Genomic DNA, 144,179 nt, shown 5'->3' with positions numbered 1-144,179 from the left:
AACTGGAATTCAATTGTTAACAAGGTGGGAGAACAGAAACCTGATTGGATGAGGACTAACCAATCAGGAGGGATGGACGACGGGGGTATAAATACCACCAGACTAGACATGCCCAGGCATCATCCCTGATGAAGCTGGCAGAGTTTGTCATCGAAACGTCGGTTAAAATCGACACCTGGACCCAGCTGGGAGCCCGAGAAGAGTTAAATCATTGTAACTAGATTGTGGGGTGATCCACGTGTAGTCTGAAGTTAACGTTGTGGGTAATTAAAGATGGTGTGTCTCGGTGCCTAATAAAGGGGGAGAGAGACCGGGGCAGCCGGGAGTTCACACTTTACAAAGTATGGAGCTGTTCACTGTGTTTTCTGGTCGATATCTTTTTGTAAATATTGGAACTTTTCTTTTCACTATTTTTGTAAGCGTGATGTGCTAGGTGACTCCAGACTATTTTTTTCCCCTTTAGTCGTGCTGCACGTATCTAACATCAGGGAACCCCGGCTGACAAGGGATACTGAGGCTCTGGTCAGCAAAGAGAAGGAAGCACGAATCGTGTTTAGGCAATTGGGTACAGATGACTCCCCTCACCAAATATAAAAAGTTTTAAAAGTTAAAGTCCGTTCTGAGCCTTGTGGCCCATCAGGCCTGTGCTTATGCTGGTTTCTGTGGCGTGAAGCGACTGAGAGTACAAATCAGCAAGACAACACCTGATTGCTTGAGTGTATATGCAGTTGAAATGTTTGCCATATTGTTAGCACTAGAATGGAGTGAGCAGGTTGATTGTAATAATTTTGTGATATGTAGCGATTCTGTATCGGCCCTTGCAAGCATTAGGGCGGGTACAGCTAGAGGTCACCATGAAATCCTGTTTGCAAATTCAAGACTGACTAGACAAGGCAAAAATATCGCATTCATATGGGTTCCAGCACATGCGGGTATTATGGGAAATGAGACAGCAGATAAGCTGGCAAAAGCAGCAGTCAAAAAGGATCTCTAGAGGTCAATATTAAACTATCAAAATCAGAGGGGAAGAGCATAGTGTGGAGAAGGATAAGTCAACAGTGGCAGCAGCATTGGGATCGAGCAATAAAAGGAAGACATTTACATTCAATTCAGAACAGAGTAGATATGAGCAGAAGTAGGGGAGTAAAGCGGAAGGAGCAAGTAATTACAGTATAAGTAGATTGAGAACTGGGCACAGCAACCTTAATGGCACTCTGGCCATCATAAACAGGCATCCAACAGGTTTTTGCGATCTATGTCAGGAGACTGAAACAGTAGAGCATATCCTTATTTCATGCCGGAAATTTGCACAGGAGGGGCAACAAATGTTACAACAATTACGCAAAATAGGACTGGTAGAGAAGAGTGTTAAGGGTTTATTGGAATGTGGGGAGAGTGATCAGGAGAGGAAATGGTTGTTCAGTTCTTTAAGGGCGACGGGACTGGAAAGACAGCTTTAAAGTGATGGACAATGAGGGACAATAAATCCTGAAGATGGCAGTAATGCAACAGTGTGGATGCCAACTGCCATAAAAACTCAAGGAAGGAGAAGAAGAAGAAGAAGAAGAAGAAGAAGAAGAAGAAGAAGAAGAAGAAGAAGAAGAAGAAGAAGAAGAAGAAGAAGAAGAAGAAGAAGAAGAAGAAGAAGAAGAAGAAGAAGAAGAAGAAGAAGAAGAAGAAGAAGAAGAAGAAAGAAGAAGAAGAAGAAGAAGAAGAGAAGAAGAAGAAGAAGAAGAAGAAGAAGAAGAAGAAGAAGAAGAAGAAGAAGAAGAAGAAGAAGAAGAAGAAGAAGAAGAAGAAGAAGAAGAAGAAGAAGAAGAAGAAGAAGACTGAGAGTACGAGACTCTCCTCCTGGATAGGACGCCAGTCTATCGCAAGGTTAACCCCCAGCAATTGCCAGTACCCATTTTCAGCTGGGTGGACTAGAGCAGCGTGTGGTCAAGTGCCTTGCTCAAGGACACAACACGCTGCCTCGGCCGAGACTCGAACCCATGACCTTCAGATCGTGAGCCCAACGCCCTAACCACTTGGCCACGCACCACACCATAAAAAGTTTCAGAGCTGACTAAGAGAGAAATCAGGAGGGCAAAAAGAGAGGGTAAAAGATAGATTTGTCCATTAGTGTTAAGGATAAGGGGATAAAAGAAAAGAGGTCCTGAAGAAGGGTCTTGCCCAAAACACCAACTGTTTGCTCTTTTCCGTAGATGCTGCCTGGCCTGCTGAGTTCCTCCTGCATTTGAGTGTGTTGCTTTGGGTTTGCGGCATCTGCAGATTTTCTCTTGTTAAAGATAATCCTAAAAGGTCCTTCAGATTCTCAGATCACTTATCTGTGATGCTAATTCCAGCAAGCAAACCACCAATCAATGGGCCAAACCGGTTCTAAAGGTGGAGAAAAACCTGGCCTGAGGGCCCAATCTCAGCACGGCTTTGATAACGCGAACTGGAGAACGTTCAGGGAGGCTGCTCCCGTGACAACCATGTTAACATCGAGGAATATGTAGATTCTGTGACCAGCTGCATAGAGACATGAACTGAGGATGTTACCATCATGAAATGCATCCGGGTGGGGGAAAATCAGAAGCCACGGCCTTTTGCAGAGGTCTGTGCATGGCTGAGGGATCGTGATGCCGCCTTTAGACTGTTGGACATGACAGTTCTCAGAGAAGCAAGAACCGTACTTTCCCGTTCCATCGGGAAGGCAAAATGGGAGCATTCCCAGAGTGTTGTCCACAGCGAAGCAGGTTCCGGTGAATTCCAAAGAGATCTTGGTCAGTCAGGGAGAGGGGCTGAGGAAAGGCAAATAGATTTCAATTAGATGCGTGTGAGGTGAGGCATTTTGGACGGACAAACCAGGGTAGGACTTATACAGTGAATGGCCGGGCACTGATGAGTGTTGTGGGACCAGAGGGACCTGGGAGTACAAGGACAGTTTGCTGAATGTGACTGGTTAAGTAGATCGGCTGGTGAAGAAAGTGTTTAATGTTCTGGCCCTCATCAGTCAGGGCGTCGAGGTTAGCACAAGGGAAATAATGTTGTAGTTATACAAGCTGGTGAGGCCATGCTTGGAGTGCTGGGTACAGTTTACGTCACCCTGTCACAGGAAAGGCATTGTCGAGCTGGAGAATGTGCAGAAGAGATTTACGAGGACACTGGCTGGACTCGAGGGTCTGAGTTATAGGGAGAGGTTGGCCACACTGGATCTTTATTCCCTGGAGAATGAGGGGTGACCTCATCGAAGTTTATAAAACCATGAAGGATGTACGGTGGATGGTCACAGTCTTTCCCCCAGGGTCGGGGAGTCCAAATCCAGAGGGCACGGACAGAAGAGAAGAGGGGAGAGGACCTGAGAGGAAACCTCTTTACACAGAGGGAGGTGAGTAGCTGGAACGAGCTGCCCGAGGAAGGGGCAGGGTGGGTACAATTACAATGATGAAGAGGCAGTTGGATAGGGACGTGGAGGGGAGGGGCCGGGAGGGTTATGGGCTGAACACAGGCAAATGGGACTAGCAGCAAGGATGTGGGGGTCAGTATGGGCCAGTTGGGCTGAAGGGGCTATTTTCATGGTGTGTGATTCTGTGATTGGTGGAAATGGGCGCTCGATAGCATCGACCTGGTGGGCCGAAGGGCCTCTTTTCCTACTGTAGTTGTCTACAACTGCTAAGGATTTATTTATAAATATGGACAGACATCAAATATCCCAGCTCCTCCTGCCCTGACTAACTAGGAACCTGTCAACTTCCACTTTAAATATACCCAATATCCACAGCCATCTGTGGCAATGAATTCCACGGATTGACCACCCTCTAGTTAAAGACATTCCTCCTCATCTCTGTTCTGAATGGACATCTCTCTGGTCTGAGATGGAGTGCTGATCTGCATTCCAGCATTTCCTGTCACTGGTGTCTCTGTTTGAACCAAGAGGGAGCACCTCACAGGGGGATCAGAAGTGGAGAGAGTGAGCAATTTCAAGTTCCTGAGTGTCAACATCTCTGAGGATCTGACCTCGACTCAACACATCGATGCAGTTATGAAGAAGATAAGACAGTGGCTATATTTCATTCGGAGTGTGAGGAGATCTGGTACGTCACTAAAGACCCTCGCAAATTTCTATTATGTACCGTGGAGAGCATCCTAACTGTTCCGGTTTCTGAACGGACATTGAACCCACGAACACAACCTCACTACTTCTTTAATTTCAATTTTTCCACTACTTATTTAATTTAACTATTTAAAATAGATATATTTACTATAATTCACAGTTTTTTTCTCTATTATATGTATTGCATTTTACTGCTGCCGCAGAGACAACAAATTTCACCAGATATGCCGGTGGTATTAAACCTGATTCTGACTCTGAATCTTAACGAAGGGAGCTGGCTTTCTGAAACTGAACCTTAATTTATCCAGAACAATACGCACACAAATTCTGGAAGGAACTCAGCAAGCCAGTCAGCATCTGTGGAGGGAAATCAACAGTCGACATTTCGGGCCGAGACCCTTCATCGGCACTCAGTCCCAGCGAGAGGTCTCACCTGAAATGCTGACTGCATATTCGTTTCCATAGACACTGCTTGACCTGCCGAGTTCCTCTGGCATTCTGTGTGTGTTGCTCTGGATTTCCAGCGCCTGCAGAATCTCCTTGAAATTCAAGATAGTTTAATGTCATTTCCAGCACTCAAGTGTAAAGGAGAACCAAATAATTGTTACTCCAGATCCGATGCAGCACAAACCAAAACACACACAGTAAATAAAAGTATATAAGATATTTATAACTTGGGGAAAGGAACTGTTTTTGAGTCTGGCGGTCCCATCGTGGATGCTGTGTGGCCTGATGGGAGTGGGACAGACAGTCCGTGAGCAGAGCGAGTGTGATCCTTCATGAAGTTACTGGCCCTTTTCCGGCACCTGCCTGTATCTATGTCCTCGATGGGGGGGTAGGCTGGTTGTGTAGGATGTGTTTTGGGACCATGAGAGGTTGTGTGAGGTGCGCACCTCCCGGGGGTTTGTAACCGCTCGCCAATGTAAGGGGGAGTGTGAGTGGTGCGAGATCTCCTGAGGTTGATAACCGTCACAATAACCACTGCCGCACAGTAGGTTCTCTCCAGGGTCTGAGGGTCTGTCACAAAAAACTGTGGGTCAACTGTTTAAGAAAAGTAACAAGAAAACCTTTTTCACCCAGAGAGTGGTGGATATGTGGAGTGCTCTGCCCCAGAAGGCTGTGGAGGCCAAGTCTCTGGATGCTTTCAAAACAGAGATGGTTGGAACTCTTAAAGATAGCGGAATCAAAGGTTATGGGGATAGGGCAGGAACTGGATACTGATTGTGGATGATCAGCCATATCACAGTGAATGGTGGTGCTGGCTCGAAGGGCCAAATGGCCTACTCCTGCACCTATTGTCTATTGTCTATAAGATGGCTTGAGTCACAAAAATAAATTGAGGTGCTTTCATTTACCTCAAAACAAGACAAAAACTGGAAAAAAAACAATATATATATATTGCCACCCTCAGACAAAAGAGAACTAACCCTAAAGCCTTGGTAACCTGAGGCTTATAACTGCTAAGCCCCCCCCCCCAGACCAACCAAAAGCTAATTAACTCAATTATCCAATGAAAGATGGTATCCTCCACCATCAGCACACCGGTGCAGGTTGCTGCTGCCTCGATATGAGACAGATCCATCCAGCAGCTCTGTTTCAGACCCGGTCACTGCTACTGCTGGGGATGAGTGTTTCACCGAGTGCGCCGTGTGCCAACCGTAGTCAGTGACAGGCCTTCGTCACGGGGTCACTCTTATATCTGCTTCTTCCACCGGCAGCAGTTAACACTGTCTCAGAAGATCAGCGATTAAAATGAGAAAAATCAAGGACACAGCTTTCTGTAGATTAGATTAGATTATGAGGACACTCAGTCCTCGTTTATTGTCATTGAGAAATGCATGCATCAAAAAATGATACAATATTCCTCCAGAATGATATCACAAGAAAACACAGGACAAACCAAGACTAAAACTGACAAAGCCACATAATTATAACATATTGTTACAACAGTGCAAAGCAATACCGTAATTTGATAAAGAGCAGAACATGGGCACGGTAAAAAAAAGTCTCAAAGTCCCGATAGCTCCAACATCTCACGCAGACGGTAGAAGGAAGAAAACTCTCCCTGCCATGAGCTTCCAGCGCCGCAAACTTGCCGATGCAGCATCCTGGAAGCACCCGACCACAGTCCGACTCTGAGTCCGTCCGAAAACTTCGAGCCTCCGACCAGCCCTCCGACACTGATCACCGAGCTCCGAGCACCATCCTCTGCCGAGCTCTTCGACCCTGCCCTGGCCGCCGAGCAACAAGCAAAGCTGAGGACTCAGGGCCTTCCCCTCCGGAGATTCTGGATCACACAGTACCAGCAGCATCAGGAAACAAGCTTTCTGTGTGTGTCATCAAGGACATAGTTTTCTGTATATGAAATGTGTGCAGTTTTGGGCTCCTTATTTTAGAAAGGATATACTGACATTGGAGAGGGTTCAGAGAAGATTCATGAGAATGATTCCAGGAATGAAAGGGTTACCGTATGAGGAACGTCTGGCAGCTCTTGGGCTGTATTCCCTGGAGTTCAGGAGAATGAGGGGGGATCGCATAGAAACGTTCTGAATGTTAGGGGAGTCTAGGACAAGAGGGCATGACTTCTGGATTGAAGAGCGTCCTTTTAGAACAGAGATGAGGAGAAAAGTCAGAGGGTGGTAAATCTGTGGAATTTGTTGTCACGAGCGGCTGTGGAGGCCAAGTCATTGGGTGTATTTAAGGCAGGGATAGATAGGTTCTTGATTAGCCAGGGCATCAAAGGGTGTGGGGAGAAAGCAGGGGAGTGAGGATGACTGAATGAAGTGGATCAGCCCATGACTGAATGGTGGAGCTGACTCAATGGGCCGAATGGCCTACTTCTGCTCCTAAACCTTATGGTCTGATGGAAATCAAGGACATTTATACAGAAAGGTGCTGGAAAAGAACCAATAACACTGGGGTGATCCTTCAACACTGAACCATCTGAACAGCCCATGTGATCACCATCACCATGCCAATTATAACTAATGACTCATCGAGCAACACACACAAAATGCTGGTGGAACGCAGCAGGCCAGACAGCATCTATAGGAAGAAGTACAGTCGAGATTTTCTCGTAATGACCCATGTATCTGTTCCATTCCCTGAACCATCAGTACAGTCCATGGGAACACCACCACCATGCCATCATAAAACCATAAGACATAGGAGCAAGAGCAGACCACTCCGCCCATCGAGTCTCCTCTACCATTCCATCATGGCTGATTTACTATCCCTCTCAACCCCATTCTCCTGCCTTCTCCACGTAACCTTTGACACCCTGACTGATCATGGTCTCACTTTAAGGACTCTTTTGCTTTTTATTTCAAACTCTCATTATTTATTGCTATTTATTTATACTGGCATTTGCATAGTTTGTTGTTCATTGATCCCATTTACAGTTACTGTTCTATAGATTTGCTGAGTATGCCCACAGAAAATGAATCTCAGGGTTGTGTGTGGTGACATGTATGTATTCTTACAATAAATTTTACTTTCAACTTTAACCAAGCACAGATCACCTTTGGTTTAAATATTGTGAGTAACAGCCTCCACGGCTGCCTGTGGCAACAACGTCCAGAGATTCACCCCCCTCAGGCTAAAGAAATTCAACTTAATCTCTGTTCTAAATGGACACGCTTCAGGTTGTGTCCTCTGGTCTTAGACTCCCTCACTATCGGAAACATCCTCTCCACGTCCACTCTATCTGTGCCCTCTGGTCCTAGACTCCCCCACTATAGGAAACATCCTCTCCACATCCACTCTATCTGTGTCCTCTGGTCCTAGACTCCCCCACTATAGGAAACATCCTCTCCACATCCACTCTATCTGTGTCCTCTGGTCCTAGACTCTCCCACTATAGCAAACATCCTCTCCACATCCACTCTATCTGTGTCCTCTGGTCCTAGACTCCCCCACTATAGGAAATATCCTCTCCGTATCGTGAGGTCAGAGTTGACCATCGATATTACGTCCTAGCTGTCTAGGTACACAAGCCTGGACAGTACGATATGGAGAGCAAGCTGTTGCCCATGTAGCAAGCTTTCACTCTCCACGCGGCTGATGAATTCAAAGTGTGTTCGGCACAGACCGACAGTTTGGCACCAGTGCTGTTGCAGGAGTTGAACTCAATGTAAGACTGCCTTAGGGACTCCAGTTCCGGATTTTTCTTTGGGCTTTCCCCATGAGTGGGCAGAGCCACAGGGCAGTGGAGATTTCAGGTCAGAGTTTTTCTTCTCCCAGATGTGGTGCCAACCACGGCTGACGAGTCCTACCTGCCCGTCTCCATGTCCACTTCTTTCAATATTCAATAGGTTTCTATGAGATCCCCCCCCCCCACCACATTCCTCCCTAAATGCCTAAGGACATCAGGATTAGGAAAAGAGGAGGCCATTTGGCCCGTCATGACTATTTTATCTGGTCATGCCTGATTTTCCATCGTTGCCCGATCCCCATAAGACATAGAGGAAGAATAAGGCCATTCAGCCCATTATGTCTATTCTACCATTCGATCATGGCTGATTTATTATCCTTCTCAATCCCTTTTCCACTGTCATCTCCCCGTAACCTCCGACACCCTCGCTAATCAACTGCCTATCAACCTCCACTTTGAGGTCCAGGTGTAGGTTCAGACCTGAGCTGTTGCCCGACAGGACGGAGCTGAGATGTCCAAACTGTTCAGTAGGATTCACTGGTTCTTCGTGTCTCTTGCACCCAGGGGAGATCACTTACGTCGTCTTGAACTGTCTGAAGTCCTCCAGCTATCCAGTGACTGGTGGCAGCGATGCCCAAGCCCGAGGCTGTGGGCACCGGCGTGTGATCTGTGGGCGAGGCTCCTGCTGGCTGCTGGGCCCAAGGCAGGAGTGGGCCTGAGGCTGACTGCCGGGAGACCAGGCCACAGCCTGGCAGAGCAGAGGGATGGCGGATTGGACCGAGTGCTGGGCCTGGCTTTGGGTCAGCGAGTGGGAACGGGGAGGCGAACGTGCTGGGGTGGGGGCAGTGGCAGAACCGTGCATGGTCTAGAGTGGCTGGGGAGTGACGGCTGCCATCACCCAGCACCTGGGCCTGTCCTCGGCTCTGTGGGAGAAGCCAGAGGGTGGTAGTAGAGGGTTGCCTCTCTGACTGGAGGCCTGTGACTAGTGCAGTGCCACAGGGATCGGTGCTGGGTCTGTTGTTTGTCAACTGTATCAATGATATGGATGGTAATGTGGTTAACTGGAGCAGAATATAAAAGTATTAATGGTAAGACTCTTTCTTGGCAGTGTGGAGGATCAGAGGGATCTTGGGGTCCGAGTCCACAGGACGCTCAAAGCAGCTGCGCAGGTTGACTCTGTGGTTAAGAAGGCATACATTAATCGTGGAATTGAATTTAGGAGCGGAGAGGTAATGTTGCAACTATACAGGACCCTGGTCAGACCCCACTTGGAGTATTGTGCTCAGTTCTGGTCGCCTCACTACATGAAGGATGTGGAAGCCATAGAAAGGGTGCAGAGGAGATTTACAAGGATGTTGCCTGGATTGGGGAGCATGCCTTATGAGAATAGGTTGAGTGAACTCGGCCTTTTCTCCTTGGAGTGACGGAGGATGAGAGATGACCTGGTAGAGGTGTATAAGATGATGAGAGGCATTGATCGTGTGGATAGTCAGAGGCTTTTCCCAGGGCTGAAATGGTTGCCACAAGAGGACACAGGTTTAAGGTGCTAGGGAGTAGGTACAGAGGAGATGTCAGGGGCAAATTTTTTACTCAGAGAGTGGTGGGTGTGTGGATGGGCTGCCGGCGACGGTGGTGGAGGCGGATACGATAGGGTCTTTTAAGAGACTTTTGAATAGGTACATGGAGCTTAGTAAGATAGAGGGCTGTGGGTAAGCCTAGTAATTTCTAAGGTAGGAACATGTTCGGCACAACTCTGTGGGCTGAAGGGCCTGGATTGTGTTGTAGGTTTTCTATGCTTCTATGTTTAGCAAATTTGCAGATGATTGATACCATGACTGGGGGAGTCGTGGACAGTGAGGCAGACTATCATGGCCTACAGCAGGATCTGGACCTGCTGGAGAAATGGCAGATGGAATTTAATGCATGGTTTTGCATTTCATTAGGACCAACCAGGCTAGGTCTCACACAGGGCATTGGGGAGTGCAGTAGAACAACGGGATCTGGAACTACAGATCCATAATTCATTTAAAGTGGTGTCATGGGTCGATGGAGTCATAAAGAAAGATTTTGGCACATTAGCCTTCATAAATCAAAGTATTGAGTATAGGAGATTGGACGTTATGTTGAAGTTGTATACGACGTTGGAGAGGCTGAATTTGGAGTTTTGTGTGTGGCTTTGATCACCTACCAACAGGAAGGTTCTAAATAAAGTTGAAAGAATACAGAGAACATTTACAAGGATGTTGCTGTGCCTGGAGGACCTGAGTTATAAGGAAAGATTGAACAGGTCAGGACTGTGTTCCTTGGAATGTGGAAGACTGAGAGGAGATTTGATAGAGGTTTACCAAATTATAAGGAGTATAGATAGGGTAAGTGCAAACAGGCTTTTTCTACTGAGGTTGGGTGGCACTGCAACCAGAGGTCATGGGTTAAGGGTGAAAGGTGAAAAGTTTAAGGGGGACATGAGGGGAAACTTCTTCACTCAGAGGGTGGTGAGAGTGTGGAATGAGCTGTGCTCGATTTCAATGATTAAGAGAAATTTGGACAGGTACATGGATGGTAGGGGTACGGAGGGATATGGTCCTGGAGGAGGCAGTTTAAATGGTTTGGCATACACTCGATGGGCTGAAGGGCCTGTTTCTGTGCTATACTTCTCTGCGACTCTGTAAAGGGTATTGACACGAAATATCGCCTGTGAACGCCCATGAAGACCCTCGCCACTGCTCTGCTCTGTCCTTCCCCTCCGCTCTCAGAGTTGTGAAATGCCTTTTTGCACAGCTTAATTGACTTTTTAATGTATTTCGTGCTGTGACATAGCTTTTTCATGTATTGCACTGCACTGCGGCTGCAGAACAACAAATTTCAGGATGTGCGTCAGTGACAACGAACCCGATCCAGATTCTGATGCTCCCAGGCACACTTGGAGCCAGGCCTGGTTTTAATCCCAACCACGTCTGCTCACAGGCACAAACACAAAACCTTGCACCGACCGGTCCAAGGACTCTCGGTCACTGGGAGGCTGCTCGAGATCGAGCCAACAGCTCGTAGGGGGGAGCAGCTGAGAACTGCAACATGCTGACCTAATTAAGTGCACTGTTTTCACTGGTCGATGCCCATTCCAATTTCTTCTACGATAATGCCTCATCCCAGCTAGGAAGAAAATAATTATGGGCTGGCCTATTTAATAAAGGGGGAGGAATTATCCCTGGTGACCTTGGAATGGTTTCCAAAGCAACCGTGTGGCCGATTTCCATCTAAGCACTCTGGCCATTGTCAGTGTCAGCCATGATGGCACGCACCGGCTGGTCGCCCGGCAACCATCAAAGTGACCAATCACAGAGCTCAAGGAGTTGTAGAGCAGGAAAACAGGCCCTTTGGCCGAACTCGGCCCAGCTCACCAGGCTGTGCAATTTGTCCCACTTGTTGCTGCTTGGCTCACATCCCATACGACCATAAGAATCAGGCCATTCAGCCCATCGAGTCTGCTCCATCCTTTCATTGTGGCTGATTTATTATCCCTCTCAACCCCATTCTCCTGCCTTCTCCCTGTAACTGTTGATGTCCTGATTAATCAACGACCTATCAGCCTCCGCTTTAAATATACCCAGTGACTTGTGCTCCACAGCTGAACAAGCCAATAAATTCCACAGATCCACCACCAATTTCAAATTTCTGGAGGATCTAACCTGGTCCCAACATGTCGATGCAGCTATAGAGGAGGCAAGACAGCGGCTATATTTCATTAGGGCTTTGAGGAGATTTGGTTTGTCACCTAAAACACTCACAAATTTCTACAGATGTACCATGGACAGCATTCTGACTGGCTGTGTCCCGTCTGGTATGGGGGGACAGGGGGGGTGGGGGGCTACTGCACAGGATGGAAATAAGCTGCAGAGAGTTGTAAACTCAGTCAGCTCCAGCATGGGCACCGGCCTCCGTAGTATCCAGGACATCTTCAAGGAGCGATGCCTCAGAAAGGCAGCGTCCATCATTAAGGACCCCCATCACCCAGGACATGCCCTCATGAGGGAGGAGGTACAGGAACCTGAAGACACACACTCGACGATTCAGGAACAGCTTCTTCCCCTCTGCCATTCGACTTCTGAATGGACATTGAACCCAGGAACACTACCTCGCCACTTTTTTATTATTTCTGTTTTTGCACTACTGTTTTTAAATTAACTACTCATATATATATTTTTACTGTAATTCATTTATTTATATTTCACGACACGTGCTGGTGATAATAAACCTGATTCTGATTCTCTGTCTCAAGAAATTCCTCCTCATCACTGTTATAAAGGAATGTCTCTCTATTCTGAGGCTGTGCCCTCTGCACCTGAATGCTCCCACTACATCCTCTCCACATCCACTCTATCTGTGCCCTCTGGTCCGAGACTCCGCCCACTAAAGGAAACATCCTTTCCACATCCACTCTATCTGTGTCCTCTGGTCCTAGACTCCCCCACCATAGGAAACATCCTCTCCACATCCACTCTATCTGTGCCCTCTGGTCCGAGACTCCTCCCACTAAAGGAAACATCCTTTCCACATCCACTCTATCTGTGTCCTCTGGCCCTAGACTCCCCCACTATAGGAAACATCCTCTCCACATCCACTCTATCTGTGTATCTGTGTCCTCTGGTCCTAGACTCCCCCACTATAGGAAACATCCTCTCCACATCCACTCTATCTGTGTCCTCTGGTCCTAGACTCCCCCACTACAGGAAACATCCTCTCCACATCCACTCGATCTCTGTCCCCTGGTCCTAGACTCCCCCACTACAGGAAACATCCTCTCCACATCCACTCTATCTGTGTCCTCTGGTCCTAGACTCCCCCATTATCGGAAACATCCTCTCCACATCCACTCTATCTGTGTCCTCTGGTCCTAGACTCCCCCACTATAGGAAACATCCTCTCCACAGTGCTGGTAACATCTTTAAAAGCTGAAGCCCAAAGTAAATTTATTGTCAGAGTCACCATCTACAACCCTGGGACTCATTTTCTTGCAGGCATTCACAGTAAATACTAAGAAACACAGTAGAATCAGTGAAAGACCACCTCAAACAGGATGGGCAACAACCAGTGTGCAAAAGACAACAAGCTCTGCAAACACGAAAAGAAAAAAAATTAGCAAAAATAAATATCAAGAACGTGAGATGAAGAGAACTTGAAAGTGAGCCCATATTTACCCTTTGTGGTTTAATGTCCCATAACTGGGAATTGTACTTACTACTTTAATTCTACCCACCAAACTCAATTTCTCTTTTAGTCCCTTAGTTTCAAGATCACTGCTTCCAGCTTGACTCATGTTGTTTTCTAAGTGCACTAACAAGACAAAACTGCAGCACTGAATTCAGATGTCGGCACTTGAAACATTTCAGCATTTCTACCGAGTCGAACTCTCAGGCCAACAGCACACTATCGAGTTTACGGTCGGTGACAGCCATTCCAAACTGTGTTCCGACCCCAACCACGCAGCACCAATCAATAAAAGGTCATTACTTGCCACAAGCTGCTCCAGGCTGCGTTGCTTCTAACTTTGCGGGACACATCCGAATGCCAACGTTTGATTCTTCCATGGCTTTTCTGAATCTGCACCCTTTCCATCAGAGTGAATATGAAGTACGCTGGGGTGCTTTCCACTCCATACCTCGTGTGTAAGACGCTTCCTGCAATCCTTGCTGATGTGTCCAGTACGCAAACAGCCGAAGCAGACACCACTTTATTTTAGGAAGACAATCTTCTCATTGTGAGCCCTTTTCTCCAGCTGAGAGTGTGTTCAGTACCCATAGTAACTGCACTAGTTCAGACATGCCTTTTCAATGTTTTGTCCAGCTCACGAATATCTAAATGATCTTCTGAATTGTCAAGGCCAAGGAGCTTGAGAATCTGCACGATTCTCAAAGTCAAAGTTCAGAATGAAGTTTATTATCAGAGTACATACAGGTCTGAGATTCTCTTCCCTGCGGGAAATCTATAGAACAGTAACCGTAAACAGGATCAATGAACAACAAGCTGTGCAAATGATAAATAAAGAAATCGCAATAAATATTGAGCATGAAATAACAAGATAATAGAGTCTTTAAACAAGTGTCGTTATTCCCTTTTGTCCAAGAGCCTGATGGTTGAGGGGTGATAACTGCTCCTGAACAGGGTGGTGTGGGTCCTGAGGCTCCTGTACCTCCTTCCTGATGGCAGCAGTGAGAAGAGAGCATGTCCTGGGCGGTGGGGGTCTCTGATGATGGATGCTGCTTTCCTGTGACAGTGCTTCATGTAGATTCTAAGATTGCGTTTAAAGATTAGCTTTATGTGTCACATACAGTGAAATACGTTGTTTGATCAACTCAGTCCGAGGATGTGCTGGGGGCAGCCAGCAAATGTCTCCATGCTTCCAATGCCAACAACTCGCTAACTCTAACCCGTATGTCTTTGAAAACTGGAGCACCCGGATGAACCCCACACGGTCTCAGGGAAACATAGAAAACCTACAGCACAATACAGGCCCTTTGGCCCACAAAGCTGTGCTGAACATGTCCCTACCTTAGAAATTACCTAGGGTTCCCCATAGCCCTCTATTTTCCTAAGCTCCATGTAGCCATCCAGGAGTCTCTTAAAAGACCCTATCGTATTCGCCTCCACCACCGTCGCCGGCAGCCCATTCCACACACTCACCACTCTCTGCGTAAAAAACTTAACCCTGACATCTCCTCTGTACCTAATTCCAAGCACCTTAAAATGGTGCCCTCTCTTGCTAGCCATTTCAGCCCTGGGAAAAAAAGCCTCTGACTATCCACACGATCAATGCCTCTCATCATCTTATACACCTCTGTCAGGTCACCTCTCATCCTCCGTCGCTCCAAGGAGAAAAGGCTGAGTTCACTCAACCTATTCTCATAAGGCATGCTCGCCAATTCAGGCAACATCCTTGTAAATCTCCTCTGCACCCTTTCTATGGTTTCCAAATCCCTCCTGTAGTGAGGCGACCAGAACTGAGCACAGTACTCCAAGGAGGGGTCTGACCAGGGTCCTATATAGCTGCAACATTACCTCTCGGCTCCTAAATTCAATCCCACGATTGATGAAGGCCAATACGCTGTACGCCTTCTTAACGACATAGTCAACCTGCGCAGCTGCTTTGAGTGTCCTATGGACTCCGACCTCAAGATCCCTCTGATCCTCCACACTGCCAAGAGTCTTCCCATTAATACTATATTCTGCCATCACATTTGACCTACCAAAATGAACCACTTCACACTTATCTGGGTTGAACTCAATCTGCCACTTCTCAGCCCAGTCTTGCATCCTATCGATGCCCCGCTGTAACCTCTGACAGCCCTCCACACTATCCACAACACCTCCAACCTTTGCGTCTTCAGCAAATTTACTAATCCATCCCTCCACTTCCTCATCCAGGTCATTTATAAAAATCGTGAAGTGTAGGGGTCCCAGAACAGATCCCCGAGGCACACCGCTGGTGAACGACCTCCATGCAGAAGGTACTTTTTTCTAGGGTAGAAGTGGCAAAGTTATTTTTACACAGAGAGTGGAGGGTGTGTGGAACACACTGCTAGGGGCGGTGGGAGAGTCAGATACATTAGGCACATTTAAGAAACTCTTAGATAGACACAAGGATGATAGAAAAATGGTGGGCTATGAGAGAGGGAAGGGTTAGATTGATTTTGGAGTGGGTTAGAAGATTGTAGGCTGAAGGATCTGCACTGTGCTGTTCTATAAGACACGTGATTTAGAGAATGTAACCTGTCACGTAGCCTCTGCATAAAACCATAAGACATCAGAGCAAGGTTGGGCCCAGAGCCATCAAACACTCATCATACTAGTTCGGCAGGGACTAGAAGGGCTGAGATGGCCTGTTTCCGTGCTGTAATTGTTATATGGTTGTATGATAAGCCATTCATTCCTGGAATCATTTTTATGAACCTCCTGTGAATCGTCTCCAGTGTGAACACAGCACTTTTTAGATAAGGGGCCCCAGACTGCTCACTATACCCCAAGTGAGACCTGACCAGTGATTTACATTCTTATACTCGAATAATCGAATGATTTAAATTAAGTAAGTTGCACAAAACGTGGACAAAAGATAGTGAGGAGGTGTTCATGGGTTCATTGTCCATTCGGAAATCTGAATGGTTCAGCTAAGAATCTATTTATATAAGCTATCTTATGTATTTATATTTGTGTTTTTAAATTATTGTTTTTTTTAATCTTATTGTGGTTTTTTTGTGCTGCAGGGTATCCAGACAATTATTTTGTTCTCCCTTACACTTGTATCCTGGAAATGGCATTACCCAATCTTAAAACTTTTGTCAAACTGTCATACCAACTTTTGTATTTCAATCTGCAGATTTCTACACTTGCATGGCCCTTTCTGGGATTTCTGATTTTGTCGCTAAAACACAGCGCAGACCTGATTTGCCTTCCAGTACTTTCTGGCCAAGTCCGGTTCTGGGATTACTCATGTCCCTGTCAATCACCCCGCCCGGCGCATGCGCACCGGCCCACTGCGACATTTGAATCCGCAGACCAACCGGTTCAAACCGGCGCCGGGCGGTTGCCTGCTCACACCCCTTCGCTGAACGGATATCCATGCGCAGAAGCTCAGGCGGAGAAGAAAGAGCCGCTTTGTCAAAGGAAACCGGACAATTTAGGTATCACTGCCGATGGCGACGAAGAACGAGAAGAGATCTGTGGGATGTTACTGCCGGAGAGAGGGAATTTTCTGAGAGGACTACTTCTTGCGGATTAATCTAGTGACGTAACAACAAGGAGCTATAAAAGACGACACCCAGGCTTTGTTGCGCAGACGGCAGCGGAGACCAGAGCAGGGAGGGTGATGTTGAATGGCGGAGAGAGGGAATCGGAATACGGACGGACGGACGGGGAGGCAGGGAGGAGGGGGGGAGATAGCTGCAGCGCATCAGAGCGCTCCCGCAGTCACATTAGTGAGGAGATGAGGCGAGTATTGACAGTGGTGGAAGGGAAGGGGAAGAGGAGGGGGCTGGGGCGGAGAGGGAAACGCTGGGCCTCCTCATAAACAACCGAGGCTTCAGATGGAAGTGATAGGGAGGCTGCGATCGTTGGGGCCCGGTCTGCATTTATCAGGGGGTCGGGTTCTGTGCGCCGTCGTCGTTTTAACGGCGCAGGCGCGGCCACCATTTTGTTTAGTGAGGAACGGTGGTTGCCATTTTGCGAAAGGGGAATGGGAGAGGCTGGGTGGTGCTGGTAAGGGGTAGTGGAGAGCTGTCGGCCGTTAAATGGGCCGAATGTTGGCTTTGGCCTTAAGTAGGGCGGAGGGAATTCTGCGTGTATAAAACAGGGTTGGTGGTGGTGAGGTCGCTACTACTGTGGCTGGCCTGAAAAAGGGGTGGGTGACGCAGTTTACCCTGTTAACGGGAAGGGGGAGTTTGAGGGGTTGGTGATCCTTGTTATCCTGTTAGTGGGGCGGTGCGAGGGTGGGGTTGATTTCATCGGCTGTAAATGTGTCTAGGGGTGGGGCCGACAGACTGATGGGAGGGGACCACATGACGGGGGAGGGGAGTGGTTTAGCCACACCCTGAGTTGAGGTAGGGCTGCGTTGGAGAGGGGCTCCAGGGACGGGTTAATACCTGGGTGGGGTAGAGAGCCGTCATTTCCGCTGCAGTGATTTGAGTTTCGTATCTGTGATGGTGCTGCAGTGCAATGTCAGGGGCTCCCCAGCCTGCTGTGGGAGCCTGAAGATGTGGCAGAGTGTTGAGCGGGTGTGTCCGGTGCCGCAGTCAACTGGGTGTGAGTAAGGGACTGGTGATGAAATTGCAACTTGTCAGTGACAATGCGTGGCCAAGCTGTCCAGCAGCCGCAAGCACGAGGAAGAAAGGGAGCAGAGAACGGCTGAGCTAGAATCTCTGACGAGGCAGTTTCCTGGATCAAGGCAGACAGGAAGGATCGTGCAGGAGATGGAGCAAGACTGGACCTGGCAGAGAGAGAGGATCGAGGCAGGCGAGGACGGAGCGAGACTGGACCAGGCAGAGAGAGGATCGAGGCAGGCGAGGACAGAGCGAGTCCGCACCAGGCAGAGAGAGAGGATCGAGGCAGGCGAGGATGGGCAAGTCCGCACCAGGCAGACAGCAAGGAGTGAGTTTCCTGGATCGAGGCAGATAGCACAAGTGAAGATGAGGAGTCAGCCTGGTTTGGTTTGTATGTTTGGAGCCCGGTGTCCTCGTGCTTTGCTCCTTCCTCTGTGGGGTCCGTAGGGTGGGCAATAATGTCCAGTTTTATCTTTCAGTGCCTCATTCTGAGCTGCCTTGCTGTGTGGAGCATGGTGTCCTGGCTGTGTCGCTCCCTCTAGGGATCAACTCAAAGAACAGTCTTGCTTTGTTCTGGTTGAGGTTCAGTGTGTGACTTGACAAGGTTTGCGCTCAGGACAACCCTGGTGCTTACAGTTTACTTCCTCGCAGCTAAGTGGAATTCACATTTTACTGAGCAGGGCAGCAGAATCTGTCAATGGCAGGTGGGGTCAGTATTACGCACAATCCTTTATGCTTGTGTTTCTGAGGGGTACAGTGGGCAAGCTATACTGGGTCTGAATCTGCATTAGCTGGGAACGTTCCCTACATAATGCATGAGACTGGGATAAATAGCAACAGTAAAAATAATTACGTAGCTTTAAAATAGTGCCTGCATTTGCAGTAACATTCTAGGGTGTATAATATTCAGCTCAGTTTGTTCCTGGGCTTCGTCCGTCATTCAGATTAACCCGTGGGCTTTATGCCTGCCATTCAGAGGTAGTTGGGCTATTGTACCTGCCATTCGGAGTTTGCAATGGGTATTAAGCCCACTGCACAAGGTTGGGGAGGCGAAATGGTCTCTAGTTCTTATTTTTCAGATATAAGATATTGATCAGCTCCAGTACTGGGATCCCATCAAACCTGAAACTTACTGGGAAGAATGATTACAAAAGGAATCACCGGCTTTCTGTAAACTAAATTTACTTACTTAACAGGACCATAGGCAACATATATTTCTACAACACTTCCACCTTCAAGATTACAAAGACACAGCTAAGTGTGAGCAACTTATCTCTAAATGTCAGTTTCAAAGTTAACAAAACATGACATTTTGTCAGTAATTTTTTAAAATCACTGCTGTTTGGGTGGGTGGGATACAACGAGCTCTCAGAATTCTCTTCCAGATTCTATAGAAGTCCTGATGTCAGTAATGTTCCTTGTCTGCGAGAACCAAACCATTCAGGATTACAGATGACCGGTAAAACTAATTGGGAATGTGAATATTGGAGTCTCCGTCCTTTGAAGTCGTGTTTCTGTGGCTGGATCATTGAATACTTCGTCCTTCTCTTGGTTGTACGTAGGTAGCTGAAGTTAATTCGTGCTTTTGCTAGGTTAACAGGTTGGCTGTACACACAAAATGTTGGATGAACTTGGCATCTATGGAGGGGAATAAACTGCAGTTTGGGACTGAGACCCTTCAGGACTGAAAAGGAAGGGGAAAGAAGTCAGAATAAGAAACTGCTGTAAGAACACAGCAGCATAAATGCCTCTCTTGACTGGAGTTCCTCCAGCACTTTGTGTCTATGCCAGCTTCTTGTGTATATAACAAGTTAAAGCATGGAAAATCTGTAAAGAGGGTGTAAACTCAATGTAGTAAATGGATGGGAGATTGACTTGGGAATGATGAATTTGAATTACATCAAACTTGGGCAACTAGAATATTAAACATTCAGGAAGAGAACAGTTTGTGGATCAGCTGCTGGCTCAATTTGTGGGAATTGATAGGATGGAAGATGTGCTGTTGAGACTTTTACAGGCACCCGGGAAAACAACCCAGTGATCCTACTGAAGAAAGTTTCTTGAGTTTCAACCAGGCAGTTGTAAATCAGCTCAGCAACTAACTCTTTCAGTGTAATGGTTGAGAAGAACTCTTTCAGAATGATTACGTCCTGTTGCAGTGTTCAAGATAAGTAACACTTATTTCTGAGTGTGGCAAATTAGAGCAGTGACTGATAACTCATCGTTGCTTTGCACTTAAAATCTTCAGTCTGAACAAAAATAATTAGGGGCAATGGATTTTATCTTGTATGACATTGAGTTTGAATTCCAGTCCTTTTGTTTCTGTTGGAAAGTGTGAGTATTGTAGCTTTAAACAATGTGTATATATTTTGTACATGAACACCCTACTTTGGAGGAATGTTTACTGAAGTGGGAGAGGGTGATAGGAAAAGTTGTTCCAAGATTTTATTTTCCAGGTGTGCTCCTACAAAGCTTTATTCTGCTATGGAAACGAAGATCTTTAAAGCTGTCTACAATCACAGCAAGTAAATCTTCAGAATACATTAAACACCAGTCATTTCAGAACACGCTAAGCCAATGATTTCAGACTATAAAGTTGATTGTTCCTCAGGTAAAACAGCATAATATTGTAGAATGCCCTGTAAGCTTTTAAAGTTAGGTTAGTTTGTTCTTGAGGACAGTTGGTGCTTTTCCCAAAGACCATTGAGATGATTAAGCTTTAACTGTCATTATAATCTTTTAATTGCAGTGAAATTTAGCTTGCAATTTGGTACATTTTTTTAATGTGGTTGAAGAAAATATAATTGGGCTATGCGCAGGGTTATTTTAAATAACCTCTTGGCTATTCAGACAGGTAGTTACCTGTGGGCTTTATGCCTGCCATTCATACAGGTGTTAGTTACCTGTGGGCTTTATGCCCGTCATTCAGACAGGTAGTGTTACCTGTGGGCTTTATGCCCGTCGTTCAGACAGGTAGTGTTACCTGTGGGCTTTATGCCCGTTGTTCAGACAGGTAGTGTTACCTGTGGGCTTTATGCCCGTTGTTCAGACAGGTAGTGTTACCTGTGGGCTTTATGCCCGTTGTTCAGACAGGTAGTGTTACCTGTGGGCTTTATGCCCGTTGTTCAGACAGGTAGTGTTACCTGTGGGCTTTATGCCTGTTGTTCAGACAGGTAGTGTTACCTGTGGGCTTTATGCCCGTCGTTCAGACAGGTAGTGTTACCTGTGGGCTTTATGCCCGTCGTTCAGACAGGTAGTGTTACCTGTGGGCTTTATGCCCGTCGTTCAGACAGGTAGTGTTACCTGTGGGCTTTATGCCCGTCGTTCAGACAGGTAGTGTTACCTGTGGGCTTTATGCCTGTTGTTCAGACAGGTGTGAGATGCCTGTGGGCTTTATGCTTGCTGTTCAGAGAGGTAGTTACCTGTGGGCATTTTGCCCATTGTTCAGACAGGTAGTTACTTGGCTTTATGCTTGCTGTTCAGAGAGGTGGTTAGTTGCCAGTGGGCTTTACGCCTGTCACCCAAAGTTGTGTAAAACTTCGCTGTTGGGGAGGCGAAATGGTCTCTAGTTCTTATTTTTCAGATATAAGATACTGATCAGCAATACTGGAATCCCATCAAACCTGAAACTTGGAAGAATGATTGCAAAAGGAATCACCGGCTTTCTGTAAACTAAATTTACTTACTTAACAGGACCATAAGCAACATCTATTTCTACAACACTTCCACCTTCAAGATTACAAAGACACAGCTAAGTGTGAGCAACTTGTCTCTAAATGTCAGTTTCAAAGTTAACAAAACATGACATTTTTGTCAGTAATTTTTTAAAATCACTGCTGTTTGGGTGGGTGGGATACAACGAGCTCTCAGAATTCTCTTCCAGATTCTATAGAAGTCCTGATGTCAGTAATATTCCTTGTCTGCGAGAACCAAACCATTCAGGATTACAGATGACCGGTAAAACTAATTGGGAATGTGAATATTGGAGTCTCCGTCCTTTGAAGTCATGTTTCTGTGGCTGGATCATTGAATACTTCGCCCTTCTCTTGGTTGTACGTAGGTCGCTGAAGTTAATTCGTGCTTTTGCTAGGTTAACAGGTTGGCTGTACACACAAAATGTTGGATGAACTTGGCATCTATGGAGGGGAATAAACTGCAGTTTGGGACTGAGACCCTTCAGGACTGAAAAGGAAGGGGAAAGAAGTCAGAATAAGAAACTGCTGTAAGAACACAGCAGCATAAATGCCTCTCTTGACTGGAGTTCCTCCAGCACTTTGTGTCTATGCCAGCTTCTTGTGTATATAACAAGTTAAAGCATGGAAAATCTGTAAAGAGGGTGTAAACTCAATGCAGTAAATGGATGGGAGATTGACTTGGGAATGATGAATTTGAATTACATCAAACTTGGGCAACTAGAATATTAAACATTCAGGAAGAGAACAGTTTGTGGATCAGCTGCTGGCTCAATTTGTGGGAATTGATAGGATGGAAGATGTGCTGTTGAGACTTTTACAGGCACCCGGGAAAACAACCCAGTGATCCTACTGAAGAAAGTTTCTTGAGTTTCAACCAGGCAGTTGTAAATCAGCTCAGCAACTAACTCTTTCAGTGTAATGGTTGGGAAGAACTCTTTCAGAATGATTACATCCTGTTGCAGTGTTCAAGATAAGTAACACTTCTCATTTGAGTATATGGCAGATTGGAGCAGTAACTGATATCTCATTATTGTTGCACTGAAAGTAAAATTTTCAGTCTGAAAAATAATTAGGGGCAATGGATTTTATCTTGTATGGTATTACAAGTTTAAATTCCAGTCCTTTTGTTTCTGTAGGAAAGTGTGAGTATTGTAGCTTTAAACAATGTGTATGTATTTTGTACATGAGCACCCTACTTTGGAAGAAAGCTTCCTGAAGTGGGAGTGGGTGTTAGAAGAAGTTGTTCCAAGATTTTATTTTCCAGGTGTGCTCCTACAAAGCTTTATTCTGCTATGGAAATGAAGATCTTAAAAGCTGTCTACATTCACAGCAAGTAAACCTTCAGAATACAGTAAACACCAGTCATTTCAGAACACGCTAAGCCAATGATTTCAGACTATAAAGTTAATTGTTCCTCAGGTAAAACAGCATAATATTGTAGAATGCCCTGTAAGCTTTTTAAGGCGAGTCTTTGAGGACCAGTTGGTGCTCTTCCCAAAGACCATTGAGATGATTAAGCTTTACCTGTCAGTATATTTTAACTGCAGTGAAATCACTTCAATTTAACTTGAAATTTTGCATATTTTAGAAAAAAATTGGAAATGATGGCATAGAATTGGGCTTCTATGTGCATGATTATTTGCACTCATCTATATTGATACATCATTTGGAATTGGTTATTAAATCACAAATCTAAGTTGGATTGAAGATGTCAGTTAATTTTTCCTTTTCTAGTTAGCTGCTTAATAGTGCATGGTGTCATAATTGAGACTAATTACCCTGTAAAAATACACTTCAGGGGATGTTGGCTTTGTAAATTGCATGCTTTCTGGGTAATATCGTTTTGAAGCAGCTGTAGATGAAACAAGCCAACTAGATTTGCACTGAAGAAAGGTCAGTAGATATTAGTTTACATAAATTGCTTGTATCTGTAGCGTACTGTTGGGGTGGATGGGAAGATTGGTGTCTTTTCCTTAAGATTTTTTCAGGTATCAAATGAGTAGAAGCAAATCTCATACTTCAAGTATCAAGCTCTTGTGAGACAGACAGCCCAGAGTTCTTCAGACTGAATGTTGTAAGGAATCTGCGCACAGCAAGCATTTTAAAAGGATGATTGAGTTTGCGACTGGAGCTGTCGTATGACTGAATTTCTTGGATCGTTTGCAAGACTTGTGGCCTTTTTTTTAAGCCTAGATCCGACACTTCCTAAAGCATGTTGTGGTTGGGTTCAGAAGCACTTCTGGTACAGATAAGTTGTGTACTAAGATTTCTGAAAGATTACTTTGTAAAGTTAAGCTGCAAGTTACAAACTGATTTGAAAGGGGCTGGCTGGGGGGCGGGGAGAGTAAGGTGATATTTCTTAGATTTTATTTTGCAGATGTAAAGGAACAAGCCTAGAATTACTTAACAGCTGGTCCAGTAACCTTCACTAAATGCAGTAGGTCATACTTCCTTACAAATCTTAATCCAAGATAAAATCGAACCATAGCTGTAAATAATATTGGAAAAGTAAAATACAGGAGGCAGTGAGCTAACAAAGTAGCATTACTTGAATGGGCTACAAAGTTAGAAGGCTTGATCTACTAAGGACTGCACTAATGTACATCTGGGAAGCAAATTAAACTGGTGTTTCAGAGAGGTATGGATTTCATTTCTATTTCCCATGAGATCAGTTTCCCACTTTGGTTGTAAATGATTTTTTGGGGGGGGTGGTGTGTAAATCACTACTGGAGCTTTTCATTAATTTCACTAGTGATGGGTGGTGGGGGTTTAGGGCTATGAAACCGCACTCTTCTTTCTCCCCAGATTTCCATCCTTGTTGCTCAAAATAGATCTGCAAACTTTAAAGTATCCATTGATGAGGTAGTTTTTCAGCATTCCTCTATTGGCCAGTGGATTTGCTGCGTTGGACAGTCTTCCAGTAGGTGCTGACTCTTCTAATTAAAACAATTTAAGGGGGTTTAGGGTGGGGATCAGTCACCTTCTTAGTATTTTTCAGGTCTCCATGTCGTGTTAGGTAGATGGAACAGCCATGCCCTGGATTTGTGTAACAGGTGCTCTTTTTCATTAATATTCATTTTAAAGGGGTTTAGGGTGGGGAAGTTTGTTGTTAGTTCTTTCAGGGCTCCAGTCTACACTGCTTGATTAGATGGAATACATTCGTACACTGGACTAAGCAGGTGCTGAATTTCATTATTTATTCAAATCCATTTCAATTGGGCTTGGGTGGGGAACCTTCTTATTTTTAGTTCTTTCAGGTCTTTGCTGCTAAGCCATGGAACGTAACCATACTCCGGACTGGCAAACAGGTGCTCCACTTCATTTTTGTTTATATTGAATCATTTTAAAGGGTTTGGGGTGGGGAAACAGACTTTGTTTTCTTTAGTTCTTTCAGATCTCCTGCTGTGCTTGCTTAGATGGATATCCGTACACTGGACTTGCTGACCAGGTTCTGATCTTCATTCTTATTGCACCATTTCATTTGATGTGTTTAGGGTGGGGAACAGTCTTTTTCTTAGTTTTTTCAGGTTTCCAGCCCTTGCCGTGGAAGTGAACACTGTGGACAACCTTTAAACAGGTCCAGTCTTTAAACGTATTTATGAAATTCACTAGGGTTTCTAGGGTGGGGAAAATAGCCTCTCTTTAGTTTTTCAGATTCCTGAAGGTCTCCAGATGAACAAGTAGTGTCCGTAAGCTGTCAAATGTACAGTATTTTTGCCATTTGTAGTTATGAAGTGAGTAATTAATGTTGAGATTTAATATCTAATGATCAGTACTTAGTATTCTGTAATGACTGCTGGAATGGTTCTTTTCTATTTGTGTTGTGTTTAGTGTGGTGGTTTGTTGCATTTCAGTCTAGTGAGTAGCATTGGGTTGCAAGGTCAGAGTTTGCAAATGGAACGGAGGCTGCAGGAATTCGACCATCTCCCTGGATCGCTACAGGATTCAAAATTCAAGCAGCAAATCAGGTTTTCTTTTACTGGGAGAACAAATAATTGTTTTCTCAGGTTTTGCTTTTGCCTTTATCGTGCTCCAGCATACACAAAAAAAAGCAAAAGATGCTGGTGGTTGGCACTCCTGGTTTCCAGGACGGGGTTCAAATCCCTGTGGCATTTGCTTGCAATTCCAAATCAATCCCTATGGAGCACAATTGTTTCACTAATCCTCACTGATTTGCTGCTTTAGTAATAATTTGAGATGTTCTGAAGTCCTCAGTACATTGAGTGTGGTGGGATTTGTAAGTAATATTTGTAATTGGGTTCAGTAGAAGAGTCCAGTCCTGGGAAGAAGGCACTTGATGTAACTGGGTTAGGGTTGAAGTCTTCTGTTAAAGTGTCTTGTACTTGTGTACTTTAACTACTGTAAATTTTGCTGTAAAATCAATAAAGAAAGCCTGCACCATCCTTGAGTGTTTATTTCCTGATGCTGGATAATTGGCAAACTGCATCAGAATGCTTTTCACAGCTATTTGTGCACAGGTATTGCAATAATTACAAAAAACATTTTTTAACTCCTTTTACTGCATAAATCAAAATCAAAATTACAGCAAGACACAATCTTATTTAAGGTTGTGGTCCAATAGTCAACTCATGCACTTGTGAAGACAGCAGCTCTGCTATGTACTGGTTGGTTAGGTCATACCAGGCATCATCACAGTAGTGTCTGCAGCCTTCCTCTTACTGCATACACCAGACAATATTTCAAAAATTACACCCTCATAGTGCCCTGCACCATTAACTCAGTCAACTTTTCGGGCACCAAGTTTCAGTGGTCCTTTGGCAGCCTTCCGTTCTGCTCGCTTTGCTTCAATTTCCTTCTTCCTCTCCTCCCGCTTCTTCCTGGCGAGATCAGATTTACTTAATCCTGGATGGGGAAGGCCAGAGCCAAATGTCAGTTACCTTAATTCCTAGTGTCCTGGCAACTCACCATTGTACCACATAACACTCCAATTGATCTCAATCTGGAACCCACAACCACCACAGCTTGGGGTGAGGTAGAGATCAGCTACATTAAGGTTACATGCATTACTACACATTCAGCTGGATTAGATTCCATTTGACTCCCTCCACTCAACTTCCTAGGGTGATCTGTGTACTCCATTCAAGCAGTCTGCACGTTTACCTGATGATGCTACCCTCACTCTCTGGCATTCAGACCTAATGGGATGACGACAACTTGAGACCAAGTAGTACTCTATTTTTTTCAATAGAGAAGTCAGGGAATGATGTGGGAATTCAGGATAATATTGTTTGACTGCTGGGGTCAAGAGGGTGGAGTTGGACTAATGCTGGTCAGGAGGGTTTAAACTAGTTTTGCAGAGAGATGGGAACAAGAGCACCATGTTAGTCAGGGAAGGTTTGGACCAGAAGATAGATGTCATGAAAATCTAAATAACAGATAGTTTGAAGTCTGTATATTTTAATGCTAGGTATATTATGGGTAAAGGTAATGAACTTCCCAAAGCATAGATCAGAGTGGTCAGCTATGTGCAGAACCAAAGGAAATGGGGGAGATCTTAAATAGGGTTTTTGCATCTATTTACTAAGGGAACTGGCATGAAGTCTATGGAATTAAGGGAACCAAGTAGTGAGATCATGGAAACAGTACAGATCGAAAAGGAGGAGGTGCTTGCTGTCGTGAGGAAAATTAAAGTGGATAAATCCCCGGGACCTGACAGGGTGTTCCCTCGGACCTTGAAGGAGACTAGTGTTGAAATTGCAGGGGCCCTGGCAGAAATATTAAAAATGTTGTTGTCTACAGGTGAGGTGCCGGAGGATTGGAGAGTGGCTCATGTTGTTCCGTTGTTTAAAAAAGTATTGAAAAGTAATCCGGGAAATTATAGGCCGGTAAATTTAACATCGGTAGTAGGTAAGTTATTGGAGGGAGTACTAAGAGACAGAATCTACAAGCATTTGGATAGACAGGGACTTATATGGGAGAGTCAATATGGCTTTATGCGTGGTAGGTCATGTTTGACCAATCTATTGGAGTTTTTCGAGGAGATTACCAGGAAAGTGGATGAAGGGAAAGCAGTGGATATTGTCTACATGGACTTCAGTAAGGCCTTTGACAAGGTCCCACATGGGAGGTTAGTTAGGAAAATTCAGTCGCTAGGTATACATGGAGGGGTGGTAAATTGGATTAGACATTGGCTTAATGGAAGAAGCCAAAGAGTGGTAGTAGAGAATTGCTTCTCCGAGTGGAAGCCTGTGACTAGTGGTGTGCCACAGGGATCAGTGCTGGGTCCATTGTTCTTTGTCATCTATATCAATGATCTGGATGATAATGTGGTAAATTGGATCAGCCAATTTGCTGATGATACAAAGATTGGAGGTGTAGCAGACAGTGAGGAAGGTTTTCAGAGCCTGCAGAGGGACTTAGACCAGCTGGAAAAATGGCAGATGGAGTTTAATACAGACAAGTGTGAGGTATGCACGTTGGAAGGACAAACCAACGCAGAACATACAGGGTTAATGGTAAGGCACTGAGGAGTGCAGTGGAACAGAGAGATCTGGGAATACAGATACAAAATTCCCTAAAAGTGGCATCACAGGTAGATAGGGTCGTAAAGAGAGCTTTTGGTACATTGGCCTTTATTAATCAAAGTATTGAGTATAAGAGCTGGAATGTTACGATGAGGTTGTATAAGGCATTGGTGAGGCCGAATCTGGAGTATTGTGTTCAGTTTTGGTCACCAAATTACAGGAAGGATATTAATAAGGTTGAAAGAGTGCAGAGAAGGTTTACAAGGATGTTGCCGGGACTTGAGAAACTGAGTTACAGAGAAAGGTTGAATAGGTTAGGACTTTATTCCCTGGAGTGTATAAGAATGAGGGGAGATTTGATAGAGGTATATAAAATTATGATGGGTATTGATAGAGTGAATGTAAGCAGGCTTTTTCCACTGAGGCAAGGGGAAAAAAAAACCAGAGGACATGGGTTAAGGGTGAGGGGGGAAAAGTTTAAAGGGAACATTGGGGGGGGGCTTCTTCACACAGAGAGTGGTGGGAGTATGGAATGAGCTGCCAGACGAGGTGGTAAATGCGGGTTCTTTTTTAACATTTAAGAATAAATTGGACAGATACATGGATGGGAGGTGTATGGAGGGATATGGTCCGTGTGCAGGTAGGTGGGAGTAGGCAGAAAATGGTTTGGCACAGCCAAGAAGGGCCAAAAGGCCTGTTTCTGTGCTGTAGTTTCTGTGGTTCTATGTAGGACTACAAATGTAGCTATTACAAAAATTGGTTGGGAGGGGGCAAAAATAGGTGATTACCATGCCAGGTTTTCTAAGTTTTGGAAAAGGGAGTTGGTGGGGGGAGAGATGCACTTACTAATCATGGATAATTTCACAGCTGCTCTCAGGAGAGACATAATGGAGGGTTCAGACATAGTCCATTTGGGTGGAATAAGTAGAGTGCAATCTCATTGATGCCACTGGAACGGATAAGTCAACAGATTTAAGGAGAGGTGTAAAAATAAAATACAGTTTTATGGTGGATTTCAACTTCACTAATATAAACTGCGACCTTCAAGGATAGATGCCGCAGAAGTGTATCCAGGAATGTTGCTCAAATGAGAGGAGGGGCTGTACGGGACCTGGTGCTGGGTAATACGCCTGCCGGATGACCAGTTAGGGAACAGTGATCACAACTCCTCAACTTTCTGGATAGGTGATCGGTACTGTCATTGCGGGAGAGTTTTAAATTGGAGAAGGCAAATTATGAGGGCATTAGGTAGGAACGAAGTAGTGTTAATTATGAACACCTTTTCTCTGGCAAGTCCACATCAGACATATGGGGAGTGTTTAAAGCTCAATTGCACAGAAGAGAGAAAATGCATGTTCCTTTTAGAAGAACAGGACAGGGATTGGAATATATGAGAACTTTGGACGTCCAGAGAGGTGATGAATTTAGTCAAGAAAACAAAGTAAAAGCAAGTAAATCCTCAGAGGTTATGAACAAACACAACATGACGATCATAAAGAAACCAGAAACGAACCCAAGAAGGGAATTAGGAAAGGCAGGAGGAGCCATGAAAAGTCCTTGGCAAAGGATTAAGGTGAATCCCAAGGCATTCTACACATACATTTCGAGCAAGAGGATAACTGGGAGAGGTTAGGACCACTCCTGGGTAAAGGGGGTGGGGGGACACTTGCCTGGATGCACAGAATGTGAGTGAGGTACTGAATGAGCACTTTGCTTCTATATTTACCAAGGAAAAAGATATGGAGGACCAGGAGATCAGTGCTGACTGTATCAAAATGTTACGGCTTTTAGAGGTCAAGGAGGAGGTTGTGTTGGGTCTCCAAATGATTATTAAGGTGGATAAGTTCCCAGGGATTTACCCCACGTTATTGAGGGAGGCCTTCTTCCGTGTACTTCCTAGGCACAGGTGAGGTCCTGGAGGACTGATGAGTGGCTAATGTTGTACCTCTTTTAAAGGAGGGAACAAGGAAAAATCTTGGAAACTATAGACCGGTGAGTCTCATGTCAGTTGTAGGGAAATTGCTGCAGAAAATTCTTAGGGATAGGATATATGAACATTTGGAAGCCCATGGCCTAATTCGGGAGGACCAGCATAGCTTTGTGCAGGGCAAGTCGTGTCTTACCAGCTTGAGTTTAGTAAGGCATCTGACAAGGTCCCTCATGGGAGCCTAATACAGAAGATTAGGATGCAAAGGGTCCTCGGCCAACTGACTGGATTCAGAACTGGCTTGCACATAGAAGACAAAGGGTATGGTCAAAGGACATTCAAGCTGGAGGTCTGTAATTAGTGGAGTTTCTCAGGGATCTGTACTGGGACCTCTGCTGTTTGTGATGTAAATAAATGGCCTGGATGAAAATGTAGATTGGTGTGTTAGCATCTTTGCAGATGATACCAAGATTGGTGGAGTTGTGGATAGTGTAGAAGACTGGCAAAGATTACAGCACGGTATAGATATGAGCAGAGAATGGCAGATAAATACGAGTTGTTGCACTGAGTGATTGAGAACAAAGAGCCATAAATTATCAGTTGTCATTTGCAAAAGGGGGCAATAAATGGATGCTGGCTTAGACCAGAGCCAATAAAAAGGTGTTGAAGGTCAGTCATTTAGTGCATAGCCAATAATATTGAAATGCAACATTTGAACTGCTAAGGAATGAATACAAAAGTTGACGCTTTGGGTGTGCTGGCAGTGATAACTTCAGAGAATAACCATCGCAGATACAAGGGTGAGTGACCCTGCGTGAAATACATGGAGAGTGGATCAGAACTATGAGGAACTCCTGGCCTGCAGAGACTTGTCTATTTTTCTTTTCTCTATTCTTTTACTATTCAGAAAAGTAAGGGAAAACTAGCGGGTGTACACACGGGATGTTAGTGTACAAATTCACGTACTTGTTACTTCAGACAATACAAGTATTGTTTCTCTCTGATCCTTGTTACGCAAGAGATGTCAGACACTGGAATCTAGAACAACAACTCGCTGGAGGAACACAGTGTCTGTGCACGAGAAAGGAACTTCTGATGTTTTGGGTGGAGACCTGGCACCCGAGAGGTAGTGAACTGACCTTGATCCAAGTCAACCGACTCCCAGTTGCCCTCTGTGTCCCAGCTGCCAGCAATATCGGTGCTCCAAGTGTCCTCGGCTTTCTGAGAAGACAAATTAGGGATGCGATAAAAACTAGGTTGGCCCAAAGTGTGTTACAAAGAAAGTTATCCAGAAAGACCACAATTGCAATGCAGCAGCAAGCTCCTGGTGTTGGAGGATTTGGTTTGTGGGTAACTTCGAGCTTCACCTCCTTATTTCATTTTGTCCATTTGGTTAACTCAGCTACAGAACCTTACTCCCCTTAGGATCTTTGTTCCTCTTTGGAACAAACTGATCCTGCATCTTCCGCATTATTCCCAGAAACACTTGCCATTGCTGTTCCACTGTCATCCCTGCTAGGGTATTGTTCCATTGAACATAGGTAGGAAAAGGGAGGAGGTCCTGAAAAAAGACTACAGGGAGTTAGGAAGGAAGTTGAGAAGCAGGACCGCAAAGGTGTTGTGGATAGTGTGGAGGTCTGTCAAAGGTTACAGCGGGACATTGATAGGATGCAAAACTGGGCTGAGAAGTGGCAGATGGAGCTCAACCCAGATAAGTGTGAAGTGGTTCATTTTGGTGGGTCAAATATGATGGCAGAATATAGTATTAATGGTAAGACTCTTGGCAATGTGGAGAATCAGAGGGATCTTGGGGTCCGAGTTCATAGGATACTCAAAGCAGCTGTGTAGGTTGATTCTGTGGTTAAGAAGGTGTACGGTGCATCGGCCTTCATCAGTTGTGGAACTGAATTTAGAAGCTGAGAGGTAATGTTGCAGCTATATAGGACCCCACTTGGAGTACTGTGCTCAGTTCTGGTCGCCTCACTACAGGAAGGATGTGGAAGCCATAGAAAGGGTGCAGAGGAGATTTACAAGGATGTTGCCTGGATTGGGGAGCATACCTTATGAGAATAGGTTGAGTGAACCCGGCCTTTTCTCCTTGGAGCGACGGAGGATGAGAGGTGACGTGATAGAGATGTATAAGATGTTGAGAGGCATTGATCATGTGGATAGTCAGAGGCTTTTTCCCAGGGCTGAAATGGTTGCCACAAGAGGACACAGGTTTAAGGTGTTTGGAAGTAGGTACAGAGGAGATGTCAGGGGTAAGTTCTTTACTCAGAGAATGGTGAGTGTGTGGATGGGCTGCTGGCAACAGTGGTGGAGGCAGATACGATAGGGTCTTTTAAGAGACTTTTTGGTAGGTACACGGAGCTTGGTAAAACAGAAGGCTATGGGTAAGCCTAGTAAGTTCTAAGGTAAGGACATGTTCGGCACAACTCTGTGGGCCGAAGTGCCTGTATTGTGCTGTAGGTTTTCTATGTTTCTATTATGTGCAATGCTACCTGAAAGGAAACATCAATAAAGACTGAAAGAGTTCAGAGAAAATTTACAAGGAGCTTGAGGACCTATGTTATAGGGAAAGGTTGAATAGGTTAGGACTTTATTCTCTACAATGTAGAAGACTGAGGGGAGATTTGATGGAGCTATTTAAAATTATGAGGGGTATAGATAGGGTAAATGCAAACAGGCTTTTTCCACTGAGGTTGGATGGGATTACAACCAGAGATCATCAGCTGAAGGTGAAAGTTGAAAAGTTTAAGGGGAACATGAGAGATAACTTCTTCACTCAGAGGGTGGTGAGAGTGGAACAAGCTGCCAGTGGAAGTGGGTTTGATTTCAATGTTTAAGAGAAGTTTGGATAGGTACATGGATGGCTATGGTCTAGCTGCAGGTCGATGGGACAAGGCAGAATAACAGCAAGGACCTCTTTCTGTGCTGTAGACTTCCACGACTGTCTGACTAGGATGGACAATAGGCTTGAAAGTCTTTTCCAGTGACCTCATTTTTAGATTGTAAAGTCCACACCTCCCTACTTTACAGGATGTGCTGGTGGCAGCCCGCAAGTGTCACACTTCCACTGCCAACAGAGCACACCCACAGCTTACTAACCCTAATCTGTATGCTTTTGAAACGTGGGAGGAAACCCACACGGTCACAGGAAAATTTACCAACTCTATACTTCTGGACAGCAGCAGGAATTGAATCCCTCTCGCCGGCACCGGGAAGCATTATGCAACCATGCCACCTGCCAGACTGAGCTCAGGACAGGAGGCAGATCGGCAGTGGGTTTGAAGGAGAAATTTGAAGAGGGAGGGGGAGTGGGGGAGGACGGAGAGGGGAAGATCAAGATTACACATTTCATTCACCTGACCAGCAGCAGCTGCTTGAGGGATGGTGGTGAAGTTGTCCTGCCTTCTCCCACTGCCTGTTCCGTCCCAGTTATACTCACTGGCCGGCCGGGTGTCCCGCCAGCTCGAGGAGGAACCCTTGGCCTTCTGGCCGGTACCCGCTGCCGTGTCGTTACCCCACTCGGTGCTCCAGCTGTCTTCTCCAGAGCCGTGCCCGTGCGGTACTGCGGCCGTGGACGTCCAGCCCCCATTCACGTTCCAGTCTGCTGCGTCCCACTCAGAGGCAACGGGATTCGTCGCTCCGGTCCCAGCTGCAGCGGTACTCTGCAAATGGTAAACTAACAGTAACCAACTTGGCTGCAGGTGTAACTCACTGAGAGGAGGGACCTCCCTTTCTATCACACACTTCACTCAACTCTACCCTCCCCAACACTGAACTACAGCAGTCACTTTGAAGGAATCTTCATCTCGTTCTTGATATTTCTTTTTTAATCATTTCCCATCATTATTTTGTGTCTTTTTTTTGTATTTGCGTATTTGGTTGTTTGCCCGTCCTGTTGTGTGTGCTTTGTTTTCACTGATTCTACTGTGTTTCTTTGTATTTACTGCAAATGCCTGCACGAAAATTAATCTCGGGGTTGTATATGGTGACATATATGTACTTTGATAATAAATTTGCTTTAAACAGCCGGGTACAAGATAAAGATCAGTACAGTTGCTGGTCTAATGCTACTGGTGATGAGAAATGATATTTCTTGTGGAAACAGAAACATAGAAAACCTACAGCACAATACAAGCCCACAAAGTTGTGCCAAACATGTCTCTACCTTAGAAATTACTAGGCTTAGCTATAGCCCTCTATTTTTCTAAGCTCCATGTAGCTATCCAAAAATCTCTTAAAATACCCTATCACATCCGCCTCCACCACCGTTGCCAGCAAGCCCATTCCACACACTCACCACTCTCAGAGGAAAAAACTTACCCCTGACATCTCCTCTGTACCTACTCCCCAGTAAATTAAACCTGCGTCCTCTCATGCTAGCCATTTCAGCCCTGGGAAAAAGCCTCTGACTATCCACACGATCAATGCCTCTCATCATCTTATACACCTCTATCAGGTCACCTCTCATCCTCCGTCGCTCCAAGGAGAAAAGGCCGAGTTCACTCAATCTATTCTCATAAGGCATGCTCCCCAATCCAGGCAACATCCTTGTAAATCTCCTCTGCACCCTTTCTATGGCTTCCACATCCTTCCTGTAGTGAGGCAACCAGAACTGAGCACAGTACTCCAAGTGGGGTTCTATATAGCTGCAACATTACCTCTCGGCTCCTAAATTCAATTCCACGATTGATGAAGGCCAATACTCTGTACGCCTTCTTAACCACAGAGTCAACCTGCGCAGCTGCTTTGAGCGTCCTATGGACTCGGACCCCAAGATCCCTCTGATCCTCCACACTGCCAAGAGTCTTACCATTAATGCTATATTCTGCCATCATATTTGACCTACCAAAATGAACCACCTCACACTTATCTGGGTTGAACTCCATCTGCCACATCTCAGCCCAGTTTGGCATCCTATCAATATCCCACTGTAATCTCTGACAGCCCTCCACACTATCCACAACACCCCCAACCTTTGTGTCATCAGCAAACTTACTAACTCATCCCTCCACTTCCTCATCCAGGTCAGTTATAAAAATCACGAAGAGTAGGGGTCCCAGAAAAAATCCCTGAGGCACTCCACTGGTCACTGACCTCCATGCAGAATATGACCCGTCTACAACCACTCTTTGCCTTCTGTGGGAAAGCCAATTGTGGATCCACGAAGCAAGGTCCCCTTGGATCCCATGCCTCCTTACTTTCTCAATAAGCCTTGCATGGGGTACCTTATCAAATGCCTTGCTGAAATCCGCATACACTACATCTACTGTTCTTCCTTCATCAATGTGTTTAGTCACATCCTCAAAAACTTCAATCAGGCTCATAAGGCACGACATAACAAAGCAGTCATTTTAATTAGCCTACACAGTAAAAGAAGAAATCCCTTACACTTGAATAAAGGAACAACATCCGCAACCCTCCAATGCTCTAGAACCTCTCCCATCCCCACTGATGCAAAAATCACTGCCAGAGGCTCAGCAATCTCCTCCCTCACCTCCCAGAGTAGTCTGGGGTACATCTCATCCGGTCCTGGCGACTTATCCAACTTGATGCTTTCCAACGGCTCCAGCACATCCTCCTTCTTAATATCTACATGCTCAAAAAAAACATCCAGCGAGTGGATTTAACAAGATGTTTTTGCTCACAGAACAGCCACTCGCTGGATGTTTTTTTGTTTTTGGCACCAGTCTTTGTAAACTCCAGAGTCTGTTGTGTGTGAAAATGAGGGCATAACTTTTAAGGTGATTGGAGGAAAGTGAGGTGGAGATGTCAGAGGCAGCTTTTTACACAGAGGATGCTGGGTGTGTGGAACGCACTGCCAGTACAGGCAGGTATATTTAAGGTTATTATGGAGGGCTATGTGTGAGGGAAGGTTTAGTTCGATCTCAAGGAGGTTAAATTTTCGGTACAAGATTGTGCTGTACTGCGCCGTTCTTAGTTCTGTAACACAAGAGGGCTTAACTTCATAGTGCGAGGGAGGAACTGCTTGGGGAGTATTATGGAGGGAAGTGCAGGGAGGAGGGACAGGATGCCTGAGTCTGCTTGCTGCCTGTGTTCCCTCCCCACCGAGCTCCCTGTGCACCCACCGTGCCCACGGCAGCCTTGGTCCTGCTGCTCTGACCCAGTGACCACTCGGGAGCACCGGCCCAGTCTCCCTTCTCGTCGGGTGCCTCAGACTTCCCCGGCTCCTGCGGCGAACCAGAATGGGAGGACGTAAGGGAGAGTAAAGTGAATCTGCTGCCCCTCCTGCTCACCTGACTGGGAATAAACCCTCAGTCCCACCCTCCAGAAGCTGACGTCGGGACACCCACCTCCAGGCTGCCCCAGTCCTCGTCGTCCCACCTCTCCTCCTCTTCCACCTTCGCCTCCTCCTCGTCATCTGCCTCTTTGCTGGGAGCTGGTGCAGCTGGAGTGCCTGGGGATTTGGATTCACCTCCTGACGAAACAAAAAGCAGACATGTCACCAGCGGGGAGGACACAGACCCTCGCGTTCAGAGCTGAAGCAGCCCATTCAACCCCTCTGCCTGCTGCCCCCGCTACTGGCCCACACCGACCTGCCATTCCCACACCTCCCTGTGGGAGTCAGCCTGCAGTCTCTGCTCTCAGGAGGCTAGGGCGGGGTGGGGGGGATGACCGGTGGACCGAGGAGGGGTGAAGGACGAGGGTCAGGTGGAGCCAGGCAGGGGAGGGCAATTGACGTGTTTTTGAAGACCAGATTCTCCAGGCGGGTTTGAGTTACAAGAAGCTGGAAAGGCTGGGACTGTTTTCCCTGAAGCGAAGTTGATTGATGGGTGACCTTACAGAAGGGTATAAACTGAGGGGTGTTGATAAAATGGGTGGCCACACTTTTCTACCCTAGGTAGAGGAATCTAAATCAAGAGGGCACAGGTTTAAAGGAAGAGGGGAAAAATTTTAAGGGCATCTGACTCGAATCAGGATTTGAGTCCTTTTAAATCTTTCTCGTTTCACTCCACGACGTCACACGCCTGCGCAGTCCTCTCTCGACGCCGATGAAAAAAAAACGAAAAGTTTTAAAAAGGCTTCCTCCACACTCGTGCTCCGAATCTCAGTCTTCTTTCTTCCATCTCTTTCTATGTTGTCGCTTAAAGTAATTGGATGGATATATGGACAGGAAGGGAATGGAGGGTTATGGGCTGAGTGCAGGTCAGTGGGACTAGATGAGGGTAAGAGTTCGGCACAGACTAGAAGGGCCGAGATGGCCTGTCTCCGTGCTGTAATTGTTATATGGTATATGGAACAATCTGCCGGAGGATGTGTTTGTTCAGTTTTGTTTATTTTTTTGTGTGGGAGGAGGGATTTGGGGGTCGATGTGTCTGATCCGTTTCGCTGGGTTTTTGTGTGGGAGGAGGGATTTGGAGGTCGATGTGTCTGATCCATTTTTGTTCGTTTTTACTTTTGTAGGGAGGTGGGACTTGAGGGTGGATGATCCTGCTTTCTTTTCGTTCATGGTTTCATGGTTACCCAGAGAAGAAGAATTTCAAGTTTTGATAAAAATGAATATTCGGTTGAGGCAGGTACAAGGACAACATTTCAAGGACCCTTGGACAGGAACTGTTGGGGCAAACGGGATGAGCTTGGATGGGCATCTTGGTCGGCACGGACTGGTTGTGTTGAAGGCCGTGTTTCAGTGCTGTGTCACTCTGTGACCCAATGGGTTAAAGAACTGGAGCTGCAACTCGACCTTCGGCTCATAAAGGAAAACTGGGGAGAAGATAGATAGGAGCTACAGGGAAGTAGTTGGTTCTTTAAGGCTGTTATAAGCTCCCACCACCTATGAAATGGTCTCAATGTGCACCTCTGACAACCAAGTCCAGCTCCTGGCCTTCACGTGTGGCTTAGCTACTAAGCCTGCCAGAACTGTTTCTACTGACAGGAGAAGGGGCAAAGGAGGGGTGCTGGCGCCTCAAAACGAGTTGCTTCGGGCAGATGGGGCTCATTAGCTGCGGTTGGCAGCTCATCTAGGAGAAGGAAAACTTTGATCTCAAACCTCTGCTGCCCTGCGTCAGATCAGACCCATTTACCCCCCGATCCCTCCTCTCGCATAAAAACCCTACAAAGTTTCGGGATTAAACCCCACGGGCAAAGTCTGGAGCTGGAGTCGCTAAGGCTGTCCCACATTGGGTTCTATGCTGACTGGCAACTTCCACAACGCCGCTGGTGCCAAACTGTATCAATGCCTGCTGTTCCTTGGGGATCATCAGCTGCGTGGAGAGGGGCAGCCTGCTGTATGGGCAACAGCCTGCTCCCCATATCGTACTGCCCAGGCTGGTTGTGTATTAAGACAACTAAGGCACAACATCCATGGTCGACCCTGACCAACAGAGGCTTCAGACAGGGATGTGGTCATCCCCAGGTCTCCGGAGCTCTGGCTGAGAAGGGAAGGGGGCAGAGGAGGAAGTGTAGTGGTTGTTAGTAGAGTAGATAGGAGAGTCTGTGGACACAACAGAGAGACCCAGATAGTATGTTGCCTCCTAAGTGTCAAGGTCAAGGTTAGGGAGGTCTTGAATCTTGTCCATGACGTTCTATGGGGGAGGGGGAGCAGACAGACGTCTTGGTACATAGTGGTACCAATGATATAGGAAGGAAAAGAGAGGAGGTCCTACAGAGAGAATGTAGAGAGCGAGGTAGAGAGTTGAAAAACAGGACCTCCGGGTTAACGATCTCTGGATGGTTGCCGATGTCGCGCACCAGTGAGGGTAACAATAGAATGATTTGGCAGATGAATGTGTGGCTAAGGGACTGGTGCAGGGGGCAGGGTTCCACATTTATGGATCATTGGGATCTCTTCTGCAAAAGATATGACCTGTACAAAAGGGATAGGCTACTCCTGATCCCGAGGGGGACCAGTATCCTTGTGGGCAGGTTTGCTGACGGATTTATGGACAATAGGTGCAGGAGTAGGCCATTCAGCCCTTCCAGCCAGCACCGCCATTCACTGTGATCATGGCTGATCATCCACAACCAGTACCCCATTCCTGCCTTCTCCCCACATCCCTTCACTCCACTATCTTTAAGAGCTCTATCTAACTCTTTCTTGAAAGCATCCAGAGAATTGGCCTCCACAGCTTTCTGAGGCAGAGCATTCCACAGATCCGCAGCTCTCTGGGTGAAAAAGTTTTTCCTCAGCTCCGTTCTAAATGGCCTACCCCTTATTCTTAAACTGTGGCCTCTGGCTCTGGACTCCCCCAATATCGGGAACATGTTTCCTGCCTCCTGCGTGTCCAATCCCAAGATTTAAAGTAATATCAGAGGAATAAGAAGAGGAGTGAAAGGGCTGAAGATAGGGATGTTGGTTTACAAGCAGAGCAGAGGTACTGTACAGTGAGACTGACAGGAAGGACAGGCAGACGACAGGGCAAAATTGCTGTCAGTGGGATGAGTTGCAGTGTAACGTGGGGACAAAATTGGAAAGGGTGTTGGGTGGAGGACTGAAAGTGCACACGGTATAAGGAATAAGGTAGATGAACTTGTGGCGCAGTTAGAGATTGGGAGCTATGGCGTTGTGAGCATCACTGAGACTCGGCTGAAAGACGATTGCAGTTGGGATACACAATCTATCGAAAGGACGGGCTGGTAGGCAGAGGAGGAGGAGAGGCTCTGCCGGTAAAAAATGAAATCAGATCTTTAAATAGAGAGGACATAGGAGCGGAGGCTGTAAAACTGTTGTGAATAGATTTAAGGAACTGCAAGGGTAAAAAGACCCTGATGGGAGTTATATACAAGCCTTCGAACAGTGGGCAGGATATGGTCTAGAAATTACAGCAGGAAATAAAAAAAGCATGTCAAAAGGGCAATCACGAGGAAATCTGCAGTTGCTGGAAATTCAAGCAACACACACAACGCTCTGTCCGCCAGAGAAAGCAGGATCTCCCAGTGGCCACACATTTTAATTCCACGTCCCATTCCCATATGTCTATCCACGGCCTCCTCTACTGTAAAGATGAAGCCACACTCAGGTTGGAGGAACAACACCTTATATTCCATCTGGGTAGCCTCCAACCTGATGGCATGAACATCGACTTCTCTAACTTCCGTTAATGCCCCACCTCCCCTTCATACCCCATCCCTTATTTATTTACTTTTTTTTTATTTCCCCCCATTTTTCCCCCTCTGTCCCTCTCACTATAACTCCTTGTTCATCCCTCTGGGATTCCCCCCCCCCCACTTTCTTTCTCCCTCGGCCTCCCGTCCCATGATCCTCTCCCTTCTCCAGCCTCATATCCCCTTTGCCAATCACCTGTCCAGCTCTTGGCTCCATCCCTCCCCCTCCTGTCTTCTCCTATCATTTCGGATCTCCTCCTCCCCCTCCCACTTTCAAATCTCTTACTAGCTCTTCTTTCAGTTAGTCCTGACGAAGGGTCTCGGCCCGAAACGTCGACTGTACCTCTTCCTAGAGATGCTGCGTTCACCAGCATTTTTTGTGTGTGTTGCTCAAAAGGGCAATGTTACATTAGCTATGGGGGATTTCAATATGCAGAGGGATGGAGAAGCCAAATTGACGCTGGATTCCAAGGGAGAATTTGTGGAATGTCTCCGAGATGGCTTTTTGGAACGGCCTATGTTTGAGCACACTAGTGGATCAGCAATTGTGTATCGGGTGTTGTGTATTGAACTGGATTTGATTAGGGACCTTAAGGTAATGGAATCCTTGAGTAACAGTGCTCATAATGCGATCAAATTCACCCTGAATTTTTTGAAGGAGAAGCTAAAGTCAGATGTATCAGTATTTCAGTGGAGTAAAGGAAATTACAGAGGCATTAGAGAGGAGCTGGCCAAAGTTCAGACGACAGTTTTAAGGTGCTTGGAAGTAGCTACAGAGGAGATGTCAGGGGTAAGTTTTTTTTTTACACACAGTGGTGAGTGCGTGGAATGTGCTGCTGGCAACGGTGGTGGAGGCTGATACGATAGGCTCTATTAAGAGACTCCTGGATAGGTACATAGACCTTAGAAAAACAGAGGGCTATGGGTAACCCTAGGTAAATTCTAAGGTAAGGACACGTTCGGCACAGCTTTGTGGGCCAAAGGGTCTGTAGTGTGCTGTAGGCTTTCTATGTGCTATGTTCTATGACATTAGCAGGGATGACAGCAGAGCAAGAATGGTTGGAGTTTCCGGGGCAATTGGAAAGGTGCAGGGTAGAGGCAGTCCAAAGAAGAAGTAATATTCCAAAGGCAGGATGACGCCACTCTGGTTGACGAGGGATGTCAAAGCCAACATAAAGAGAGAGCACATAAAAGAGCAAAAAATTAGTGGGAAGGTAAAGGATTGGGAAATTTTAAAAATCCAATGGAAGGTACCAAAAAAAAAATCTATGGGGCGGGGTGGAAGATGAAATATGGAGGTAAGCTAGCCAATAATACCAATGGTTTTTTTCAGATATATAAAGAGTAAAAGAGAGATGAGAGTAGATATTGGACCACAAGAAAATGACGCTGGAGAGATAATCCTGCCTGAGAGGTCTGTTGGAACTCTTTGAAGAAATAACAAGCAGGATCGTCAAAGGAGGATCCGTTAATCTTGTGTACTTGGATTTTCAGAAGCCCTTCGACAAGGTGTCACACGTGAGGCTGCTTAACAAGACAGGAGCCCAAAGTATTACGGGGAAGATTCTAGCATGGGTAAAGCAGAGGCTGATTGGCAGGAGGCAGAGAGTGGAAATGAAGCCAGCTTTTTCTGGTTGGCTGCTCGTGGTGTTCCACAGAGTTCTGTGTTGAGACCGATTCTTTTTACATTGTCTGTTAATGATTTGAATGATGGAACTGCTGAACTTTGTTGCAAAGTTTGCAGACAACATGAAGATAAGTGAAGAGGCAGGTCATTTTCAGAAAGGGGCTGCAGATGGACTTGGACAGATTAGGAAAACGAGCAAAGAGGCAGCTGGAAGTGCATGGTCATGCACTTTGGTAGGAGGAATGAAAGCGCTGACTATCTTCTACATGGAGAGAAAATACAAAGAAACCAGAGTGCAAAGGGATATGGGAATCCTAGTGCAGGATTCCCTAAAAGTTGGTTTGCAGGTCCAGTCTGTGGAGAGGAAGGCAAATGCAATGTTAGTGTTCAGCTCCAGAGGGCCAGCAAGGATGTAATGTTGATACTTTATAAAGCACTGGTAAGGCCTCGCTTGGAGAACTGTGAGCAGTTTTGGGCCCCATATTGATGAAAGGATATGCTGACATTGGAGAGGGTTCAGAGGAACGTCACAAGAATGAAAGGCTTACCATATGAGCAGCAGTTGACAGCCCTGGTCCGTACCTGCTGGAATATGGAAGAATGGCGGGGTGGGGGGGGGGGAGAGATCTCATTGAAATGTATAAAATGTTAAAGGGCCTAGATAGAGAGGATATTAAAAGGATGTTTCCTTTGGTGGAGGAGTTGAAGACCAGAGGTCAGAGCCTCAAAATAGAGGGACGTCCATTTAACACAGAGATGAGGAGAAATATCTTTAGCCTGAGAGTGGTGAATGTGTGGACTATAGAGGCCAGGTCACTGGTTGCTAGGCCCTTGATTAGTCGGGCTGAGAAAGCAGGAGAAAGGAGTGAAGAGGGAAATAGATCAGCCATGATGAAATAGCAGAGAAGATTCGATGGGCTGAATGGCCGACAACTGCTCCTTTCTCTCATGGTCTGATGGAGCTCCCTGAACTGCCGAATTTGACCAGGCGATTTTCCTGATTCCAGAGTGCAGTTGTTGCCGTCCCCCACACAACCCCAGTTCCAGGGCTGATCAGGGGAAAAACACCATTGAGTTTTCCCTCTCTGAAGGAGAGGGCAAAGTGTGTTATGTGTATGACAGACCAAGCATCTCCGCCATTACCCTGGAAAGTCACGCACCATGACGGTAACCGGTCAACAGAGTAAACAGACACTTGAAAATCTCACACACACACACACAGACTGTAACGGAACAATCAGACACAGGAGAATCACACACACACACCGACTGTAACCGGACAATGGAATAATCAGATGCAGCACAATCACACACCGACTGTAACTGGAGGAGTGACCACACACCACCTACCTCCTTCAGTGCTGGAGGCTGCTTCAGCAGGCTGACCCTCTGCCGACTGACCTCCGGCTACCTGGTTCGTTCGAATGAACTTGGATGTGAGAGTGGAGACCCCTGAGACGGCCCAGCCAGCCCAGCCTGCCCCCAGGGCAGCGGCTGGGGTTGTCGGGGCCGGGCTGGTGTCCTTTTCTTGGTGGGGTGGATGGTGGGGATAAGGAGGAGGTTGGGGGGGGGGGGAGGGGAGGGGAGAGACAGATAATATGATTAGGGTTAGCGAATCCCTGAGACTTACTGTATTCAGATGGCGGACTGAACAGCGAGCAGGAAACGGTGGTTCCACGTGCAGCCTGCCCCCGGACAGGAGGGGAGCTCAGGCCCTCTGATGTCTGCAAGGAGGTTGTGTGCTCTCTCTGTGACCGTGTGGGTTTCCTCTGGGTGTTTTTCCCATAGTCCAAAAACGTACAGCTACTCAGTTAATCGTTCACACGCGTGTAACAGGGTGGCACGGCTTTGGGAACGTGCAGTGGGAGAGGCTGCAGGTTCAGGAGTGGCCTTGCGCATCCTCGGCAAATTCAGTCACAGCAATTCATTTTAAATTTTAACTTAAAGATACAGCATATCACCAGGTCCTTCCGGCCTAACAAGCTCACGCTACTCGACTACCAACTAAACCGGCCGATTTCCCTCACTAACCGGTACGCCTTTGGAATATGGAGCATCTGGAGAAAACTGAAGTGATGCAGTCACAGGAAGGACATAACAACTCCTTACAGACAGTGGAGGAAAATGAAGCCTGGTCAGGGCGCCACAAAGCGCTGCCTAACCACGACGGTACTGTGTGTTCAGTCTCAGGCTCACCAACGAGCCCTTGGCGAAGGGATCCTGGCTCCCACAGCTGGAGAGGGTCCTGAGGCTGCAGTGTAGCTCCCCAAAGACATATTCATGGAGTTAGGGGTGACACCTACAATCCAGTGACTACAGAATCTTGCTCCTGGGAGTGGCAGAAGCTGGGGGGGGTGACATACAGAGCTCCATTTCCCAGGGCTGGGGAATCAAGAACCAGAGGACACAGGATTAAGGTGATAGGGAGAGATTCCTCATGGGTTTAAGTCTTCAAGGATGTTGCCAGGTAGAGGTACGTCTCTACCAAAGGAGGTGTAAGGCTCTTCTTCCCTCCACTAGCCTGCAGGGCAAGGTGTGACATCTGCTTAGCCCCCCGACCAGGGACACATGACGCCATGGGAGCAGGTGGAGGATCGTCGTATGAGCAGCCAGTGCAGATCACAAGTCCTGGTTATGTGACCACTGACGCCAGGCAATCTCTGAAGAGTATTGATAATGGCTGGGGTCACCCTGTCTTGTAAAGACACTGCCCAGAAGAAGTCAATGGTAAACCAGTTTGGTAGAAAAATTTGCCGAGAACAATGATGGTCAATGGATCTTGATGGCCCATGATACAACACAGTATATAATGATCATGACGTTGTCTGGTGCAGAACACAAAACATTTGTATCAATGGACCAGAACTGAACACAATAGGGGACCTGAGTTAGAGGGAGAGTTTGGGCAGGTTAGATCTGTATTCATTGGGGTGTAGGAGTCTGAGGTGTAAGGTTATAAAATCATGAGGTGCAGAGCCTTTTTCCCAGGTAAGGAGAACTTAAAAACCAGAGGGCACAATTTTAAGGTGACCTTATGAATTAGCCGCATTATCAGACCATTTGGGCCATCGAGTTGGCTCTGCCATTTCATCACGGCTGATCCAGTTCCCCTCTCAACCCCAATCTACTGTCTTCCCCCCATACCGCTTTATGTCCTGACTAATCAAAAATCTTTCAACCTCTGCCTTACACACATAAAGACTTGGCTTTCACAGCTGCCTGTGGCAGTGAATTCTGTAGATTCAATGTTCTCTGTCTAAAGAAATTCCTCCTCACCTCTGGTCTGAAGGGACGTCCTTCTACTCTGAGGCTGTGTCCTCCGGTCTTACTCTTCCACTATAGGAAGCATCCTCTCCACATCCACTCTATCTGTGTCCTCTGGTCCTAGACTCCCTCACTATAGGAAACATCCTCTCCACATCCATCCTATCTGTGCCCTCTGGTCCTAGACTCCCTCACTATAGGAAACATCCTCTCCACATCCACTCTATCTGTGTCCTCTGGTCCTAGACTCCTCCACTATAGGAAACATCCTCTCCACATCCACTGTATCTGTGTCCACTGGTCCTAGACTCCCCCACTATAGCAAACATGCTCTCCACATCCACTCTATCGAGGCCTTTCAATGTTCAATAGGTTTGAACTAGGTCACCTCGTTCTTCTGAGTCCTAATGAATACAGGCCCAGAGCCATGAAATGCTCTTTATAGTTGTTCAATCCATGAACCATTATTGTGAAACTGTTTGAGCCCTCTCCAGTTTCAGCACACTGGTGCTTTACGAAGCCCCAACACTACATCCTTGCTTTTATATCCTCGTCCTCTCGACAAGGATAGGAAAGAAAGGCTTAGAGCAGGGGTTCCGAACTTCTCTTATGTTATGGAGCAATACCATTAACCGAGTGGTCCGTAGAGCCCAGGCTGGGATTCCCTGGTTTAGAGGGATGTGGGCCAACGTGGGTAACTGTGAGCAGCGCCAATGGCTGAGAGAGCTTCTGTGACTGTGATGCCCACATCCTTGTGAACAAGTCCAAAATGCCAAAGTGCACTCACCCACATCCCCAGCTCTGGACGGATCCTCCGAAACCGTTTCCAGTTTCGTCAGGAAACATCGGATGGCTTTGAAGGCCTGGGAAAAAAAATTAGAAATAACCGAAATGAACTTCAGGGCCCTTGATACAATTCGTTGTAAGGAAAGAGTTAAATGGCATTCCTCCTTGCCAAATAAAATGGAAATCTTAAGACAAAATAGGGTCAATCTGGAGTGGGATTGTTTGGAAAACCAGTCCATAGCAATATCCTGAGCATTAAGAAGAGTCCGCGTCTACAGCCATGATAATGGATAATGGCGAAAACCATGCTTGTCTGGGTAAAGTGAGATCCTTATGCTAGTGCAGGTACCAAAGGCATGGAACAGTACCAGTGTAAGGGAATAATAACAAGCAATTCCTTTGTGCAGTGGAGAGTTTTATCTTGGGCTAGTTGACAACTGGGGCCAGTGCAGGGGGGAAAGGAAAGGGGAGGTAACAGGCAGTGGGGGGAAGAGGAGGGAGGGGGTCAGAGGCGAAGGGGGTCAGAGGCGAAGGGGGAAGAGGCGAAGGGGAAGAGGCGAAGGGGGGTCAGAGGCGAAGGGGGTCAGAGGCGAAGGGGGTCAGAGGTGAAGGGGGTCAGAGGCGAAGGGGGGAAGAGGCGAAGGGGGGAAGAGGCGAAGGGGGGAAGAGGCGAAGGGGGGAAGAGGCGAAGGGGGGAAGAGGAATAGAGGGTGGGAGAGCATTACCAGAAGTTTAAAAAAAATCCAATGTTCATGCCATCAGGTTGGAGGCTACCCATATGGAATACAACATGAGTGCGGCTGCATCGCAACAGTAGGGGAGGCCATGGATGGACATATTGGATAGGAACTGGAAGTGGAATTAAAAGTGGCGGACAGAACGCGGGCGCTCAGTAAAGCTGTCCCGGATGGAGCAGGTGTGGGCCCTCGGTGAAGCGGTCTCGGATGGATAGAGCGTAGGCGCTCGGTGAAACGATCTCGGATGGATGGAGTGTAGGCGCTTGGAAAACGGTCTCGGATGATCGGAGCGTAGGTGCTCAAAGCGGCCCCCCCATAACAAATTTTAAAATAACTTTCGTTACATTTGTGTATGACTATTCACCTCCCCAAGCACAGTTTGTTGAAAATTCTATTGCATTTCTTTATTTTCCTGTAAATGCCTGCACGAAAATGAATCTGAGGACAACGTATGGTGATATGTACAAACTTTGATAATAAATCTGGGTTAAGAGGAGGACAGAGCTACAGAGAACTGGACAAACTCTTCTTTATCTTTAATTCCGAGTGTCCCAGGTCTCCGTGTGTCCAGAGAATGAGTCTTGTCACTCACCCTGGTCCATGACGATCTGTCCCCGACCCTGACTGTGTCCCTGGTTCTACACTCTGCCCCCACACACCGAATCCCATCCAGATTCGCCAGCGTCAAACCATCGCCAAGAACACTGCACATCATCTCCTTTCCTCTTGACACCCCCACTCCCCTCCAGCAGCCTGAGCATCCTCCCCACAACTCCCCCACCCCGAGGAGGGGTCCTTGCTCTCACCTGATCACGGGACGTTCCTGTTGAGGTCTACCGTCCAAGGGCTCAGCAAGAATCCCCTCCATCCTCTCAGCCGCTGAGCAGTCTCCGTCCCACCCACCCACACCCCAAGAAAGGGCTCTTGCTGACCTGATCACAGATGTTCCTGTGAAGGTCTGCCTACCCCACCGCCAGGAGAGGGTCCTTGCTCTGACCTGATGATGGACGTTCCTGTCGGGGTCTACCATCAGCTGGCTATTTATTTACATGTAGAGTGTGGAATAGGCCCTTCTGGTCCTTCGAGATGTGCTGCCTGTAAACCTCTACACTAATCACAGGGCAATTTACAATGACCAGTTGAACTACCAACCGGTACGTCTTATGAATGTGGGAGGAAATGGTATCGCCCAGAAGAAACTCACACGGTTCACGGGGAGGACGAGAAATTCTTTAGATTGGACTTTGAACTCTGATGCCCCAAGCTGCATTAGGGTCAGGATAACCACAACGCTACAATAAGAACCACCTTCCCCCCCCCCACCAAACTTCTTCTCAACCCCCAACCATTCTCACCCCACCCCACCCCCCCAGGACAAGGACAAGGGTCCTGACTGCGACCTGATCACGGACGTTCTTGTCGGGGTCTGCCGTCAGGGGGCTCAGCACCACCAGGATCTTGCAGGCGCAGTCGGAGATCGAGTAGTAATTGTGCGTGGCTGCGAAGCCCAGTACTCCGGCGGCACGGGAGGGGGCGAACGGGTCCCTCGTTGCCCGCGAGAAGGCCGAGATGAGGACTCTCTGCCGCGTCTGTAGAAGGAATCGGTTATGTGGTTAACCCGAGGCAGGAGGAACCATTGGCAACCCCAAGAAACTGGGAAAAATTTGTATCGCAGTCATTCAGGTAGCAGACCGACTGGGAGGTGGCGATGGGAAAGTGGGCAAAGATGGAGGTTAGAAAAACAGATTAAAAACAGTACCTACCCCTCCACCTATCTTTGTATCATCTGCAAACTTTGCCACAAAACCATTAATTCCATTATCCAAATCATTGACAAGCAATGTGAAACGTAGCGGTCCCAATACTGACCACTGAGGAACACCACTAGTCACTGGCAGCTGACCAGAAAAGGCCCTTTTTATTCCCACTCGCTGCCTCCTACCTGTCAGTCAATCCTCTATCCATGCCAGTATCTTTCCTGTCACACCACTGGATTTTATCTTGTTAACTAGCTTCATGTGTTGCACCTTTATCAAACACCTTCTGAAAATCCAAGTAAATGACATCCACTGCCTCTCCTTGTCCACCCTGCTTGTTACTTCCTCGAAGAACTGGAAGCTGCAGTTTGTTGACTGAAAGGCACACGGGAAAGAGACCCTGATGGAAGTTATACACAGATCTCTGACCAGTAGCTAGGATGAGGGATTTAGATTACAACAGGAGACAGAAAGTGCAAGTCAAAAGGACAATATTATGATAGTCATGGGGAAATTCAATTATACAGGCAGATTGGGGAAAATCAGGTTGGTGCTGATTTCGGATCCCAAGAGAGTGAATTTGTAACAAGACAGCTATTTACAGCAGCTTGTGATTGAACTCAGTAGGGGATCAGCTATTCTGGATTGGGTGCTGTGTGATTGGATTAGGGAGCTTAAGAAAAAGGAACCTTTAGGAGCCAGTGATCATAACATGATAGAATTCACCCCACAGTTTGAGAGGGAAAAGCTAAAATCCGATGCAGTGGAGTAAAGGGAATCACAGAGGCATGAGGGGAACTGGCCAATGTTGACGGGAAGGGGACACCAGCTGGGATGATGGCAGAGCAGCAATGGCTGGAGGTTCTGGGAGCAATTCGGAAGGCACAGGATAGATAATTCCCAAAGAAGAGGAAATATCCTAAAGGCAGGATGACACAGCCATAGCTGACAAGGGAAGCCAAAGCCAACATAAAAGCTAAAGAGAGGGCATATAATAGAGCAAAAATTAATGGGAAGGTAGGGGACTGAGACGCTTTTAACAATGAACAGAAGCCAACTAAAAAAAAAGCTAGAAGGAAAAGATGAAATATGAAGAAAATAACTACTCAATAATATCAAAGAGGATACCAAAAATGTTTTCAGATATATAGAGTAAAAGAAGTGAGAGTAGATAATGGACCGCTGGAAAATAATGTTAGTAATGGGGGACAAGGAAATGGCAGACAAACTAAATAAGTATTTTGTATCTGTCTTCACTGTAGACGACATAGGCAGTATGCTGGCAGTTTGAGAGTGTCAAAGGGCAAAAGTAAATGCAGTTGCTATTACTTGGGAGAATGTGTTTAGGAAGCTGAAAGTCACCTGAACCAGACTGGCTGCATAACAGAGTTCTGAAAGAGGTAGCTGAAGAGTAATGCTCTTTCAAGAATCATTTGTAAACTGCAAATGTCACTCCATTCTTCAAGAAGGAAATTATCGGCTCGTTAGTCTGACCTCAGTGGTTGGGAAGAAGTTGGAGTCAATTGTTAATGATGAGGGTTTGGGGTACTTGGAGGCACATGATAAAATAGGCAGTCATCAGCACAGTTTCCTTAAGGGAAAATCTTGCCTGACAAATCCGTTGGGACTCTGTAAGGAAATAACAAGCAGGATTGACTAAGATGTCGTGTACTTTCATTTTCAGAAGACCTTTGACACGGCAGCACATGCGAGACTGCTTAATAAGAGCCCATGGTATATATAGAAAAGATGCTAGCATGGGCAGAAGATTGGCTGACTGGCAGGAGGCAAAGAGTGGGAATAAAGTGACCTTTTCTGACTGGCTGCCAGTGACTAGTGGTGTTTTACAGGGGTCTGTGTTGGGACCGCTTCTTTTTATGTTGTATGTTGTATTTGGATGACAGAATTGATGGCTTTGTTGCCAAGTTTGTGGATGATACGAAGATAGGTGGAGGGGTAGGCAGTGCTCAGGAAGCAGGGAGTCCGCAGGACTTATACAGATTCGGTGAATGGACAAAGAAGTGGCTGATGGAGTACCGTGTGATGTATGGCCATGCACTTTGGTAGAAGGAATAAGAATGTTTTGTAAACGGAGAAAATTCAATCATCTGAGGCACAAAGGGACTTGGGAGTCCTCCATGCAGGATTCCCGGAAGGTTAACTTGCAGGTTGAGTCGGTGGTGAGAAATGTTTGCACTCATTTCGAGAGGACTGGAATATAAAATCAAGGATGTAATGTCCAGGCTCGTTTGGAGCATTGTGAGCAGTTTTGAGCTTTTATCTGAGAAAGGATGTGTTGACATTGGAGAGGGTTCAAAGCAGGTTGATGAAAATGATCCTGGGAATGCGAGGCTTATTGTATGAGGAACTTTTGATGGCTCTGAGCCTGTACTCGCTGCATTGAATATTGAAAGGCCTCGATAGAGTGGATGTGGGGAGGATCTAAGAACAGAGGGCACAGCCTCAGAATAGAGGGGTGTCCAGTTGGAACGGAGATAAGCAGGAATTTCTTTAGCCAGAGGGTGGTGAATCTGTGGAATTCGTTGCCACAGGAGGCAATGGAGGCCACATCACAGGATGCATTTAAGGCGGAGTTTGATAGATTGCTCATAAATCAGAGCCTGAAAGGTTATGGGGAGGAGGCAGGGGAATGAGGTCGAGAGGGAAATGGATCAGTCAGAATAAAATGGTGGAGCAGACTTGATGGGCTGAATGACTTAATTCTGCTCCTATTTCTTATAGTCTTCTGGTCTCAGAGTCCTTTAAATGCCCCTAACGTAGATGCCTCTACCACCACGTTCCACGTACCCACCACTGTTTGTGCAAAAAAACTTAGCTCTGACATCCCCCCCTATGCTTTCCTCCACCTTACAATGATGCCGTTGTCTATAAGCCATTTCCACCCAGGGGAAGAGTCTCCGGCTGTCCACTCAACCCATGCCTCTTATCAAGTCACCCCTCACCCTCCTTTGCTCCGAAGAGAAAACCTCTAACTCACTCGACCTTTCCTCGTAAGGGATGCTCTCTAATCCAGGCAGCATCCCAGTAGATCTCTGCTGCACCCTCTCTACAGCTGACGCCCCCTCATATTGGCCTGGGATAACATCTCTGACCATCTTGTATGTGCAGGCACTTACGTTGGCGTTGAGATGGGTGGCAATCTTGCCCAGACAGACGGTGGTATTGCAGCGGATGGGACCCTGATCGTCTTTGGTCTGCATGCGGGCGAAGTGCTTCATGAGCTCCATGTTCAGGTTGGCGTCGCTCAGCTTAGGGGCCAGCAACAACATTGACTGCAAGAAAGGACATTGTGTCAGGGCCAGAAGCAACCGCACACAACCTGGGCTCCCCAGCACTGTCCAGATGGGCAGAATGGCCTGTCTCTGCTCCATAAGCCCCACAGTCACAGACCCCAGCCTACAGAGAGGAGGTGGAAGAGCTCAAGGGCTGGTGCCAGGCAAATAACCTCTTCCTCAATGTCAACAAGGCAAAGGAGATGGTTATCGACTTCAGGAAACTCACACCCCTCTTTACTTCAGCTGCACAGCAGTGGAAACTGAGCAGTTTCAAACTCTCAGGAGAGCACATCTCGCACAACCTCTCATGGTCCCAGAGTACATCCTACACAATTGGGAAAGCTTACTAACATTTCTACCTTCTGAGGAGGCTGAAGTGAGCTGGACGAAGCATACCTATACTCGTGATTTACAGGGGCGCAGTAGAGAGCTTACTAACAAGCTGCATCACGGCACGCTGCACAGGAAAGCTCTGCAGCGGACAGTCAAAATTACCCACTGCAGTATCGGCACCAGCCTACCTGCCATCAAGGGCATATCTACAGAAAGGTGCTGCAAAAAGGGCCACCCACCCATTCCCACTCCCATCAGTGAGGAGGCTACACAGCATCCACACTGAGACCGAAAAACTCAAAATAACAGTGACGTTCCCCAAGCAGTGAGGCTGATCAACACCTGCACCCACTAACCCACCCCTCCACACTCCCAACCACCACTACTTTATCATGTCCTGTCAGTCACCTTATGTACAGATACTCGTGCCTTGTGTCACTTCACGGACATGGTGGCTGCCCACCGTGTCCGCCGATGACGGGAAACCTGTGCAGGAGAGTCTGTAAAGTGGAAACGCCGTTACACTGGGGCAGTTTCCACTCTCTCAACCTCAGAAGTCCGGGTCCAGTGGTATGAACAAGCATCACAAACTGGGGTCTTCCTTGGGCAGTGGATGACCGTGACGTCCTCTGTGCCTTGTCATACCCTTTGCTCTCCCAGGAGCCTTTCAGATCCACCTTTTTTTGGCCGTTGGATCTCACTGAAGGTCTCAGCCGCTCAGTCCGCCGGAGCTGACTTCACGCGTTCGGACCGGCATGTCCCTCTCTCACCGGGGTGTGAGGCCCACCAGCTACCCTCACCTGGCTTATCCCACCTGTCGAAGCGGTGCACTGGGGGTGGCTGCAAACAGATACCTGGAGCTACAGGTGAGAGCTGAGTGTCCAGTGGGGACCAAAGGTGAGGGAGCTGCCCCGGAATGGACACAACAAGCCCCTTCACCAGAGTTGTTACCCCTCCCTGGACATACAATCAATGTATAAAACCTATTTTATCTATTGATATTTATTGTTCTTTTACTGTTGTGTTGTTCATCTTACTGTGTTTTTTTTGCTGCATCAGATGTGGAGTAACAATTATTTTGTTCTCCTTCACACTGGTGTACTGGAAATGACATTAAACTATCTTGAATGAAGCCCACAACTGAAGATTCTGTTACACTCACTTTGACCGTCTGTTCCCTGATCGCTGGGTTAGTGTCCGTGAAGCCGTGGACGACGTGGGGGAAGATCTGGGAGTTGACAGTCGCTTCGTTGAGATATTGTATAAACTGCTCCATCTACAATGAGAAGCATCGAGCAGTCACTGCATTGCTGCTACTGGGACTAAAACGCAGGGACGGTGTGATTATAAACCTGATTCTGAGAGGGGAGAGCAGAGATGGGGAGGGGTGACACAACACAGGGACGGTGTGATTATAAACCTGATTCTGAGAGGTGGGTGAGCAGAGATGGGGAGGGGTGACACAACACAGGGACAGTGTGATTATAAATCTGATTCTGAGAGGTGGGTGAGCAGAGATGAGAAGGGTCACAAGGCAGGGACGGTGTGATTATAAATCTGATTCTGAGAGGGGAGAGCAGAGATCACAGAGTAGATATGGGGAGGGGTGACATAACGCAGGGACGGTGTGGTTATAAATCTGATTCTGAGAGGTGGGAGAGCAGAGATGGGGAGGGGTGACACAACACAGGGACTGTGTGATTATAAACCTGATTCTGAGAGGTGGGACAGCAGAGATGGGAAGGGTCACAAGGCAGGGACGGTGTGATTATAAATCTGATTCTGAGAGGTGGGACAGCAGAGATCACAGAGTGGAGATGGGGAGGGTCACAAGGCAGGGACGGTGTGATTATAAATCTGATTCTGAGAGGGGAGAGCAGAGATCATAGAGTGGAGATGGGGAGGGGTGACATAACGCAGGGACGGTGTGGTTATAAATCTGATTCCGAGAGGTGGGAGAGCAGTGATCACAGAGTGGAGATGGAGAGGGTTACGTGGCAGGGACAGTGTGGTTATAAATCTGATTCTGAGAAGTGGGTGAGCAGAGATCACAGAGCGGACAAGGGGAAGGGTGACACAACACAGGGACAGTGTGGTTATAAATCTGATTCTGAGAAGTGGGTGAGCAGAGATCACAGAGCGGACAAGGGGAAGGGTGACACAACACAGGGTCGGTGTGGTTATAAATCTGATTGAGAGGTTGAGCAGCAAAGATCACATTGTGGAGATGGGGAGGGTTACATGGCAGAGACAGTGTAGTTATAAATCTGATTCTGAGAGATGGGAGAGCAGAGATCGCAGAGTGGAGGTGGGGAGGGATGATATAATGCAGGGACTGTGTGGTTACCGACCTGCTGGAGAAGGCGAATCCTCATTGCCCTGTCTGTAGAGGAAAACATCTTAACCACAACGGGGATGATCTTCTGCTGGTATTCGTCAGCACTGAGGAACTTGCCCACCTGCAGAGACAGCATGTCCTACAGGTAACAGCCTGTCCAAACGCAGTGGCGGTAACCTACACGATAATGCACGGCTGCTATATCCACAATCGGGTTCAATATCACCGGCATATGTGGTGAAATTTGTTAACTTTATAGCAGCAGTACAATGAAATACATGATCAATAAATATAAGAGAAAAAAACTGAGTTATGGTAAGTATACATATGTATGACTATTAAATAGCTAAGTTAAAATAAGTCCTGCAAAAAAAAAGACTAGAGATAAAAAAATCATCTCTCCCAGCCTTCTATACATGATTCAACATTTCAAGACTGGTACAGGAAGGGCATCAGGCACTTTAAAGGTCTTTTTAATAGACAACTGCTTTGATCATTTGAGCAACTGGCTGCAAAGCTGAACCTACCCAACACTCATTTCTTCAGATATTTGCAAATTAGACATTTTATCAGCCCTTTGATATCAAACTTCCCTGAGACACCCGACACAAACGTCGTTGATATGTTTCTCTGCATGAATCCATTGCGCAAAGGTCTAATATATGCTATTTGCAACAAGCTAGCGGCCCTGAGGCAAGCCCCCCTTGACAAAATTAAAACTGCCTGGGAGCAAGATTTAAATTTCTCACTGTCAGACGATGTATGGGATTCAGTTCTTAAGTTAGTTAACTCAACCTCTTTATGTGCCCGCCACTGCTCGTTACAGTTCAAGGTCGTACACAGGGCCCATATGTCTAAAATTAAATTATCTCGCATTTACCCAGTATGTTAATCCCTGCTGCGACAAATGCAAAAGGGGCAAGGCTTCCCTTATTCACATGTACTGGAAATGCCCTAGCTTGGAAAGATACTGGAAAGATGTTTTCCAAACTCTATCCCAAATATTTAATTATAATTTGGAAACTAACCCTTTGATCGCTCTTTTCAGAACCTCTGGAGAGGGGGACACGCACCTAAGTCCGACTAAACGTCGCACACTGTCTTTTGCTCTCTGTTGGCCAGGCGCGCGGTCTTGCTCAGGTGGAGGGACACTGCCCCGCCCACCCACGCTCAGTGGCTCAGGGACATCGTGACCAGTCTACACCTTGAGAAGATCCATTGTTCAATTCTCAACTCGGACATAAATTTCCAAAAGGTGTGGGGACCCTTTCTTGAATATTTTCAGAATTCCCAGCCACACTAAAGGTCTTCCTTTCCTCTGCATGTAAATCCCTGACTTCCAGTATTTCCCGGTAAAATTCTACGCACCCAGACTTGTAAACATACCACAGTCTATGTATTAGGAAAATACACCTTCCCTATACCAATGCAGCTCTGTGGGGACAAAGGTCCTGTTTAACCTTTTTCGCTAATGCAATGATGGCTTGGAGATGGGGATTGGGCGGGATGGGTCAGGGCAGGGAGGCAACCAAAGCATGATTGTACTATGGGTGAATCTCTTTCATAGATGTTAATTGTACATTTGATACATTTGTTATGAACTGCACTAATCTCCTTTATACTATGCTCTCTTTATTTAAAAACCAATAAAAAATATTTGAAACAAAAAGTAGTGAGGTTCAATGGGTTCAATATCCATTCAGAAATCGAATGGCAGAGGGAAAGAAACTGTTCCTGACTCGTTGATGTTAAGAGTGATTTTTGGGTTTAGGCCATGTACATTTAACAAATGGATTTGGCCACCAGTCTTCTGTTCCTTGACAATGTACTGTGGATTGAGTTTGGAACAATGGATTCCTTAAAGCCCAGTCCAGACGCTGCTGGCGCCTGTGGGATGGATGCGAATCAGAAGGTGTGAAGTTTGTATGTAGCTTCAAAGGAAAGCATTGCCTATACTTTGTAAATATGGAATTGTCCTTTGTGTTTAGCAAATAAATATCGAGCCCCACGTTGGGCCGGCAGACCTTTCCACCGAAAGCGTCTCCGTATGATGCCTGCTGTACCTTGTTTTGTTGAATACAGAAGCTGCTTTGTACCTATCAGTAACTCTCTCCTGTGATTTCATTCACACAACAACAGTTGAGTAAGTGCCTCCTTCCTGATGTTAACAGTGAGAAGAGGGCATGCCCTGGGTGGTGGGGTCCTTAATCATGGACACCACCTTCCTAAGGCTCCGCTCCTTGAAAATGTCTTGGAAACTATGGATGCTAGTGCCCATGATGGATTTCACTAACCTTACACATTTCTGCGAGTTACTTCGATCCTGCACAGTAGCCCTCCACCCCCATAATTGAAGGTGATGCAGCCAGAACGCTCTCCACAGTACACAGTTTTCAAGTGTTTTCGCTGACAAACCAGATCTCCTCAAACTCCGAATGAAATATAGAAACATAGAAAACCTACAGCACAATACAGGCCCTTCAGCCCACAAAGCTGTGCCGAAATAACCAGTCTTGCTTCTTTATAGCTGCATCAATATGTTGGGACCAGAGTTATAGACACCCAGGAACTTGAAATTGCTCATTCTCTCCACCTCGGACCCTCTGAGGATTGGTTTGTGTTCCCTTGTCTTACCCTTTCTGAAGCCCACTGTCAGCTCTTTGGTCGTACTGACGCTGACCACTCATCTAACGGATAAATCTCGCTCCTGTAAGCTCTGATAGGAGAGGAGTGTGGACCATAGAAGAAAGGAAGGAGCAGGGGAGGTGAGAAGAGGTAAAAGGTCAGAGCAGGGAATAGGTGAAGGGGAGAGGGGGAAGAGATTTGTTCACCAGAAGGAGAAATCAATATTCATCCCATCAGGTTGAGGGCTACTCAGACGGAATACAAGGTGTTGTTCCTCCACCCTGCGGGTGGCCTCATCTAGGCACAAGAGAAGGCCACATCAGAACGGGAATGGGAACCAGAATTAAAACAGGAAGTCCCGTTTGAGGTGGATGGTTCTTTAATCCCAGTTGATGGAAGGTCAGTGAGCCCCTGGTGGGCAAAGGAAAGGCTTCAAAAATGAGATCAAAATCCACCTGATGAAATTCAACATCACATCTAAAAGCTGGGAAGGCATTGCACTCAGCAGATACAGGTGGAGAAAATCTGTTCAGGTTAGTTTTTGATGTGCTGTAGACCAGGGTCTCCCTTTGGAGGCTTTATTGTTGCTGACATGGTGGGTGGTGGGCGTGGCAATGCTGAGACTTTATGCTAGAGTAAGTTGGGGAGGGGGAGGGTTGCTGCTGTTTGTGCGTAGGGGAGGTGGAGAGGGGGGCTTCCCAGTTCTTATGATTTTTTTCCCTTGTCATTCACCTTTGGGGTTTTTTCTTCTTCTTCAAGGATGTCTGCAGAGTGAGAATCTCAGGTTGTATACCCTCTGCAACATTTGAATAATTGATGTCTTGGATGAATAGGTTTAGGACACAGATGAGGAGGAACTGTTTTTCCCAGAGTAGTGAATCTATGGAAATCTCTGTCCAGGGAGGCGGTAGAGACTGCTTCATTCAATATATTCCAGGCACATTTACACAGATCAGAATTAGGCCATTCAACCCATCAAGTCTGTTCTGCCATTCTATTTTGGCTGATTTAATATCCATCTCAACCCCATTCTCCTGTTTTCTCCCCATAACATTTAACGGCCTTACTAACCAAGAACTTATCAATGTCTGCTTTAAATATATGCAATGACCTGGCTTGCACAGCCATCTGTGGCAATGAATTCCACAGATTCACCGCCCTCTGGCCAAAGAAATTCCTCATCCCTGTTCCAAAGGGACATCCTTGTAATCTGTGGCTGTGCCCTCTAATCTGAGACCCTCCACTACAGAAAACATCCTCTTCACATCCACACTATCTAGGCTTTTTTCCATATTCCATTGATTTCAATGAGATCCCCTCTCATCCTAACTAAATGAGCTTAAGTATTTTGTATCAGTCCTCACCATCAAAGACACAAGCAGTATGCCAGAAATTCACAGTGTCAGGGGGCAGAAGTGAGCATAGATGCTATTAATAGGGAGAAGGTGCTTGGGAAGCTGAAAGGTCTGAAGGTAGATCAGTCACCTGGACCTGATGGACTACACCCCAGGGTTCTGAAAGAGATGACTGAAGAGATTGTGGAGGCATTAGTAATGATCTTTAAAGAATCACTAGATCCTGGAATGGTTCCAGAGTACTGGACAACTGCAAATGTCACTCCACTCTTCAAAAGGGAGGAAGGCAGAAGAAAGGAAATTATAGGCCAGTTAGCCTAACATCAGTGGTTGGGAAGATGTTGGAGTCCATTGTTAAGGATGAGGCTTCCAGGTACTTAGAGGCATGTGATAAAACTGGCCACAGTCAGCATAGTTTTCTTAAGGGGAAATCTTGCCTGACAAATCTGGTCGAAATAACAAGCAGGATAGACAAAGGGGAATTAGGAGGCCTCTGACAAGGTGCCACACATGAGACTTGTGACGAAAGAGGGTTACAAAAAGTACACATAGACTAAGATGTTAGCTGTCCTGTGCTGGCACCAGTGGGATCAGCAGTTGATCTGCCACCTGTCTTCAGGAGAAAGAGAGATAAGGAAGACAATGGAGCAGCATTTGGAAATGTTAATGAAGAGACAAGAGAGTTTAACGGAAGGAGACACCGGTCTGAGAACTGTCAAGATCGGCTCCTTTTTGAACCCTGAACTGTGTGAAGTGTGACGGACAGGCGATACCCCAGCAGGGGGATAAAAAGAGACAGGTTCGCTAAGGCAGGACACACACGACACCACGAGGTAACGAGACCCTGGAAGCGGTACGCCTCCCACAAGTCGGTGGGAGTTTTTGGAAGGCTGGTCGCGGGACCAAGCCAGAGACGCACAGGGTGGAAAGGTACCATTGGCGGGAACCTGGTGTGTGTCTGCCCTTGCCTGGGTGCCAGGTTCACTGCAGAGGAACGATCGTATCTGAAACAGAGGGGTCACAGTCGGTGACCTCAGAAGACATTACAAAGGGCTCACCCGAAAGCTGACTGCGAGGAATATCGAAGGTCTGTGTGGAAGCCGTTTTGAATATTCATTCGCTTTCGCCCTCTCTCTCCTTCCCCCCCCCCCCCCACCGCCCCGTCCACCGGCCACCGGCATGGCAGTGATTACTGTGAACTGAACTGAACTCACTTGAACTGAACTTTGTGTCACTTTGAAACTGGTCATTTACCCCTAGACGACGATAGAGCTTGATTGATCCTATTATCCTAGATCTGTGTACATGTGTGTTTATTCATTGCTAACCTGTTGCATTTATATCCTTACTATTAGAGTACTGTGTTGCTTATTTCTTTAATAAAACTTTCCTAGTTCTAGTAATCCAGACTCCAACTGAGTGATCCATTTCTGCTGGTTTGGCAACCCAGTTACGGGGTACGTAACATAAGTGGGGTTCTCGTCCGTGATTTTGAACGCTAAATTTAGGACGGAGTAAATTGATTGGGTTAAAATTCCCGAAAGAAAGAAAAGGCAAACAGCAGAAATGGAGATTAAGGAATTTCTAAAGGCGCCGACCTTGGAGGCATTAGAGGATGCCAGGAAAGTGGAATTGGCAGCTGTGGCAAAATGGTTGAATCTTGTTAAGGGGAAGTCGACAATGAGGAGAGAGGAGATACACAGAGCTATCGTAGAGCACTATGTATCTAAAGGTGTGTTTCCCCAAGGGGAGCTGGAGACGCGGTACAGGTGCAGCTTGAAAAACTGAGACTCGAGCACGAGTTCCGGGTACGGCAGCTAGAACACGAAGAGAAAGAGAGAGACAGTTAGAACGAGAAGAGAGAGACAGACAGTTGGAACAAGAAGAGAGGGACAGACAGTTGGAACGAGAAGAGAGGGACAGACAGTTGGAACGAGAAGAGAGGGACAGACAGTTGGAGCGAGAAGAGAGGCAGAGGGAAAGGGAACTTGAGCTGGAGAAGTTAAAGATGATGGCAGCGCAGGGGCCCGTGCCGAACCAAGGTGGAGGGTTCAAGGCGACCCAGGAGGTTAGGCTGGTTCCCCCATTTGACGATACCGACGTGGATCGGTACTTTCTCCATTTCGAAAAAGTTGCTACAAGTCAGGACTGGCCGAGGGATAAGTGGGCTGTTTTGCTTCAGAGTGTACTTAAAGGAACAGCCCAACAAGCTGACTCAGCTTTGTCCGCGGAAGATGCCCAGAGGTATGAGGTGGTGAAAGAGGCCATCCTCAGGATTTATGAGTTGGTCCCGGAGGCATACCGGCAGAGGTTCCGGAATGCGAGGAAGCAGTGGGACCGCACGTATTTAGAGTTTGCCCGTGAGATGCAGACATATTGTGAGCATTGGTGCGCCTTGAAGGGGGTAGATGGGGATTATGACAGACTGCTACAGCTGATCTTGATTGAGCAGTTTAAAGGTTGTGTCCCTGAAGGTATGAGACCCTACCTAGATGAGAAAGAGGCAGCCACGTTAGCCACAACTGCTAAGTTAGCGGATGAGTACGCGTTGACGCATAAAATGAAGTTTGCCCCGAGTAAAGGCTACCAGAAGGGTAGTCAGGACGGCGGGAAGAGTCCGCCAGAAAAGTCAGAAAATAGTGAGAAGGATAAGGTAGACCGGGAGCAGTCTGGTAGGAAGTCTCCTGGGGTCGTCTGTTATAATTGTGGGAAAGTCGGACACTGTGCATCCAGGTGCTTTGCCCCAAAGAAGGAGACGGGAAAAGGAAAAACGGCGATTTTGACTGGCTGTATCGAGCTGGTAAACGAACCGCTAGGAGAGGAAAGGTCTGCCAAAGTTCAGGAAGGGCGCGAGAGGTTTATCTCGGCCGGATTGGTGTCGGTGAAGGAGGGGTTAAACCCAGTTCCAGTGCGGATCTGGAGAGACACGGGAGCGTGTCAGTCATTGATATTGAAGAGTTGTATTAGAGTTTAGTTCAGAGACCCAGACTGGGGAGGTCAAGGTCAAAGGTATTGGGGAAGGGACAGAGGCAGTCCCTTTGCACCAGATACACCTACAAAGCAACTTGGTCTCTGGACTAGTCACGATCAGGGTGAGGTCCGAATTACCGATGAAAGGCGTGGAAGTCTTACTCGGTAATGACCTCGCGGGGGGAATTGTGTTCCCAGCCGTGAGATTGACAAGTCAGCCTGCCAGCATTGAGGCCCCACCCATGGACTCACAGGTTTATCCCGTTTGCGCAGTAACTCGGCGGATGTCGAGGAAGGCTGCAGAGGCTGATATAAAGTTAGCTGAGACGAGGTACCCCCCGGTGGACATTTTGCGGTGCTGGAGGAAACAGTTGGTGGAATCATGAAAGACGTTTACCGGCTGCCCAGGGGGAAGGATGTTATTGATCATGACCGACGCAAACTGAGATGGTCACAGGCTTTTGATATGCTAACACACCTAGTCGGTATTAGCGTGGAAATCAATGAAGCTAGGGTCCCCCTGATAAGAAAAAAAAACATTTTGAAAAGATGAGTATGGTATCGACCAGATGGGAGAAGGCTATTGTTTTGGCCAGCTCTGCTGATAAGGTCTCTCCCTTAATCCCCGAACAAAGCGACTCTTTAGGAGAAATAATTAAACGGCTCGCACAAGTGTGTTTGATTGTCCCGAGGCAATGCAAAGAACTGGGACGTTGGGTGGTGTTTGTCACGCTAGGTCAGCCTAGTGAGCAACACCCCTATGGAATGAGTAATTCAGTGACGAAAGGGCTAACGAACACAGAAGTGTATATTGGCGATGTAATACGGCTGTCTGAAGCCGGTTTGATAGTGAACCTTGAAAGTGAGTTCGGTCACACAAAGGTCACTTATCTGGGAATTGTGGTGACACAGGGGCAGCTGGCAGCAATGCAAGCTAAGGTGCGGGCTATCTCTGACATCCCAACCCCGACAGACAAGAGGGCCCTCAGAAGGCTCTTACAGATGGTGGGGTACTGTAGGAAGTTTTGCAATAACTCTGCGGTTACTACCCCTCCCCCTCCTACTAAGCCCTTGCGAGAGAAAGCTAAGTCAGGATGGGACGACCCTTGTTATTGTGGTCCGGGATGAAACCCAGTGAGAGGTTACACTGATCGCAATTCATCAGTGTTTTTGGCCACTATGAAGTTTGCTAAATTGGAGCCTGGTTTAGGGGATTATTAATAACACATATAAAAGGAACAGAAAATGTGATTGCTGACTGTCTGTCAGGTGTTGACAACTTAAAATTCTCTGTATTAGCCAAATAGCTGATGAAGATGTATATTTGTGTGTATCTAATAATGTATACATGTCTGTAATTTTTAACCCGGTAAAAATCCTTAAAGGTGAGGGGTGTGACGAAAGAGGGTTACAAAAGTACACATAGACTAAGATGTTAACTGTCCTGTGCTGGCACCAGTGGGATCAGCAGTTGATCTGCCACCTGTCTTCAGGAGAAAGAGAGATAAGGAAGACAATGGAGCAGCATTTGGAAATGTTAGTGAAGAGACGGGAGTGTTTAACAGAAGGAGACACGGTCTGAGAGCTGTCAAGATCGGCTCCCTTTTTGAACCCTGAACTGTTTGAAGTGTGATGGACAGGCGATACCCCAGCAGGGGGATAAAAAGGGACAGGTTCGCTAAGGCAGGACACACACGACACCACGAGGTAACGAGACCCTGGAAGCGGTGCGCCTCCCACAAGTCGGTGGGAGTTTTTGGAGGGCTGGTCGCGGGACCAAGCCAGAGATGCACAGGGTGGAAAGGTACCATCGGCGGGAACCTGGTGTGTGTCCGCTCTTGCCTGGGTGCCGGGTTCACCGCTGAGGAATGATCGTATCTGAAACAGAGGGGTCACAGTCGGTGACCTCAGAAGACATTACAAAGGGCTCGCCCGAAAGCTGACTACGAGGAATATCGAAGGTCTGTGTGGAAGCCGTTTTGAATATTCATTCGCTTTCGCCCTCTCTCTCCTTCCCCCCCACCCCCCCATCCACCGGCACGGCAGTGATTACAGTGAACTGAACTGAACTGAACTCACTTGAACTGAACTTTGCGTCACTTTGAAACTGGTCATTTACCCCTAGACGACGATAGAGCTTGATTGATTCTATTATCCTAGTTCTGTGTACATGTGTGTTTATCATTGCTGAACTGTTGTATTTATTATCCTTTTGACGAGAGTACTGTGTTGCTTATTTCTTTAATAAAACTTAATCCAGACTCCAACTGAGTGATCCATTTCTGCTGGTTTGGCAACCCAGTTACGGGGTACGTAACAGACTGTTTAACAAGATGGTATTACAGGAGAGATTCTAGCATGGATAAAGGATTGGCTGGTTGGCAGGAGGCTGAGGGTGGGAACACAGGGAGCCATTTCTGATTGGCTGCCGGTGTTCTGTAAGGATCAGTATCGGACCGTTTCTTTTTACATTACATGTCAATGATTTGGATGGTGATATCGATGGCTTTGCGGGCAAGTTTGTGGACGATACAGTACGAAGACCGGTAATGTTGAGGAACAGGGAAGCTGCAGAAGGGTTCAGGCAGATTAGGAGAATGGGTAAAGAAGTGACAGATAAAATATAGCACAGGGAAGTGTACGGCCATGCACTTTGGTAGAGGAATAAATGTGTAAACTATTTTCTAAAAGAGAAGGAAATTTAAAAAAAATCAGAGAGCGAAGGGACAAAGAAGATAAAGAGTACTCTTGCAGGATTCCCTTAAGATAACTTGCAGGCCGAGTCTGTGGTAAGGAAGGAAATGCAATGTTAACATTCACTTCAAGAGGACTAGAATATAAAAGCAAAGATGCTTTGCTGAGTCTTTGTAAGGCATTGGTTAGCCCACACTTGGAATATGGTGAGCACTTTGAGGAGCCTTATCTAAAAGAAGATATGGTGGCATTGGAGAGGATTTGGTGGCATTGGAGAGGAGGAACACTTGAGGGGCATTTGATGGCTCTGGGCATGTACCTGCTGGAGTTTATTAGAATGAGGGTGGATCTCATTGAAACTTACTGAAGATAGCCCAGATGGTCTGGATGTGGAGAGGGTGCTCCCGATAGTTGGAGACTATCGGACCAGAGGGCACAGCCTCAGAATAGAAGGACATCTCTTTAGAACAGAGATGAGGAGGAATTTCTTTAGCCCAAGGGTGGTGAATCTGTAGAATTCATTCCCACAGATGGCTGTGGAGGCCAAGTCATTGGGTATATTTAAAGCGGAGGTTAATAGTTTCTTAATTAGTCAGGGCATCAAAGGTTACAGGGAGAAGACAGGAGAATGGGGTTGAGAGGGATAATAAATCAGGCATGATGGAATGGCAGAGCAGACTTGATGGGCTGAATGACTTAGTGTCGTACTGTCTTATGGTCTATCCACGTACCCGTCCAAGTCTCTTTAAACATCGTTATCATACCTGCCTCAACCCCTTCCTCTGGCAGCTTGTTCCACATAAAAAAGAAACTGCCCCTCAGGGTCCCGTGAAAGCTTTGCCCTCTCACCTACAGCACACTTGCACCCTACACCACAGGCCAACACTGATGACGACAGCTTGAACCACGGCACGATCCCGAGACATATGTCCTATCGCAGAGATGCGACGTACTTTGAACAGAGGAGCAAGGATGATTGCCCCAGCATTGCCGAACTCAAACGCCGTTAGCAGCTGTGGTAAGATCTTGTGCTTGCAGAAGTCCTCGGGGAAACTGTCAAGCTGCGAACTCAGCTCTGAGAAGAAGGTCTGTCGTTCAGCCGGCTCCTTGATCTGGGGATTGGAAGCAGAGAGCAGGGAATGGTTACCCTCAGGTACAGAGCACTCCAGAGTCTGTCTAATCTCCTCACTGCCTCAGTAAAGCAATCAACCTGATCAAAACTTCCACCCACCCGACACCCCCTCTCCTCCCCCCCATCGAACAGAAGATAAACATAGAAACATAGAAAATAGGTGCAGTAGGCCATTCGGCCCTTCGAGCGTGCACCGCCATTTATTATGATCATGGCTGATCATCCAACTCAGAACACCGCCCCAGCCTTCCCTCCATACCCCCTGACCGCCGTAGCCACAAGGGCCATATCTAACTCCCTCTTAAATATAGCCAATGAACTGGTCTCAACTGTTTCCTGTGGCAGAGAATTCCACAGATTCACCACTCTCTGTGTGAAGAAGTTTTTCCTAATCTCGGTCCTAAAAGGCTTCCCCTCTATCCTCAAACTGTGACCCCTCATTCTGGACTTCCTCAACATCGGGAACAATCTTCCTGCATCTGGCCTGTCCAATCCCTTTAGGATCTTATACGTTTCAATCAGATCCCCCCTCAATCTTCTAAATTCCAACGAGTACAAGCCCAGTTCATCCAGTCTTTCTTCATATGAAAGTCCTGCCATCCCAGGAATCAATCTGGTGAACCTTCTCTGTACTCCCTCTATGGCAAGGATGTCTTTCCTCAGATTAGGGGACCAAAACTGCACACAATACTCCAGGTGTGGTCTCACCAAGGCCTTGTACAACTGCAGTAGTACCTCCCTGCTCCTGTACTCAAATCCTCTCGCTATAAATGCCAGCATACCATTCGCCTTTTTCACCGCCTGCTGTACCTGCATGCCCACTTTCAATGACTGGTGTATAATGACACCCAGGTCACGCTGCACCTCCCCTTTTCCTAATCGGCCACCATTCAGATAATAATCTGTTTTCCTATTTTTGCCACCAAAGTGGATAACTTCACATTTATCCACATTAAATTGCATCTACCATGAATTTGCCCACTCACCCAACCTATCCAAGTCACCCTGCATCCTCTTAGCATCCTCCTCACAGCTAACACTGCCACCCAGCTTCGTGTCATCCGCAAACTTGGAGATGCTGCATTTAATTCCCTCATCCAAGTCATTAATATATATTGTAAACAACTGGGGTCCCAGCACTGAGCCTTGCGGTACCCCACTAGTCACCGCCTGCCATTCTGAAAAGGTCCCGTTTATTCCCACTCCTTGCTTCCTGTCTGCTAACCAACTCTCCACCCACACCAATACCTTACCCCCAATACCGTGTGCTTTAAGTTTGCACACTAATCTCCTGTGTGGGACCTTGTCAAAAGCCTTCTGAAAATCCAAATATACCACATCCACTGGTTCTCCCCTATCCACTCTACTAGTTACATCCTCAAAAAATTCTGAGATTCGTCAGACATGATATTCCTTTCACAAATCCATGCTGACTTCGTCCGATCATTTCACCGCTTTCCAAATGTGCTGTTATCACATCCTTGATAACTGACTCCAGCAGTTTCCCCACCACCGACGTTAGGCTAACCGGTCTATAATTCCCCGGTTTCTCTCTCCCTCCTTTTTTAAAAAGTGGAGTTACATTAGCCACCCTCCAATCCTCAGGAACTAGTCCAGAATCTAACGAGTTTTGAAAAATTATCACTAATGCATCCACTACTTCTTGGGCTACTTCCTTAAGCACCCTGGGATGCAGACCATCTGGCCCTGGGGATTTATCTGCCTTCAATCCCTTCAATTTACCTAACACCACTTCCCTACTAACATGTATTTCGCTCAGTTCCTCCATCTCACTGGACCCTCTGTCTCCTACTATTTCTGGAAGATTATTTATGTCTTCCTTAGTGAAGACAGAACCAAAGTAATTATTCAATTGGTCTGCCATGTCCTTGCTCCCCATAATCAATTCACCTGTTTCTGCCTGCAGGGGACCTACATTTGTCTTTACCAGTCTTTTCCTTTTTACATATCTATAAAAGCTTTTACAGTCCGTTTTTATGTTGCCTGCCAGTTTTCTCTCATAATCTTTTTTCCCCTTCCTAATTAAGCCCTTTGTCCTCCTCTGCTGAACTCTGAATTTCTCCCAGTCCTCAGGTGAGCCACTTTCTCTGGCTAATTTGTATGCTGCTTCTTTGGAATTGATACTATCCCTAATTTCTCGTCAGCCACGGGTGCACTACCTTCCTTGATTTATTCTTTTGCCAAACTGGGATGAACATTTGTTGCAGTTCATCCATGCAACCTTTAAATGCTTGCCATTGCATATCCACCATCAACCCTTTAAGTGTCATTTGCCAGTCTATCTTAGCTAATTCACGTCTCATACCTTCAAAGTTACCCCTCTTTAAGTTCAGAACCTTTGTTTCTGAATTAACTGTCACTCTCCATCTTAATGAAGAATTCCACCATATTATGGTCACTCTTACCCAAGGGGCCTCTCATGACGATTGCTAATTAACCCTTCCTCATTGCTCAAAACCCAGTCCAGAATAGCCTGCTCTCTAGTCGGTTCCTCGACATGTTGGTTCAAAAAACCATCCCGCATACATTCCAAGAAATCCTCTTCCTCAGCACCTTTACCAATTTGGTTCACCCAATCTACATGTAGATTGAAGCCACCCATTATAACTGCTGTTCCTTTATTGCACACATTTCTAATTTCCTGTTTAATACCATCTCCGACCTCACTACTACTGTTAGGTGGCCTGTACACAACTCCCACCAGCGTCTTCTGCCCCTTAGTGTTACGCAGCTCTACCCATATCGATTCCACATCTTCCCGGCTTATGTCCTTCCTTTCTATTGCGTTAATCTCTTCTTTAACCAGCAACGCCACTCCACCTCCCCTTCCTTCATGTCTATCCCTCCTGAATATTGAATATCCCTGAACGTTGAGCTCCCATCCCTGGTCACCCTGGAGCCATGTCTCTGTGATCCCAACTATATCATAATCATTAATATCAATCTGCACTTTCAATTCATCCACCTTATTACGAATGCTCCTTGCATTGACACACAAAGCCTTCAGGCGCTCTTTTACAACTCTCTTACCCCTTATACACCCACCCGACACCCCCTCTCCTCCCCCCCATCGAACAGAATATAAAACACCAACCCGACACCCGCTCTCCTCCCCCCCATCGAACAGAAGATAAAACACCCACCCGACACTCCCTCTCCTCCCCCCCAACGAAAAGAAGATAAAACACATACCCGACACCCCCTCTCCTCCCCCCCAATGAACAGAAGATAAAACACCCACCTGACACTCCCTCTCCCCCCCAATGAACAGAAGATAAAACACCCACCTGACACTCCCTCTCCCCCCCAACGAACAGAAGATAAAACACCCACCTGACACCCCCTCTCCTCCCCCCAACGAACAGAAGATAAAACACCCACCCGACACCCACTCTCCGCCCCCCATCGAACAGAAGATAAAACACCCACCCGACACCCCTTCTCCTCCCCCCATCGAACAGATAAAACACCCACCCGACACCCCCTCTCCTCCCCCCCAATGAACAGATAAAACACCCACCCGACACCCCTCTCCTCCCCCCCATCGAACAGAAGATAAAACACCCACCCAACACCCCCTCTCCTCCCCCCATCGAACAGAAGATAAAACACCCACCCAACACTCCCTCTCCTCCCCCCCATCGAACAGATAAAACACCCCACCCGACACCCCCTCTCCTCCCCCCCATCGAACAGATAAAACACCCACCCGACACCCCCTCTCCTCCCCCCCATCGAACAGAAGATAAAACACCCACCCGACACCCCTCTCCTCCCCCCCATCGAACAGATAAAACACCCACCCAACACCCCCTCTCCTCCCCCCCACCGAACAGAAGATAAAACATCCACCTGACACCCCCTCTCCTCCCCCCCATCGAACAGAAGATAAAACACCCACCCGACACCCACTCTCCTCCCCCCCACCGAACAGAAGATAAAACACCCACCGACACCCCCTCTCCTCCCCCCCATCGAACAGAAGATAAAACACCCACCCGACACCCCCTCTCCTCCCCCCCACCGAACAGATAAAACACCCACCCGACACCCCTTCTCCTCCCCCCATCAAACAATCGAACAGAAGATAAAACACCCACCGGACACCCCCTCTCCACCCTCCCTCGAACAGAAGATAAAACACCCACCTGACACCCCCTCTCCACCCCCCCTCGAACAGAAGATAAAACACCCACCCAACACCCCTTCTCCTCCCCCCCATCGAACAGATAAAACACCCACCCAACACCCCCTCTCCACCCCCCCATCGAACAGATAAAACACCCACCCGACACCCCCTCTCCTCCCCCCATCGAGCAGATAAAACACCCACCCGACACCCCCTCTCCACCCCCCCCATCGAACAGATAAAACACCCACCCGACACCCCCTCTCCTCCCCCCCATCGAACAGATAAAACACCCACCCGACACCCCTTCTCCTCCCCCCCATCAAACAATCGAACAGAAGATAAAACACCCACCGGACACCCCCTCTCCACCCTCCCTCGAACAGAAGATAAAACACCCACCTGACACCCCCTCTCCACCCCCCCTCGAACAGAAGATAAAACACCCACCCACACCCCTTCTCCTCCCCCCCATCGAACAGATAAAACACCCACCCAACACCCCCTCTCCACCCCCCATCGAACAGATAAAACACCCACCCGACACCCCCTCTCCTCCCCCCCATCGAGCAGATAAAACACCCACCCGACACCCCCTCTCCACCCCCCCATCGAACAGATAAAACACCCACCCGACACCCCCTCTCCTCCCCCCCATCGAACAGATAAAACACCCACCCGACACCCCCTCTCCTCCCCCCCATCGAACAGAAGATAAAACCACCCACCCGACACCCCCTCTCCTCCCCCCACTGAAAGAAGATAAAACACCCACCCGAAACCCCCTCTCCTCCCCCCATCGAACAGAAGATAAAACACCCACCCGACACCCCCTCTCCTCCCCCCATCGAACAGAAGATAAAACACCCACCCGACACCCCCTCTCCTCCCCCCCATCGAACAGAAGATAAAACACCACCCGAAACCCCCTCTCCTCCCCCCATCGAACAGAAGATAAATCACCCACCCAACACCCCCTCTCCTCCCTCCCATCAAACAATCGAACAGAAGATAAAACACCCACCGGACACCCCCTCTCCTCTCCCCCATCGAACAGAAGATAAAACACCCACCTGACACCCCCTCTCCACCCCCCCTCGAACAGAAGATAAAACACCCACCCAACACCCCCTCTCCTCCCCCCCAACGAACAGATAAAACACCCACCCGACACCCCCTCTCCTCCCCCCATCGAACAGAAGATAAAACACCCACCCAACACCCTCTCTCCTCCCCCCATCGAACAGATAAAACACCCACCCAACACCCCCTCTCCTCCCCCCATCGAACAGATAAAACACCCACCCGACACCCCTCTCCTCCCCCCATCGAACAGAAGATAAAACACCCACCCAACACCCCTCTCCTCCCCCCCATCGACAGAAGATAAAACATCCACCCGACACCCCTCTCCTCCCCCCATCGAACAGAATATAAATCACCCACCCAACACCCCCTCTCCTCCCCCCCATCGAACAATCGAACAGAAGATAAAACACCCACCTGACACCCCCTCTCCTCCCCCCAATGAACAGAAGATAAAACACCCACCCAACACCCCCTCTCCTCCCCCCAATGAACAGAAGATAAAACACCCACCCGACACCCCCTCTCCTCCCCCCCATCGACAGAAGATAAAACGCCCACCCACACCCTCTCCTCCCCCCCATCGAACAGATAAAACACCCACCCCGACACCCCCTCTCCTCTCCCCCATCGAACAGATAAAACACCCACCCGACACCCCCTCTCCTCTCCCCCATCGACAGATAAAACACCCACTCGACACCCCCTCTCCTCCCCCCATCGAACAGAAAACATCCACCCAACACCCCCTCTCCTCCCCCCATCGAAAGAAGATAAACACCCACCCGACACCCCCTCTCCTACCCCTATCGAACAGAAGATAAAACACCTACCCGACACCCCCTCTCTCCCCCCCATTGAACAGAAGATATAATGACACACTCCCCAGAAACCTCTGTAAATAATGACACGACACACTCCCAGAAACCTCTGTAAATACTGAAACCACACACTCCCCAGAATCTCTGTAATACTGACACGACACACTCCCCAGAAACCTCTGTAAATACTGACATGACACACTCCCCAGAATCTCTGTAAATACTGACATGACACACTCCCCAGAAACCTCTGTAAATACTGACATGACACACTCCCCAGAAACCTCTGTAAATACTCACACGACACACTCCCCAGAACCCACTGTAAATACTGACACGACACACTCCCCAGAAACCTCTGTAAATACTGACACGACACACTCTCCAGAAACCTCTGTAAATACTGAAACCACACACTCCCCAGAAACCTCTGTAATACTGACACGACACACTCCCCCAGAAACCTGTAAATACTGACACGACACACTCCCCAGAATCTCTGTAAATACTGACATGACACACTCCCCAGAACCCGCTGTAAATACTGACACGACACACTCCCCAGAATCTCTGTAAATACTGACATGACACACTCCCCAGAACCCGCTGTAAATACTGACACGACACACTCCCCAGAATCTCTGTAAATACTGACATGACACACTCCCCAGAACCCGCTGTAAATACTGACACGACACACTCCCCAGAATCTCTGTAAATACTGACACGACACACTCCCCAGAAACCTGTAAATACTGACACGACACACTCCCCAGAAACCTGTAAATACTGACACGACACACTCCCCAGAAACCTGTAAATACTGACACGACACACTCCCCAGAATCTCTGTAAATACTGACATGACACACTCCCCAGAACCCGCTGTAAATACTGACACGACACACTCCCCAGAATCTCTGTAAATACTGACATGACACACTCCCCAGAAACCTCTGTAAATACTGAGACAACACACTCCCCAGAAACCTCTGTAAATACTGAGACAACACACTCCCCAGAAACCTCTGTAAATACTGAAATGACACACTCCCCAAAACTCGCTGTAAATACTGACATGACAAACCCCCCAGAATCTCTGTAATACTGACACGACACACTCCGAGAGGTCTATGTGAGTGGAAAGTGTCAGGTTGATGATGGAGTAGGTTAAAAGTCAGTACAATATCATGGGCTGAAAGGTCTGCACTGAGCTGCACAGTTCTCTGTTCTATGAAACTTAGTGAGCAACATGGACTGAAACACCCCTCGACCTCAAGACAGTGAGTGATTGGCAGTGGGGAGGCAGGCACAGGTTGAATTACCCTGCACCTGAGACAGTGTGTGATGGGGGGGGGGGGGGAGACACACGGTCTGAATTACCCCTGAACCTCAGACAATGAGTGACAGGGAGACACTGACTGAATTACCCCTGAACCTCAGACAGTGAGTGATGGGGAGACAGTGACTGAATTACCCTCGAACCTCAGACAGTGAATGATGAGACACTGACTGAATTACCCCCGAACCTCAGACAGTGAATGACGGGGGAGATACAGGTCCAATTACCCCTGAACTTCAGACAGTGAGTGACAGGGAGACACTGATTGAATTACCCCTGAACCTCAGACAGTGAGTGATGGGGAGACACTGACTGAATTACCCCCGAACCTCAGACAGTGAATGACGGGGGAGATACAGATCCAATTACCCCTGAACCTCAGACAGTGAGTGACAGGGAGACACTGATTGAATTACCCCTGAACCTCAGACAGTGAGTGATGGGGAGACACTGACTGAATTACCCCTGAACCTCAGACAGTGAGTGATGGGGAGACACTGACTGAATTACCCCCGAACCTCAGACAGTGAATGACGGGGGAGATACAGATCCAATTACTCCTGAACCTCAGACAGTGAGTGATGGGGAGACACTGACTGAATTACCCCCGAACCTCAGACAGTGAATGACGGGGGAGATACAGATCCAATTACTCCTGAACCTCAGACAGTGAGTGACAGGGTGACACTGACTGAATTACCCCCGAACCTCAGACAGTGAATGACGGGGGAGATACAGATCCAATTACTCCTGAACCTCGGACAGTGAGTGACGAGGAGACACTGACTGAATTACCCCCGAACCTCAGACAGTGAGTGATGGGGAGACACTGACTGAATTACCCCTGAACCTCAGACAGTGAGTGATGAGGAGACACTGACTGAATTACCCCTGAATCTCAGACAGTGAGTGATGGGGAGACACTGACTGAATTACCCCCGAACCTCAGACAGTGAATGACGGGGGAGATACAGATCCAATTACTCCTGAACCTCAGACAGTGAGTGACAGGGAGACACTGACTTAATTACCCCCGAACCTCAGACAGTGAGTGATGGAGAGACACTGACTGAATTACCCCCGAACCTCAGACAGTGAATGACGGGGGAGATACAGATCCAATTACTCCTGAACCTCAGACAGTGAGTGACGAGGAGAAGCCCAACCTGCATGCCCTTACACAAGCTGGGAACTATACCCCTCACCGAGGTTTCTAGCGCACGGACTGACCTGAATCTCCTCTAGGAATAGGTTGGTTTCTATGAAAGTGTTGTTCATGAAACCATTGGGCTTGCGGCAGTTCTGCAGAAACTTGGCTGGGTTCGGCCGTATTTTCGGATTGGCTCCAACAAGCTCACAGTAATGTGGGACGAGCTGCTTGGGGATCTGCAAAGACAGAAGACAGAATCATTGGGATTTGCTGATCACCAGCCCCAAACGTGACAAACCTCCAGCTGGTTCCGGCAAAACACCCTGAGACAATCCTCCCGTGTTTCAGTCCATAGACACTTGCAGGTCCCTGGTATCTTTCCTCCTGACCTTCACAGGACCCATAACTGTAGGAGCAGCATAGTAGATCCCTGCTTCACACGAGAACCTTTCAGCCAGTTAGTAAATAGCAGCCACTGTCGACAGCAGGTGATGAGGTGGTGTACAGGACTGAGATACCCTCAGTGGCCAGTTTATTAGATGGAGGAGTGGAACCCGCTGGGGTGGTGTGATGCTGTAGCCCAACCACTTTCAGATGATCTTCTGCACACACTGTTGTATGAGTTACTGTCGCCTTCCAGTCAGCTTTTACCAGTGCCACTATCCTCCTCAGACCTCTCTCATTAACAAGGCATTTTCGCCTACTTAACTGCCACTCACTGGATGTTTTTCGCACCATTCCCTGTAAACTCTTGAGACTGTTGTGCATGATCTCCCAGCAGATCAACAGTTTCTTAGATAGCACCCCATATGGCACCAATAATCATTCCACGGTCAAAGTCACTTGGATGACATTTCTTCCCCCATTCTGATGTTCGATCTGAACGACAGCTGAACCTCTTGACCATGTCTGCATGCTTTTATGCACTGAGCTGCTGCAAGGTGATTGGCTGAATAGATATCTGCATTAACGAGCAGGCGTAATGACAAAAGTGACCACCGAGTGTAGATCAGCTCGTTAAATGGTGTCTCAACAACTTAGCACTGAGCACCAGCAAGATCAAGGAAGGGCAAGTCAGGAGAACATCAAGGAGTTGGCAGTAAGAAGGTTGAGCATAGAAAACATAGAAAACCTACAGCACAATACAGGCCCTTCGGCCCACAGTTGTGCTGAACATGTCCCTACCTTAGAAATTACTAGGCCTACCCATAGCTTTCTATTTTCCTAAGCTCCATGTACCTATCCAAAAGTCTCTCAAAAGACCCTATCGTATCTGCCTCCACCACCGTTGCCAGCAGCCCATTCCACACACTCACCACTCTCTGCGTAAAAATCTTAACCCTGACATCTCCTCTGTACCTACTCCCCAGCACCTTAAACCTGTGTCCTCTTGTGGCAACCATTTCAGCCCTGGGAAAAAGCCTCTGACTGTCCACACGATCAATGCCTCTCAACATCTTATACATCTCTATCAGGTCACCTCTCATCCTCCGTCGCTCCAAGGAGAAAAGGTCGGGTTCACTCAACCTATTCTCATAAGGCATGCTCCCCAATCCAGACAACATCCTTGTAAATCTCCTCTGCACCTTTCCTATGGTTTCCACATCCTTCTGTAGTGAGGCAACTAGAACTGAGCACAGTACTCCAAGTGGGGTCTGACCAGGGTCCTATATAGCTGCAACATTACCTCTCAGCTCTTAAACTCAATCCCACGATTGATGAAGGCCAATGCACCGTATGCCTTCTTAACCACAGAGTCAACCTGCGCAGCTGCTTTGAGCGTCCTATGGACTCAGACCCCAAGATCCCTCTGATCCTCCACACTGCCAAGAGTCTTACCATTAAGACTATATTCTGCCATCATATTTGACCTACCAAATGAACCACTTCACACTTATCTGGGTTGAACTCCATCTGCCACTTCTCAGCCCAGTTAGTCAGAACAGTTACGAATACTACATGCAGGAGGAACTCAGCAAGTCAGGCAGCAGCTATGGAGAGGAATACACTGTCAACATTTCTGGCCGAGATCCTTTTTCAGGACTGGTGAGGAAGGGGAAAGAAGCCAAAATAAGGTGGTGGAGGAGGGGAAGGCAAAGGAGTACAAACTGGCAGGTGACAGGCGAGACCAGATGAGGGGCAAGATGGGAGGTGATAGGTGGAAATGGTAAAGGGTTGAAGCAGGATGCTAACAGACAGCAGAGGGAATTGACTTGGTTCGCTGTGCTGCAATACTGTTACATTAACCACTACGCTGCCGTACCACCCCATTTTCCAAAGTTCTGGGAAAGCTGCTGGTCTAGCACCGAAACTCCGAGGGTGTTGTTTTCTTGGGGATTTAGTGTATAAGCTGAGTTATAAAATTCAGGGACGGTCATTTGAAACCAAACTGTGTGGAAGTCTCCTCCAGAGGGCAGTGGATCTTTGCAGTTCTCTGCCTGAGGTTGGTGAAGACCAGATAATTAAATTTACTTATGATGGAGGTCGATAGTTATCAGAATCAGGTTTAGAAGCTGACGTGTTGTTTTGTAGCAGCAGGACAGTGCAATACGTAGATGTCACTGAAAGTTACATTGAGAAATACAGTGGATTGGGCCATCGATTAATCAGAGCGGCCACCAAAGAAATAAGCCTCTCACCCTCTGTCGCTCCAAGGAGAAAAAGGCCCAACTCACTCAACCTATTCTCGTAAGGCATGCTCTCCAATCCAGGCAATATCCTTGTAAATCCTCTCGGCGCTTTTTCTACAGTATCCACACCTTTCCTGTACTGTGGTGACCAGAACTGAGTGCAGTACTCCAAGTGGGGTCTGACCAAGGTCTTATATAGCTGTACCATTACTTCATGCCTCTTGAACTCAATCGCACGGTTGATAAAGGCCAAAACTCCATATGCTTTCTGAACCACACTGCACACAGCTTTGAGTGTCCTATCAACACAGACCCCAAGATCTCACTGATCCTCCACACTGCTGAGTCTTATCATTAATATTATATTCTGTCTTCAAATTTGACCTACCAAAATGAACCACCTCACACTTATCTGGTTTGAAGTCCATCTGCCACTTCTCAGCCCAGTCCTGCATCCTATCGATGTCCCACTGTAACCTCTGACAACCCTCCAGATTATCCACAACACCCCCAACTTTCGTGTCATCAGCAAACTTATTAATCCACTCTTCTACTTCCTCATCCAGGTCATTTATAAAAATCAGCAAGAGGAGGGGTCCCAGAACAGATCCCTGCGGAACACCACTGGTCACCGACCTCCATGCAGAATATGAACCACTTACAACCACCCTTTGCCTTCTATGGGCAAGCCAATTCTGGATCTACAAAGCAAGGAATCCTTGGATCCCATGCCTCCTTACTTTCTGAATGAGCCTCACATGGAGAACCCTATCAAATGCCTTACTGAAATCCATATACACCACATCCACTGCTCTACCTTTATCAATGTGTTTTGTTACATCCTCAAAGAATTCAATCAAGTTCGTAAGGCATGACCTGCCCTTGACAAAGCCACACTGACTATCCCTAATCAGATTATGTCTCTCCAAATGTTCATAAACCCTGCTTCTCAAGATCTTCTGCAACAACTTGCCCACCACTGAAGTTAGACTCACTGGTCTATAATTTCCTGGGTTTTCTATACTCCCTTTCCTGAACAAGGGAACAACGTCTGCAACCTTCCAATCCTCTGGTACTTCTCCCATCCATATTGATGATGTAAATATCATCGCCAGAGGCTCACTCTCCCCCCTCGCTTCCCACAGTAGCCTGGGGTACATCTCATCTGAGCCCAGCGACTTATCTAATTTAGTATCTTTCAAAATCTCCAGCACATCCTCTTTGTTAATGTCTATGTGCTCTGCTGTAAGTCATCCCCACAACGGTTAAGGTCCTTCTCACTGGTGAATACTGAAGCAAAATATTCATTAAGTACCTTCACTACCTCCTCCGGCTCCGTCCACGTTTCCGTTCTCGCTCCTGATTGCTCCGATTCTCACATGGCTCATCCTCTTGCCCTTTACATACTTATAGAAAGCCCTAATCCTATCCTGCTCGCCAAGGCCTCCTCATAGTCCCTTCCAGCTCTCCTAATTTCACTCTTGAGTTCCTTCCTGGCACCCTTGTAATTTTCTAAAGCAATTTGCCTCTTTTTCATTTTTTTAAAAACTATTTCCATTAAACTTTGGCTAATTGGGATGGCGCTTAAATGGGCCAAAATGTACTGGTCCTGATGTGTCCCACTGTACATAAAAAACAAGCAATGCAAGAAGAGAGCAAGATAGTAAGGCAGTGCTCATAGACCGTTCAGAAATCTGATTACAGAGGAAACACCACACTTCGTCTCGCTAAACTGACTACATCATTTAAACAATCAGTCTAGGTTCAAAGAAGTAAGTGAACATCTGTGGTAATTCCTTCTACAAAAGCTATTTGGAGTCGGGTGTTCCAATCAATGAGATGAGATTGAAGGTGTGGGTTGTCGGGGTACCTTGCCTGATGAAACAGACACACAAAGTCAGGTTACTGACAGAGCTTGCTCTTCTCAAGAAAGATCTGTTCATGTGCATTAACAACTTTCAGAGCACCTTAGAAGAATTGTAGAGATGCATGGAGCTAGAAAAGGCCACAAAAACATTTTTAAAGACCTGTGTGTTCATCAGTCCACAGTAAGATGAATTGTCTACAAATGGAGGAAACTCAGTACTGTTGCTATTCTCCCTGGGAGTGGACATCATGCAAAGATCACACCAGGAGGACAATGTGTAATGCTGAAGGAGGTGAAAAAGAACCCAGGGGTAACAGCAAAAGATCTACAAAAAATCTCCAGAATTTGCTAGAGTCTCTGTTCATTGTGTCCGCTATAAGAAAACCACCGAACAAGAATGGTGTTCATGGAAGGACACCACGGAGGAAACCGCTGCTCTCCAAAAAAAAAAAATTGCTGCATGTTTCAAGTTTGCAAAAGACCACCTGGATGTTCTACAATGCTTCTGGGATTGAGATGCTGTGGCATAACCTGAAGAGGGCTGTTCATTCAAGGTATTCCAGAACTGAAACAGTTTTGTACCTCCTCGCCATTGTGCAAGTCTGATCAGCAGCTACAGGAAACGTTTGGTGGATGTTATTGCTGCTAACATCCTCATAGAAACATTTCGAATGTTGAAAGGCATGGACAGAGTGGATGTGGCAAAGTTGTTTCCCATGATGGGGGAGTCTAGTACGAGAGGGCATGACTTAAGGACTGAAGGGCGCCCATTCAGAACAGAGATGCGAAGAAATTTTTTTAGCCAGAGGGCGGTGAATCTATGGAATTTGTTGCCATGGGCGGCACTGGAGGCCAAGTCATTGGGTGTATTTAAGGCAGAGATTGATAGGTATCTGAGTAGCCAGGGCATCAAAGGTTATGGTGAGAAGGCAGGGGAGTAGGACTGAATGGGAGAATGGATCAGCTCATGATAAAATGGCGGACCAGACTCGATGGGCCAAATGGCCGACTTCTGCTCCTTTGTCTTATGGTGTAAAGGAGATTCCACCAATTATTAAATACAGGGGTCCACATACTTTTTCCAACCTGGACTGTAAATGATTAAACAACTAAATAATGTGTTCAATAAAGACATGAGAAGTACAATTGTTTGTAATGTTTTCAGTTTGGGCGGATTGTGTGTGTCTATTATTGTGACTTAGATGAAGATCAGACCACATTTCATGAGTAATTAATGCAGAAAAACAGGTAATTGCAAAGTGTTCACAAACTTTTTCTTGCAACCGTACATGTAGTATGAACTTTGAGCATGACCCCAAGGGAAGATCTTGGGTACTGCAAGGTCTTCCCCATTAATGCAGCAAGGGAATCAGCCTTTGAACTTTCAGATATAGTAGCAGAATTAGGCCATCTGGCTGCTCATTAGAGCAGGAGTTGCTGAGTAAACGTGTAAAATGATTGTATTAAATGTTTCTGCCAGTCTCAAATACAAACACATTGTGAAGTTACCCTTGTCCATCCTGGTGATGACATGTACCTATGGTGGGGTAGTTATGGGCTGCTGGTTTGTATTAAGGAGCAGGTTGGGGTTATTTGAAAATGACTGAATATTTTTAAATTCATACTGAGGAGGGACGAGGACTGACCTTTCCGAGGGAGCGGAGGGAGGACAGTCTCGGCAGTGGTCCGTTGAAAATCTCCCAGATCAGGCAGCCCAGACGCCACATATCGGCTGACCTGGAACAAGAGTAGGAGTCAGTCAAGTCCAGAGTTACACTACCCGATCTTGAAACACAGCCTGCTCAGTATCAAAGGACACATGGCCACAACGTACAGAGCTGCTCCAAAAGGCCAGGGAAACTTTTCTTATAAACTTCCCTTGGACTCCATGGAGACTGGCTGAGTCGGTGAAGTTGCTACTTTGTCAACCCCTCTCTGGCACCAACGTCAAACACTGTCGCTGACCACACACCAGTAACTATAAAGACACGGCCAACTGAGCAAAATAATATTGAGTACCTGAACACGACATTATCAGGGACAGGGCATAGACACAGAGTGAAGCCCCCTCCACACCGTCCCATCACACACTCCCGGGGTCAGACACAGAGTGAAACTCCCTCCACACCGTCCAATCACACACTCCCGGGGTCAGACACAGAGTGAAGCTCCCTCCACACCGTCCCATCACACACTCCCGGGGTCAGACACAGAGTGAAGCCTCCTCCACACCGTCCCATCACACTCCCGGGGTCAGACACAGAGTGAAACTCCCTCCACACCGTCCCATCACACACTCCCGGGGTCAGACACAGAGTGAAGCTCCCTCCACACCGTCCCGTCACACACTCCCGGGGTCAGACACAGAGTGAAGCTCCCTCCACACCGTCCCATCACACACTCCCGGGGTCAGACACAGAGTGAAGCTCCCTCCACACCGTCCCATCACACACTCCCGGGGGTCAGACACAGAGTGAAACTCCCTCCACACCGTCCCATCACACACTCCCGGGGTCAGACACAGAGTGAAACTCCCTCCACACCGTCCCATCACACACTCCCGGGGTCAGACACAGAGTGAAGCTCCCTCCACACCGTCCCATCACACACTCCCGGGGTCAGACACAGAGTGAAGCTCCCTCCACACTGTCCCATCATACACTCCCCAGGTCAGACTCAGAGTGAAGCTCTTTCTACATCATCTGATCACACATCAGCTGGAATCTTCCATATGTCAACATCACTTATCCTTGCCACTGGGAGCTGCCATGTACCACCCCCCAGCAGCACCAGGAGCTTCTGTGTACACCCCCCACCCCCCCCCGCAGCAACAGGAGGATGAGGCCCTTTGCATGGTGATTTACCATTTCTCCCCTCTGCCGGCATTCGTGTCTGTCTTCTCTGGCGGGTCGTACTTGTCAAGCTCCGGGAAGCCCTTCAGCGTCGGCAGTGTGTCTCCCTGCACTGGGTACATGTAGTCAAGGCCACCCAGCTTCCACTCGCCCGCACGGTCCACGAACACGGCCGCCATGCACACGTTGTTGTGGATCAGGTTGCAATCGTTCACGAGGAAAGACAAGGCTTTCTGAAAGACAGAAGACGCTACATCCAACACTGATTATGCTAAGATTAACAAGGACAGAATATGAACAACATCCTAGAAACGTGTTGGATTAGAGTGTAGAATTGTTATTTCAAAGTTCAAAATAAATTTATTATCAAAGTGCATAAACATCACCATGTACAACCCCGAGGTTCAACCTCTTGTGGGTGTTCACAGTAAATACACAACAGAATCAATACAAGACCGTATCCAATGCAATAGGACAAACAGCCAGTGTGCAAACAGCAACAAACTGTGCAAATACAAAGAGAGAGAAAGAAAACCCAAAATAATAATAGTAATAAATAAATAAATAAATAAGAAATCAATGCTGAGAACATGATTTGTAGAGACCTTAAAAGTGAGTCAGTGGGTCGTGGAGTCAGTTCAGTGTTGTGGTGAGTGAAGTTATCGACACCAGTTCAGGAGCCTGACGGGTGAGGGAAAATAACTGCTCCTCGTTATTTTTTTCTTGCAGTTTAACTTTCCACTGCTTATTATATTTGTACAGAATCACCAATATAGGTGTAATTATTCAATCAATTCAGATTTAGATTGATTTATCACGTGTACATGTTAGCATACAGTGAAATGTGTCGTTTGTATTAATAACCACCACCACCTCAGCACATGTTGGGGGCAGCCTGCAAATGATGCCACACATTCTGGCACCAACACAGCATGCCCACAATGCCTGGCAGAACAACACTGCAGACAACAAGCAAGAAAATAACAGCAAACAAGCCTCATTCCTCCCTCACACATGGATGGGCCCCCAGGCTGCAGCTCCTGGCCATTAGGCTTCGACTCCTGAACTCCAGGTTCGAACCCTGAGCCGACTGACCAACTGATCCTCGTGCCTCCTGTCCCACCGACCTGGGGCAGCCCAGCATCCACAGACGCCCTTTGTCACCCTTGAGGGCAGAGCAGTAACGTGCCCACATCACTGTCCCTAAACCCTACCCTGTCCCCATAAACCATCCCTACGAACTTGAAAAACAACCAGTCCGAGCCACAACCTCAATGGATACCGCAGCCTAGCGTCATCCTGACCTGTTGCTCCAGACGCTGCTTTGCTAGTTCTTTAGCAGTTTTTTAGTTTTTCTGTAGGTGAATCCGGCTATTAAACGTTATCACTGGAAAGCTGGAAACACCACTGATGCTGCCTTCACCTGCACCTCCTCCATTTTACCCCATCTTCCTGATGGCTTAATAGGAATGGAGTCCCCCCCCTTCAATTCCCTACTCTGCCCCCTTACCTCTTCTCTTCATCTGCCTGTCAACATCCTTCCCTTTCCCCAATCGCCCACTGTCGTGTCCTATCAAGACTCTTCCTTCCTCAGCCCTTTCCCCTTTCACCTCCCAGCTTACTTCACTGCCCCCTCCACTCACCCACCTTTGCCCTCACCTATCACCTGCCAGTTTGTCCTCCTCCCCCCACCTTTCTCACCTGGCTTCTTCCCCCTTCCTTTCTAGTCCTGATGAAGGGTCACGGCCTGAAACGTCGATTGTTTACCCCTCTCCATAGTTGTTGCCTGGCCTGCTGACTTCCTCCAGCATTTTGTGTGTGCTTCACTGAACTGCTGTTACCTTTTTGTCTGTGCTAGTTTCTTTTTGTGTGTAAGACGACCACAACTTCTTTGTTCTTCTCTTCCTTCGTTTGTTTTCTGTTCTCGGGGTTGCTGGGTGGTGCAGGCTCACTGGGTCAGAAGGGCCTGCCCTGTGATGTATACACAATAAACAACTCGAAGCAGCGGGATTTGTACCTCACTGGGTCAGAAGGGCCTGCCCTGTGTTGTATACACAATAAACAACTCGAAGCAGCGGGATTTGTACCTCACTGGGTCAGAAGGGCCTGCCCTGTGTTGTATACACAATAAACAACTCGAAGCAGCAGGATTTGTACCTCACTGGGTCAGAAGGGCCTGCCCTGTGTTGTATACACAATAAACAACTCGAAGCAGCGGGATTTGTACCCCACTGGGTCAGAAGAGCCTGCCCTGTGTTGTATACACAATAAACAACTTGAAGCAGCAGGATTTGTACCTGATTGGGCCCACCATTGAGAACATCTACCGTAAACGCTGCCTGGGCAGGGTGAAAAGCATTATCAGGGATGCATTTCACCCTAACCATGGACTTTTTACTCTGCTCCCATCCGGTAGGCACTACAGGAGCCGCCGCTCCCGCACCAGCAGGCACAGGAAGAGCTTCTTCCCTGAGGCTGTGACCCTGCTGAACCTCACATCACAGCGCTAAGCAGTATCGCACCCATATTGTACTGTCTCAGTGCTTTTATATTTGTGTTCTGTGGCACTTACTTTTTATTCACAGTTATTTTGTAAATAACACTATTCTTTGCATTTCTGGTCAGATGCTAAACGCATTTCATTGGCTTTGTATCTGTACTCGGCACAATGACAATAAAGTTGAATCTAATCTAATCTAATCTAAAAGAAGGTCCTGCTCTGTGTTGTATACACAATAAAACAGCTCGAGGCAGCAGGATTTGTACCTCACTGGGTCAGAAGGGCCTGCCCTGTGTTGTATACACAATAAAACAGCTCGAGGCAGCAGGATTTGTATCTCACTGGGTCAGAAGGGCCTGCCCTGTGTTGTATACACAATAAAACAGCTCGAGGCAGCAGGATTTGTACCTCATTCTTGACATCCTCATTCTCTGGATCGTAAAAAGAACAAGATGTAGATAAGGCCTAATTTGGAGAATTGTACACAGTTCTGATCACCTACCTACAGGAAAGGTGTAAATAAAATTGAAAGAGTACAGGGAAATTAAAAGGATTTTGCCAGGATTCAACAGGAAGTTTTAGGGAAAGCTTGAATAAGTTAGGACTTCATTCCATGGAGTGTCAGAGAATGAGGGGAGGTGTACAAAATTCTGAGGGGTATAGATAGGGTAAATGCAAGCAGGCTTTGTCCACTGGGGTTGGGTGGGACTACAACCGGAGGTCATGGGTTAAGGGTGAAAGGTGAAATGTTTAAGGGGAACATGAGGGGGATCTTCTTCACTCGGAGCATGGTGAGAGTGTGGAATGAGCTGACAGCGCAAGTGGAAGATGCTGGTTCAGTTGAAAGACTGAGAGAAAATCTGGAAAGGTACATGGATGAAAGGGGTACGCAGGGCTATGGTCTGGGTGCAGATCAATGGGAGAAGGCCGAATTAACAGTTTGGGACAAACCAGATGGGCTGAAGGGCCTGCTTCTGTGCTGCGGTGCTTCATGACGCTGTCAGCTCCGGCTCTTCCTCCACAGATACTGCCTGACGCGCTGAGAACTTCCACAACCGTCACTCCTCCCACAGCACCGAGTGCAGTGCACTTCCACCTTGAAGCCTCACCTCTCCTTCAAACTGCTCGCCCACGGCCTCCCAGGCGACAAACCAGCGTTAAAATGCGCCACGGCAGGTAGTGCTGCTGCCGCCCTGCCCAAGCAAGCTGGGTGTGATTACGCGCGCCGGTGCCGTCCGTGAGGAGTTATTTGTTTCCAGGTAGAGTGCAGAACAGGCCGCACTGCCCGGCAACAAAATGATTTAACCCTAACCTAGTCACAGGACAATTTACAGTGACCGATTAACCGAGTAACCGGTGCATCTCCGGACTGTGGGAGGAAACTGGAGTATCCTGAGGAATCCCGTGCGCACACATGGGGAGAACGTACATACTTCTTCGCAGAGGACGCTGGAGAAGTACTCCGAGCAGTGATCATGCTGCGCTGACCGCTACACTACTACTGGATTCTGTCTCCCAGCTCCCGGGTGCTGTTGTTTTCCCCACCACACCCCGGGGGTGGCACCGTAGCATAGCGGTTAGCACAAACGCCAGTGATCGACGATTGCGGTTTGATTCTCGCCGCCGTGTGCATGTTCTCCCTGTGACCTCGCGGGTTTTTCTCCAGGTAATCTGGTTTCTTCCCAAAGGTGTGTGGCTCAGATTAGTAAATTGTGGTCATGCTCTGTTGGCGCCAGAACCACGGCAACACCTGCCAGCGGCTCCAGGCACATCGTAAGTGACTCTTTCCACTGTTTGCTCGATGCACATCAGACAGATAAACCTATTATCATGTCCCAAGTTAATTACCTGCAGGGGGCATGGGGTGTCCAGGGAGGGGCAGCATCTCTGGTGAAGGGGCTTGTTGTGTCCATCTGGCCCGTCGAGCCTGCTCCCTCATTCAATAAGATCATGGCTGATCTGGCCATGGACTCATCTCCACCTACCTGCCTTTTCCCCGTAACCTTTCATTCCCCTACTATGCAAAAATCTATCCAACCTTGTCTTAAATCTATTTACTGAGGTAGCCTCCACTGCTTCAATGGGCAGATTCACCACTCCCTGGGAAAAGCAGTTCCTCCTCATCTCCATCCTAAATTTACTCCCCCAAATCTTGAGGCTATGTCCCCTAGTTCTAGTCTCACCTACCAGTGGAAACAACTGTCCTGCCTCTATCTTATCGACACCTTTCATAATTTTATGTTTCGGTAAGATCTCCTCTCATTCTTCTGAATTCCAGTGAGTACAGTCCCAGGCGACTCAATCCCTCCTCATCGTCTAACCCCCTCATCTCTGGACTCAACCGAGCTAACCTCCTCTGCACCGTCTCCAAAGCCAATATATCCCTTCTCAAGTAAGGAGACCAGAACTGCACACAGTACTCCAGGTGCAGCCTCACCAGTCCCCTGTACAAATGCAGTGTAACCTCTCCACTCTTAAATTCAATCCCTCTAGCAATGAAGGCCAGCATTCCATTTGCCCTCTTGATAGCCTGCTGCACCTGCAAACCAACCTTTTGTGATTCATGCACGAGCACTCCCAAGTCCCTCTGCACAGCAGCGTGCTGCAATCTTTTACCATTTGAATAATGATCTGCTCTTTCATTTTTCCTTCCAAAGTCGATGGCCTCGCATTTACCAACATTGTACTCGATCTGCCAGCCTTGCTCACTCACTTAACCCATCTATATCTCTCTGCAGACTCTCCGTGTCTGCTGCACGATTTGACTTTCCACTTGATTTAGTATTATCAGCAAACTTCGATACACTACACTTGATCCCCTCTACCAGATCGTTAATGTATATCGTGAACAGTTGTGGGTCCAGTACCGACCCCTATGGCACACCGCTCACCACTGATTGCCAACCAGAGAAACACCCCTGTATCCCAACTCTCTGCTTTTTATTCGTTAACCAATCCTCTGTCCATGCTAATATATCACCCCAACTCTATGCACCAAAGCTCACTCACCTCTGGTCCACACTGAACACTCAGCTCACCTGTGGCTCCAAGTAGCCGTTAGCATAAGACAGCGGCCACACCGCGGTACACCGCTTTGACAGGTGAGGGTAGCTGGTGGCCTCACACCCTGGTGAGATAGGGACTTGCCTGTTCCAGTGGGTGAAGTAATTTCCAGCAGACTGGACAGATGAGATCTAACGGCCATGAAGGCAGCACCGCAACGCTCCGTGGACAGCAAAGGGCACGACGAGGCACAGAAGACATCACGGTCATCCACTGTAACCAGGGAAGACCCCAGTTTGTGATGACTACTCATAGCACTGGACCCGGACTTGGTTGCTGGTCGAAAGAGTGGCACTGCCCCAGTGAAACAGCTTTCCCACGTTAAAAACTCTCTCGGGCAGGTCTGGCATTGTTGGATACCACAGACAACCAACAAAATTACCTGTAGTGTCGCCACGAGACCGTATTGTAAGGGGTTAACCTCTGTGCTTGTCAGATGTTTCACCACCGTGGCCTTGAACGTAACAGAACTGGCTGCAGAAGCTTTGATTACTACTGCGGGAAGTCACTATGAGAAGGTAATACCGCGGGAACAGCCATGGGACGACGGAGACCGGGAGCAGGACTCGTCGAGAGAGCAGTGACAAGTTCGGGTTCGGTGTTGTGTATTGATCCACTTACTGCAGTATTTCATACCAGTGGGAAGGGTAGAGCGGTCGGAGGGAGGGGGCTCAGGGATAGTGTCCAAAGCCTCACCAACTGGCCAGTCGTAAATGGCGTCGCTGCAGTGAGAGGGGCCCACGTACACCTAGATAGTGCTTGTCCTGTCTTGTCCTAATAACAGTGTTGTAGTTCAAAGCAGATAATTGGAGTTTATGTCTTTGTCTCATCAAGATGAATCTGAGAACCTACTACTTTAACAAAACAGTGATGAAAGAGAAGAGGAACTGACACGAGGAGGGGAGGGCAGCAGAGGAATAGGGTGGGACCAGAATGACTGGGAGCCAGCACAGCTCTGAAGGAGCGAATGGCCTGAAGCGGCAGGCTTACCACAATCTGATGGAGGCCCCAGGAGATCTCTGGCTCGCTCAGCCCCCCCACGGCCGCCTTCGCCTTCAGGTAGCTTCCCAGCGGGGTGACCGGCTCCGTCACCACATACAGGCATTTCTCCGTCTGTGGAATCAAGGCGGAGACGGTTAGTGACACACCGGCGGCGAAGTGCAGCCGATCAGTCGGGCCCCCGGCCATCACCTATTCTGGGTTGTTGTGTTGTACAATGAATCAGAGTTGATTAGAGAGCTTAAGGCGAAAGAGCCTTTACGGGCAAGAGATCGCAATATGATCCAACTTCACTGTGAAATTTGAGAAGGAGAAGCTAATGTCAGATGTATCAGTATTACAGTGGAGTAAAGGGAATTTCAGAGGCATGAGAGAGCAGTTGGCCAGAATTGGAGAAGAACGCTGGCAGGGATGACAGCACAGCAGCAGTGGCTGGAATCTTTGGAAGGCAAAGGATATATACATCCCAGAGTGTGTATGACGAGAGGCATTGATCGTGTGAATAGTCAGAAGCTTTTCCCCAGGGCTAAAATGGCTATCACGAGAGAGCATAGTTTTAAGAGAGTGGTGAATGTGTGGAATGGGCTGCCGGCGACGGTGGTGGAGGCAGATACGATGGGGTCTTTTAAGAAACTCCTGAACAGGTACATGGAGCTCAGAAAAACAGAGAGCTATGGGTAACCCTAGGTTCGTCCATCGTCGTCGTCGATGAAGACCTCGACACCATTATGATGATGATGGTGTCGAGACTAGCGCATGATTTGGATTTAAGTGAGGGAGAGTTGCGCAGAGTCAGCCTCACTCTCTCTTCCCAATTCCCATCTGGATCCCAGGTAATTTCTAAGGTAAGGACATGTTCGGCACAGCTTCGATAGGTTTTGATGAGGTCACCCCTCATTCTTCCGAATTCCAATGCGAGGCTACACTTGGAGATTTGTGAGCAGTTTCGAGACCCTGATCTTAGAAAGGATGTGCTGAGACTGGTACAGGTTCAAAAGGGGTTCACAAAAATGATTCCAGGATTAAACAGAGTGTTTGATGGCTCTGAGCCTGTACTCACTGGAATTCGGAAGAGTGGTGAATCTATGGATTTCATTGCTGCAGGCAGCTGTGGAGGCCAAGTCATTGAGTATACTTAAGACAGAGGGTGATACGTTCTTGATTGTTCAGGTCATGAGGGACAGAGGGAGAAGGCAGGAGATTGGGGTGAGAGAAAAAATGGATCAGCCATGATGAACTGGTGGAGCAGACTCGATGGGCCAAATGGCCTGATTCTGCTCCTATATCTTATGGTGTTAAGGGCTCATGGTAATGCTGAGGTTCTGTAAGGCATTGGTCAGGCTGCACTTGGAGTACTGAGCGCAGTTTTGGGCTCCTCATCTAAGAATGTACTGGCATCGGAGAGGGCCCAGAAGAGGTTCATAAGAATGATTCCAAGAATGTAAGGGTTAACAGATGAGGAGTATTTGATAGCTCTGGGCCTGTACCCACTGGAGTTTATTGGAATGAGGGGGATCTCAATGAAACTTATCAAATATCGAAAGGCCTAGACACAGTGGACGTGAAGAGGATGCTTCCAGTACTGGAAGTGCAGGACCAGAGGGCACAGCCTCAGAATAGAGGGATATCCCTTTGGAATAGAGATGAGGAGGAATTTCTTTAGCCAGACGATGGTGAATCTGTGGAATCCATTGCCACAGACGGCTGTGGAGGCTAAGTCACTGAGTGTATTTAAAGGGGAGGTCAACATACTCTTGATCATTCGGGGTGTCAAGGATGATGGGGAAAAGACAGGAGAATGGGGTTGAGAGGGATAATAAATCAGCCATGATGGAATGGCCTAATTCTGCTCCTATGCCTCCTGAGCTTATGGGTTTTTAAGCAGCGGTGTGGGCTACAACAGCACCAAGGGCGGAGGAGACTGATGGACCACCCCTCAATGGACTTTGGCTGTCCCGTGGTTAAGACTGACAACACCTCAGCCCCCACCGATACAGACATCCCGCGGCCCACCTACCGTACCTCCAACCCGTCGACGAAGGACAGGATGATCGGGTGGCGCAAGGTTTTCAGCCGTTTGAACGCCGCTTTCGCCACCTGCGTCCGCTCATCAGAGTTGGGCTTGACGTCGTACACAAAGACGGACACGGGGTCATTGGTAACCTGTGGAGAGAGGGGAAGGAACGCACAGTCAGCCCAGGCTCTGCTTCAACACAGCGCGAGGGCAGTGACCAGCAATAGCCGGCAGATGTGGAGTTGGTAGAGCGAGGGCATGCAGCAAGGGCTTGTAACTGGCTCATGGAATGCAGACTCAGCCTTAGGTATTCTGGGAGGACCCCACCTTCTCAATTAGAGCACTCCAGCACAGAAACAGGCCCTTCAGCCCATCTATTATTCTGCTTAGACCCACTGCCTTGCACTTTGACCACAGCCCTGCATACCCCCCCCCCCCCACCGACCCTTATCCAAGTACCTATCCAAACTTCTCTTAAATGGTCAAATCGAGCTTGCATGCACCACCTGAGCTGGCAGGTCTTGTCCCACACTCTGAGTGAAGAAGTTTCTCCTCTGGGTCGCCTTAAACATTTCACCTTTCACCCTTAACCTCTAGTTCTAGTCTCACCCAACTTCAAGTGGAAAAAGCCTGCTTGCATTTACCCTATCTATGCCCCTCATAATTTTGTACACCTCTGTCAAATCTCCTCTCATTCTGCTACACTCCAGGGAATAAAGTACTAACCTGTTCAACCTTTCTCGATAACTCATTCTGTAAATATTCTCTGTACTCTTTCAACCTTATTTACTTCATTCCTGTAGGTGTGTGACCAAAACTGCTAGTCCGCCCTGATCAAAATCACACAAAATAGCAACCAGAATCCAGAAACACGTAACAAGAAATACAGAGTTCAGTCCATAAACTGTGTCAATTAAACCTTCCTTAAGACCAAAGACTCCAGCACCATCAAGAGAGAAGGTGAGAGAGTCCGGTCAAATGCAGACACCTTCCTCTGGAAGGACAGAGAGAGTGAGGGACTCAATCAAACACAGGCAGACGGCGCTGAACAGCCACTCACGTTCCACTCTCATCCTCATGGATTTCAACCTTGCTTGACGCTCTCATTGCTGAAAAATTGAGTCAATCGTGTGCTCGCGCCTCACCTCTAGACTAGGCGTCCAGGCCACACGTTCTGCTCAAAATCTCACCGAATGCCCTCAGAGACAGCAAAGAGCCAGATCGCTCAGCTGGCCCGAAAACACACTTCCGAAAAGTAAACCCCCAGGTTCCAATAGTAGCAGAATCATACTGGCGCCATCTTCTTCCCTTTGTGCTGGGAGTGGCCAGAAAGTGTTGCCGTACATTCCACCAGTGGAGGATGCTGCGTCCCGCCGTGTCGCCGGCGGAGCGTGCTGCGTCTCATTGTGACCATCAAGGAGGTGGTACACTCAAAAATTCGGGAACAGCTTCTTCCCCTGACACCAAACAGTTCCTCGCTATTCCTCTTTTGCACTCTTTATGGCAGCTTACAGTAATTTGTTATGCCTGCACTGTACTGCTGCCACAAACAAAATTCACAACAGCGCAACGCTATCACAGCTTGGGGCGTCACAGTTCCGAGTTCCATTCCAACAGTGGCCGTAAGGGGTTTGCACGTTCCTCCATGTCAGCGCATGGGTTTGCCCTGGGATCTCTGGTTTCCTCCCACAGTCCGAAGGCGTACGGATAAGTAGGTTAATTGGTCAGTGTAAGTCGTCCTGTGAAAGGCTGGGCACTGCGGCTCGTTCGGCCGGAACAGCCTATTCACACACAAGTTCTAACAGAGGGATCAGGAGTGGAGAGAGTGAGCGATTTCAAGCTCTTGGGTGTCAGTATCTCTGAGGACCTAACACATTGATGCAGCGACAAAGAAGGCACGACAGCAGCTATATTTCATCCGGAATTTGAAGAGATTTGGTGTGTCACCAAGGGCACAAGTTTCTACAGAGGTATCGTAAAGACCATTCTGACTGATTGCATCACTGTCAGGTACTCAGCTCCATCGTGGGCATCAGCCTTCGTAGTATTCAGGACATCTTCAACGAGCGATGCCTCAGAAAGGCAGCGCCCATCATTAAGGACCCCCATCACCCAGGTCATGCCCTCATCAGGGAGGAGGTACAGAGCCTGAAGGCACACACTCGACGATTCAGGAACAGCTTCTTCCCCTCTGCCATTAGATTTCTGAATGGACACTGAACCCATGAACACTACCTCAGCACTTTATTATTTCTATTTTTGCACAAGTTTTATATATACTTACCGTAATCCACTTTTTTCCTCTCTGTTATTATGTACTGCATTGTACTGCTGCTGGAAACACAATAAATTTTACGACATTTGCCGGTGATACTAAACCTGATTCTGAGCTGTACAGATAAATAAACGTCAGTGACAATAAACCCGATTCTGATTTTGAAACAACTTCCTCAAAACTGGGCATCGCCTCACTGCTGCGTGTATGACATCTCCCAGCTCTCACCGTCTGAAGAGAGAGCTCTGCCTGGTTAATTTTAGTACTGGAGTCGATGACGTGATGTTTGCTTGCATTCTTCAGCCTGCCCTGCCCTTGTTCACGTCACCCGTCTGTCTCCTGCCAAAGCCTTGCCGCACTGCTGTCTCACTTCCAAGGGAAGGGGGGGACTGAGTGTATCTGCTCTCCGGGACCCCAGGGGGTGATAAAAGCATGAGGTGAAGATGGAGGGGGAGGGTGATGAGGGGAGAGGTGTGTGGTGGCTCCCCAGGATAGTGGGGAGGGGGGTTGTTAGGAGGATGGGTGAGGGGGCATTGGATGGGAGGAGGAGCGGATGTCTGATGTTGAGGGGTATGTTGGAGATGGGGTGAGGGAGATGAGGAAAGGTAGGAGGAGGGGGTTTGGTCTGGCAGCTCCTTGGGACGGTGTGAGAGGACGGTGGGGATGGGGTGGACTTGGGCTGACAGTTCCCCGGGGCAATGGAAGGGGGTAGTGAGGCGTGTGCAGGTAGAGGAGGACGAAGAGGGACGGGGAGGGGGGAGTGTGTGGTGACTGCACAGGATTGTGGGGGAGTGCTAGGCGAATGGGTGAGGGGGTGTATGGGAGGTGGGCGAGGACGATTGCAGGCGGGAGGGGGAGGGGGAGTCTGATGTTGAGGGAGGGTATTGGAGACAGCGTGAGGAGGGTAAAGGAAAGTTGGTCTGGCAGCTCCTTGGGACAGTGGGGAAGGGTGAGCAGGGACGGGAGGGGGATGTAAGAGGTAGTTGAGGGGGATTGGGGAAGTCTGATGGCTCTTCAGAACAGTGGGAGGGGGTGGTGAGGGGTGTGGAGGGAGACGTTGAGGAGGGACGGGAGGGGAGTACGGCATGGCTCCCTGGGACATTGGGAGGGGGAAGAGTGACTGGGGGAGGGAGGAGGGTTTGTGGATTATGTAACAGCTCTCCAGGACAGTGGGAGGGGGTAATGAGGGGTGTGGAGGGAGACGTTGAGGAGGGACGGGAGGGGAGTATGGGATAGTTTCCCAGGACAGTGGGAGGAGGTGGTGGGGGGGGGTAGACGTTGAGGAGGGACAGGAGGAGAGTATGGGATAGTCTCCCAGGACAGTGGGAGGGGGTGATGAGGGGTGTGGGGGTAGACGTTGAGGAGGGACGGGAGGGGAGTATGGGGTAGTTCCCCAGGACAGTGGGAGGAGGTGGTGAGGGGTGTGGGGGGAGATGTTGAGGAGGGACGGGAGGGGAGTATGGGATAGTTTCCCAGGACAGTGGGAGGGGGTGATGAGGGGTGTGGGGGGAGACATTGAGGAGGGACGGGAGGGAAGTATGGGATAGTTTCCCAGGACAGTGAGAGGAGGTGGGGAGGTGGAGAATGACGAGGGAGGAGGATGTGCTGGAGATGGGGTGGGGGGATAACAGGGTTGGTCTCCTGGGACAGTGGGAGGGTGGTGAGGGGACAGAGAGATGAGGAGGGAGAGAAGGGAGGATATATTGCTGTTGGGATGAGAGGGATAACGGGGTTGGTCTGACAGCGCCTGGGACAGTGGGAGGGAGATGGGGGTGGTGTTGGGGAGATGAGGAGGGACCAGGGGGGAGAGAGAATCCGATTCAGAATCAGAATCAGGTTTATTATCACCGGCACGTGATGTGAAATTTGTTAACTTGGCAGCAGCAGTTCAATGTAATACATAATCTAGCGGGGGGGGGGGAAGAGAGAGAGAGAGAAAAATAAAATAAAATATAATAAATAAACAAATCAATTACATATATTAATAGATGATTAAAAAATGTGCAAAAACACAAATACTGTATATTTTTAAAAAAGTGAGGTAGTGTCCAAAGCTTCAGTGTCCATTTAGGAATCTAATGGCAGAGGGGAAGAAGCTGTTCCTGAATCGCTGAGTGTGAGCCTTCAGGCTTCTGTATCTCCTACCTGATGGTAACAGTGAGAAAAGGACATGCCCTGGGTGCTGGAGGTCCTTAATAATGGACACTGCCTTTCTGAGACACCACTCCCTGAAGATGTCCTGGGTACTTTGTAGGCTAGTACCCAAGATGGAGCTGACCAGATTTACAACCTTCTGCAGCTTCTTTTGGTCCTGTGCAGTAGCCCCTCCATACCAGACAGTGATGCAGCCTGTCAGAATGCTCTCCATAGTACAACTATAGAAGTTTTTGAGTGAATTTGTTGACATGAGAAATCGCTTCAAACTCCCAATAAGGTATAGCCGCTGTCTTGCCTTCTTTATGACTACATCAATACATTGGGACCAGGTTAGATCCTCAGAGATCTTGACCTCCACTTCTCTCCACTTCTGATCCCTCTATGAGGATTGGTATGTGTTCCTTTGTCTTACCTTTCCTGAAGTCCACAATCAGCTCTTTTATCTTTCTGACGTTGAGTGCCAGGTTGTTGCTGTGGCAACATTCCACTAGTTGGCATATTTCACTCATGTGCGCCCTCTCGTCACCACCTGAGATTCTATCAACGATGGTTGTATCGTCAGCAAATTTGTAGGTGGTATTTGAGCTATGCCCAGCCACACAGTCATGTGTACATAGAGAGTAGAGCAGTGGGCTAAGCACACACCCCTGAGGTGCACCAGTGTTGATCGTCAGCAAGGAGGATATGTTATCACCAATCTGCACAGATTGTGGTCTTCTGGTTAAGAAGTCGAGGATCCAATTACAGAGGGAGTTACAGAGGCCCAGGTTCTGCAACTTCTGAATCAGGATTGTGGGAATGATGGTCTTAAATGCTGAGCTACAGTCAATGAACAGCATCCTGACGTAGGTGTGTGTGTTGTCCAGGCAGTCTAAAGCCGTGTGGAGAGCCATTGAGATTGCGACTGCCATTGACCTATTGTGGCGATAGGCAAATTGAAATGAGTCCAGGTCCTTGCTGAGGCAGGAGTTCAGTCTAGACATAAACAACCTCTAAAAGCATTTCATCACTGTCGATGTGAGTGCTACCGGGCGATAGTCATTAAACAGCCCACATTATTCTTCTTTGGCACTGGTATAATGGTTGCCTTTTTGAAACAAGTGGGAACTTCCACCCGTAGCAGTGAGAGGTTGAAAATGTCCTTGAATACTCCAGCCAGCTGGTTGGCACAGGTTTTCAGAGCCTTACCAGGTACTCCATCGGGACCTTCCCCCTTGTGAGGATTCACTCTCTTTAAAGACAGCCTAACATCGGCCTCTGAGACAGAGATCACAGGGTCATCAGGTGCAGCAGGGATCTTCACAGCTGTAGTTGTGTCCTCCCTTTCAAAGTGTGCATAGAAAGCGTTGAGTTCATCTGGTAGTGAAGCATCGCTGCCATTCATGCTATTGGGTTTTGCTTTGTACAAAGTAATGTCTTGCAGACCCTGCTAGAGTTGCCGTGCATCTGATATCACCTCCAACCTTGTTCAAAATTGTCCCTTCACCCTTGAAAGTGCCCTCTGCAAATCATACCTTGTTTTCTCGTACAGGCCTGGGTTGCCAGACTTGAATGTCACAGATCCAGCCTTCAGCAGATGATGTACCTCCTGGTTCGTCCACGGCTTTTGGTTGGGGTGAGGGGTATAATGGGATCAGTCTCCCTGGGACATTGGGAGGGTGGTGAGGGAGGGGGGATGAGGAGAGAGAGGGAAGAGGAGGAATCGCAGTTGGGGTGAGGGGTATAATGGGGTCGGTCTCCCCAGGATAGTGGGAGGGCGGTGAGGGGTGTGTGTGTAGGAGGGGATGAGGAGGGACGGGAGACGGACGAATCACTGTTGGGGTGAGGGGAGATAACGGGTTGGTCTCCCTGGGACAGTGGAAGAATGGTGAGGGGTGTGTATGTGTGGGGAACTTGAGGAGGGACCAGAGGGGAGAGGGAGGGGGATGAATAGCTGTTGAGATGAGGGGGATAACGGGGTCGGTCTCCCCGGGACAGTGGGAGGGTGGTGAAGGAGAGGAGATGAGGAGGGAGAGGAAGGAGGACAAATAGCTATTGGGGTAAGGGGGATGACAGGATCGGTCTCCCCCGGACAGTGGGAGGGTGGTGAGTGGTGTGTGTGTGTTGTGGACGTGAGGAGGGACCAGAGGGGGTGAGGAGGGACGGGAGGAGGACGAATCGCCGATGGGGTGAGGGGGATTACGGGGTCGGTCTCCCCGGGACAGTGGGAGGGTGGTGAGTGGTGTGTGTGTGTTGTGGACGTGAGGAGGGACCAGAGGGGGTGAGGAGGGACGGGAGGAGGACGAATCGCTGTTGGGGTGAGGGGGGATAACGGGGTCGGTCTCCCCGGGACAGTGTGAGGGTGGTGAGGGAGGGGAGATGAGGAGGGAGAGGACAGAGGACAACTAACTGATGGGGTGAGGAGGATAACAGGGTCAGTCTCCCCGGGACAGTGGGAGGGTGGTGAGGGGTGTGTGTGTGTTGGGGAGGTGAGGAGGGACCAGAGGGGATGAGGAAGGACGGTGGGAGGACGAATCGCCGATGGGGTGGGGGGGATAACGGGGTCGGTCTCCCCGGGACAGTGGGAGGGTGGTGAGGGAGGGGAGGTGAGGAGGGACCAGAGGGGGTGAGGAGGGACGGTGGGAGGACCAATCGCCGATGGGGTGAGGGGGATAACGGGGTCGGTCTCCCCGGGACAGTGGGAGGGTGGTGAGGGAGGGGAGGTGAGGAGGGACCAGAGGGGGTGAGGAGGGACGGTGGGAGGACCAATCGCCGATGGGGTGAGGGGGATAACGGGGTCGGTCTCCCCGGGACAGTGGGAGGGTGGTGAGGGAGGGGAGGTGAGGAGGGACGGGAGGACGAATCGCCGATGGGGTGAGGGGGATAACGGGGTCGGTCTCCCCGGGACAGTGGGAGGGTGGTGAGGGAGGGGAGGTGAGGAGGGACCAGAAGGGGTGAGGAGGGACGGGAGGAGGACGAATCGCCGATGGGGTGAGGGGGATAACGGGGTCGGTCTCCCCGGGACAGTGGGAGGGTGGTGAGGGAGGGGAGGTGAGGAGGGACGGGAGGAGGACGAATCGCTGTTGGGGTGAGGGGGGATAACAGGGTCGGTCTCCCCGGGACAGTGGGAGGGTGGTGAGGGAGGGGAGGTGAGGAGGGACCAGAAGGGGTGAGGAGGGACGGGAGGAGGACGAATCGCCGATGGGGTGAGGGGGATAACGGGGTCGGTCTCCCCGGGACAGTGGGAGGGTGGTGAGGGAGGGGAGGTGAGGAGGGACGGGAGGGGGTGAGGAGGGACGGTGGGAGGACCAATCGCCGATGGGGTGAGGGGGATAACGGGGTCGGTCTCCCCGGGACAGTGGGAGGGTGGTGAGGGGTGTGTATGTGGGGTGGGGGGGGAGGTGAGGAGGGACCAGAGGGGATGAGGAAGGACGGTGGGAGGACTAATCGCCGATGGGGTGAGGGGGATAACGGGGTCGGTCTCCCCGGGACAGTGGGAGGGTGGTGAGGGAGGGGAGGTGAGGAGGGACCAGAAGGGGTGAGGAGGGACGGGAGGAGGACGAATCGCCGATGGGGTGAGAGGGATAACGGGGTCGGTCTCCCCGGGACAGTGGGAGGGTGGTGAGGGAGGGGAGGTGAGGAGGGACGGGAGGAGGACGAATCGCTGTTAGGGTGAGGGGGGATAACGGGGTCGGTCTCCCCGGGACAGTGGGAGGGTGGTGAGGGAGGGGAGGTGAGGAGGGACCAGAAGGGGTGAGGAGGGACGGGAGGAGGACGAATCGCCGATGGGGTGAGGGGGATAACGGGGTCGGTCTCCCCGGGACAGTGGGAGGGTGGTGAGGGAGGGGAGGTGCGGAGGGATGGGAGGAGGACGAATCGCTGTTGGGGTGAGGGGGGATAACGGGGTCGGTCTCCCCGGGACAGTGGGAGGGTGGTGAGGGAGGGGAGGTGAGGAGGGACCAGAAGGGGTGAGGAGGGACGGGAGGAGGACGAATCGCCGATGGGGTGAGGGGGATAACGGGGTCGGTCTCCCCGGGACAGTGGGAGGGTGGTGAGGGGTGTGTATGTGGGGTGGGGGGGGAGGTGAGGAGGGACCAGAGGGGATGAGGAAGGACGGTGGGAGGACTAATCGCCGATGGGGTGAGGGGGGATAACGGGGTCGGTCTCCCCGGGACAGTGGGAGGGTGGTGAGGGAGGGGAGGTGAGGAGGGACGGGAGGGGGTGAGGAGGGACGGTGGGAGGACTAATCGCCGATGGGGTGAGGGGGATAACGGGGTCGGTCTCCCCGGGACAGTGGGAGGGTGGTGAGGGAGGGGAGGTGAGGAGGGACCAGAAGGGGTGAGGAGGGACGGGAGGAGGACGAATCGCTGTTGGGGTGAGGGGGGATAACGGGGTCGGTCTCCCCGGGACAGTGGGAGGGTGGTGAGGGAGGGGAGGTGAGGAGGGACCAGAAGGGGTGAGGAGGGACGGGAGGAGGACGAATCGCCGATGGGGTGAGGGGGATAACGGGGTCGGTCTCCCCGGGACAGTGGGAGGGTGGTGAGGGAGGGGAGGTGAGGAGGGACCAGAGGGGGTGAGGAGGGACGGTGGGAGGACCAATCGCCGATGGGGTGAGGGGGATAACGGGGTCGGTCTCCCCGGGACAGTGGGAGGGTGGTGAGGGAGGGGAGGTGAGGAGGGACGGGAGGAGGACGAATCGCTGTTGGGGTGAGGGGGGATAACGGGGTCGGTCTCCCCGGGACAGTGGGAGGGTGGTGAGGGAGGGGAGGTGAGGAGGGACCAGAAGGGGTGAGGAGGGACGGGAGGAGGATGAATCGCTGTTGGGGTGAGGGGGGATAACGGGGTCGGTCTCCCCGGGACAGTGGGAGGGTGGTGAGGGAGGGGAGGTGAGGAGGGACCAGAGGGGGTGAGGAGGGACGGTGGGAGGACCAATCGCCGATGGGGTGAGGGGGATAACGGGGTCGGTCTCCCCGGGACAGTGGGAGGGTGGTGAGGGAGGGGAGGTGAGGAGGGACGGGAGGAGGACGAATCGCCGATGGGGTGAGGGGGATAACGGGGTCGGTCTCCCCGGGACAGTGGGAGGGTGGTGAGGGGTGTGTATGTGGTGAGGGAGGGGAGGTGAGGAGGGACCAGAAGGGGTGAGGAAGGACGGTGGGAGGACTAATCGCCGATGGGGTGAGGGGGATAACGGGGTCGGTCTCCCCGGGACAGTGGGAGGGTGGTGAGGGAGGGGAGGTGAGGAGGGACGGGAGGAGGACGAATCGCTGTTGGGGTGAGGGGGATAACGGGGTCGGTCTCCCCGGGACAGTGGGAGGGTGGTGAGGGAGGGGAGGTGAGGAAGGACGGTGGGAGGACTAATCGCCGATGGGGTGAGGGGGATAACGGGGTCGGTCTCCCCGGGACAGTGGGAGGGTGGTGAGGGAGGGGAGGTGAGGAGGGACGGGAGGAGGACGAATCGCTGTTGGGGTGAGGGGGATAACGGGGTCGGTCTCCCCGGGACAGTGGGAGGGTGGTGAGGGAGGGGAGGTGAGGAAGGACGGTGGGAGGACTAATCGCCGATGGGGTGAGGGGGATAACGGGGTCGGTCTCCCCGGGACAGTGGGAGGGTGGTGAGGGAGGGGAGGTGAGGAGGGACGGGAGGAGGACGAATCGCTGTTAGGGTGAGGGGGGATAACGGGGTCGGTCTCCCCGGGACAGTGGGAGGGTGGTGAGGGAGGGGAGGTGAGGAGGGACGGGAGGAGGACGAATCGCTGTTGGGGTGAGGGGGGATAACAGGGTCGGTCTCCCCGGGACAGTGGGAGGGTGGTGAGGGAGGGGAGGTGAGGAAGGACGGTGGGAGGACTAATCGCCGATGGGGTGAGGGGGATAACGGGGTCGGTCTCCCCGGGACAGTGGGAGGGTGGTGAGGGAGGGGAGGTGAGGAAGGACGGTGGGAGGACTAATCGCCGATGGGGTGAGGGGGATAACGGGGTCGGTCTCCCCGGGACAGTGGGAGGGTGGTGAGGGAGGGGAGGTGAGGAGGGACGGGAGGAGGACGAATCGCTGTTAGGGTGAGGGGGATAACGGGGTCGGTCTCCCCGGGACAGTGGGAGGGTGGTGAGGGAGGGGAGGTGAGGAAGGACGGTGGGAGGACTAATCGCCGATGGGGTGAGGGGGATAACGGGGTCGGTCTCCCCGGGACAGTGGGAGGGTGGTGAGGGAGGGGAGGTGAGGAGGGACCAGAAGGGGTGAGGAGGGACGGGAGGAGGACGAATCGCCGATGGGGTGAGGGGGATAACGGGGTCGGTCTCCCCGGGACAGTGGGAGGGTGGTGAGGGAGGGGAGGTGAGGAAGGACGGTGGGAGGACTAATCGCCGATGGGGTGAGGGGGATAACGGGGTCGGTCTCCCCGGGACAGTGGGAGGGTGGTGAGGGAGGGGAGGTGAGGAGGGACGGGAGGAGGACGAATCGCTGTTGGGGTGAGGGGGATAACGGGGTCGGTCTCCCCGGGACAGTGGGAGGGTGGTGAGGGAGGGGAGGTGAGGAAGGACGGTGGGAGGACTAATCGCCGATGGGGTGAGGGGGATAACGGGGTCGGTCTCCCCGGGACAGTGGGAGGGTGGTGAGGGAGGGGAGGTGAGGAAGGACGGTGGGAGGACTAATCGCCGATGGGGTGAGGGGGATAACGGGGTCGGTCTCCCCGGGACAGTGGGAGGGTGGTGAGGGAGGGGAGGTGAGGAAGGACGGTGGGAGGACTAATCGCCGATGGGGTGAGGGGGATAACGGGGTCGGTCTCCCCGGGACAGTGGGAGGGTGGTGAGGGAGGGGAGGTGAGGAGGGACGGGAGGAGGACGAATCGCTGTTAGGGTGAGGGGGATAACGGGGTCGGTCTCCCCGGGACAGTGGGAGGGTGGTGAGGGAGGGGAGGTGAGGAAGGACGGTGGGAGGACTAATCGCCGATGGGGTGAGGGGGATAACGGGGTCGGTCTCCCCGGGACAGTGGGAGGGTGGTGAGGGAGGGGAGGTGAGGAAGGACGGTGGGTGGACTAATCGCCGATGGGGTGAGGGGGATAACGGGGTCGGTCTCCCCGGGACAGTGGGAGGGTGGTGAGGGAGGGGAGGTGAGGAGGGACGGGAGGAGGACGAATCGCTGTTAGGGTGAGGGGGGATAACGGGGTCGGTCTCCCCGGGACAGTGGGAGGGTGGTGAGGGAGGGGAGGTGAGGAGGGACGGGAGGAGGACGAATCGCTGTTGGGGTGAGGGGGGATAACGGGGTCGGTCTCCCCGGGACAGTGGGAGGGTGGTGAGGGAGGGGAGGTGAGGAAGGACGGTGGGTGGACTAATCGCCGATGGGGTGAGGGGGATAACGGGGTCGGTCTCCCCGGGACAGTGGGAGGGTGGTGAGGGAGGGGAGGTGAGGAGGGACCAGAAGGGGTGAGGAGGGACGGGAGGAGGACGAATCGCCGATGGGGTGAGGGGGATAACGGGGTCGGTCTCCCCGGGACAGTGGGAGGGTGGTGAGGGAGGGGAGGTGAGGAGGGACCAGAAGGGGTGAGGAGGGACGGGAGGAGGACGAATCGCCGATGGGGTGAGGGGGATAACGGGGTCGGTCTCCCCGGGACAGTGGGAGGGTGGTGAGGGAGGGGAGGTGAGGAGGGACCAGAAGGGGTGAGGAGGGACGGGAGGAGGACGAATCGCCGATGGGGTGAGGGGGATAACGGGGTCGGTCTCCCCGGGACAGTGGGAGGGTGGTGAGGGAGGGGAGGTGCGGAGGGATGGGAGGAGGACGAATCGCTGTTAGGGTGAGGGGGGATAACGGGGTCGGTCTCCCCGGGACAGTGGGAGGGTGGTGAGGGAGGGGAGGTGAGGAAGGACGGTGGGAGGACTAATCGCCGATGGGGTGAGGGGGATAACGGGGTCGGTCTCCCCGGGACAGTGGGAGGGTGGTGAGGGAGGGGAGGTGCGGAGGGATGGGAGGAGGACGAATCGCTGTTGGGGTGAGGGGGGATAACGGGGTCGGTCTCCCCGGGACAGTGGGAGGGTGGTGAGGGAGGGGAGGTGAGGAGGGACGGGAGGAGGACGAATCGCTGTTAGGGTGAGGGGGGATAACGGGGTCGGTCTCCCCGGGACAGTGGGAGGGTGGTGAGGGAGGGGAGGTGAGGAGGGACGGGAGGAGGACGAATCGCTGTTGGGGTGAGGGGGGATAACAGGGTCGGTCTCCCCGGGACAGTGGGAGGGTGGTGAGGGAGGGGAGGTGAGGAGGGACCAGAAGGGGTGAGGAGGGACGGGAGGAGGACGAATCGCCGATGGGGTGAGGGGGATAACGGGGTCGGTCTCCCCGGGACAGTGGGAGGGTGGTGAGGGAGGGGAGGTGCGGAGGGATGGGAGGAGGACGAATCGCCGATGGGGTGAGGGGGATAACGGGGTCGGTCTCCCCGGGACAGTGGGAGGGTGGTGAGGGAGGGGAGGTGAGGAGGGACGGGAGGAGGACGAATCGCTGTTGGGGTGAGGGGGATAACGGGGTCGGTCTCCCCGGGACAGTGGGAGGGTGGTGAGGGAGGGGAGGTGAGGAGGGACCAGAAGGGGTGAGGAGGGACGGGAGGAGGACGAATCGCTGTTAGGGTGAGGGGGGATAACGGGGTCGGTCTCCCCGGGACAGTGGGAGGGTGGTGAGGGAGGGGAGGTGAGGAGGGACCAGAAGGGGTGAGGAGGGACGGGAGGAGGACGAATCGCCGATGGGGTGAGGGGGATAACGGGGTCGGTCTCCCCGGGACAGTGGGAGGGTGGTGAGGGAGGGGAGGTGCGGAGGGATGGGAGGAGGACTAATCGCCGATGGGGTGAGGGGGATAACAGGGTCGGTCTCCCCGGGACAGTGGGAGGGTGGTGAGGGAGGGGAGGTGAGGAGGGACCAGAAGGGGTGAGGAGGGACGGGAGGAGGACGAATCGCCGATGGGGTGAGGGGGATAACGGGGTCGGTCTCCCCGGGACTCACTCCCCACCCCAGGCCACGTCAGCCGGGCCGGATCCCGGATCGGAGCCCGAGGCCGCCCGCCCCCACACAATGACCCGCCGACTCTCACCTTCCTCCGGCCCGCCTGCAGCTGCCACAAGCCCAGGGAGGCCTCGGTGCTGCCGCCCGTCTCGAAGGGAAAATCCTTGACAGGATCCCGAGAGAAGAAGCCCCACATCGCGGCCGGCCATAGCAGTGACGTCACGTCCTGGATACCGCGCTGTCACGTGAGGGACAGCGCGGAACCAAGCATAGGGCACTTTCTAGGCTGCCATCTTGGACAGGAATTCCTTCCTGGGTCAAGGGGCACCCACCTCCTGCTCCTTGTTACCACCGACTGAGTGAACTTTTCCGACACTTTTTTTCAACAAATAGACCTTGCAAAATACTTTACTGGTACTGGATTTGTATAAAGTATTGGCAGTATTGTAATTCAGTAATCAAGGGAGAATTTAAGGCATCAGATACAAAATGCTGGAGAATCATAGTCATAGTCATACTTTATTGATCCCGGGGGAAATTGGTTTTCGTTACAGTTGCACCATAAATAATTAAATAGTAATAAAACCATAAATAGTTAAATAGTAACATGTAAATTATGCCAGGAAATAAGTCCAGGACCAGCCTATTGGCTCAGGGTGTCTGACCCTCCAAGGGAGGAGTTGTGAAGTTTGATGGCCTCAGGCAGGAATGACTTCCTATGACGCTCTGTGTTGCATCTCGGTGGAATGAGTCTCTGGCTGAATGTACTCCTGTGCCCAACCAGTACATTATGTAGTGGATGGGAGACACTGTCCAAGATGGCATGCAACTTGGACAGCATCCTCTTTTCAGACACCACCGTGAGAGAGTCCAGTTCCATTCCCACAACATCACTGGCCTTATGAATGAGTTTGTTGATTCTGTTGGTGTCTGCTACCCTCAGCCTGCTGCCCCAGCACACAACAGCAAACATGATCGCACTGGCTACCACAGACCCGTAGAACATCCTCAGCATCGTCCGGCAGATGTTAAAGGACCTCAGTCTCCTCAGGAAATAGAGATGGCTCTGACTCTTCCTGTAGACAGCCTCGGTGTTCTTTGACCAGTCCAGTTTATTGTCAATTCGTATCCCCAGGTACTTGTAATCCTCCACCATGTCCACACTGACCCCCTGGATAAAAAGATGTATCTCACCTGGAAGGACTGGTTAGGGCCCTTCATGAAGAAGGCTAATGGGCAGAAGTAGCACTTTGGCCGCCCACAGAGATAAGTGCCAGGAGGGAGATTAGTGAGCTGGTCATTTCTATAGATGTTGCCTGACCTGCTGAGTTACTCCAGCATTTTGTGAGTGTTTATTTAAGACATATTATATAATATATCAAATAAAGAGAGAATGAGCAGTGAGATTGTGTTCATGGGTTCAATATTCATTTAGGAATCGGATGGCAGAGGGGAAGAAGCTGTTCCTGAATCATTAAGTGTGTGCCTTCAGGCTCCTGTAGCTCCTCCCCAATGGTAGCAATGAGAAGAGGTTAGCTAGAATGCTATCCAAGGTACATCCGCGGAAATTTGTGAATATCTTAGTGACATACCAAATCTCCTCAAACTCCTAATGAAATATAGCTGCTGTTGTGCTTTCTTTGTAACCGCATCGATGTGGATGGTCAGAGATATTGACATCTGGGATTTTGAAACTGCTGACCCTTTCCACTTCTGATCCCTCGATGAGGACTGGTGTGTGTTCCTTTGATTTCCCCTTCCTGAAGTCCACAATCAATTCCTTAGTCTTGCTGATGTGTGCAAGGTTATTTCTGCGACACTACTCAAACAGCTGATCTATCTCACTCCTGTACGCCTCCTTGTCACCATCTGAGATTCTGCCAACAACAGTTGTAGCATCGGCAAATTTAAAGATGGTGTTTGAGCTGTGCCCAGCCACACAGTTGTGGGTGTAGAGAGAGTAGAGCAGTGGGCTAAGCACACATCCTTGAGGTGTGCCAGTGTTGATTGTCAGCAAGCTGGAGATGTTATTTCCAATCTGCACTGACTGGTCACCCGATGAGGAAGTTGAGGACCCATTTGCAGAGGGAAGTACGGAGGACCCCCAAAAAGTTCAAAATTGAAAGAACATTTATTATCAAAGTATGTATATGTTATACAACCTTGGGATTCATCTCCTTACAGACAGCCAGCAAACAAAGAAACCCAAAGTAACCCATTAAGAAAGGAGACCTTCCAACAGCCAATGTGCAAACAATAACCACAAGCCAGTAGTGTTCTGCACTGAAGTCCACAAAGAGAGTCCGAGAGCCACAGCTCAACGCGGAGCTGAGTAAATGCCATGCAGCAGCGAGCTGTCCAGCCCATCCCTCACCTTGGGCCCCGACGCGCAGACCATTTCAATCTGGCCCGGCGCCTAAACCCACATCCAAGCATCGGGTTCAGTGTTTCTGATGCACAATGGGGCCTGGACCCCTTTGCCTCGATGCTGGCCTTTCTGATTCAGCCCGGTGTCTAAATCGACGTCCAAACATCGGGTTCAGTCCACCTCAATACGCTCCGGGGCCCGGACCCGCTGTCTCAACTCGGCCCGAGTCCGACCTTTCCGATTCGACCCGGTGCTTAAATCGACATCCAAGCAGCGGACTGAAAAGGCTGGTTGTTGGGACCAGACTCGAGGGCAGTGTTCCCTCTCATTTGTAATGACCAGAGTGTGAAAAAAATCTTATGCTGTGCAATTTTTTGCCCAGTGACAACAACGTGTGTGCGCACTGAATGTGCACGTTCCTGACCCCATGATCCATTTTAATTCCACTTCCCATTCCCATTCCGATATGTGCATCCACGGTCTCCTCCACTGTGGTGATGAGGCTGCACTCAGGGTGGAGGAACAACACCTTCTATTCCATTTAGGTGGCCTCCGAACTGACGGCGTGAACATCCATTCCTCAAACTTCCAGTAATGGAGGGGAAGATGGCGGCGCGATGCAGTGCAAGCGGCCGCTCCGAAATGATATCGGTATTTGTTAAGTAGGTACCGTGCACAATCCTGATTTGATGGAGACGGGCGTGAGAAGCTCGGAGGAACATCTGGAGAAACTTCTGAAATGCCTGATTCGCTGCCGCTGCTACTGTGCGATCGAGAATCTCCGGAGGGGAAGGCCCCAAATCCTCGGCTTTGCTTGTTGCCTGTTGCTGGGGCCGGGGTCGAAGCACTCGGCTGAGATGGTGCTCGGTGCTCGGTGTTGGAGGGCTGGCCGGAGGCTCGGAGTTTTCGGACGGACTCAAGAATCAGCTGTGGTCGGGGTGCTTCCAGGGTGCTGCATCGGCAAGTTTGAGGTTCACAGCAGGGAGAACGTTTCTCTTCCTTCTACCGCCTGCGTGAGATGTTGGGACTTTCGAGAGACTTCGAGACTTTCTTTTACCGTGCCCATGGTCTGCTCTTTATCAAATTACGGTATTGCTTTGCACTGTTGTAACTATATGTTATAACTATGTGGTTTTTGTCAGTTTTTTTAGTCTTGGTTTGTCTTGTCTTTGTGTGATATCATTCTGGAGGAACATTGTATCATTCCTTAATGCATGCATTATTAAATGACAATAAAAGAGGACTGCGTGTCCTCATAATCTAATCTAATGCTCCCCCTTACCACCTCCCATTCCATTTTCCCTCTCTCACTTCATCTCCTTGCCAGCCCATTGTCTCCCTCTGGTACTCTCCACACCTCCCCCCTTTTCTTTCTTCCTTGGACTGCCGACCCTTTCACCAATCAACTTCCCAGCTCTTTACTTCATCCTTCCAGCTTTCACCTGTCACCTTGTGTTCCTCTCTCCCCCTCTCCCCCGCACCTTTTAAATCTACTCATCAACCCTTTCTCTCCAGTCGTGCCGAAGGGTTTTGGCCCAAAATGTTGACTGGACTGTTTCCCTAGATGCTGTCTGGCCCGCTGAGTTCCTCCAGCATTTTGCTCAGCTTTTGGTGTAGCAGCTTCCACTGTTTCATTAACCCATTCCGCTTTAAATAAACTGGTGGTTCTTCTGCGCTTCACGCCCTTTGCTTCTTTGGAATTCGACATCGCCAGTCAATAATTGCTTCAATAAAAACAGTGTGAATAAGCCGGTTCTAAAATCTGCAGACAAACCATCGCCAACTCCACTTTGCCAAGGCCGTCGGCACCAGAAACCAGAAACGGAAGTGTGATTATATACGACCGTGATTATATACTTAACGCGCCAATGAAGTAGAGGGTGACTGCCTTTTGTGTGATGTTTAAATTCCTTTGTACACTAGTGGGAGATGTGTGTGCGCGCGTACACACACTGGTCGAGCGTCTGGCCGCTTCTGCTTGCTGCTCCACGATGTTTGCTCCACCCTGAGCTGAACTGAGCCCGAGGCTGTGAGCCTGTTCCAGCTGCTCCGGGCTTCATGCTCATGGGCTCCCTTCATTCTAAATGCTTACTTCTTTCTCACGGGTTCTTTTGTGTTCCTTGTCTTGCGGCCACCTGCAAGGAGACGAATATCAAGGTTGTATAATGTACACATACTTTTTTATCGTAAATGTACTTTGAACTTTGAACTTTTGAACTTTGAACAGGAACAGGCACTTCAGTCACAATGTCCTGCTGAACCGATTAAATTAGTAATCAAATGATTAACTAAACTAATCTCTTCTGAATGAATAAACTCTTCTCAGGCTTCCAGCTGGGTACAGATACTGCTCATAACCGACCATACGATGACAAACTCTGCCATCTCCGTGCTGACCGTGGAGTTTGTCATCGAAACATCGGTTATAAATCGATAGCTGTAAAAGCCTGAGAAGAGTTTATTCTTCATTTATGCTGGGAAAGCACTGATAGGAAGAAGGGTCTCGGCCCGAAACGTTGACTGTTTATTCCTCTCCGCAGATGCTGCCCGACCTACTGAATTTCTCCAGCTTTTTGTGTGTCCCCCAGTGTATCTGCCTCTACCACCGTCCATGAACACAACCTCAATATTCCTCTTTTCTACAAATACCGGATTTATTTCATGATTGTGACTTACAGTATAATTTATGTATTGCACTGTGAGGCCTGTGTCGGTCAGGGTCGACTATAGATGTTGCACCCTCGCTGTCTAGATACCCAAGCCAGGGCAGTACGATATGCAGAGCAGGATGTGGCTTCCCCTCTCCACGCAGCTGATGAATCCAGAGGAACGGCACAGACCGGTACAGTTTGGCACCAGCGGTGTCGCAGGAGTTGCCAGTCAATGCAGGGCTGTCTTAAGGAGTCCAGCTCCAGATTTTTTCCATCAGGGTTTACTCCCGAAGCGTTCCCCGTGAGAGGGTGTAGCCGCAGGGCAGCGGAGGTTTGAGATCCGGGTTTTCCTTCTCCTGGATGAGCTGCCAACCGCAGCTGATGAGCCCCGTCTGCCTGGAGCGACTGGTGTTACGGAACCTTTGTCCCTTCTCCCGCCAGTAGGAACGGTTCCGCCGGGCTCAGTAACTAAGCCTCGCGTGAAGGCCGGGAGCTGGACTTGGTTGTCAGGGGCTGTTTGAGACGCAGGTCACTGGGGGCATTTACTAGGTCGTGGGAGCTGGTCCCCACTAACCCCTCCCCCCTCCCACCCCGGGCTGTAAACAATCTTCACGGATCAAATTACTGCGGCAGAGCGACAAATTTCATGACACATGCCAGTGATAATAAACCGGACGCTGCCTCTGACGTCACCTCCTCACAAAACTCCAATAACTCTGTCAAACAAGATTTCTTCTTCATAAAACCACATTGACTTCTCTCCTTTGATTTATGAGTTTTTAAATTTCCTGCTATTGCCTCCTTCCTAATGGACTCGGTGTCTCTCCAATGACAGATGGTGGGTTAACGATGCTATAATCTCCTGCTGCAACTGCACTCTGTGTCGATGTCCTCAGTGGTGGGGAGCGCTTTACCCGTGACGAACTGGGCCAAATCCACTACGTTTTGTTGGATCTTCTGTTCAAGGCCACTGGTGTTTCCATACCAGGCCCTCTGGTATTAGACGTTTCAATCCTGGGAAAAGATTCTCTCTGTTCACTCTATCTATGCCTCTATCAGATCTCCCCTCAGTCTCTGACGTTCCAAAGAAAACAACACGTGTTTGTCCAGCCTCTCGTTCAGTTCATAGTTCAAAGTAAATTTTATTATCTGAGTACCCATATACAACCCTGAGGCTCGTTTTCCTGCAGGCATACTCAATAAATCTATACAATAGTAACTGTAACAGGATCAATAAAAGACCAACAAGAGTGCAGAAGACAACAAACTGTGCAAATGCAAATATAGATATATAACAATAAATAACGAGAACAGGAGATAACGAGATCAAGAGTCCTTAACGTGAGATCATTGGTTGTGGGAGCATCTCAATGGATGGGCAAGTGAGTGTAGTTATCCCCTTTTGTTCAAGAGCCTGATGCTTGAGGGGTTAGTGACTGTTCCTGAACCTGGTGGTGCAAGTTCTGAGGCTCCTGTACCTTCTACCTGATGGCAGCAGCGAGAAGAGAGCACGGCCTGGGTGGTGAGGATCTCTGATGATGGATGCTGATTTTCCTTTTTCAATATTTTTATTGAGATTATATAAATTGCATGACTACAAATACAAAATTCATAAGGATACAAGTAAATAATATGAATTACATTACATTTAAATCACAGTAATATGATCACAGTATCCCATATTCCAAATCAATCATGTAGAAAAAAAGATTGACACAGAGACAGTTCCCAGCTCTAGGTAGCGGCTAATGGCCGGACCTACCTAGCGAAGGCATGGATACAGAGACAGTTCCAACTCAATGATAGACAGTTCCTTATCTTGACACAGCAAGGCTCTGGTCTCACTCCGGTGGTTGAACTTGTCAAGGTTGCAGGCAAGGCTCCAGACACAGGTTGCAGGCAAGGCTTCAGAAGGAAGGGGAAGGGAAGGGGACAATCCAGCCTCAGGGTAACGACAAAGACAGCCGGGCTTACTCCACAGAGACAAGGACAGGATACTGTACTGACAAGACAAACCAACACCCATACTCGAACCCAGAGCCACTTATATTCCCAGCCCCAAGACGAGCATCAGGTGCTCATTGAACAATGAGGGAGGGTTAGTTAGCAATCTTGTCGTGCAAGGCCCCTTGGGTAAGAGTGACCATAATATGGTGGAATTCTTCATTAAGATGGAGAGTGATGTAGTTAATTCAGAAACAAAGGTTCTGAACTTAAAGAAGGGTAACTTTGAAGGTATGAGACGTGAATTAGCTAAGATAGACTGGCATTTGATACTTAAAGGGTTGACGGTGGATATGCAATGGCAAGCATTTAAAGATCGCATGGATGAACTACAACAATTGTTCATCCCAGTTTGGCAAAAGAATAAACCAGAGAAGGTGGTGCACCCATGGTTGACAGGGGAAATTAGGGATAGTATCAATTCCAAAGAAGCAACATACAAATTAGCCAGAAAAAGCGACACACTTGAGGACTGGGAGAAATTCAGAGTCCAGCAGAGGAGGACAAAGGGCTTAAACATAGAAACATAGAAAATAGGTGCATGAGTAGGCCATTCGGCCCTTCGAGCCTGCACCGCCATCTATTATGATCATGGCTGATCATCCAACTCAGAACACCGCCCCAGCCTTCCCTCCATACCCCCTGACCCCCGTAGCCACAAGGGCCATATCTAACTCCCTCTTAAATATAGCCAATGAACTGGCCTCAACTGTTCCCTGTGGCAGAGAATTCCACAGATTCACCACTCTCTGTGTGAAGAAGTTTTTCCTAATCTCGGTCCTAAAAGGCTTCCCCTCTATCCTCAAACTGTGACCCCTTGTTCTGGACTTCCCCAACATCGGGAACAATCTTCCTGCATCTAGCCTGTCCAATCCCTTTAGGATCTTATACGTTTCAATCAGATCCCCCCTCAATCTTCTAAATTCCAATGAGTACAAGCCCAGTTCATCCAGTCTTTCTTCATATGAAAGTCCTGCCATCCCAGGAATCAATCTGGTGAACCTTCTCTGTACTCCCTCTATGGCAAGGATGTCTTTCCTCAGATTAGGGGACCAAAACTGCACACAGTACTCCAGGTGTGGTCTCACCAAGGCCTTGTATAACTGCAGTAGTACCTCCCTGCTCCTGTACTCAAATCCTCTCGCTATAAATGCCAGCATACGGTTCGCCTTTTTCACCGCCTGCTGTACCTGCATGCCCACTTTCAATGACTGGTGTATAATGACACCCAGGTCTCGTTGCACCTCCCCTTTTCCTAATCGGCCACCATTCAGATAATAATCTGTTTTCCTATTTTTGCCACCAAAGTGGATAACTTCACATTTATCCACATTAAATTGCATCTGCCATGAATTTGCCCACTCACCCAACCTATCCAAGTCACCCTGCATCCTCTTAGCATCCTCCTCACAGCTAACACTGCCACCCAGCTTCGTGTCATCCGCAAACTTGGAGATGCTTCATTTAATTCCCTCATCCAAGCCATTAATATATATTGTAAACAACTGGGGTCCCAGCACTGAGCCTTGCGGTACCCCACTAGTCACCGCCTGCCATTCTGAAAAGGTCCCGTTTATTCCCACTCTTTGCTTCCTGTCTGCTAACCAACTCTCCACCCACACCAATACCTTACCCCCAATACCGTGTGCTTTAAGTTTGCACACTAATCTCCTGTGTGGGACCTTGTCAAAAGCCTTCTGAAAATCCAAATATACCACATCCACTGGTTCTCCCCTATCCACTCTACTAGTTACATCCTCAAAAAATTCTATGAGATTCGTCAGACATGATTTTCCTTTCACAAATCCATGCTGACTTTGTCCAATCATTTCACCGCTTTCCAAATGTGCTGTTATCACATCCTTGATAACTGACTCCAGCAGTTTCCCCACCACTGACGTTAGGCTAACCGGTCTATAATTCCCCGGTTTCTCTCTCCCTCCTTTTTTAAAAAGTGGAGTTACATTAGCCATCCTCCAATCCTCAGGAACTAGTCCAGAATCTAACGAGTTTTGAAAAATTATCACTAATGCATCCACTATTTCTTGGGCTACTTCCTTAAGCACCCTGGGATGCAGACCATCTGGCCCTGGGGATTTATCTGCCTTCAATCCCTTCAATTTACCTAACACCACTTCCCTACTAACATGTATTTCGCTCAGTTCCTCCATCTCACTGGACCCACTGTCCCCTACTATTTCTAGAAGATTATTTATGTCCTCCTTAGTGAAGACAGAACCAAAGTAATTATTCAATTGGTCTGCCATGTCCTTGCTCCCCATAATCAACTCACCTGTTTCTGTCTGCAGGGGACCTACATTTGTCTTTACCAGTCTTTTCCTTTTTACATATCTATAAAAGCTTTTACAGTCCGTTTTTATGTTCCCTGCCAGTTTTCTCTCATAATCTTTTTTCCCCTTCCTAATTAAGCCCTTTGTCCTCCTCTGCTGAACTCTGAATTTCTCCCAGTCCTCAGGTGAGCCACTTTCTCTGGCTAATTTGTATGCTTCTTCTTTGGAATTAATACTATCCCTAATTTCTCTTGTCAGCCACGGGTGCACTACCTTCCTTGATTTATTCTTAATGCTTAATTAGGAAAGGGAAAAAAGATTATGAGAGAAAGCTGGCAGGGAACATAAAAAGTGACTGTAAAAGCTTTTATGGATATGTGAAAAGAAAAAGATTAGTTAAGAGAAATGTAGGTCCCTTACAGTCAGAAACAGGTGAATTGATCATGGGGAACAAGGACATAGCAGACCAATTGAATAACTACTTCGGTTCTGTCTTCACTAAGGAGGACATAAATAATCTTCTGGAAATAGTAGGGGATCGAGGGTCTAGCGAGATGGAGGAACTGAGGGAAATACATGTTAGTAGGGAAGTGGTGTTAGATAAATTGAAGGGATTAAAGGCAGATAAATCCCCAGGGCCAGATGGTCTGCATCCCAGAGTGCTTAAGGAAGTATCCCAAGAAACAGTGAATGCATTAGTGATAATTTTTCAAAACTCTTTAGATTCTGGACTAGTTCCTGAGGATTGGAGGGTGGCTAATGTAACCCCACTTTTTAAAAAAGGAGGGAGAGAGAAACCGGGGAATTATAGGCCGGTTTGTCTGACATCGGTGGTGGGGAAACTGCTAGTCAGTTATCAAAGATGTGATAACAGCACATTTGGAAAGCAGTGAAATCATCGGACAAAGTCAGCATGGATTTGTGAAAGGAAAATCATGTCTGACGAATCTCATAGAATTTTTTGAGGATGTAACTAGTAAAGTGGATAGGGGAGAACCAGTGGACATGGTATATTTGTATTTTCAAAAGGCTATTGACAAGGTCCCACACAGAAGATTAGTGTGCAAACTTAAAGCACACAGTGTTGGGGGTAAGGTATTGATGTGGATAGAGAATTGGTTGGCAGACAGGAAGAAAAGAGTGGGAATAAATGGAACCTTTTGTCATAAGGGGGTGGCTGGGAACAGACCCAAGTGCAAGACACAGACACTGAAGTACTAGGGACAGGAATAGGATACAGGGCGATGGCAAGGACATGGACAGGAAAACCAGGAACCTGGAACAGGACTGAACAAGGGAGCTAGGAGCCCGGGCTTGGACTCTGAGCCAGAGACTGGACAAGGACCCAGAACCTGGGTCTTGCCTCTGGCTCGGACCCCAGAACTAGGCAAGGACGTGACTTGGCTGGCAGACAAAACGAGGCTGGAGTCCTCAGACTTGAGGCGAGGCTTGGGACCAGGGACTTGAGGCTTGGGGTCTTGAAGCTCCTCCTGGGCAGGGCGCGGTACTCCACCTGATGGGGGCAAGGGACAGGAAGGGACAGAACCAACCTCAGGGTAGGGGCAATACGGCCTGGCTTACCCGACGGAGGCAAGGGACAGGAAGGGACAGAACCAACCGTAGGTAACGGCGAGACAGCCTGGCTTACCCAACGGAGGCAAGGGACAGGAAGGGAGCTAGGTACAGGGTGGCTCCAAGACAAGACTTCAGGCGAGACGAGGCGAGAGTTACCAGCAAGACAAGGCAAGGCTTCAAGCAATGCAAGGCGAGGCGAGAGTTACTGGCAAGACAAGGCAAGGCTTCAGGCGAGGAAACAGAAGGCAGGGGAAGGGATACAAGTAGTAAGGGCAAGAACAATCCAGCAACCACGTCCTGGTCTCTGGAGGTATTTATGCAGCCAGCCCCAATGAGAATCAGCTGCCTCAATTAGTGCTCAACAGGAACAGAAACAGGGTAGACAGGAAAACCTGGAGCAAGGGTCGATGGACCAGACCGTGAACCGGAATGCGGACTTCACGGACCGGACCATGACACCTTTTCAGAATGGCAGGCAGTGACGAGTGGGGTACTGCAAGGCTCAGTGCTGGGACCCCAGTTGTTTACAATATATATTAATGACTTAGACGAGGGAATTAAATGCAGCATCTCCAAGTTTGCGGATGACACGAAGCTGGGCGGCAGTGTTAGCTGTGGGGAGGATGCTAAGAGGATGCAGGGTGACTTGGATAGGTTAGGTGAGTGGGTAAATTCATGGCAGATGCAATTTAATCTGGATAAATGTGAGGTTATCCACTTTGGTGGCAAAAACAGGAAAACAGATTATTATTTGAATGGTGCCCGATTAGGAAAAGGGGAGGTGCAACGAGACCTGGGTGTCATCGTACACCAGTCATTGAAAGTGGGCATGCAGGTACAGCAGGCGGTGAAAAAGATGAATGGTATGTTGGCATTCATAGCAAGAAGATTCGAGTACAGGAGCAGGGAGGTACTACTGCAGTTATACAAGGCCTTGGTGAGACCACACCTGGAGTATTGTGTGCAGTTTTGGTCCCCTAATCTGAGGAAGGACATTCTTGCCATAGAGGGAGTACAGAGAAGGTTCACCAGATTGATTCCTGGGATGGCAGGACTTTCATATGATGAAAGACTGGATCGACTAGGCTTATACTCGCTGGAATTTAGAAGATTGAGGGGAGATCTTATTGAAATGTATAAAATCCTAAAGGGATTGGACAGGCTAGATGCAGGAAGATTGTTCCCGATGTTGGGGAAGTCCAGAACGCGGGGTCACAGTTTAAGGATAAAGGGGAAGCCTTTCAGGACCGAGATGAGGAAAAACTTCTTCACACAGAGAGTGGTGAATCTGTGGAATTCTCTGCCACAGGAAACAGTTGAAGCCAGTTCATTGGCTATATTTAAGAGGGAGTTAGATATGGCCCTCGTGACTAAAGGGATCAGGGGGTATGGAGGGAAGGCTGGTGCAGGGTTCTGAGTTGGATGATCAGCCATGATCATACTGAATGGCGGTGCAGGCTCGAAGGGCTGAATGGCCTACTCCTGCACCTATTTTCTATGTTTCTATGTATCTATGTGCCTATGATTAAGCCCAGCTGAAACAAGGGACAGCTGGAAGACCCGGAGTCCGGTGTCTACAGACCAGACCGTGAACCGGAACACAGACTTCACGGACCGGACCATGATATACAAAGATCTGTTTCAAATCCTGTAGATCTCTTATAAAGTTTTTATCGAAAAAAATATTGATTCACTGTGTCGAATTCAAAAGAAGCCAAGGGCATGAAGCACAAAAGAACTTCAAATTTGTTTAAAGTTGAAAGGCTTAACAAAATAGTAGAAACTGTTACACGGAAAGCTCATGAGGTCATGAACGTTCAGCTACGAGAAATATTTATGTATGATTCGGAAACTGGAGTTATCTGTTTGTATTGTCGTGATGCGAAAGTTGCTGGAGAATTTGCTACTGGAAAGAAGTGGGATGATATTTGGAAACTTGACTTTTTGAAGCGTCATTTGGCATGTAAATCGCATTTGGATGGTGTACAAAAGCTCAGGCAACAGAACCCATCGCTACCCGTTACAGGAGTGCTACGCATGTTACGGCTGAGTGTAGATCAGCAAGAGCGAAAACGATCAAACCCAGAGGAGATCAAAGTTCTTATCGAGAGTGTGTTGTTAGCTATTAAAATGAATAACTCTTTACATTCAGTTCAACATGTTAATGAACATATGGAAAAGTATGTTCAACTCCCAGACAGCTGGCGAAGCAAAAATTATGCGTTCGAATTTCTGGAGACTATCAACTGTATTGTTCGGAAAGACAAGTTTGAAGAAATAGCATCAGCAGATTTTCGTACGTTCGCAGTTGAAACCACAGACATATCTGTCAACAAAAGTATCATTCTGTACTTCAAATTTAGATCTAAAGATTGTACTGTTTATAAAATGATTTTTGGCGGAATAGTTCCGCTGCAGGCGTGCGATGCTTCTTCTATTGTTTCAATGATCAAACAGTTTTATGAAGAAAAGAAACTTGACCTCCATAAAATAGTGTTGTTTACGCCTGATGGAGCATCACTAATGTTGGGCAGAGTTAATGGTGTTGCAGTAAGGCTTAAACAGGACACTCCACACTTCGTTCAGCAACACTGTGTAACACACCGTGAAGATCTGGGGATTTGTGATGCATGGAAAAAAGTCAAGTTAATCAGAGACATTGAAACTTAGATGAGAACAATCTATACAATGTTTTCTCGATCTGCAGTTAAAAGATGCGTATTTGAAGAAATTGCAGAGGCCTCTGAAAATGAAGCTGTTGCTTTCAGACTACTTAACGAAGTCAGGTGGTTATCTAGACACTTCACATTGCAGGCAATAATAGAAAATTTTGAGGCACTGATCACATACTTTGAAGAAGATCAGACAAATGACCCTGTGGCTAAATACTGTCACAAGAAATTGATAAGCATCACATACAAAGTAGCTTTACAGATCTTAAGTGATGTCTTTGATGGAACTGGTTGCACTGTGCCCGATTCGGCAAAAGAGCGGCCTGACACCGATTGATTCACTTCATTTTGTGCCGAGGCAAAATTAACAAGATAAGAAAGCAGTATCCGGGAGACAACGTTTCGTGGAGTGACAAAGTTAAAGTTTTGCTAAGCCAACAACATGAAGAAAACGTCACAGTAGATACAAGTTCGCTGTTGACTTTTATAAATAGCCTTTGTGTTCATTTAGAAGAAAGGTTTTCTGAAGATCAGGTACAAGAATGGTCAGCTTTTGATTTCTCCGCAATTTCAGATTGTGACTTCACATTTGGCGATGAACAAGTTAATGCCTTATGTCTAAAATATCATGATTTTCTAGCTGAAAATACTGTAATAGTTAGACAGTTTAATAAACTCAAATTCTGTATGCAAGAAAAAATTAAATCCAAACTGATTTAATTTTTTCCTCAAATGGTGGCATTTGTACTTCAAAATGAACAGTTTTGTGACCTTGCACAGTTGATGGACATTGGGGGCACCTTTCTTGTGTCTAGTGCGGACTGTGAGCGAGGTTTTAGCCTAATGAATCAACTGAAAAACAAGCTGAGAAGTTTAGGTGAGTGTCATTTGGATATGTAAATGAGAATCAAAAGCTATCAATTGGATAGAAGTTCTGTTAGTCTAGATAGAGTTTACAAAGAATGGGTAAATGCCAAAGACAGGAGAGAGAAAAAATATCTGAGTGACTTAAATATGTATGTTATTTTGTTGTTATTCTATGCAGTTTTTTATCAAATATTTCGACTCTCTCCAATGACAAAACATCCTTTCTGATGTATGTGACTCAAATCTGTCGACAATGCCCCATGTGCGGCCTGACTAGTGTCTAATAAAGCCTCAGCATTATCCCCTTGTTTTTATGTTCTATTCCCTTGAAATGAAATGCCAGCATTCCATTTGTCTTCTTTACCACAGACTCAACCTGTTAATGAGAGGAGATCTTATAGAAACATCTAAAATTATGAAAGGGATAGATAAGGCAGAGGTAGGAAAGTTGTTTCCACTGGTAGGTGAGACTGGAACTAGGGGACATTGCCTCAAGATTCAGAGGAGAAGATTTAGGACGGAGATGAGGAGAAACTGTTTTTCCCAGAGAGTGGTGAATCTGTGGAATTCTCTGCCCAGTGAAGCAGTGGAGGCTACCTCAGTAAATATATTTAAGACAAGGTTGGATAGATTTTTGCATAGTAGGGGAATTAAAGGTTCTGGGGAGAATGCAGGTAGGTGGAGATGAGTCCACGGCCAGATCAGCCATGGTCTTACTCCTGCTCCTATTTCTTACGTTCTTATGTTCTTAACCTTCTGGGAGTCTTGCATGAGGACTCCTAAATCCCTCTGCACCTCTGATGTTTGAACCTTCTCCCCATCTAGAAAATAGACCACTCTACTGTTCCTTTTACCAAAATACATTTCCCAACTGTATTCCATTTGTCACTTCTTTGCCCATTCTTCCAATTTGTCTAAGTCCTGCTGCAATCGCATTGTTTCCCCAGCACTACCTACCCCTCCACCTATCTTTCCATCATCCACAGACTTTGCCACAAAGCCATCAATTCCATTATCCAAATCATTGACAAACGATGTGAAAAGTAGTGGTCCCAATACTGACCCCTGAGGAACACCTCTAGTCACCGGCAGCCAACCAGAAAAGGCCCCTTTTATTCCCACTCGCTGCCTCCTGCCAGGCAATCAATCCTCTATCCATACCAGTATCTTTCCCTTTAAAACCATAGGATTTTATCTTTTTAAGCACCCTCATGTGTGGCACCTTCTCAAATACCTTCTGAAAATCCAACTAATTGATATCCACTGCCTCTCCTTTTTCCTTTGTCCCTTCCTCAAAGAACTCTAACAGGTTTGTCAGGTAAGATTTCCCTTTACAGAAACCATGCTGATTTTGACTCATTTTATCATGAGGCTCCAACTACCTTGAAACCTCATCCTTAATAATAGACTTCAACACTTTCCCAACCACTGAGGTTCAGCTAACTGGCCTATAATTTCCTTTCTTTTGCCTTTCTCCCTTCTTAAAGAGTGGAGTCACATTTGCAATCTTCCTGTCCTCCGGAACCATGCCAGAATCAAGTGATTCTTGAAAGATCATGACCAATGCATCCATTATCTCTTCAGCAACCTCTCTCAGGACCCTGGGATGTAGTTCATCTGGCCCAGGTGACATGCACCTTATGACCTTTGAGTTTACCTGGCCTTTTTCCTTTGTAATAGCAATGACACTTACTGCTGCTCCCTGACACTCATGGACCACTGGAGCACTGCTAGTGTCTTCCACAGTGAAGACAAATGCAAAGTACCCATTAAGTTCATCTGCCACTTCTTTGTGCCCCATTGCTACCTCACTGGATCATTTTCCAGTGGTCCAATATCAACTCTCATCTCCTTTCTACTCTTTATACAACTGAAAAAAACTTTTGGTATCTTGCTTTATATTGCTGGCTAGTCTGCTCTCATGTTTCATCTTTCCCCTTGTAGGTTTTTTTCAGTTGCCTTTTGTTGGATTTTAAAAGCTTCCCAATCACCCAACTTCCCACTCAATTTTGCTACCTTACAGTATAAGCCCTTTCCTTGGCTCTTATGTGGTCCGTAACTTCCTTTGTCAGCTATGGTCGCCTACCCCTGCCATTTGAGAACTTCTTCCTCTGTGGGACATAAATATCTTGCACCTCGTGAAATATTCCCAGAAACTTCAGCCACCTCTGCTCTGCCCTCCTCAGCCCCACTCCCCGGCCTTCTTCCCGTAACCTTTGATGCCATGTCCATTCAAGAACCTATCAATCTCTGCCTTAAATACACCCAACGACCTGGCCTCCACAGCTGCCCATGGTAATATATTCCACAAATTCACCACCCTCTGGCTAAAGAAATTTCTCTGCAACTCTGCTTTAAATGGATGCTCCTCTATCCCGAGGCTGTGCCCTCTTGTCCTAGACTCATCCACCATGTGAAACATCCTTTTCACATCTACTCTGTCCCAGCCATTCACCAGTCAAAGGGTTTCAATGAAATCCTCCTTCATCCTTCTAAACTCCAGCGAATATAGACCCAGATGTATCAAAAATTCCTTGTATGATAACCCTTTCATTCCCAGAATCATCCTTGTGAACCTCCTCTGGACCCCCTCCAATGCCAGCACACCTCTTCTAAGATGAGGGACCAAAACTGTTCACAATACTCAAGTACCTCACCAGGGCCTTATAAAGCCTCAGCATCACATCCCTGCTCCTGTAATCTAAACCTTTTGAAATTAACTTGCCTTCCTCACCACCGACTCTACCTGCAAGTTAACTTCCAGGGTGTTTTGCACAAGGACTCCCAAATACTTTATACTTTATTGTCGCCAAACAATTGGTACTAGAACGTACAATCATCACAGCGATATTTGATTCTGCGCTTCCCGCTCCTGGATTACAAATCAATAGTAAATATTAAAAAATTATAAATCATAAATAGAAAATAGAAAAATGAGAAGTAAGGTAGTGCAACAAAACCGAGAAGCAGGTCTGGATATTTGGAGGGTACGGCCCAGATCTGGGTCAGGATCCGTTCAGCAGTCTTATCACAGCTGGAAAGAAGCTGTTCCCAAATCTGGCCGTACGAGTCTTCAAGCTCCTGAGCCTTTTCCCGGAGGGAAGAGGGACAAACAGTCTGTTGGCTGGGTGGGTCATGTCCTTGATTATCCTGGCAGCACTGCTCCGACAGCGTGCGGTGTAAAGTGAGTCCAAGGACGGAAGATTGGTTTGTGTGATGTGCTGCACCGTGTTCACGATCTTCTGCAGCTTCTTCCGGTCTTGGACAGGACTACTTCCATACCAGGTTGTGATGCACTCTAGAAGAATGCTTTCTACGGTGCATCTATAAAAATTAGTGAGGGTTTTAGGGAACAGGCCAAATTTCTTTAGTTTTCTCAGGAATTAAAGGTGCTGGTGGGCCTTCTTGGCAGTGGACTCTGCTTGGTTGGACCATGTCAGGTCATTTGTGATATTGACCCCGAGGAACTTAAAGTTTCTGACCTGTTCCACTTGCACACCACTGATGTAAATTGGGTCGTGCGGTCTGCTACTCCTTCTGAAGTCAACTACCAATTCCTTCATCTTGCTGACGTTGAGGGATAGGTTATTGTCTTCGCACCAGGTTCTTAATTTCGTCTCTGTACTCAAACTCATCATTACCCGAGATACGGCCTACAATTGTTGTGTCATCAGCAAACTTCTATATTGAGTTTGATGGAAACTTGGCTACACAATCATGGGTGTACAGTGAGTACAGCAGGGGGCTGAGTACACAGCCCTGTGGGGCACCGGTGCTCAGAGTGATTGTAGAGGAGAGCTTGTCCCCTATTTTTACAGCCTGGGTCCTGTCTGTGAGGAAGTTAGTCACAGTCATAGTCATACTTTATTGATCCCGGGGGAAATTGGTTTTAGTTACAGTTGCACCATAAATAATTAAATAGTAATAAAACCATAAATAGTTAAATTGTAATATGTAAATTATGCTGGAAATAAGTCCAGGACCAGCCTATTGGCTCAGAGTGTCTGACCCTCCAAGGGAGGAGTTGTAAAGTTTGATGGCCACAGGCAGGAATGAATTCCTATGACGCTCTGTGCTGCATCTCGGTGGAATGAGTCTCTGGCTGAATGTACTCTGTGCCCGACCAGTACATTATGTAGTGGATGGGAGACATTGACCAAGATGGCATGCAACTTGGACAGCATCCTCTCTTCAGACACCACCGTGAGAGAGTCCAGTTCCATCTCCACAACATCACTGGCCTTACGAATGAGTTTGTTGATTCTGTTGGTGTCTGCTACCCTCAGCCTGCTGCCCCAGCACACAACAGCAAACATGATCGCACTGGCCACCACTGACTGAAGTTGAAGATCCAGCTGCAGATCTGCAGCTGCAGATTGAATTTCAGTCTCAGATATTTGGATTTTCTCCCCGTTTAGAAAATAGTCTACACATGTATTTCTACTTCCAAAGTGCATGACCATTCATTTTCCAGCATTGTATTTCATTTGACAATCTCTTGTCCATTCTCCTAATCTGTCTAAGTCCTTCTGCAGCCTACCTGTTTCCTCAACACAACCTGCCCCTCCACCAGTATTGGTATCATCTGCAAACTTGGCAACAAAGCCATCTATTCCATCATCTAAATCATTGATGTACAGCATAAAAAGAAGCGGTCCCAACACAGACCCCTGCGGAACACCACTGGTCACTGGCAGCCAGTCAGAAAGGTATTCTTTTTCTCCCACTCGCTGCCTTCTACCAATCAGCCAATGCTCTAACCACGCTAGTAACTTTCCTGTAATACCATGGGGTCTTCACGTAGTTAAGGGGTCTCCCAGTGTGATTTGACCCGGTGATGCGATGCATTCGGACGGAATGGGGAACTGGCCGTGAAGTACCCGAAGGGAACGGCAGATGGCAGCAGAGGTACAGGGAGTCGCCTGTGGAATGGTCGCTCATCAGTCAAATCTCTCTCTTATTCTCTCTCTCTCTCACACTCTCTCTCTCTCTCATTCTCTCTCTCTCTCTCTCTCTGTTTCTCTCTCCCTCCCTCCCTCTCCCACTGCCTCTCTCCCCACTCTCCTCTCCATCTCTCTCCCCCCTCAATCACCCTCTTCCTCCCTCTCTTCTCCCTTTTCACCCTCTATCTCTCCCCCACTCTCTCTTCCTCCTTCTCTCCCTTTCCCTCTCCCTTTCTCTCCCTTGCTCTCTCCCTCTCCCCATCTCCCTTTCTTTCCCTCTCTATCTTTACCTCTTTCTCTCCCCACTTTCTTCCCCTCTCGCACCTTCTCTCTCTTCCTCTCTATCTCTCTCTCCTCACTCTCGCTCTATCTCTTTCTCCCTCCTCTCTCTGCCTCTCTCTCCCTCTTTATGAGCCCCCTCTCTCCCTTATTCTCTCTCCTTCTCTTTCCATCTCTTCCTCTCCCTCCCTCCTTCTGAACTCTTTCTCTCTCTCTGCCTCTCACTCACTCTCTCCCTTGACCACCTCACTGGCTTGCACCTTCCTTCTTCTCTTCCTCTCTCGCTCATCCCATCCCCTTGCAACACCCCCCCCAGTCCCTCACTCCCTCGCCTCCTCGCCCCTCACTCCCTCACTCCCTGTTTCCCTTTCCCCCTCGCTCCTGATGAAAGGAAAGCCAGCACTGTATTCTTTCCGGAGAAGGAGATGGATTCCCCTGCTCTCGAAGGCTTTCAATGTTACGCCATTCGGCCCGATCAGACTGTGCTGACCACCGCAGACCAGTCACCACCAAACCCACCTGGTTCAGCTCACATTCACACTCAGATTTACCCCCCCCCACCCAACCCACACATGGGGAGGGGGCAATTAACACACACACAGGCTACATAGACATACACACACACAGACAAACACATATACACACACACACACACACACACACACATGCATACAAACACAGACGCGCACACACGCATAAGAACACAGATATACACACACATACATGCAAACACAGACACACACGCAGGCTTACACATGCAGACAAACACACACACATGCAGACATGCACACACGCACAAGGACACAGATATACACATCCATATATACAGACAAACAAAGACACACACACACACACAAGGGCACAGATATATATAGACAAATGTGAATACAGACAAACACTGGCACACACACACAAGAACATAGATATACACACATACATACACACACACACATGCATACAAACACAGACACACACACACACACACAAGGACACAGATATACAGTATTAAACACACACACACACACACATACAAACACAGATACACACACACACACATACAAACACACACACACACACACACACACAAACACACACACACACGCGCGTGCGCGCACAGTACACACACACACACATATGCATACAAACACAGACACACACACACAAGGACACAGATACACACACACGCATGCGCGCACACTACACACACACACTACACACACACACACACACACACACACACACACACACACACACTACACACACACACACACACACGCAATCTGGAGGACAGAGCGAACCCTTGGTAAAGGACAACTTGTTGGGTGGGAGGTGGATAACATCTGGGGATGATATGGATTTGAGCAGCAGTATTGGGGGAAGGTCACCCTGTGAGAGGGGCAATTTTGACTTCGTAAGGCCTTGTCCTCTCTGGTAAAATATGCAGCAGTGTCCTCTGGAGTGACTGCCGGGAGCACCTCCCTGGAGTCTCCCCCCCCCCCCGGGGTCTCCGGGTCGATAGTCAGCCCTTTCCACAGTGGCGAACTGTCCAGAGTTTCACTGTTCGCTGTGTGGGTCCTGGTATTGTCCAGCCACTGGGGACATCTTCCACAATAACAATCATGACCAGCTTCAACTGACCTTGCAGCGCACCCACCTGCAGGAAACACATCAATAAGATCGAAAGAGTGTGTTCCTTCGTTCGTTATGCCGTGTCGCATGACATGGGCGATCACGGTCTTCCCTGACCACGATTATTCTTGGTAAAGTTTTCTACAGAACTGGTTTGCCATTGTCTTCTTCTGGGCAGTGTGTTTACAAGACAAATGACCCCAGCCATTATCAATACTCTTCAGAGACTGTCTGCCTGGTGTCAGTGGTCACATAACCAGGACTTGTGATCTGCACCGGCTGCTCGTACGACCATCCACCACCTGATCCCATGGGTCCACGTGTCCCTGATCGGGGGGCTAAGCAGGTGCTACCCCCTGCCCAAGGGTGACCTGCAGGCTAGCAGAGGAAAGGAGCACCTTACACCTCCTTTGGTAGAGATGTCTCTTCACCCCGCTACCCCATAAGGAGTACAGAGAAAACTTACAAGGACGTTGGAGCAAATAAGACTGAGAGGAGATTTGACAGAGGTGTTCAAAATTCTGAGGGGTATAGACAGGGTAAATGCAAACAGGCTTTTTCCACTGAGGTTGGGTGGGCCTGCAACCAGAGTTCGTGGGTTAAGGGTGAAAGGTGAAATGTTGAAAGGGACGATCTTCTCCCAGAGGGTGGTGAGAGTGTGGGACGAGCTGCTGGTGGAAGGTTCAATTTCAATGTTTAAGAGAAATTTGGATAGGTACGTGGATGGGAGGGGTAGGGAAGGGTGCGGATTCGATGCAGGTCGAAGGGAATAAGCAGTTTAAATGGTTCAGCATGGACTCGATGGGCCGAAGGGCCTGTTTCTGCACTGGAACGTTCACTGACTTGACGATGAATAGAACAATGCATCTAAAACTCCATCGTACCATTTGCCCTGAGCCGCAGGGCGTGGGATCGCAGATGAAACACGGGAGATTCTGCAGGTGCTGGCAACACATATAAAATGCTGGAGGAACTCAGCAGGTCAGGCAGCGTCTGTGGAGAGGAATAAACAGGCCGATGTTTCGGGCCGAGACCCTTCATCTCCGCAGGACCTGCCCCTTTAAAACATCCTACTCCATATTGTTAGGAAGCAGACAGCCAAGGAAGGAGCTTGAGTACAAGATGACTGAAGCAGCAATTAACTGTGGCACAACAGCTAACTGGCAATCAGCGAGGCACTCGATTGCTGTCAGTAGAGCTGCCACATCTGCCATCGTTAACAAGTCAATCACTCCACACCATGAATTCATAATGAAATGGAGTCTCACCGGGACAGGCACTCAGGTTGTGATCTCCGTACCCTGGTAAACAGCACTGGAGACCACGCATCACCGTCCATCATACAGTCCCTCCTCAACCTCCCTCCTCACCGTCCCAACACACCCTCCCTCCTCACCGTCCATCGCACAGTCCCTCCTCAACCTCCCTCCTCACTGTCCATCACACAGTCCCTCCTCAACCTCCGTCCTCACCGTCCCAACACACCCTCCCTCCTCACCATCCATTGCACAGTCCCTCCTCAACCTCCCTCCTCACCGTCCATCACACAGTCCCTCCTCAACCTCCCTCCTCACCGTCCATCCACACCCTCCCTCCTCACCGTCCATCGCACAGTCCCTCCTCAACCTCCCTCCTCACCGTCCATCGCACAGTCCCTCCACAACCTCCCTCCTCACCGTCCCAACACACCATCCCTCCTCACCGTCCCTCCACATCTTCCCTCCTCACCGTCCATCGCACAGTCCCTCCTCAACCTCCCTCCTCACCGTCCTAACACACCCTCCGTCCTCACCGTCCATCATACAGTCCCTCCTCAACCTCCCTCCTCACCGTCCCAACACACCCTCCCTCCTCACCGTCCATCGCACAGTCCCTCCTCAACCTCCCTCCTCACTGTCCATCACACAGTCCCTCCTCAACCTCCGTCCTCACCGTCCCAACACACCCTCCCTCCTCACCATCCATTGCACAGTCCCTCCTCAACCTCCCTCCTCACCGTCCATCGCACAGTCCCTCCTCAACCTCCCTCCTCACCGTCCATCCACACCCTCCCTCCTCACCGTCCATCGCACAGTCCCTCCTCAACCTCCCTCCTCACCGTCCATCGCACAGTCCCTCCACAACCTCCCTCCTCACCGTCCCAACACACCATCCCTCCTCACCGTCCCTCCACATCTTCCCTCCTCACCGTCCATCGCACAGTCCCTCCTCAACCTCCCTCCTCACCGTCCTAACACACCCTCCGTCCTCACCGTCCATCATACAGTCCCTCCTCAACCTCCCTCCTCACCGTCCCAACACACCCTCCCTCCTCACCGTCCATCGCACAGTCCCTCCTCAACCTCCCTCCTCACCGTCCATCACACAGTCCCTCCTCAACCTCCGTCCTCACCGTCCCAACACACCCTCCCTCCTCACCATCCATTGCACAGTCCCTCCTCAACCTCCCTCCTCACCGTCCATCGCACAGTCCCTCCTCAACCTCCCTCCTCACCGTCCATCCACACCCTCCCTCCTCACCGTCCATCGCACAGTCCCTCCTCAACCTCCCTCCTCACCGTCCCAACACACCCTCCGTCCTCACCGTCCATCGCACAGTCCCTCCACACCCTCCCTCCTCACCGTCCCTCCACACCTTCCCTCCTCACCGTCCATCGCACATTCCCTCCTCAACCTCCCTCCTCACCGTCCATCACACAGTCCCTCCTCAACCTCCCTCCTCACCGTCCCAACACACCCTCTGTCCTCACCGTCTATTGCACAGTCCCTCCACACCCTCCCACCTCACCGTCCATCGCACAGTCCCTCCTCAACCTCCCTCCTCACCGTCCATCGCACAGTCCCTCCACAACCTCCCTCCTCACCATCCCAGCACACCATCCCTCCTCACCGTCCCTCCACACCCTCCCTCCTCACCGTCCATTGCACAGTCCCTCCTCAACCACCCTCCTCACTGTCCCATCACAGACTCCCTCCTCACCGTCCATCGCACAGTCCCTCCTCAACCTCCCTCCTCACTGTCCCAACACACCCTCCGTCCTCACCGTCCATCGCACAGTCCCTCCACACCCTCCCTCCTCACCGTCCCTCCACACCTTCCCTCCTCACCGTCCATCGCACAGTCCCTCCTCAACCTCCCTCCTCACCGTCCATCACACAGTCCCTCCTCAACCTCCCTCCTCACCGTCCATCGCACAGTCCCTCCTCAACCTCCCTCCTTACCATCCCAACACACCCTCCGTCCTCACCGTCCATCGCACAGTCCCTCCACACCCTCCCTCCTCACCGTCCCTCCACACCCTCCCTCCTTACCGTCCCAACACACCCTCCCTCCTCACCGTCCATCGCACAGTCCCTCCACACCCTCCCTCCTCACCGTCCATCGCACAGTCCCTCCACACCCTCCCTCCTCACCGTTCATCGCACAGTCCCTCCACACCCTCCCTCCTCATCGTCCATCGCACAGTCCCTCTTCACCCTCCCTCCTTACCGTCCCAACACACCCTCTGTCCTCATCGTCCATCGCACATTCCCTCCACAACCTCCCTCCTCACCGTCCCAACACACCCTCCGTCCTCACCGTCCATCGCACAGTCCCTCCTCAACCTCCCTCCTCACCGTCCCTCCACACCCTCCCTCCTCACTGTCCATCGCACAGTCCCTCCACACCCTCCCTCCTCACCGTCCATCGCACAGTCCCTCCACACCCTCCCTCCTCACTGTCCATCACACAGTCCCTCCACAACCTCCCTCCTCACCGTCCCAACACACCCTCTGTCCTCACTGTCCATCGCACAGTCCCTCCACACCCTCCCTCCTCACCGTCCATCGCACAGTCCCTCCACACCCTCCCTCCTCACCGTCCATCGCACAGTCCCTCCTCACCGTCCATCGCACAGTCCCTCCTCAACCTCCCTCCTTACCGTCCATCGCACAGTCCCTCCACACCCTCCCTCCTCACCGTCCATCGCACAGTCCCTCTTCACCCTCCCTCCTCACCGTCCCAACACACCCTCTGTCCTCATCATCCATCACACAGTCCCTCCAGACCCTCCCTCCTCACTGTCCCATCACAGACTCCCTCCATCGTACAGTCCCTCCACACCATCCCTCCTCACCGTCCATCGTACAGTCCCTCCACACCCTCCCTCCTCACCGTCCATCGCACAGTCCCTCCACAACCTCCCTCCTCACCATCCCAACACACCCTCTGTCCTCACTGTCCATCGCACAGTCCCTCCTCAACCTCCCTCCTCACCGTCCATCGCACAGTCCCTCTTCACCCTCCCTCCTCACCGTCCCAACACACCCTCTGTCCTCATCGTCCATCACACAGTCCCTCCAGACCCTCCCTCCTCACCGTCCCATCACAGACTCCCTCCATCGTACAGTCCCTCCACACCCTCCCTCCTCACCGTCCATCGCACAGTCCCTCCTCAACCTCTCTCCTCACCGTCCATCGCACAGTCCCTCCACACCATCCCTCCTCACCATCCATCGTACAGTCCCTCCACACTGTCGAATCCCACCCTCCCTCCTCACCATCCCAACGCACCCTCCCTCCTCACCATCCCAACACACAGTCCCTCCACACCCTCCCTCCTCACCGTCCATCGCACAGTCCCTCCACACCATCCCAACACACAGTCCCTCCACACCCTCCCTCCACACCATCCCAACACACAGTCCCTCCACACCCTCCCTCCTCACCGTCCATCGCACAGTCCCTCCACACCATCCCAACACACAGTCCCTCCACACCCTCCCTCCTCACCGTCCATCACACAGTCCCTCCACACCCTCCCTCCTCACCATCCCAACACACCATCCGTCCTCACCATCCCAACACACCCTCTGTCCTCATCGTCCATCGCACAGTCCCTCCTCACCCTCCCTCCTCGCCGTCTATCGCACACTCCCTCCTCAACCTCCCTCCTCACCGTCCCAACACACCATCCGTCCTCACCATTCCAACACACCGTCCCTCCTCACCATTCCAACACACCATCCGTCCTCACCATCCCAACACACCCTCTGTCCTCACCGTCTATCGCACAGTCCCTCCACACCCTCCCTCCTCACCGTCCATCGCACAGTCCCTCCACACCCTCCCTCCTCACCGTCCATCACACAGTCCCTCCACACCCTCCCTCCTCATCGTCCATCGCACAGTCCCTCCTCAACCTCTCTCCTCACCGTCCATCGCACAGTCCCTCCTCAACCTCCCTCCTCACCCTCCATTGCACAGTCCCTCCTCACCGTCCCTCCACACCCTCCCTCCTCACCGTCCATCACACAGTCCCTCCACACCCTCCCTCCTCACTGTACATCGCACACTCTCTCCTCACCACCCCATCACACAGTCCCTCCACACTGTCCCATCAGAGACTCCCTCCACACCGTCCATCACACAGTCCCGGGGTCAGACACAGAGTGAAGCTCCCTCTGCACTGTCCCATCACACACTGGAGTGACAGGGACGCACAGGGGAATCACATCTTCCAGCTCCCCATGAAGCGAGCTCCGTCAGTTTCCTGAGAGCACTCTGACAGTACTGAAGCATGGAAACAGCCCTTCAGCCCATCTGGGCCATGCTGTCCATTTGCCCATGTCTCCCTAAACCTTTCCTATCCATGTATCTGTCCGAGTGTCTTAAACGTTGTTAATGTACCTGCCTCAACCACTCCCTCTGGCAGCTCGTTCTGAATATGGATCACTCTCGGGGTGAAGAAGTTGCCCCTCAGGTCTGTCCCCTCTCACCTTAAACCTGTGCCCGCTGGTTCCTGATTCCTCAACCCTGGGGAAAAGACTGTGCATTCACCCTACCTGTGTCCATAGGTCCCTTTACTTCCCTGAGGACTGCCACCTTGTCCTGGAGGAGAGCCTTGGGACTTGCTGAGATCTGGAGAAGGGTGCTGTCTGGGGTTTACCCGTCTGGTGCTTCGCTCCTGGCGAGGTCACCCGTGGCAGTAGGGTCCAGGGGGAGGATCCAGACAAACAGTGATCCAACCAAGACCTCAGCGGAAGATGCCGAAAGACCACAACGACAGAGGAAGGATGCGCCAGTGACAGCCCCCCGTCGTCCTTCATTCCATGTCACTGGGCCCTGACCCTGACCCTGAACTCTCAATGGCCGGGTGCTGGCTGTCCATGCATCTGCCTCCCCACCTTGAATAAGGTCGCGCACAGACATTCTCCATGAATGAATCCACCCTAAAATCCCAGGAACAAGGCCTTAGTAGAACATCGTGATTCAAGTGGTGACACTAATTCACTCCCTCCGTCTCCTACGCTACAGAGACTGTGGTTTCCACCTACCTCCCTCTCCCTACAACACCCTCCGTCTCCTACCCCCCTCAGATTGTCAACTCCACCTGCCTCCCTCTCCCTACAACACCCCCTCTGTCTACTACCCTCCTCAGATTGTCGACTCCTACCTGCGTCCCTCTCCCTACTGCTTTGACCCTTGACTGGATAGACCATGCGACTCAGGGGCAGATTTTGGCCATTCAGCCCATTGAGTCTGTCCTTCACTCAATCACGGTTGATGTATTATCCCTCTCAACCCCATTCTCCTGCCTTCTCCCCGTAACCTTTGACGCCCTGACTAATCAATAATCTATCAATCTCCGCCTAAATATACCCAATGGCCCAGCCTCCACATCCATCTATGGCAATGAATTCCACAGTCTGACCACTCCTTGGCTAAAGAAATTCCTCCTCATCTCTGTTCTAAAGGGCTGTCCTTCTCTTCTGAAGCCATGTCCTCTGGTACCAACTCTACCACTATTGGATACATCCTCTCCATCTTCACTCTATTGAGGCCTTGCAATACTTTATAGATTTCAATGAGATGCCCCCACTCATTCTTGTAAACCTCAGCGAGTACAGACCAGAGCCATCAAATGTTAACTCTTATGTTAACTCTTTCCTCATATGTTAACTCTTTCATTCCCAGAATCATTCCCGTGAACCTTCTCTGGACCCTCTCCAATGCAGGCACATCTTTTCTTCAGGGACCCAGAACGGCTCACTACACTCCAAGTGCAGTCTGACCAATGCCTTATAAAGCCTTGGAATTACATCCGTGCTTTTATGTTCTAGTCCTCTCGAAATGAAGGCGAACATTGAATTTGCCTTGTCAACATTTTCATCGATCTTCATTGCATTCTTTCTAACCCCCACCCCAATCGAGCAGAAGATACTAAAGTCTGGAGGCACCTACCACCAGGCTCAAGGACCTTTCCTACCCTGCTGGTTCCCCAGTGCAACAAGATAGATTCTTGACCTCACAATCTACAGTACTGTACAAAAAATCTTGGGCACATTTCTATAGCGAGGGTGCCTCAGAGTTTGCACAGCACTGTATCTGTTAATGTGGAGCAGAGAGCGAGTTTGTAAGTCTGGCATGAGTAAAGGGTGTTGGGAATAACAAGGGTGGAGCACGAAAGAGAGGTGAGGAACAGGTGGCACGAAAAGACTGCCGGGGTGGGTGCAGACAAGCCCAGCCCTGAGACACCAGGCAAGGTCATTCGATCCCAAACAATTGGTTTATTGATCATTACAGAATGTCCCTCTGGTGCTTCCCTCTCCCTCCCCTCTCCCTTCCCCTTTTCCCAACCACGATTCCCCTCTCCCTGCTCCCTTCCCACTCTCTGTGCACAACACAGACCCAGATCAGAATCAGGTTTATCATCACTTACGTATGTCCTGATTTTTTTTTGTCGCAGTGCAATACATAAAATTACTACAGTACGATGCAAAACTCTTAGCACCCTAGCTGTATGTATGTGCCTAAGATCCTCACACAGTGCCGTACATCACTGTGTCTCTTGTACCTTCTTGTCTGCCTGCACTGCACTCTGTCTGTGACTGTCGCACTTTATTCTGCGTTCTGTTGTTGTTTGACCTTGTTCTGCCTCAACGTGCTGTAGGGATGAACTGATCCATGCGGATGGCAGAGTTTTTCATTGTCTCTCGGCCGACACTGCCAGGGGTGGCAGAGACAGTGGGGACATTTTAAAGATTCTTACACAGACTAGCTTTATTTGTTATATACATCAAATGTCAAAGTAAGTTTTATTATCAAAGTACATATATATCACCAGACTCATTTTCCTGCAGGCGTATTCAGCAAATCTATAGAGTAGTAACTATACCAGGATCAATGAAGTATCGTCCAGAGTGCAGAAGACAACAAACTATGCAAAGGAAAATATAAATAAATAGCAATAAATGACAAGAACACGAGATAAAGAATCCTTAAAGTGAGATCTTTGGTTGTGGGAACATCTCAATGGACCGGCAACTGAGTGTAGTTATCCCCTTTTGTTCAAGAGCCTGATGGTTCAGGGGGAGTAACTGTTCTTGAACCTGGTGGTGTGAGTCCTGAGGCTCCTGGACCTTCTACCTGATGGCAGCAGCGAGAAGAGAGCGTGGCCTGGGTGGTGGGGGTCTCTGATGATGGATGCTGTTTTCCTGCGACAACACTCCATGTAGATGTGCTCAATGGTGGGGAGGGATTTACCCGTGATGGACTGGGCCATATCCACTACTTTTTTTATATATTGTAACGTTCAGTGAAATGCATCAACTTAAATCAGTGAGGATATGCTGGGGGCAGCCTGCAAGTGTCGCCACGCTTCCCGCACGCCCACAAATCACTAACCCTAACCGGAACGTCTTTGGAATGTGGGAGGAAACTGGAGCACCCAGAGGAAATCCCCGTGATCATGGGGAGAGTGTGCAAACTTCCTGTAGACAGCGGTGGGAGTGGAACCCCGATCTCACGCCTGGTGCTGCAATAGCACCCCGCTGTCATGCTGTCTAGAGGAACACAGAAAAATGGAGGGTTATTAGGGAGGGAAAGGTTAGATTGGTCTTAGGTAGTCAGCATGACATTATAGGCTGAAGGGCCTGTTCTGTGTGACCATATTAAACCAACCTGCCAAACACCACCTGATATTCCATTTGGGTTGTCTCCAACCCGATGGCATGGACACTGATTTCTCCAATTTCTGGTCATTTCCCCCACTCCCCTCCCCTTTCCCTCTCCTTCTATCCCCCTCTCTGACTTCCCACTTAACTCTTCTTTTCTTCTCACCTGCTTGGGTCCCTTCCTCCTTCCCTTTCTCCCATGGTCCACTGTCCTCTCCTATCAGATTCTTGCTTCTCCAACTCTTTACTTTTCCCACCTATCACCTCCCAGCTTGTCCCTCACCCACTGGGCTCCACCTATCACCTCCCAGCTTCTCCCTCACCCGCCGGGCTCCACCTATCACCTCCCAGCATCTCCTTCACCCACCGGGCTTCACCTATCACCTCCCAGCTTGTCCCTCACCCACCGGGCTCCACCTATCACCTCCCAGCTTCTCCCTCACCCACCGGGATTCACCTATCACCTCCGAGCTTCTCCCTCACCCACCGGGCTCCACCTATCACCTCCCAGCTTCTCCCTCACCCACCGGGATTCACCTATCACCTCCGAGCTTCTCCCTCACCCACCGGGCTCCACCTATCACCTCCCAGCTTCTCCCTCACCCACCGGGATTCACCTATCACCTCCGAGCTTCTCCCTCACCCACCGGGCTCCACCTATCACCTTCCAGCTTCTCCCCCACCTACCGGGCTCCGAGAGAGGAGGGGTGTGTGTGTGTGTGTGTGTGTGTGTGTGTGTGTGTGATGCTCTAGATTTCCAGCATCTGCAGAATCTATTCTGCTTGCCAATTACTACTCTTTTGAACAATCGGGGATCTGTCCCCAGCTGGTTTCTGGACTGTGAAACCACGCCGTTCAGTAACTTGAAAGGAAAGACAGACATTTCTGGGAGCTCTGAGCTGCTTTTCAAAGACCCTCAAACCAAAGCCTAAATAGCCGATAAAGTGGGAAACTCGAGATTACTGCCGCATTTGAATCTGATATATTCATGCACCACAGTCCTTTAATAATGAAACACCTTTAGCCCAGCGCCGACCCGACTGGCTGTCTAGATACGTTACTTTTCCGGGAAAGAATTATTCAGCCAGAACTTCCCCCTACTTTATCAGTCCACTTTAACAAGAATGGAAACATTTGCCTGTAGACCCACGTTGAGGTCCACTCCGGCAGATGTTGCAGCAACGTAGGACGAAACTGGAGGATAATTTCATTAAATATTTCATTCAGCGCCTGTGCCCGAGGACGGTTTTTCTGGCCAAATGGCCACACTGGAGTCTATTCGCGGCTCCGATGATGGAGCTGTCCGACGGTGCGGGTGCTGAAGGTAGGGCCGCCCCCGCCGCCTGCGGAACCGATGGAGCCGGACACAATCACTTACCATAACTGCATGTTGGTGTGAAATGAGTTTCCGACCGGTGAGTGGCGTTTCATTTAACCCTCTGTGGTTCATAGTGTAGCTTTCAAACACACACACACACACACTGGGGATATGCGAGAACACTCGGAGTACACATATGCACACATATATAAAAATGTACACACATGCCAATGTGCACAAACACACACAGATGTGCACGTGCACGCATACCTGTCGATGAAGACACCCATATGTATGTCTGCACACATGCCTGTACATCCAGTGGCCACTTTAATAGGTACCTCCTGCTTGCTGGATTTTTTAAAATGGTTTTGCACCATTCTCTGTAAACTCGAGATACCGTTTCAGCATCTTCCGCGATACTCAGACCACCCCGTCTGGCGCCAACGATCATTCCACAGTCAAGGTCACTTAGATCACATTTCTTCCCCATTCTGATCTTTGATCTGAACAACAACTGAACCTCTTGACCATGTCGGCGTGCTTTTATGCACTGAGTTGCTGCCACGTGATTGGCTGATTAGATATTTGCATTAGCGGGCAGGTATACCTAATAAAGTGGCCGCGGAGTGTATTTTGAGACTGATCCCAGGTCAGATGAGTGACTTAAGGGGTTTGGCGCTCTCCGAGAGTGTTTATCACAAAAGCACAGGGAATGGTGTAAGGAATTCGTGATGAACAACGTCACAGAGGCACGGGAGACTCGAACCTGGAGGTGGACATGGTCTGCCGGCAGAACTCAGAGGGTCAAACAGCATCTGGCGGGGCAGAGGAACTGTCAACCCTTCAAGTTATGAACCTGCGTCAGGGCTTCCCCCAGCAGACGCTGTTCGAGCTGTTGTGTTCCTCCAGATTTCATCGTCTACAGACCCCGGCTGGGCCGCAGCCGTGGGGCCCAGCCAGTAACAATTTGCGCCTCTGCATGCCTTCCGAAGAACCTTCCGGGCAACATCGTCCCCAGGTCTAACAGCTACTTATTCACCCACAGGGGTGGGGTTGAGGTCAGCCTTGGGCTGCACCCTGAGGGAGGTGTGACATCTCCCCCGGAAACAAGGAGAAGATTGCCCGAGAGGCGGCCCAGTTCGGCCCTCTCCGAGAGGTCGGCGGTGGGAAGGGCAAGCACCTTCCTCAGTGTCAACGTCGCAGAGAACCTGTCCTGGGCTTACAGATGCAATCTTGAAGAAGGCACGCCAGCGGCTCTACAGGGGAGGGTGAGAAAGGCTTGCGCTACGCTTCACAGCACCAGCGATTGGGGTTCGAATCCCGCCCCGCCCCCCAGCCATCTGCAAGGAGTTTGGATGTTCTCACCACGGTAGTGTGAGTTTCCTCCAGGTGCTCTGGCGTCTTTCCACAGACCAGAGACGTACGGATTAGGGCTAGTGAGTTGTGGCGACAGTACGCTGGCCCTGGAAACGGCGACACTGGCAGGCGTGGACTGTGTTGGTCGTGGAAGCAAATGACCCCTTTCACTGTACACGTGACAAATACATTTAATCTTTACTTTCCTAAAAGTTTAGCGAGAGTCTGAACGTCTCCACAGACTCTGACAACCTTCTACAGACTGGAGAGCATCCTGACTGGTTGCATCCCAGCCCGGTGTGGGGAATTCCAGCACACGGGGATATAGGGAGTAGTGGGACCGTCAGTTCCATCCCAGGGGCAGCTGTCCCCACCACCGAGGAACATATCGCCCCTAGTAGATGTCTCAGTAAGGGGGCAAAACATCATCAGCGACCCCCATCATCTGGGCTGAGCTCTCTTCCCAATCCTGCCCGAAGAAAAGAGGTAGAAGAAGACCCAGACCTCAAGATTCAAAAACAGCTCCTTCCCACTACCATCAGGTCCGGAAACCCAAACGCACGTGCCTCAACTTGCGTTAAAAGATCGCTCAGCATATTTTTGTTTATTGTATTCTGTAGGTTGTGAATGAGTTTTTTGCCGATTGATTCCATTTTCTCCGATTAAAGTGCCACGGAAGATTGAAACAACGAGGTGCGTGCAGAGGGCAAGTGAGTGTTCAGCACCGACTACCTACTTCTCGCTCACTGCTGGCGGAGAAGGAGTCTGTGCGTGTCAGTCTCTCGTTTGCTGCTCCCGAGGAAAACCCAGTGTTCGAACTGTCTCTCTCTCCCTCGATGCTGCCGGAGGATGATCCCAAAGTGCTACGAGTTATGGATTGGACTGCAGTTCAAATTCGACTTTTTCAGTTTTATGTTGTTATATTCTGTGTTCCTTCTTGTTGCTGTTTGTGTGATTTGTTTTATTTTGGACCTGGGGGGTTGATATTCTCGTTGCTGTTTGTGTGATTTGTTTTTTTCGCACCTGGGGGGTTGATATTCTCGTTGCTGTTTGTGTGATTTGTTCGTGTGTGTGTGTGTGTGTGTGTGTGTGTGGAGGGGGTTGGTGTTTAATGTTCGAGTTGCTGTTTGCGTGATTTGTTTTTTTTTGTACTGGGGGGTTGATATTCTTGGTTCTGTTTGCATGATTTATTCTTTTGTGTGTGTAGGGGGTGGTGTTTGATATTCTTGTTGCTGTGTGTGTGATTTGATTTTTTTGCTTGTGGGGGTTGATATTCTTGTTGCTGTTCACGTGATTTGTTTTTTTTTGCACTTGGGGGGGGTTGATATTGTTGGTGCTGTTTGAGGGATTTTTTTCTTGCACATGGGGGTTGATATTTTTGTTGCTGTTTGCGTGATTTGTTTTTTTTTGCACGGGGGTTGATATTCTTGTTGCTGTTTGCATGATTTTTTCTTTTGTGTGTGTAGGAGGTGGTGTTTGATGTTCTTGTTGCCGTTTGTGCGATTTGTTTTTTTTTTTGCACCTAGGGTGTTGATATTCTTGTTGCTGTTTGCTTGATTTTTTTTGCACTTGAGGGGGGAGGGGTTGACATTCTTGTTGCCGTTCGCGTGATTTTTTTTTGCTGGGGGGTTGATATTCTTGGTGTTGTTTGAGTGATTTTTTGCACATAGGGGGTTGATATTCCTGTTTCTGTTTGCATGATTTTTTTCGCACTGGGGGGTTGATATTCTTGTTGCTGTTCACGTGATTTGTTTTTTTTTGCACTTGGGGGGTTGATATTCTTGGTGCTGTTTGAGGGATTTTTTTCTTGCACATGGGGGTTGATATTTTTGTTTCTAATTGCATGATTTTTTTGCACCTGGGGGGTTGATATTCTTGTTGCTGCGTGTATAATTTGTTCTTCTGTGTGTGTGTGTGTGGAGGGGGCAGTGTTTAATGTTCTTGTTGCTGTTTGTGTGATTTGCTTTTTGGCATGGGGGGGTGCTTAATGTTTTTCTTTGAACGACTCCAGGTTTTCTTTGTCTTGTGGCTGTCTGTGGGGAAGATGAATCCCAGCGTTGTATACTGCATGCTTACTTTGAACCCTAAGTTTAGGTTAACAAATGTTTCTTACAGAAGTCTTCTGCAAAAGTCTTCGGCACATATATATATATCTTGGGTGCCTAAGACTTTTACACAGTACTGTGGTAACTTTACGTATTGCACTGTACAGTTGCCACAAACAAAAAACAAATTTCCCAACATTTGTGAGTGATGATAACCTGATTCTGATTTGAGTCTCCATTGTGGATGAGAGTGGAAAGGAGGCAGGGAGAGGGGAATCATGGTTGAAAAAGGGGACGGGAGAGGGGAGGGAGTGGAAGGCACCAGAGAGACATTCTGTAACGATCAGTAAACCAATTGTTTGGAATGAAATGACCTTGTCTGGTGTCTTAGGGCTGGGTGTGTCTGCACCCACGCCACTCCCTGACCCTGGCACTCCTCTGCCACCTGTCCCACACCCCTCCCTCAGCATTCCACCCTCGCCATTCTCATCATCCATTGCTCCCACCCGATTTACAAACATGCTCTCTGCTCCACGTTGACAAAAACAGTACCGCTGTCAGTCGAGTCGAGCGAGAGGTCCTCCTCAGGGGTTGTCTATTGATGGATCCAGGACCCACACATCCTGGTGCCGTGTGGGCAAGAGTGAGTGGTGTCTGTGGTTGCTGGTCAGGTTTTCTGCTTGTTCCGTCTCTGCGTTCACAGTTGCTGCCTGTACTCTGAGTCACAGCGGAGCGCGCTCTCCTCCAGCTGTGTCTATTGAGTACAATGTCACCCCCGTTTCTAGGTGTCACGTTGAACGTGTACAGGCTGATTTCGATGTTATGTTGGAAGTGTTCCCTTTGCCCACCTGGGTCTCACTGACCAGGGAGTGCAGGATCTGTGTGAAGAGACAAACTGTTGCTGAGAAAAAGGGGATTTTTCATGGCATTCACACTCAGCAATCCCTTTATCAGCTACACCTGTACACCTGCTCATTAATGCAAATATCCAATCTGCTAATCATGTGGTAACAACTTAATGCTTAAATGCATGCAGACATTCAAGATTCAACAGAGTTTAATGTCATTTCCAGGACACAAGTGTGAAGCATTCGATGCAGCAGAGAAACACACAATAAGACAAAGAACATAATAATAAAAAACACAGTAAATATAAATACATAAGATTGCTTATAGACATAGATTAATTGTATGTCCACAAGGTGACGCTAGACTGACAGATGGGAAATAATGGAGATGGTGAATGGAAGCGTTGATCAGCCTTACTGTTTGGGGAAGGTAACTGTTTCTGAGTCTGGTGGTCCTGGTGTGGATGCTACGTAGCCTCCCCGCTCATGGGAGGGGACAGACAGTCCACCAACAGGGTGGGTAGGATCCTTCATGATGTCACTGGCCCTCTCCTGGCACCTTGCTGTAGAAACGTCCTTGAAGGCCGCAAGGCTGATGCCAGTGGTGTGTTCAGCAGCTTCAACGACCTGTTGTAGAACCTTCCTGTCCACTGCAGAGCAGTTTCCGAGTTCAAAAAGTTCAAATTTCAAAGTAAGTTGCTGATCAAAGGACAAGTATCTCACCATATAGATTCACTTCCTTGTGGGCGAAGAAAATTTGTCCCAAGCAGTGAAGAGGATTGTTAGGATGCTCTCCATTGTGCATGGGCCAGAGGTTCAGTTGCTGTTCAGACCAAACACCAGAAAGGGGAAGAAATGTGTTCAAAGTAACTTTGACTGTGGAATGATTGTTGGTGCCAGATGGGGTGGTCTGAGTATTTCAGAAACAGAAAATCTCCTGTGATTTTAACACACAACAGTCCAGTTTTTAATGGTGTGAAAAACAACAAAAAAAAAATCCAGTGAGCGGCAGTTCTGTGGGTGAAAATGCCTTGTTAATGAGAGAGGTCAAGGAGAACAGCCAGACTGGTTCAAGCTGACAGGAGGGTGAGAGGAACTCAAATAGCCAGGCATTACAACAGCTGTGTGCATACAACATAGAAGAATATAGAACATAGAATAATACAGCACAGTACAGGCCCTTCGGCCCACAATATTGTGCCGACCCTCAAACACTGCCTCCCATATAACCATCCACCTTAAATTCCTCCATATACCTGTCTAGTAGTCTCTTAAACTTCACTAGTGTATCTGCCTCCACCACTGACTCAGGCAGTGCATTCCACACACCAACCATTCTCTGAGTAAAAAACCTTCCTTTAATATCCCCCTTGAACTTCCCACCCCTTACCTTAAAGCCATGTCCTCTTGTATTGAGCAGTGGTGCCCTGGGGAAGAGGCGCTGGCTATCCACTCTATCTATTCCTCTTATTATCTTGTACACCTCTATCATGTCTCCTCTCATCCTCCTTCTCTCCAAAGAGCAAAGCCCTAAAGCCCTTAATCTCTGATGATAATGCATACTCTCTAAACCGGGCAGCATCCTGATAAATCTCCTCTGTACCCTTTCCAATGCTTCCACATCCTTCCTATAGTGAGGTGATCAGAACTGGACACAGTACTCCAAGTGTGGCCCAACCAGAGTTTTATAGAGCTGCATCATTACATCGTGACTCTTAAACTCTATCCCTCGACTTATGAAAGCTAACACCCCATAAGCTTTCTTAACTATCCTATCCACCTGTGAGGCAACTTTCAGGGATCTGTGGACATGTACCCCAAGATCCCTCTGCTCCTCCACACTACCAAGTATCCTGCCATTTACTATGTACTCTGCCTTGGAGTTCCAAAGTGTACCACCTCACTCTTCTCCGGGTTGAAGGTGCAGAAGAGCATTTCTAAATGCACAACAGATCAAACATTGAAATGGACTGGCTACAGCAGCAGAAGACAATGAACGTACGGACACTCCTGAGAAAGTATTCCTTTCCAACCCTTTACACGGCTAAACTGAAACAACAAGCACACGCCCATGACTCTAAATGAACTTAAAATTCCCACATTGATTGCATTTACTATTAAGCACGTTGAAAAATACTTCTATGCAGATGACAAAGCAAATCACCCATGATGCTTTTTAAAACACATTCTCATCCATCCCAGTCACATTAACCTGGTCATTCACCCTTTGAGAGACTTGTCCCAGCTTTTAATATCCTTTCTCCCTTGGACGATCAAACTCCAGTAATCTCCCTTCCCCCACTGAACAAACTCCAGAAATCTCCCATCTCTCAGTGAACAAACTCCAGAAATCTCCCTTCCCTCAGTGAACAAACTCCAGTAATGTCCCTTCCCCCACTGCAAAAACTCCAGTGATGACCCTTCCCCCCACTGAACAAACTCCAATAATGTCCCTTCCTCCCACTGCACAAACTCCAGTGATGACCCTTCCCCCACTGAACAAACTCCAGTAATATCCCTTTCCCCCACTGAACAAACTCTAGAAATCTCCCTTCCCCCGTGAACAAACTCCAGAAATCTCCCTTCCCCCAGTGAACAAACTCCAGTAATGTCCCTTCCCTCAGTGAACAAACTCCAGAAATCTCCCTTCCCCCGTGAACAAACTCCAGAAATCTCCCTTCCTCCACTGAACAAACTCCAGTAATGTCCCTTCTCCCACTGAACAAACTCCAGAAATCTCCCTTCCCCTGTGAACAAACTCCAGAAATCTCCCTTCCCTCAGTGAACAAATGCCAGTAATGTCCCTTCCTCCCACTGCACAAACCCCAGTGATGACCCTTCCCCCTGTGAACAAACTCCAGAAATCTCCCTTCCCTCAGTGAACAAACTCCAGTAATCTCCCTTCCCCCACTGCAAAAACTCCAGTGATGACCCTTCCCCCCACTGAACAAACTCCAATAATGTCCCTTCCCCCCACTGAACAAACTCCAGAAATCTCCCTTCCCCCGTGAACAAACTCCAGAAATCTCCCTTCCCCCACTGAACAAACTCCAGAAATCTCCCTTCCCCCACTGAACAAACTCCAGAAATCTCTCTTCCCCCCACTGAACAAACTCCAATAATGTCCCTTCCCCCCACTGAACAAACTCCAGTAATCTCCCTTCCCCCAGTGAACAAACTCCAGTAATGTCCCTTCCCCCACTGAACAAACTCCAGAAATCTCCCTTCCCCTGTGAACAAACTCCAGAAATCTCCCTTCCCTCAGTGAACAAACTCCAGTAATGTCCCTTCCCCCCACTGAACAAACTCCAGAAATCTCCCTTCCCCTGTGAACAAACTCCAGAAATCTCCCTTCCCCAGTGAACAAACTCCAGTAATGTCCCTTCCCCCACTGCAAAAACTCCAGTGATGACCCTTCCCCCCACTGAACAAACTCCAATAATGTCCCTTCCCCCCACTGAACAAACTCCAGAAATCTCCCTTCCCCCGTGAACAAACTCCAGAAATCTCCCTTCCCCCACTGAACAAACTCCAGAAATCTCTCTTCCCCCAGTGAACAAACTCCAGTAATCTCCCTTCCCCCAGTGAACAAACTCCAGTAATGTCCCTTCCCCCACTGAACAAACTCCAGAAATCTCCCTTCCCCCCGTGAACAAACTCCAGTAATCTCCCTTCCCCCAGTGAACAAACTCCAGTAATGTCCCTTCCCCCCACTGAACAAACTCCAGAAATCTCCCTTCCCCTGTGAACAAACTCCAGAAATCTCCCTTCCCTCAGTGAACAAACGCCAGTAATGTCCCTTCCTCCCACTGCACAAACCCCAGTGATGACCCTTCCCCCACTGAACAAACTCCAGAAATCTCCCTTCCCCAGTGAACAAACTCCAGTAATGTCCCTTCCCCCAGTGAACAAACTCCAGTAATGTCCCTTCCCCCAGTGAACAAACTCCAGAAATCTCCCTTCCCCCTGTGAACAAACTCCAGAAATCTCCCTTCCTCCAGTGAACAAACTCCAGTAATATCCCTTTCCCCCACTGAACAAACTCCAGAAATCTCCCTTCCCTCAGTGAACAAACTCCAGAAATCTCCCTTCCCTCAGTGAACAAACTCCAGTAATGTCCCTTTTTTCCACTGCAAAAACTCCAGTGATGACCCTTCCCCCCACTGAACAAACTCCAATAATGTCCCTTCCCCCCACTGAACAAACTCCAGAAATCTCCCTTCCCCCGTGAACAAACTCCAGAAATCTCCCTTCCCCCACTGAACAAACTCCAGAAATCTCTCTTCCCCCAGTGAACAAACTCCAGTAATCTCCCTTCCCCCAGTGAACAAACTCCAGTAATGTCCCTTCCCCCACTGAACAAACTCCAGAAATCTCCCTTCCCCCCGTGAACAAACTCCAGTAATCTCCCTTCCCCCAGTGAACAAACTCCAGTAATGTCCCTTCCCCCCACTGAACAAACTCCAGAAATCTCCCTTCCCCTGTGAACAAACTCCAGAAATCTCCCTTCCCTCAGTGAACAAACGCCAGTAATGTCCCTTCCTCCCACTGCACAAACCCCAGTGATGACCCTTCCCCCACTGAACAAACTCCAGAAATCTCCCTTCCCCAGTGAACAAACTCCAGTAATGTCCCTTCCCCCAGTGAACAAACTCCAGTAATGTCCCTTCCCCCAGTGAACAAACTCCAGAAATCTCCCTTCCCTCAGTGAACAAACTCCAGTAATGTCCCTTCCTCCCACTGCACAAACTCCAGTGATGACCCTTCCCCCACTGAACAAACTCCAGTAATATCCCTTTCCCCCACTGAACAAACTCCAGAAATCTCCCTTCCCCTGTGAACAAACTCCAGAAATCTCCCTTCCCTCAGTGAACAAACGCCAGTAATGTCCCTTCCTCCCACTGCACAAACCCCAGTGATGACCCTTCCCCCACTGAACAAACTCCAGAAATCTCCCTTCCCCAGTGAACAAACTCCAGTAATGTCCCTTCCCCCAGTGAACAAACGCCAGTAATATCCCTTCCTCCCACTGCACAAACCCCAGTGATGACCCTTCCCCCATTGAACAAACTCCAGAAATCTCCCTTCCCTCAGTGAACAAACTCCAGTAATGTCCCTTCCCCCAGTGAACAAACTCCAGTAATGTCCCTTCCCCCCACTGAACAAACTCCAGAAATCTCCCTTCCCCCTGTGAACAAACTCCAGAAATCTCCCTTCCTCCAGTGAACAAACTCCAGAAATCTCCCTTCCCTCAGTGAACAAACTCCAGTAATGTCCCTTCCTCCCACTGCACAAACTCCAGTGATGACCCTTCCCCCACTGAACAAACTCCAGTAATATCCCTTTCCCCCACTGAACAAACTCCAGAAATCTCCCTTCCCCCGTGA

General features: G+C 48.9%; 1 protein-coding gene across 3 annotated transcripts; it reads right to left on the bottom strand.

The window, feature by feature from the left end:
- Positions 1-26,154: 26,154 nt before the first annotated feature.
- scyl1 (SCY1-like, kinase-like 1) lies at positions 26,155-103,230 on the bottom strand. Of its 3 annotated transcripts, none has more exons than XM_072246036.1 (18): positions 103,095-103,230; positions 89,633-89,773; positions 87,602-87,724; positions 81,061-81,281; positions 79,843-79,933; positions 73,780-73,935; positions 64,972-65,130; positions 54,388-54,495; positions 53,199-53,312; positions 51,545-51,700; positions 48,051-48,239; positions 45,915-45,990; positions 43,214-43,390; positions 36,486-36,610; positions 36,261-36,362; positions 33,531-33,836; positions 31,305-31,386; positions 26,155-26,616 (listed from the first exon to the last, which is right to left on the bottom strand). In XM_072246036.1, exons 1-18 carry the CDS (start codon positions 103,200-103,202, stop codon positions 26,492-26,494), a joined length of 2,559 nt encoding a protein of 852 aa, XP_072102137.1. In that variant the 5' UTR covers positions 103,203-103,230; the 3' UTR covers positions 26,155-26,491. The 3 variants fall into 3 exon arrangements, with proteins under 3 accessions (XP_072102137.1, XP_072102139.1, XP_072102138.1); XM_072246038.1 differs by lacking the exon at positions 103,095-103,230 and adding an exon at positions 95,571-95,662; XM_072246037.1 differs by lacking the exon at positions 36,261-36,362.
- Between the last annotated feature and the right edge of the window lie 40,949 nt (positions 103,231-144,179).

Source organism: Mobula birostris, chromosome 28 (genome assembly GCF_030028105.1).
Source record: "Mobula birostris isolate sMobBir1 chromosome 28, sMobBir1.hap1, whole genome shotgun sequence".
Lineage (NCBI taxonomy): Eukaryota > Metazoa > Chordata > Chondrichthyes > Myliobatiformes > Myliobatidae > Mobula > Mobula birostris.
The sequence above is the reverse complement of the archived record's forward strand: the minus strand, read 5'-3'. Positions and strand labels throughout refer to the sequence as shown.

What these genes read in the sequence shown, in the direction of transcription:
- scyl1 (XM_072246036.1), bottom strand. Translation starts at nt 103,202, where the DNA reads ATGTGGGGCTTCTTCTCTCGGGATCCTGTCAAGGATTTTCCCTTCGAG. An exon ending in CCTTCGTCGACGGGTTGGAG is followed by an intron (nt 87,725 to 89,632) that starts GTACGGTAGGTG and finishes TTGATTCCACAG; the next exon opens with ACGGAGAAATGCCTGTATGT. An exon ending in ACAAGAACGTCCGTGATCAG is followed by an intron (nt 45,991 to 48,050) that starts GTCGCAGTCAGG and finishes TTTTTTTCCCAG; the next exon opens with GCCTTCAAAGCCATCCGATG.